At 39.5% G+C, this 121,896-nt stretch overlaps 4 protein-coding genes and 1 long non-coding RNA gene across 7 annotated transcripts; 3 read left to right on the top strand and 2 right to left on the bottom strand.

The window, feature by feature from the left end:
- Positions 1 to 207: 207 nt before the first annotated feature.
- On the top strand, positions 208 to 13,856 carry LOC131237928 (phosphatidylinositol/phosphatidylcholine transfer protein SFH12-like). 2 transcript variants are annotated; one of them, XM_058236002.1, is made up of 15 exons: positions 208 to 380; positions 2,099 to 2,155; positions 4,309 to 4,588; positions 4,852 to 4,951; positions 5,820 to 6,086; positions 6,253 to 6,330; positions 6,446 to 6,547; positions 6,637 to 6,686; positions 7,315 to 7,414; positions 7,524 to 7,613; positions 7,777 to 7,893; positions 8,342 to 8,456; positions 9,265 to 9,650; positions 11,650 to 11,730; positions 13,394 to 13,856. In XM_058236002.1, the coding sequence occupies exons 2-15, from the start codon at positions 2,122 to 2,124 to the stop codon at positions 13,409 to 13,411; spliced, it is 1,818 nt and encodes a 605-aa protein (XP_058091985.1). In that variant the 5' UTR covers positions 208 to 380; positions 2,099 to 2,121; the 3' UTR covers positions 13,412 to 13,856. The 2 variants fall into 2 exon arrangements, with proteins under 2 accessions (XP_058091985.1, XP_058091986.1); XM_058236003.1 differs by lacking the exons at positions 208 to 380; positions 2,099 to 2,155 and having other exon boundaries at positions 4,459 to 4,588; positions 4,843 to 4,951.
- A 10,860-nt stretch (positions 13,857 to 24,716) lies between these two features.
- On the top strand, positions 24,717 to 26,921 carry LOC131237927 (clathrin coat assembly protein AP180). The gene has a single exon (XM_058236000.1). The coding sequence runs from the start codon at positions 25,040 to 25,042 to the stop codon at positions 26,864 to 26,866; it is 1,827 nt and encodes a 608-aa protein (XP_058091983.1). The 5' UTR covers positions 24,717 to 25,039; the 3' UTR covers positions 26,867 to 26,921.
- A 19,552-nt stretch (positions 26,922 to 46,473) lies between these two features.
- Positions 46,474 to 71,020, bottom strand: LOC131237925 (phosphatidylinositol/phosphatidylcholine transfer protein SFH8-like). The gene is made up of 15 exons (XM_058235999.1): positions 70,821 to 71,020; positions 70,617 to 70,735; positions 66,785 to 67,085; positions 53,413 to 53,512; positions 52,994 to 53,260; positions 52,717 to 52,794; positions 52,485 to 52,586; positions 52,315 to 52,364; positions 52,093 to 52,192; positions 51,857 to 51,952; positions 51,642 to 51,758; positions 50,835 to 50,955; positions 48,598 to 49,001; positions 46,848 to 46,922; positions 46,474 to 46,757 (listed from the first exon to the last, which is right to left on the bottom strand). The coding sequence occupies exons 2-15, from the start codon at positions 70,648 to 70,650 to the stop codon at positions 46,734 to 46,736; spliced, it is 1,869 nt and encodes a 622-aa protein (XP_058091982.1). The 5' UTR covers positions 70,651 to 70,735; positions 70,821 to 71,020; the 3' UTR covers positions 46,474 to 46,733.
- On the bottom strand, positions 58,629 to 59,779 carry LOC131237926 (uncharacterized). The gene is made up of 2 exons (XR_009167462.1): positions 59,054 to 59,779; positions 58,629 to 58,959 (listed from the first exon to the last, which is right to left on the bottom strand). It is a non-coding gene; the product is annotated as an uncharacterized LOC131237926 (long non-coding RNA).
- A 35,558-nt stretch (positions 71,021 to 106,578) lies between the features above and the next one.
- LOC131237922 (FACT complex subunit SPT16-like) lies at positions 106,579 to 117,191 on the top strand. 2 transcript variants are annotated; one of them, XM_058235998.1, is made up of 3 exons: positions 106,579 to 106,815; positions 109,949 to 110,009; positions 113,585 to 117,191. In XM_058235998.1, the coding sequence occupies exon 3, from the start codon at positions 113,718 to 113,720 to the stop codon at positions 116,913 to 116,915; it is 3,198 nt and encodes a 1,065-aa protein (XP_058091981.1). In that variant the 5' UTR covers positions 106,579 to 106,815; positions 109,949 to 110,009; positions 113,585 to 113,717; the 3' UTR covers positions 116,916 to 117,191. The 2 variants fall into 2 exon arrangements, with proteins under 2 accessions (XP_058091981.1, XP_058091980.1); XM_058235997.1 differs by lacking the exon at positions 109,949 to 110,009.
- The last annotated feature ends 4,705 nt before the right edge of the window (positions 117,192 to 121,896 follow it).

Here is a 121,896-nt window from a genome sequence, read left to right as displayed (position 1 = left end):
TCATTGAAATTTTTTGAAATTTAACCTAGCCACAGTTGGATTCGACAATTTAATCGGTTTAACTTGATTTAATTTCTGTAAAGTCTACAATTTCTAAATGCAAGCGTATCAAGCGTCATACGCATACGGAGTATCAAATAACTCCCCGTTATAGATGGATGGAGTGGCTTGCATTTCTCTCCGTCCCCTTTGAAAACAGGAAAAAAAGGCGGGAGAGAGAGGAGAGGAATGGGGACTCCGTCAACACGCCCTCTAACATGGTCGTGGAGTCCTCAACGTCGGGTGCTGTTTAGGCCGTATTTTCAGGAGAAAAGAGGAATATTCGGCCATTTTTATACTCCTCCTTCCCTTCTCTTTCCCTCCATTTTCTTCTCCCACAGGTACGTCTCTCTCTCCTCTCTCCTTTGTACTTCATATTCTCTTTCTTCCAATTCATTGATTTTTTCTTCTTCCTTCTATTCCATGCCAATCTCCAGCTGCTCGATATATAGGATTCTCTCTCTCTCTCTCTCTCTCTCTCTCTCTCTCTCTCCACTTTTGTCTATTGTCGATAGATTGACATCCTTTTATTCACATTTCTTGCATTTGGTTGCAACGAATATCATGAAATTTTGATGGTTAATCAGTGGACTCAGCTTTTTCCTCTAACCCAACCCCATCCACAGGGATTCTCTGTAGGCTGAAGCGCTGTGGGGCCCACTACTGACATCAACTCCGTCCAAAATTCAAGTGGGCCAGGCTACATGCAACGTAGGGATTGAACTCTCACCATTGAAAACTTTGTGGGGTCCGCCGTGATGTTTATATGCCATCCAAGCCGTTCATGATATTATTTCCACGAGGAGGAACAGAAAGCACAATACCATCCTAATCCAAAACTTATGTGGTCCCCCCATGAAGGCTTCAATAGTGGGCGTTCAATCCCTACTGTTTCCTGTGGTGTGGTCCACTTGATTTTTGGGTCTGCCTAATTTTGGCACATGAGCCAGCAAAACTGATGAACGGAGCAGATGTCACACAAACAATGTGGTGGGACCCACAAAGCTTCTTACAGGAAACTCGATTCCTTAATCGGTCGAATTTGGTTCAAAACATCATGAAACTTCATGATATTTGCTGCAACCAACCACACCCTTAACCTGTTTGTAAATAGGTTTAGCTATATATCACAGGCTCACATTTCTATAATCACAATCCCAATGCATGCCCTTCTTTGATTGAATTCTTGTGCTTTCAGTTATCTCGATAGCAGATGAAAATGGTCTTTATATATAAAAAAAAGGATCTGAAATGTTCACGGATTCAACAGCTTTTTGTCATTATCTTCAGCTGCTGGGAATGCTGCTACAAACTTACCTCCCTCTATAGCTACAATTTTGTACAGGTGGGACACAACTTTCAGGACTTAGGACCATTCATTTGTGGGGCACTGCTATGGATGAGTAATGTACCTGAAATTCCCCTCCATCAAACAAACCCAGGTGTCGATTAGTGGAACTTTTGCTATCATAAATTGATTTTTGGTTGCATCCATTCACAAGCCAACATCAGATGGCTGGGGTTGTCTGACAACGGATTTTCTGCTCCATGGCCCTGTTAGACATATATGATGGCCCAGCCATGTGTGGCGCATGTGACATGTGCAATCATATATGCCTAACAGGCCCATCCACAACAGAGTCTGCTACGTGAACGGTCTAGATCACTGAAAGGTTGCCCGGCCTAGTTGGAATGCCTGCCCGAATTAAAATTAGATTGGACCAAGCATCGGATATTTCCTTCTCTTAGAGTTCCAGAGTTTTTGTTTAGGTCTTGGATCAAAAAATGCATGAATTTTTTTAGGGTATCCCAGTGTTTCTGGTTTTTAATCTTTTTCGTTTTTTCGTTTCGTTTTTTTTTTTTTTGTTTTTTTGGCAATTCTATGTTTTTTGGCTCTAAGTTTAGCTGTTAGGAGTGCAGAGACATGTGCATTTTGTGGATCTGTTGTGCTTTCAGCTTTTGATGTTGCATGAGTTAGAATGAAGCTGTTTTGCAAGGGCTTCCATACTGGTATTGTCCCCATGAGTGCTTGAATCTCCTGCTCTTTGCTGTCTCTCAGGGTCACGGATCCTGACTCACATCATGTCTGGACGTCTTGATCGATTCTCAAGACCTGGTAATTATATGAACACCCTCAATTCCTTCTGTTTTCTTTGCTAAGCATTTCTTTTTGAGTTTGGTGGGCTGTGGTTCATCAATTCCTATTATAGTGCAAAATGGTATTCTATAAACTAATGCATACGATTCATGTGGAATTAAAAGATTGATTGTGAAAAGTTGTGCATATTCCTTATGATTAACATTAGAAGTTGTGCATATTGCCACTCTTCGGGCTATATTGTTAATAAGGTGTTTTCTATGATCAGGGAATGGGATTCCTAACCTGGGGGTTGGGGTGATGTACTTTAGGGCCTGTTTGGTTTTCCAATTACAATGATAATTGGCTGGAAATGGGTAATGATTACTTACCCCTGTAATTGTGGTGACATCACTTACATTTGTCTGCAATGATTGCATTATACCATTGTTGTTTTATAGGGGCATCACTGTAAAAATGGGCCTTTTGGTATGTAAAAATGTAATGATTACAATTTCCTCTACCTGTTTACTTGACATGTGTATACAACTCTCATTTTCTATGGTGTAACTCTCTTCGAACCAAACACCCTAAAAAGATAATGATTACTCATTTACTTTGAATTACACCGAAAATTGGAAAACCAAACACGCCTTTTGTTTCATGCCTTTTCTGTTTCTGTGTTTTGCCCTTATGAGCCTTTTTTAATATAGTTCATCCTTCAACCAAAAAAAGCAAAAAAAAAAAAAAAAGAAAGAAAAGAAAGAAAGAAGGAAAAGGAAAAGGAAAAAAGAAAAAGAAAGCAAAAGAAGAGAGAGAGAGAGAGAGAGAGAGAGAGAGAGAGAGAGAGAGAGAGAGAGAGAGAGAGAGAGAGAGAGAGAGAGAGAGAGAGAGAGAGAGAGAGAGAGAGTCTAAGCATACATTTATTAGGAAAAGGCTGTGGGTTCTGGCATTCTCAGGTTGTTGCGGGCGCACTAATGAGTGAAGTGGGATATTCACATTCCTAACTGGGCTAAAGACATTTCTTTCGGCCTCGAATAATAGGAGGAGATTGGAAGGGTACAATTTCATAGGCTTCTGGGAACATGAACTAATATGGTAACTAGCATTTCTTGGTATAACAAGATAATGATTTTAGCTTCCTCCACAGTGGCATCCTTCAATCTCATCTCAAGATAGTCAAATGAATTATCCACTCATCTAGCTACAAATGGGGCCCATCCCTTGCCAATGTATAGTTCACTCTTATCCACTGCCTTGAAGGACTAACTAATGTTTTGTTATCTCTCGATTTCTATCAATAAACACTACGGTTCTAATAAAAAGGGGTGACTGGTTTTCGGGATGACCTGGTCTCTTTATTAGTAAGTTTTTGTCAATAAACACTACGTTTCTAATGATGGACGAATTACAACCAACTTTATCAAATCTCATGATCTCAAAAATTCCAAGGCGAGAGTTTTTGGGACTGCCTCATGGGACCTCCTTCAATAAAGTCAATTCTGGCAGTGGGAGTACACCTTTCGTAGCGAGGGACATGGCTCTCTCTTTCAGGTGAGAACTAAGATGGCTCTTTTGTCTATTTTCTTCACCGGTCCAGTGCCTTTGGGATGCATGGTTAGTCTTCTCCAAGTGTTATTTTCCCTTTGTCCAGAATATCTTTTTTAAGGTCAAAATAATTCCTTCGAAAGGACAAGGGGGGCTTCCCTTTTAATCTTTTTGCCATTCTCCAATGCTTCACATATTATTGGAGTGCTCAAAGAATCCTCAAGGAGCTGCCAGCCTTTGATTTGTGAGGGAAGAATGATGGGGTTGAAGGGAACTCCAGAGCAACTTCTCATATACTGCGTTGAGTTCACATGGAGCAGGGTGCGACAGTCAGTAATTCTCATAGAATGGAATGGGCTGTTACAGGCACAGTACTGTGGCGAGATCTTGAAATGCCTATCTGTCATTGAAATGAAAAGAAAAAGAAGACAAAGATTTATATAGTATATCTAATTCGTGGAAAATGTTTCATTTATTCTGATGATTTATCAACTTTGCTGGCTGTCTTGATGTAGTAGCCATTTCCATTCATTTTGTTTGTAAACTGATGCTATAAAATAGTAAATATGCTAAGGTTTCTTCAGTCCTCTTATTTTGATGGTTAGTGTTTGAAGATTCCTTCCTTGTATATTACTTGTTTTCAGGTCTAGATGGATCCTCTCACCATGGAAGATCTGATGTTGAGAACTCTGAGGATGAAAGGAGGACTAGGATGGGATCTCTGAAGAAGAAAGCGATCAATGCCTCCTCGAAGTTCAGGCATTCTTTGACAAAGAAGGGTAGGAGAAGCAGTAGGGTTATGTCTGTTTCTATTGAGGATGTACACGATGCCGAGGAATTACAGGCTGTTGATGCATTCCGTCAAGCACTTATTTTGGAAGAATTACTACCCTCGAGGCATGATGAATATCATATGATGCTGAGGTTGGTTTCTCACCTTTTGTCCCATCATTTGCTTGGTGTCCATAGATATAGATGCAGAACTGTAGATGCGTAAATGTCGATATCATTTGGCAGTTAATTGGCATGGTTTCAATGAAGGATGAAAACAACAATTCTAACCATCCATTAGAAATAGCCGTAAGATGCAACTGCTCCACAGTTTTTCAATTGAAAAGATCTGAAAATGTGATTCCTGTTGCAACATACCTGTTATCAGCCTATTAATTAGTCCTCAGATGATGCAGATTTTTGAAGGCCAGGAAATTCGATATCGAGAAATCAAAGCAAATGTGGTCCGAAATGCTTCAGTGGAGGAAGGAATTTGGCGCTGACACAATTATGGAGGTAATAATGATTTCCACTGTTGGAGATATGCATACACCAGTTTCTTGTATCTGGATTGCTTTTGTTGTATCATCCTATTCTTCCTTCAATATTTTGAAAACTGGCATGCATTTGAAACTTGTTTACAATTATAAATCCTTAAAGGAGCATCTCATGTCACTGCAATGAATGCCCTGAAGGAATTCCAAGCGCAACAAAGAGTAAGTGAGAGTTTAATACAATACTTTCATTTAGATAGAGGGATAGGTACATGCCTTTCATGGTATTCACCATCGTATACAGTGGTGTGAGTTCACAATCGACTTTATAGTCATGCAAACTAAGCCTCCTGGTGCATGACTTGATTTTATTCTCTCAATTGGACCAGCTTTCAAAAATTTTAGTCAGACATACCAAACTAAATTCTTGCCAATGCTGAAGTAATAAGTGTCTAAATTAAGTTCATAGCTTCAATAATTTGAACATTATAACCGGAAAGATGACTGCTGGTCATTGCTTAAAAGCCGTAATCAGTTTTCAAGTGCTGTGAAATTGGTCCTTCCATTGTGATGGTTCTGATTCTCACTTTGGGATAAAAAAAGGCAGGGGCATTTTGCTCCTCTTGCAGGCAGATGGACAAGAGCTCTGAGTGGACTTTATAATTTCTTGCTATAATAAATAGCACCATTTTGTCCATTTTTATCAGTACCTCCTTATTAATAGAGGGAGGGAATATAAGGTAAATATGTGAGAAATTCAGTGATGGAAAGCCAAGTTATCAATCACCGCTAGTTGTATCCTGCTATTTGATTGATGTGTTTGACCCCTCTCTTCTTCAAAGATTGTTCCATTGGTAGATTGCTCATTCTTTCTTCTATTATTCTGTAAGGATTTTGAATTCCAAGAAATCGATGAAGTCCGACAACACTACCCCCAAGGTAATCATGGGGTTGATAAGGACGGAAGGCCTGTTTACATCGAGTCATTGGGCAAAGTTGATGCTGTTAAGTTGATGCAAGCTACAACCATGGATCGCTATGTTCAATACCACGTGCAGGAGTTTGAGAAGACCTTTGCCCTCAAGTTTCCAGCATGTTCAATTGCCGCAAAACGACACATTGATCAAAGCACAACGATTCTGGATGTGCAGGGAGTGGTATGTGTAGATTTTGCTTCTTCTTCTTCTTCTTTTCTTTTTTCTTTTTTTGCATTTATTCAAGGGAAATTGTCATGAAAACCTCATTTTTTAAAAAAGAAAAAGCATCAATCTGCCATGTAGTTAATGAATCAAGAAATGTATGTGATGTGAATTGGTGATACAGGGACTTAAAAATTTTACTAAAGCTGCAAGGGAACTTGTTCTTCGTCTACAGAAGGTTGATGGCAGTAATTATCCTGAGGTATTTCTTTTATCTTTATTAATCATAACTAATACATAATAAATTCTTGTTTGGCCATGGATTACAGGTAACACATTCTTCATGACATAATATGGGTTTGCTCTTTGTACTGCAGACCTTGTGCCGCATGTTCATCATCAATGCGGGTCCTGGCTTTAGAATGCTATGGAACACCATTAAGGGCTTCCTTGACCCACAAACTGCAGCAAAGATCCATGTATGCCTTTTATTTTAATCATTTCGTGTATAAAAATTGCTGGTTTTAACACAAAATCTACATGACTGATGACATGTTTTGTTCTTCAGGTTCTTGGGAACAAGTACCAAAGCAAGTTGCTTGAAATAATTGATGCCAAGTGAGTCTTCTTGCTGAGAGGAATGTGCCATTTTTTGGGTTATGTTATCTCATCTATGGCATGAATCATTGTTATCTTTTTATTGACTTGAATACTTTAAAACTTGGACTCTACCCATCATCTGCTTTGAAATTCTCTAAGTTCATCTTGACTGAGTCAGTGAAAAATAATTGTTCATATAAGAAAACTGGCTGACTTGATGACCAATTTGGCAATTTCCTGACGGTTTCAGTCTGATACTGACCTAATTTCGTATTGGTGGAGAATAAAAAAAATTACCAGGCAAGTTGCACTCTGAAACCAAACTGAGTCGGACTGGTTCTGACTGAGTCAGAACAAGTTGGGCGAGTCGTACTGGTTTCAGTCTCTGCAACGTTGGGCCAAAAGGAGTCAACACAGCTATGTTTCGGGGGATTGGCGAGTTTCAGAATAGTGGCCCAAATATAACGAAGAATCTGAGAAGCCTGTAATACTGTCATCATCATCATCATCTAATCCTCATCCCAACTAATTGGGTCAGCAAAAGTCTGTTATGCTATATATTATGAAATTCAAAAGGAAAACCTATGGTCCGTTTGAACTTTATTTGAGTCTCATAGCAGATCTTATTTGCATTGGGTTGTGCTAGTGAATTGCCAGAGTTCTTGGGCGGTACTTGTACATGTGCAGATCATGGTGGTTGCATGAAGTCGGATAAAGGTCCATGGAAGAATCCTGAAATTTTGAAGGTTCCAAGTTGTTGTTTATTTTTTCGCTGCAATCATTTTTGTTTACTATATTTGTTGTGCTTACTGTTATAATGCAATACTAATTGATAAATGATGTTTTGATGCGTAGAGAGTTCACAACGGCGAGGCAAAATGTGGGAGGAAAACCACGACCGTTGATGAGAAGATGATTTCTGAGGATGATATTGTGCATCCAAAGGTATAACTTGATTTTTTACTCATTAAATCTGCTCTTTTTCTTTCATTTCTTGGCCAGCATTCTTAAGGATGCCAAATTTCGAATTTCTTCGAAATTGATGAGCTTTTGGAGTTTTCTTGTTCTGATGAGTACCGCATTTTCTGTTATTATTTTTTACATGAAGGGTCGTGGATCTTTCAAAGGAGAAACGGTTCTGGAGGCAGATGAGAAGAGATCGCACTCTCCCAGGATTCATCGGGAATTTATAGCTCATCCTCAACTGTCTCCTGTTCGTGAAGAAGTAGGTTTTGGGGTTTTCCTTTTTCAGAAGTTATTGGAAGGCATTTCTTAATAATAGTATTTTGGTTTATGTAGTTTCCAATGTCATGGAACCCATGGTAGGGCTGTCAAAAGGAGTGCCTAGGGTTGGTTTAGGCCTGGATTTTGAACTAGCAGTACTGGGCCTATTCAAAATATCGATTTTGTGTGGCACGGATCCAGACCACTGCCAGCCCCAATCTATGGAAGCAGTGATTTTTTTATTTTTTATTTTTTATTTTATTTATTTTTTTTGCTTCATGAAATGTCCAGGAAATATTATTTTGCATTTTTTCTGTTTGGGTTATTAGAAAATGCATGCGCATCTAATTCTACTTGTTGATTTTCTTCTGTCAAGTATAGCCTATAGGGATGCAAGCATTGTTTCTAATCTCCCTCATTCTCCCTTTTTCTTTGTAATATACTGGCAGGTTCCAATTGCCCCTAGTGCCTATGACTATGAAGATTATATCCCAATGGTCGATAAGGCTGTGGATGCCACTTGGAATAAAACAATTCAAGATGAGAAACTCGACTCCCTTAAAGGTCTGCAGTTATTTCGATCTTTTGTTTTCTGACTGATAAAAATTCAAATCTTAAAGGGAGACTTCTAACATACATTCAGATTTTTAAGGAAAGAAACAATGAAAGCTAAACAAGTGTATTTTCAGAAAGAGAAAGATGTCTCCCTCAGTTTCCATTTCTCGAAAGATTGATAGATTGCTTGGTTCATGAAAATGAATAACACAATGTTGTCAATGACAATACAAAGTCTGTTGAAAAGACGTAGGGTCTTGAACTTTCGTTTTTTGATTGTTAACCTGGACTCAAACCTGAGATCTGAGTATTGAACTGCAGGCTGTTTACCACTGAGCTATGTGTTAGAACTCTTTTAGCTATGAGAAATGCTAAAGAGGCTCACACGAGCTTCTAACCCTTTCCACTCGCCACACGATTAGTGAAATGATTCACCTAGAAGGTCTGACCATAATGGGCCACATGTTCAAAATCTTACACATCAGAGATCACAGTCTGTATGAACTCAGAAACAACAGTGCAGGAAGCAGTATGTAACTTGTGGATGGTGAGGTGAGATTTTGTGGGTCATACTCATACAAGATCGCACCATCTAGGTGAATAGTGTGGATCATTGCTTGGTGGAGAAAGAATAATACAATTGTGCCAGACCAAGCACTTGTCCTGTGTAGTGATAATTCGTCATTAATGTGACCCTTGTTCATGGGATTTTTTGTGTTAAAAAGATCAAGTGTGTATGTGTGTGTTCATTTTCAATGTGATTTTTCCGTCATTTTGAGTTGCTTGTAAATCGCTTTACATTCTGTTGGTGCTGCAGGTGAATTATGTCCACCAGAAACCTACAAATCTCCTGACGGGGTAAGCACCCAGATCTTTTCTGGGGTCATGACCTTCGTCATGGGCATTGCCACTGTTCTACGAGTCACACGTGGCATTCCAAAGAAGCTTACTAATGATTATGGAAATCCTCTTTATGGTGCTGAGTCAATGCTGAAGGGCAAGGTGAATCAGCATCAGTTACCTGCCCCAGCTGTTTCTGCTGCTGAATTTTCTGCTGTTGTGAAGCGCCTGAGACAGATGGAAGAGCAGGCGAGTATTCTCAGCATGCAACCTGCACGGATGCCTATTGACAAGGAGGAAATGCTGAATGCTGCTGTAACCCGTGTTAATGCACTGGAAGCAGAGCTGGCAGCGACCAAGAAGGTAAGAGAAATGATTATCAATGTCTCATGAATGCAGTAGTGTCAAGGCTTCTGTTTACACTGAATACCATTTGTTTAGCAGATGCAAATTGGCTTTCAAATTAGGGCAGCATCTTGGGACCTGAACCCAACTAACCCAACCGAATTCAAGTTGGGTCAGGTTGTCAGGGTCCTCAGGTCATGTTAGGGTTGGAAAATTCGAACCCAATTTGAAATCAAGTTGGGCTCCGGTTTAGCGAATTCGTGTCAGGTTAGGTTGGGTTGGGAATAATCACAAGTATTTGGGTGGGGTTGGGTCCGTTTAGGTTGCATATAGAGGAATTCGGGTTGGGAACCCTGGGCTGGAATTCAGGTTGGGTTGGGTGCTCTTGAGGTCATGTTGGGCTCGGGTTGATCCTCAACCCAACCCGCCGGAGTTGCACCCGTCTTTCAAATAGTGAGGATTTATAGTCCTGATGTAGCAGGCTGTGAATAGTTTCCTGATGCATCCAATCTAGGGCTTTCAATGGGCCGGTCCTTGGCCTAGCAAACGCGAAATTTAAAAAACGTGTGGCCTGGGCAGTTCAAAATCCGGGCCTAAGACAACCCTAGGCCTTTTCTGTTGACAGCCCTATTCCAGTGCGTACAATTGCAGAACAATTTTCATGTACAGGCCTCACTGTGGATGGGGGATGGAAATATCTTCACATATTGGAAGAGACTGCCCATCTGATATTGGGGACCACTGCTTTATTTTTCTCTTAACCATCTATTTGTGTGCCATTGCCACCTATCAAAGGGGTCAGGAACTTTTGTTGGGAAACCACACACCTTTCCCTTCTACGTGCAAATCAATGGGATTAACAATGTAGAATATTTAATGGATGATAATCACTTCCAATACAAGCAAATAAATCATTAAACATGTAGGATGCAAGAGATAGTGAGATTTTTTACATGGAAGACCCTCCGATGTGAAGGGAAAAACCATGGGACCTAGTCCAGCACAAATCCACTATAATAGAAATAATGGAAGTACAATCATCAAGAGACTAACCTTTCTTGTATATTCAAATACATCAACTAAAGGTGGATTACAAGCAGTAATGTAAGAAAAGAGTTCTCTCACCAACTAGGGACGCCTAACACAACCCTTGGAGAAGACAATCGAAAAAACTGGCATCGTGGATGGACCCTCACAAACCTGGAGATGAAAACCCCTATTGTAATCAACAAGAAGCTTGAAGAAAGAAGACACCTTGCCCCTCTTCCTCCATAAACCCTTCTCTCTCTCTCTCTCTCTCTCTCTCTCTCTCTCTCTCTCTCTCTCTAAGAAAGAAAACCCTGTTTGTGTTGCAAGAAGTCTCTCTAGGCAAAAGCCCCTTTTCTCTCCTTTTAGTTTGCATGGCCAAAAGACCAAAGTGATCCCACACACATGTGGTCTAACAAGACTACTTAAGCCCACACATGTGGGTCCCACCTCCACATGAGGGACCCCCACCCTAACAACTTCCAATGTATAAGATTTTTGTTGCAGCAAGCATCCACTGTGTGGCGGTTTAGATCTCTGAATTGTGGGCTACATTTATAAGAATGGTGTAGTGGGACCCTATTCATGTCCTAATCATCAGGAGCCTCCAATTCCTTGCACACTCAAGTGTTTACATGGTCTTTGATGTTTGTGTAGGCGCATGCTTCATGCATGTGTGGGTTGCGTGTGCGTCCACAATTGCTTGCGTATGTGTCAAAATGGTGGGTTTTTCTGAAGTCACCATGTTCACCTCATCATGGGTTTTCTGAATTTGCTATTTGCACCTTGTATCTGGGTGGCATTGATGCATGTCCATGTCCAAGTTTCACACATGCTATGCATTCCCTTTATATTGGAGAGAATGTTAATAGTTTCAAAGATTATATGACATCAGTTTTTCATTTCATGTATGTGTTCTTTAAATCTTTCTGGCAATTATTTGGGAATTTAGATTCATTATATATTGTTTAAATTGCTCTTGTTTGTGCAGGCTATGGAGGATGCACTTGTACGACAGGAGGAGATTCTTGCCTACCTTGATAAGAAGAAGAAGAAGAAGAAGAATAAGATGGTATTTTTTTTGGAGGAAATAACATTCCTTTGGAACAAACCTTCTAGACTCAAAAAATCAACTTGAACTTGATCGGGGTTCCAATTAATACTCAGTCAGCTATTTGTTTAAGTTTTTGAATCTAAAAGACCCATGATATAATTTGTTCTTTTCCTTTATTGACTTTTCAAGTATTTGTCCTAGCTTTTTGAGTCCTTGATCGGGTCTTACGAGCATAGTTCTAAAACTTGCAGACTGAACTCGGAACACGGCCAAGTCAACTTGACTTGGCCAATATTTCGAGCCAACTCCTTGGGAAACTCTGACCTGCCTACCGCTAAATACACAGTGATTTGTTGCTAGATTTCTTATTTTATAATACTTATAATTAATTAAACTATTTTAAATATGGATTTTGGTAATGACCCCACCTTAATGGGGACATGGGCAATGCCCCCAAAGCTTTTAATGGACACATGGGAGCACCAATCATCAATTTGAACAGACCATTCTTTCATACAACCAACCATGTGAAAAAATCATGCCATAGGAATGATCCCAAGCATCTGATCAATAACTTGGAAAATGGTCAGTCAAGATTGAGCAGATAAACAAAATACCAATTGTCATCTTGAACCATCTATTTGATAGATCCTACTTTTTATAAGTTATGATTCCAAAGTAGCACTTGGTTGGATGATTCTAAAAAACACTCAGTTGTAATAAATTGGCTTCATTGATGGAGTCGGGATCATCTAATTAGTATGATTTTTGTACCATGGCTTGCTCCTAATGGTGCTATCGAATGAACTGTTCCGATTGATCGGTGGGCGTTCATTTCTCATTCGAAAACTTTGGGTACATTGCTAATGTCCCATGAGGGTGGGGATGTTAGCAAAACCCTATAAATATTCTTTATAATAATAAATATAACGATTTGTAATTATTAAATTTTTAGTCGGGCCGGTCGAGTCTTTAAGTTGACCCACCCAAATGAACATCGAGTTGTGTTGAGTTTTCAGGTTTTTAAACTTTGTTTTGAGTGCCTGAGTGATATAGATTGCCGAGTACTTGTTCAAATCTTCTTGTGCATCTCAGCTCAGCTGTTTCCATCTCTAATCTACATGAATATTGAGAAAAAAAGAAAGAAAAATGTTAAATTCAATTTTCAGTTTCTCAGTTGAGTTGAAGAGGAACAGAAGGTTTTTGTAAATATGGAGTTTGGGTGTGGTACTTGCTGGCCTGCCCTGAATTGCATTTCAGTCCTTTGCCATCTCCCAAATAAATCCTTATTGAGAGGGTTCCGTTGGTTCCGATCTTCTCTCTCCTTATTTTGTGCAAGATGCTAGCTACTCATCACATGGGCCCACCATGGAGGTGTCCGTATAAAAAAATCAGGTCAATTTGAAAATCCTTGCCATTGAATAAGAGGTTCAAGGTGGATGGTTAAATAAAATTAACCAGTGCTCATATCATAGTTAATGATCAAATTCGGCATTAGGAAATGCCTGATTTTTTGGATATGTTCACAGTCATGGTGGGCTGATGTCCCACCTCATGAGCAGCTTAGATCTTGCATTCATGCGCCAAATAAATATTAGCATCCCTTCATTAAATATACCTCTCCCTCTCACTTAATATTTCTTCCTACTTACAACGTCCATGTCTGATTGCATGATTGCAGAATCCTTTCTGCTGGTGAACAGATACAAGGCCCCTGACTGATGGAAGTTGCATTGACAGAAGTGAATTTGGCGGACCTAATCACAATTTTTAGTTCTCCGAACTCATCTAAATGTACTTTTTGCTGTGTTTGTATTGCCAAAATGATCCTAGGTTTGGGTTTATAATATACAACTTGCCCTTCATTCATCCTCCTACAATAAATAAATAAATAAATATCTCAAATTTACTTATGGTCCTAAAAGAATTTTGTAAACCATTCTAATACAAAATCTAAATTGTAATGCATCGTGATTTCTTTTCAGGGCATGTTTGGATTCTCTATTGAATTTCATTGCAGTTGCAGGTCTAACAAAGTGGAAATAATCAAATTGTAGTTTCTTTCCAGACACTCTTATTGGTGTCTTGGACTCGACTTTGTAATTACTTTCTACTTTAGTTGGATTGGAAGAAACATGAATGAATTGAGGGCTCTTTCTCAATATGAATATCAGTTGACTTTATTAGTTTTGTGATCAGTCTTTTAAATAGCAAATACTGTGTAGCATAAGCTGCATAGCATGTGGTGCAAGTTACATGAAAAACCTCCTTATTCTAACCAAATGACTTTTATTTATTTGATGCAGCAATGGTGCATGTAGGACCCACCTTATCTGGAGGCCCCATCAAGGGGTGGCATGCTTCCGTGAAAAGGTGGGACCACATTAGCCACTCTTCCTTTTCACAGCCCTAGTACTGTCTGCCAGATGATCCTAGCCGTCTGATCGGTGGCTAGCAAATGATAATTCTAGCCAATGGTCAGTATTTAGGATAGTTGTATTTCTTTGGTAGGGCTGGGAGCATGGTGAAAAGACTCAGTAACTCGGACTGCCTCAGATGGTCCTGGGTTGAGTCGGGACTCACCGAGGTTGGACTGAATTGGCCGATCCATTTGGGTCAGGGTGACTCAGTGGTATCAAACTGGATCTGGTCCTACTGAGTCCGAGTCCACTGCGAGGCTTCACTCTCCTAACCAGTGATAATCCTTAGGAGAGATTAATGGGAATCTCCCATCCATGATGGGCCACAACACCAATGGTTTTGATCACTGTAGAAAGTGATGATAGTTATCCAACTCCCAAAGTGCAGCTAGATGCAACTAAGGCCTTGTTTGTTTAACCACATGCCTATTCGGTATGGGGATTATGTGGGATGGAATTACATTTGGTCCCATGCGGGGTTTTTGGTTAATTTTGAAATCTACTACAGCTGTGTGCCCCACATTGATGCATGTGTTTTATTAACGCTGTCCATCCGTATGTGCCATTTATATTTGACATTCGAGTTATATATATGTGAATCTGGTCCATTAATTACAATTATATGGTCCACCGAACATGGGTTTTGCTTAGTGCAGTGTTTTTTTGGAGTAAGAATTTAATCCCAAAACGTGGGGATTGGATGGGCAAAATACTATAATAATATCATTACTTACATATTATTGTTTTGCCTGGAGGAGAAAAGAAATGGCCAATTTCCCACCAAAGGCCGCCTGTTTCCAAAGAAATTTCTTTGGATCTGTTTTTAATTGCAACATGAAAGTTTGGATGTATGGTACTCCACATGCATAGTTACTTATTTACACATGCATGCATCCATCATCTATATATTGACAGTGTGGATGTAACATGCATCATGGTGGATCCATAGAACTTTGCCTCATCAACACACCATGTCATCTCTGTTTGCCTCCAAGGGCATACACGTTATGTTCTTTTGATAGACTATATCTACCTTTTATAAATAAAACAAATAGAAGAATTGTCACATCAAAGGTTTTTTTTTTTTTTTTTTTATATATTAAAAAAACCAGTAATTACACCATTAAACAAATATGTGAAAGTTTGAATGGAATTAATTTCACTTTGGGCAACTGCTTATCGTGTAAATAATGCTTGCGAAATTGCTTTTCGATACTGCAGAAAGTTATAAGAAGATGCTTGAAAGAAAAAGAACAATGAAAACCCACACTCAATTGTAAAAAGAACACGCTTGAAAGGTAAAAAAGAATGATTTTATCCAATCTCAACAAAAAGCTTAGAGGCAATATCTCACTCTCACTATATCTTTTACTTATATAAAGATTCTTAGGATCTGTTGAAGATTTTTCCAAGAATCCGGATCCTCTTGCCACAAATAAAAGGTTCTTGTTGGTTGCAGTTTGATTAGGCACACCATCATACATGGTATTTAATGCAACAACGCTCGTTATATCAGTGATTACGTGGATTTCTGTCTGTGGATAACAGATGATCTGATTTGATTTTATAGAAGTCTTTATAATTATATAAATTCTTAGGCTTTTTTTTTATTCCTCACAAGTTCTAATATTAGAAAATTGATATTATTATTCATTTTTTAGAAGTTTTTTTTATATCAAATTACAAAATTACCCTTATAACAAAAGAATAGATTGTTTGTTCATACATTGATATCGCTATGGAGCAGTTATGGTGCAAAAATTGTGGCAATCGGATGATCCTAACCACCGGCCGATCAATAAACAGTCACGATTGGGTGGAGAAACAAAACAGATGTGACCATCCATCCCTGGTTTGTGAAAACACAGCGGTAATTTCTCGTGAGAGTCACCAATTTTTGACATTTTTCTTCCGGTATCATGGGGAAAATATTAAAAGTATTAATTATAAGTTAATAAATATTTTTCAAAATATAAAGATATAGGTATGAAATGAAATAATTTTAATTTAAATGACATTTCCATTAAAATCGTAATAATTTCGTAATAAAATACCAGAAAATTTAAAACTGATGAGATTTTGCAAAATCTCAGCATATTACCATGAGAATATCATTCAATCAATTTCCGCAATTTAAGAAAATCTAGGCTATATTTATCAGTGGATGAGAGTGATTTATGCACCATGACCCTCTTCTAGTACGTATTAATGGACGCTGGGGAAGTTAGCATTCCCAACAGTTATGGTGGCAATACACTTTCAGGGGGCATGCGTTGTGCGTGTAAGACATCCAACCCGTACATCAGGTGGACTGCCAGGAGATGTGGGGGATCCTCAAAAACCTAGGTCAATCTAATCATCACGTGACTGACCATAGATTACAATGACATAAAGTCCAAAACCTACAGATTCAAGTGGTGGGCCCCACCTGATTGTTAAATTGGCCTAATTTCTGGGAGGTCCAATCATCACGGAAGAATGCACGTGATGCATGTGTTGGATTGCATACACACACTAAAGTGGGTCCTACACGCGATCTGGAATTTTTTTAATGGTTCCCATTTTCTCCCATGTTATGGCCCACCTAATGACTGGATCGGCCTGAGTTTTGGGCTTAGGGTCAGCATGAGGGGGACACACCTGATGGACGGATTGGATGGCACTTTCAAACTGGGTATCATGTGCCCCCTTCCTAGTTTGGCCCCAAGCCCAAAAATGATGTTGATCCAACACTTTAGTGTGACTCACCACAGAAAAACAATGTAAAATCATGCCTAAACCTTCGAATTGGCAGTGTTATCCACTTAATAATGTGAATTGGCCTGATCTCTGGCGGGGCCATCTGAATGGTGGGGACCACAATGGATTGCAGATGTCCCACCTTAAGATCAACCTGATTGGATGGTCTCTACTATTGGAATAAGTCCTCCAAATGGACAATAAGGCTACTTTTAACTATTGCCGTCCATTTTGAAGCCGTGATCATCCAATCAGAATAACTTTTGGGCCATATGCGGTCCATATTGCAATCCTCCCATCCAACGGTCACTATGGTCATAGCCTCATAGGTAGATCCACCTTGGCCATACACAAGATTTGCACCTTATTTTGGGACAGTTGTCATTGCCCCAAACCAAATCATAAAAATTATGGGCCCACCTAAGATGTGATATGGCATGAGAAACATACTGAATGGATGATCCTAAAGGGTCCATTAGTGCCTATTTAATTAATGGTTAAAATTAAATATAATCAATGGTCAAAATTCAACAAATAAAGTCCATAAATCAGAAGCAAATCTCTCATCAATTTATTTTTACGCTTGCGCGCACTATACATGATTTGAATTTAGTTAGATACATAGCCACGTCTACCATGACTGAACACCTTTTTTTTTTTTTTTTTTTAACATGCACACACACCCCACACACTCATGCTAGTGGACTTTCACCACCCATGGATACTCGAACCCTTGACCGGGTGTTGAAACTCCTGAGAATCTACCACCCGAGAAAGAGTAAGGATCCATGATGTGGGGTGTGTGTGCCCATAATTGAACACCTTAATAATTAGCGGTGCTGGCATATAAACTCAAGTTTTTATGGCAGAATTTCTCAAGAATTATAATTTTACCCAAATATACTTTCAATTTTATGAACCGTGGGAATATAATTTTTGTTGACTGAAATGACTTAGATGTGCCTTTGTCTATTTATTTATTTTTAAATGGATATTAAGTACTATGAGCCAATGTGGTGTGTTTATGACATCCATCTGGCCCATCAAGTGCATCCCAATTCAAAAATCCACCACTGTATTCCTTTTCCCCCTCCTATTTGAGCCTCTTCTTTTCTTGTATTTGACCTATAGTGGCGGATTTTATTATCCGCCACGCTGTATGTTATAAACATATAGCACCGAATTAAAAAAAATCAGCAGATGTATATATATATATATATATATTTATTTTTTTTCTGCCCCTGCATGCCTCATTTTTTGGCTGTATTCAACCTACAGTGGCGGATAATTCATTATCCGCCGCTATATGTTTTAGCTAATAGACGCATCACTTTTCCATCACTCCATTTCCTCCATTCCTCCTCCTCTCTCTCTCTCTCTCTCTCCCAATCAACCTACCTCCATTCATCTTCTCTCATCTTTCAACCAATCCAAGTCCCCTCATCTTCTCTCATCTTCCAACCCACACCCCATTTCTCATTCTCTCTCCTCTAACATTGCCTCCGGCTAAATTGTCAGATTTTCATCGGAATTCGCCTTAGAACAACAACATGACATTGTGGTTGTTGCTACAACAACCCTTACATAGGTCTCTCTCTCTCTCTCTCTCTCTCTCCCCTTGATCAATATGGGGCCCACAGCAGGCGGGCCATGCTGTCCACATGGTGTGTGCACCACATTGTGGGGCTCCCATGTCATGTTGTTGCTAGATCTACGCACTTAGAGAAATAAATAAATATTAGCTTCATCCACAAAATACAATAGTTGCATGCCTACAGCGGGCAACTGCTGTATTTTTTTCTTTATACCAGTTTATGTAGTGGTGGATTACATTTTCCACTGCTATAAGTTACTTTCATGATGGACTGTAAGGATGCCCGATGTATTTTAATCGTACATATTGCAGATTCCCCCCTGCAATAATTATACAAACAATGGCAGATTAGCCATCCACTACTAATATAGCAACATCAGCAACAAACAGTGAATACTTATTCCATCACTATAGGCTACAACGACGGATTTTCACACATATAGCGGTGGAAAAACCCGCTGCTATAGGTCGTTGTTGTAGTGGATCCAACCGAATTTATGTGCACATTAAAGTAATAGCACCTCATTGCGACCTTGTTATCTAGCATAGAGTAATCAGGACACAAGAGTCATCTACTGAACTAGCACACTCACACATCATGAATGATTTGGTGTTCATCGTTTGTATCAGCATCATGTGGGATCCATTTGATCAACCATTGTTCATCTCGACTGATCATTCTCATTTTTGTGAAATCTCATCTTGAACATTTTATAAATTAAAACAGAAGTATATCTCATATGAACATGCATCTCGGTATGCATTATTCCTCTTGTGCATGTAGATACCATGCTTATGATATGCAAGGGGTGGATCAAGCCTTTTAAACAACAAAAGTTGATCCTGATGGCCAATCTGAATATCCACGTGCATGTATCATCACAAAACATCATATCTACATATATAAACTCAAACATCAGAAATTTTAATATAATTTAAGTAATAAATATGCATGTGTTAATAATAGCTCAACTGGCAGACGGAGTGGAGATACCTCGTTTCAACACTTGAGGTCTTGGTATTTATTCCTAGTGGGGGTGGCTAACATGGAGTGTGTGTACTGACATGGATGTGTACTAACAAGCTAACCCAAAAAAAAATAAAAATGTATGTGTTAATAACGATTTGATGATCTTATCATCATGAGGTGGGCCACAAGAAAATTTGGAGAGTTTTGGGTGGTGGACACAATATTTATAGTGTCACTCACTTAATGGTTAGATATCTTCCTTTTAGTTTCTACAATCAAAATAGTGGGATGTGCCAATTGGATAAGTGAATGATTTACACTCATCACGTGGACCCACATGCCTCGCCCCTAACACTGCTTAAAAAATAGTAGATGAAAACTTATTCATTTAGTCGCCCAAAACAATACAATATTTTTTTAAAATCAAGGCATTGTTTGGTAAAATCATAATTTCATAAGATTTTTTTAGTCAAAATCCATTAAAGGAATTTTACTAGCAAAGATATTATCCAAAGTAGAGTTGATTAGGGGTGTACATCAAGTCAAACCGAGAGTCAAGTTGGCCTCAGCTTGACTCGGCTTGGCCACTAGCTGACCCAGCTTGAACTCGGCTTGGTTCGATCCTCGAGCCTAACTAGCCAACTTAGCTCGGTTCAATCAGTAGCTCGGGCCAGTTCGAGCCGAGTTCACCTGTGCAACATTTTCACAAACACATGGACTGCATCCTTAAAATCTCACTGTATGTAAAACACAAATAGTTGTTTTAAAGGTATTTTATCAAACACCTTCTAAGCAACATAAAAATCAAGGAAAAAAAAGAGTATTTGTTTCATATGCATACCTTTGTTGCCACCAGCCATACTTTGTTGAGTCATTTCATCAAACACTTGGTGAGCAACATCAATATCAAAGTAATCGAGTCACCGAACTGGTTCAATCCAAGTTTGATTCGAGTTGGGTTCGATCCCAGTCGAGTTGAGCTGGGGTCAACTCAAACTCATTGTCGAGCTCAAAAAATCAGCTCGGCTCAGCTCAAACTCAGCTTCGAACCAAGTCGAATCGAGCTTTTTCAAGTCGAGTCAAGCGAGCTAACCGAGCTAGCTCGGTTAGTGTACATCCCTAGAGTTGATGTAGCTTAAGTGGGTGGCCTGAACGATCACATTGTCCCTCCCCATTTAATGTTTTTTTAATCCTCCCACCCACTCTCATTTATTCTCCCTTTTTCTATAAATATTATTTTGTAAGTGGAAAAGAATCAACATGTATTTTTTATTTTTATTTTTGAGATCTTTTGATCATCTTTAAAAGTGAATGAATCCACACCCAGATCCATAGCTCAACTGGCAGACTGAGTGGAGAGACCTCGTTTCAACACTTGAGGTCTTGGTATCAATCCCTAGTGGGGGTGGCCAACATGGAGTGTGTGTCGTGACATGGGTGTGTACTAACAAGCTAACCTTTAAAAAATAAAGAAAAGAAAAGTGAATGAATCCCCAAGTTACAGATCGTATGTTGTTTATCATCATTTTCACTAAAAGAAATCTTCCCTTTTTAATTCTCTACTTCTTCCTTGCATCCTTTTTTAATTCTTTTGTGTGTGTTGGATTAGTATTAAGAGTGTGCTTTCCAAAACCTAGTTTGATTAATATTACATGAGGATATTATTAGATTTCTAAATTCTCAACAATATTTGTCACCTTTCACACTTGTATAGTGCTGGTATGCATAGTTGCACATACGAAGAGAGCTACATGGAAGAGAGGAGAAGCAAAGTTGTAAGAATGAAGTTTATTTGGATGAGATATCCTATTATAGTTCCCCATCATTTTAAAACAATGCGACTGCATGACATAGTTTACAATCCAAACCATCCAAATCACAAGCAAACAAAGCACAACCTAAAAGTTACATTGAAAATTAATACAAATCATTTGAACTTGCCCTTAGAATTTTTATTACACTTTACTTTTAACCATTCATTTAATACCCATAAATTAGACGGCTAGAACCCTTCCACTATTATGATTATAGAAATATATGCACCACCCACAATGCGATCCATAGTGTAGGCAGTGTAAATAGATGTACCCAAGTTCCTAAATATATTTGAATACAAGGTATTTAAGAAAAAAAAAATCTTTAAATTTGGTTTATTTTGTCCTTTAAATTAGAAAGAAAGTAATAAATTTTGTAAAGTAGTTATTAGTTTTATTATTCATATTTAGAAATTTTCAACATAATAAGATATAAGGTGGTTATTGCACGGTGAATATAAATTCTTTCTACCCAAGAATACAAATGGTGCAATGAAGGAGCATACGTTATACTTTCTAAAATTTCTAAATACCCTTTAATTAAAAATTGCCAAGAAAATTCGCCCACCGTCCAAATATCTATCTTGAAGGGCGAAACATAAGACATGTGTGGCCCACCTGATAAATGCACAAAGAAGACGTATGGGTCAATGACCATTCACTGAAAACAGCGGCAAGCACACAACTACAAACACGTGCAATATTGGCACGTTTGGTACATTGGCATTTGGCGCATGAAGCTGATGTGTCTCGAGCTAGCATTCTTCACGCGGAAGCGCAAACATTGACATTTTAAGGCTTAGTTTGGAATTCTGGAAAACGTGACAGCCACAACACGAATGCATGCCTCCTACCCTGGATACCTTGATACTGAGGTTGACTCATAAATTGTACACGTGGCAGATATTATCTCGAATCAAACCAACTATGGAACCAGCTGTTGCGAGGTTACAGTCACAGTATCAGATTGGTTAAGGAATACTAATCTCTGTACACGTGTTTATTGAAACATGAGCATTGGATTTTTATTTTTTTCTTTTTAACCGTCCAATAAGTGTCCACCAATCCGATGGTCAGGTAATCAAAGAAGCGTAATTTTTAGTCCGTTGATACAATAAAACTGGAATTCATAATTTCGATGGTTTGATTTCAAATGATTGTAGGCCGCGTATGAAATCTTTAAGTGCATGGCTATTATCCATCACTCTCTGTCAGAGTACCAAAAGTTTCTCATCCGCGAGTGATCGCAACTCGCAAGTGGTAAAACTGGGGATCGCCGTTCGCAAGCAATCCGCGTCCAGAAATGACGGACGCGGATTGCGTCCTACCCCCGCCGCTAGGAACGGGCAGGAGCTTTGAGTGGCCACCGTGTTGTATGAGTCTTATCCACACCGTTCATCCATTTTTTTTTATATCATTTTATATTATGATATGAAAATGAGGCAGATTAAAGGCTCTAGTGGACCACACCACAGGAAGCAGCAGTGATAATGATTCTCACCGTTGAAACTTTTTTAGGGCCCACTGTGATATTTATTTGCCATCCAACCTGTTCATAAAGTTACAAAGACTTGTATGAAGAGAAAACACAAATATCAGCTCCATCCAAAACTTTTGTAGCCCCAAGAAGTTTTCAACGGTAAGAGTTTAATCCCCATTGTGTAGCCCGCTTGAGCCTTGTATCTGCCTCATTTTTTAGCTTAAAACCTTAAGATGATATTAAAAAAAATAAAATGAATGGACGGTGTGGATAAGAACCATACATCACGGTGGCCACTTAAAGCCCGCCAGCTGGAGACGGGCGGGGATACGACGCAATCAGCGTCCGTTAATGACCGAAGCGGATTGCGACCTGCACCCGCCTCAACCACTCGGTCCAGTCAGGGGTTATGTGGGATCCACCGTGATGTATGGGTTTTATCCATGTGGTCTATACATTTTTTCATATCATTTTATATTATGAATCCAAAAATAAAAGAACGAAGATCCAGGATTCAAGCGGACCACACGGTCCACACTAAAGGATCTAGCGGTGATAATGATACCCATCGTTGAAACATTCTTAGGCCCACTGCAACGTTTATTTTCCATCCAACCTGTTTATAAGATTACATAGACAGGGATTAAGGTAAAAAAAATAAAATGAATATAAGCTTAAATATAATCATGATACAAAACTTTCGTGCACCCTAGGAAGTTTTTAATGGTAAGAATTCAATTCCCAATGTGTAGTCCACATAAGATTTATTTCTGGCTCATTTTTGGGATCATTTACTAAAATGATAATTAAAAATGGATAAAACCCATACATCACGGTGGGCCCCACAGAACCCCTGCCTTGACCGACTCCATGGAGGCGTGGATAAAACCACTGTGTATGGGTTTGTACAAACCACTTCCGTGAAGTGGACCTACGCGGATTGGGTGGTCCACCCCCGCGTCCTTAAAAGGGACCAGATTCGCACGGTGAGGAAAACTGGGCCCCACACGATCAAAACCCAATTGGGCAGAAAGCCACCTCAATTTCCTGAAACATGGCACAATGATCTGTGTTCTGGACCGTTGACTGTTTGAATCACACTGTCCATTGCTCGGCTAACAACCATAGATGAAAAACAGGAACGTATCAACACAAGAGCGAGGAAAGAATATTGGCAATCTGAACCGTCTAATCACTGATACAAGAACTGACGGCAGGAAAGAATATTGGAAACGTCCTGGATCATCCGATCGGATGGATAGATCCACCGATCCTGATATTGAAAACTCCAGCTTATCAGTGTGGGTCACACCCTATGACCGGTCCAGATGAGAATATTAAGGAGGACATTTTAGGAAGAGTAGCAGCACCCAAACGCAGAATGCGGTCAACCCCTCAGTCGTCCGAACGATTCGGTCAAAAACAATCCGTGGGAAGACTACCTACCTGAGTTCTTTTTGCCTCTGCCGCGATAAACCATAAAGTGTGTGTCGCTGCCATTGGACCCCAGATTCTGTGTTTTCCAATGATCGAAACCGTTCATGTTATAGAATATATTCTAAAAGTTCAAAAAATTAAAATTACACAGGAAGGTTGGTTCTGACCATCGCTATTAGTAGACGAATTGAAAACGATGAAAAGAGCTTTTAATGGCTCTCTTCAAATCTAAAAATCATATAATCAGATCATTAATAATACGTGTTTATAATAATTTAATTATTTACTTTATTAAAGACAAAATGGACGTTTAAAATCATTGGAAATATCTGGCCCGACCAAGTGACGACAAACAAAAAATCATACATCGCGACAGAAGCAAAACGAACTCTAAAAAAGACAACACTCTCCGACCCAAGTTCCGTAAAAAAAGCAATTCAAAAGAAATTTCAACGGCTATCTCTTTCGATCCAAAACCCTCTCCCTCTCGTTCAATCCAAAACCATCCCCCCTTACTCAGCACGATATTCTTTTCCAAAAAAAAAAAAAAAAAACCTTCCTTTCTACCCCTTCCTCCATAGCTCAAAGGGGTAGAGAAATTTCTTAATTTCCATTAAAAGCTCCTTCCTTCTCAATTCATATACGTACAGATCTAAAGACATTTATATTTCCTGTTCTACCCTCCCTTCCTTCCTACTACTTTTCCTTTTAAAGCAAAGCTAATAATATAGCTAGTAATTTCTTTTCTCATTCTACCCTCCCTACATTCTTCTTCCTCTTTCTGCATAAGAATAGGTAAGAAATTCAATTTCCCTTCTACCCTCCATCTTGTATACCTATTTCTTGTTTCTTCTTCATTCTTGAATTTCCACCATGCCAAGCAAGCTACGGAAAGCGCTGGGAGCGGTAAAAGACCAGACGAGCATATCGCTGGCGAAGGTATCAGGCACTAACCGTTCGAATCTTGACGTAGCAGTCTTGAAGGCAACAACCCATGACGACTTTCCTGTAGAAGATCGGTTCGTGAATGAGGTTGTCCTTCTAACGAACTCTTCCCGCAGCTACGCTTCTGCCTGCGTACAGGCACTGACTCGCCGCATCGCTCGCACCCGCAACTGGATCGTAGCTCTCAAATCTCTCAACCTCATCTTCCACATCCTCCAAGAAGGCGACCCTCACTTCGCTCAGGAAGCTCTCCACGCCATGAAGCGTGGTTCCCGTCTCCTCAACCTCTCAAACTTCCGCGACGACTCCAATTCCAGCCCTTGGGATTACACCGCCTTCGTTCGCACCTTCGCTCTCTATCTCGACGAGCGACTCGATTGCTCTCTCATGGGAAAGTTACACCGACGCCGTAGTCGATCCATCAACAATATCTCCGACGTGAAGCCCGCCATTCTCTTAGACAACATCTCCTACTGGCAACGTCTCCTCGATCGCGCACTCGCCACACGCCCCACTGGCCCTGCTAAGACCAACCGTCTCGTGCAGATCTCTCTCTACTCCGTCGTTCGTGAGAGCTTCGATCTCTATCGAGACATCTCCCATGGCCTCTCTCTTCTCCTGGATAATTTCTTCCACCTCCCTCATCCGTCTTGTGTGGAGGCGTTCCACGTATGCACCAAAGCCTCAAAGCAGTTCGACGAGCTCGACGCGTTTTATAGCCTCTGTAAGAGTCTGGGCGTTGGACGGACGGCCGAGTACCCGAGCGTGCGGAAAATGTCTGAGCAGCTGCTCGAGACGCTCCAGGAATTTCTTAAGGATAACCAATCTACCTTCCGTGCTTGCAAGCACAAGGATGGTGAGAAGCTACTTGCTCTTCCTGGCCCACCTATCAAGGATTCGATAGGCTCTGAGCCGTCCGATGACCCATCTGATCAGGACATTAAAGCTGAATTCAGTTCAGAAGAAGAGATAGAGAAGTCATCTGAAACGTCTGATCGGAACACCTTGGAAGATGATTTGGTGGATGTGAAGGAAACAATTGTCAGTGTCTCATCGACTATTGGTGGTGATGATCACGACGCCGGTGAATTGATTAATGTGAATGATGCAAACATAAGCTCGCCGTCTTCGGTCGATCAAGATCACAGAGCAAGCCTTGATGATCTAGGGCTGTTCGATGTAGTAAGCGGTGATTACAATCCGAATTTTGAAGAAAAACTACAGCAGCAACACCAAGAAGAAGAAGTTCCACCATCTTGTTCGGCGGACGGAGGAGCGAAGAAAGGGTGGGAATTAGTGTTGGTGGAGACGGCAAACATCATATCAGATCAGCCCAATTACACTACGTTGAGAGTGCCAGACTCGCAGGTTCTAGAAAACGTCTATCGCAGCCCGCGTCCATTGGCCTATCATCACCATCAAAACCTCGGGAACCCGTTTCTACAAGAAGGGAATGAGAACAACATCTTCCTCACCACAGCACTGGCATATTCCTCATCGGATCTGCCACCACCAACCTTCAGTGCGACAAACCCCGAACTGGCCTTACCGCCGGAAGCTGATCCTTTTTCATCAGTGTACTGCTTTCCTCCGTCGCCGGCCCATGTCCTGCCGGATAGTCCTTTGTTGACGGCTGGATACATTCCTCCTCCTTTGGCTACTCAGGTTCAAACATCTGACGACTCCATGGATCAGAATTTCATGTTAGAGCAGCAGCAGCAGCTGTTGCGGATGCAACACCAGACTCACGACTGAAATTGCTAGTTTAAGTGATATTTACATCCTCTCTCTTTGGATGCATACACCGACAGAGGCCCTTCTTTCTTTCCATGATAATTTCATTTGGGTTCTCAAAAAGTGCCCGTCTCTCAATGGAAAGAGAGCTCTTCTTCTTCTTCTTCTTCTTCTTTGTAATTATGTGGTTTCATTATGAGATTTTGGTTATGGAATACTAAAGATAATTCCCATTTGGGTTCATCATCAAGTGCTTGTCTTTCCATGTTAAAAGAAATTTCAATATATATATATATAACTTGAATGGCTGCAAACATTATATATTAGAATATGCTATATGAGAACGGGTAAGTGACACTCATGTGCATCCAAATAATAAGGTGTCATTAACAATTAGTTCAATCTCTTCATTGGAGACTCAATTCATGGCTCAATAGTAATATATTCATCACTTTTTTATCCAAAAGAGCATTGGTTCTTTACATAAGGGGATAAGAAATGATAATAATTACTAGTAATCAAGATTTTTCATAATCCTAATGTGGTCCTATGAAAAAGTATTATGTGTGCTTATTAAGGATGGAATCGAAATAAAAAGAAACAAAATTTCTCTAATTAGAATAATATTTTTATCTTTTTCACTGTAATCCATACCTTTAACACCTCTAGTTACAGGTGATAATTCATGCCTATTGATAAATTATGGACATGTATGGATATCCATGACTAGTCAGGATACTTTTTTGTCCTATCCAAGCAGCCCCTAACTTTATATGGAGATGCTTGAATCTTTAGATGAACTCATGCTAAAGGTTCTCACGCCAGTGCATGAATTGCGTGGGAGAAATTTCCAACTGTATGACCAGTATATGGCCCACAACTTTTTAAAGCCCACTTGCTTTTTACCTTCCAAGAAGAATCCCCAGCTGTACGGCCCCATTTCTCATGTCGAAAATGCCCCTGCTTTCCTTCCTGAGGCGGATCGCCTGGTGCTCGAAGACGAGCACTTCCGCTCCTCGAACTTCGGAGCATTATCAGACAAAAATAAAATCATACCCAAAGATCAACTGGACCACACCACAACAAGGAGCGGAAAAATTGATTTTCACCGTTAAAAATTTTGTAGGGCCCACTATAACATATCATCCAATCTATCCATAAGGTCACAAAGACATGGATGAAGAGGAAAAACAAATTTCATAATGATCCAAAACTTCTGTGACCCATGAAAGGATTTCAATGGTAGACGTTTAATCCTCCACTGCCTTTTACGGTGTGGTCCACTTGATAACTAGATCTGACTTATTTTTCGTCTCAAGCCTTAATACGAGTTCGCCAAATAGATGGACGGTTTGGATACAACACATATATCATAATGGGACCCATAAACAGCGATAGAATTACAACAGGGAAAAGAAAAACAACATGACCCGGTCGACAACCCGGTTGAACCCGACTCGCTGTCCCACTGACCTAGTCGACCGGGTCCAAACCCGGTCGACCCCAACTCGCTGTTCTGCCTTTGTAAATTATTATTATTTTTAACAAGGAGAACTTTTTCTCTAATATATATTTATATAAATATGTATATATAAGCATATAAATTTTTTTCTCTTTTTATTCATTTCGTTCTTTATTCATTTAATAAACATATCTCTTAAACCAGAATGAGTTACTTGACGTACCATATAGGATTTGGGGGTAGGAGATACTACTTTAGCTAACCAACCTACTTATTTTCCAAGATTCCATCAAGTCGATGGTCGAAAATTCATTTCATTCACTTCGTGGCCAATATCAATCACTTCGTGGTCAATTTCATTCATTTCATTTCACGTTCAATTCCATGCATTTCACGTTCAATTCCCTTTACTTTCACGGTCAATTCACTTCACTTCACGATTAATTCCAATCATTTCATGGTCAATTCGCTTCACTTCATGGTCAATTCCATGCATTTCACGGTCAATTCCCTTCACTACACGGTCAATTTGCTTCACTTCACGGTCATTTCCATGCATTTCACAGTCATTCCCGTCGATTCCATGTTGATTCACTGTCATTTCCATGCATTTCACGGTCAATTCCCTTCACTTCATGGTCATTTTCACGCATTTCACAGTCAATTTACTTTACTTCACGGTCATTTCCATGCATTTCACGGTCAATTTACTTCACTTCACGGTCATTTCCATGCATTTCACGGTTAATTCCCTTCACTTCACGGTCAATTCGCTTCACTTCACGGTCATTTCCATGCATTTCATGGTCATTCTCGGCAATTCCGTGTTGATTCACGGTCATTTCCACACATTTCACGGTCAATTCCCTTCACTTCACGGTCATTTCCACGCATTTCACGGTCAATTCACATCACTTCACGGTCATTTCCATGCATTTCACGGTCATTCTCGGCAATTCCCTTCACTTCACGGTCATTTTCGCGCATTTCACGGTCAATTCGCTTCACTTCACGGTCATTTCCATATATTTCACGGTCATTCTCGACGATTCCGTGATGATTCACGGTCATTTCCATACATTTCACGGTCAATTCCCTTCACTTCACGGTCAATTTGCTTTACTTCACGGTCATTTCCATGCATTTCATGGTCATTCCCGGCGATTCCGTGTTGATTCATGATCATTTTCATGCATTTCACAGTCAATTCCCTTCACTTCATGGTCATTTCCATGCATTTCACGGTCATTCCTGGCGATTTTGTGTTGATTCATGGTCATTTCCACGCATTTAACGGTCAATTCGCTTCACTTCATGGTCATTTCCACGCATTTCACGGTCAATTCACTTCACTTCACGGTCATTTCCATGCATTTCACAGTCATTCCCGGCGATTCCGTGTTGATTCATGGTCATTTCCATGCATTTCACAGTCAATTCCCTTCACTTCACGGTCATTTCCACGCATTTCACGGTCATTCCCGGCGATTCCGTGTTGATTCACGGTCATTTCCATGCATTTCACGGTCAATTCAATTCAATTCACTTCACGGTCAATTTGCTTCATTTCACGGTCATTTCCATGCATTTCACGGTCATTCCCGGCGATTCCATGTTGATTCACGGTCATTCCCGGCGATTCCGTGTTGATTCACGGTCATTTCCATGCATTTCACGGTCAATTCAATTCACTTCACGGTCATTTCCACGCATTTCACGGTCAATTCGCTTCACTTCACGGTTATTTCCATGCATTTCATGGTCATTCCCGGCGATTCTGTGTTGATTCACGGTCATTTCCACACATTTCACGGTATATGTAAATGCATGGAAATGATAAGTTACGCGAATTTCACCGTGAAATCGTCCGAATACACGGTAATTCCAATGACATTATGCACGGTAATGACCGCGAATGATGTGAATTCGACGTATTTCAGAATTTCACGGTCAATTCCCTGACTTCACGGTCATCTAAATGGAATCGCCGGAATGACCGTGAAATGCATGGAAATGACCGTGAAGTAAGGAATTGGCCGTGAAATGCGTGAAATGACCGTGAATCAAACAGAATCATCGACGTGAAATGCATGGAAATGACGTGAATCACATGGAATGACCGTGAAATGACTGTGAAATGTGAAATAAAATGGAATCGCCGAATGACCGTGAAATGCATGGAAATGACCGTGAATCAACAGGAATTGTTTTGATTGCAAGAAATGACTGTGAAATGCATGAAAATGACCTTGAAGTGAAGCGAATTGACCGTGAAATGCGTGGAAATGACCGTGAATCAACGTGGAATCGTCGGGAATGACCGTGAAATGCATGGAAATGACCGTGAAGTGAAGGGAATTGACTGTGAATTACATGGAAATGACCGTGAATCAACACGGAATCGCCGGGAATGACCATGAAATGCCTGGAAATGACCCTGAGGTGAAGCGAATTGACCGTGAAATGCATGGAAATGACCCTGAGGTGAAGCGAATTGACCGTGAAATGCATGGAAATGACCGTGAAGTGAAGGGAATTGACCTTGAAATGCATGGAAATGACCGTTAATCAACGCGAAATCGCTGGGAATGATCGTGAAATGCATGGAAATGACTATGAAGTGAAGCGAATTGACCGTGAAATGATTGGAATTGATCGTGAAGTGAAGCGAATTGACCGTGAAAGTGAAGGGAATTGACCATGAAATGCATGGAATTGACCATGAAATGAAATGAATGAAATTGACCACGAACTGATTGAAATTGGCTATGGAGTGAATGAAATGAATTTTCGACCATCAACCTGATGGAATCTTGGAAAATAAGTAGGTTGGTTAGCTAAAGTAGCATCTCCTACCTCCAAATCCTATATGGTACGTCAAGTAACTCATTCTGGTTTAAGAGATATGTTTATTAAATGAATAAAGAACGAAATGAATAAAAAGAGAAAAAAAATTTTATATGCTCATATATACATATTTATATAAATATGTATTAGAGAAAAATATAGGAGAGAAAAAGTTCTCCTTATAAAAAATAAATATATATATATATATATATATATACACAAAGCTGGAACAATGAGTTGGGGTCGACCGGGTCAGTGGGATAGTGACTCGGGTCTGTCCACCCTTTTGCAATTGGCAGGTTATGGGACGGTTATAGCTACGGTTATAATCCGTAGCCAAAGGTAGCCCCAGCTCTAAAAATGTAAAGACATTTTCGACCTGATAAATGGGGCCGTACAGTTGGGGCTTATTCTTGGGAGGTAAAAAGCGGGTGGGCTTCAAAAGGTTGATCGCCCATATATGGGTCGTACAGTTGGAATTACACATTGCGTGGCTATACATGCGGAAGAAATCAAATGGTGGATTCGGTTGCACCAAATATCATTGAAATTTCTCAAATAGTTTACCAGATTTGTAAAAAGGAAACAAGGAACAGATCCATGTACTGCCACAGTAGATATTTATCTGCCCACCAATCAAATTAACAGTATCACCACCATAGTGTCAAAATCTGCTTCTCGGAAATTTCTCGGCCTGCAAATTTCCAGGGAGATCTCCAGATATTGAGGCTTTCTTAGGATATTATTTGGAAAATCTCACTGTAATAAAACTATTTATTCTAAACTAATAAATGATTTTAATATATATATATATATATATATATATATATATATATATATATATATATATATATATATATATATAGGCTATTGTAGCCTTTTTACTTAGTAAAAATAACTTAGAAGGGAGTAGGAGAAAACTAATTTTTGTTATAATACTTCTTTATATATGAAAAACGAAATCCATACACATATTTATAATATAAAAAAAAAAAAAAAAAAAACTAAGGGACATAACCCTTCAACAAAGAGATTTGAACCTTTTCAACTAAGGGACATGTGACTCTTCAACAAAAACACATGAACCTTTTCAACTAAGGGACGTGACTCTTGCAAAGAGACATGAACCTTTTCACAAAAGTGCATTAATTCAACACTCCCCCCTTAATGCACTTTCTGAATTACTCCCAACATCTCTCGAAGATGACAAAAACTTTCTTTAGGGAGTGCCTTGGTGAATATGTCAGCCATTTGTTCTTTCGTCTTGCAATACGTCAACTTGATCTCGCCACTCTCAATAACTTCGCAGATGAAGTGATGCTTGATAGCAATATGCTTCGTCTTGTTATGATATATTGGATTTTTTGCGATTGAAATGGTTGACATGTTGTCGCAATATATAGTAGTTCCTTCATTTTGCTTTTCGCCAATCTCTTCAAGAATTCTTTGTAACCATATTGCTTGAGAAACTGCAAGAGATGCCGCCACATACTCTGCTTCTGCTGTAGATTGAGCAACGGTACTTTGTTTCTTTGATGCCCAAAAAATTATCCCGGATCCAAGAGAGAAAGTGTATGCCAATGTGCTTTTCTTATCATCTATGGATCCTGTCTAATCACTATCTGTATATCCTACCAATTTTGAGTTTGGAATAGGAGTATACATGATTCCATAATCCAACAATCCTTGGATGTATTGTAACACCCTTTTTGCAACTCCTAAGTGAGTTTACTTTGGACAATTCATGAATCTCGACAGTAAACTTGCAGCAAATATAATATCAGGCCTAGTAGTAGTGAGATATGGCTTCCAACGATACTTCCATACAATGATTCATCCACCTTTTTTGAACCATCGTCTTTTATCAGTTTCTCATTTACTACAAGAGGAGTAGTAACTGGGTTGCATTCTTCCATGTTGAATTTTGCAAGAATAGATTCAGCATAACTTTTTTGAGAAATGAAGATTCCATTTTCGTCTTGACAAACGCCTATTCCCAAAAAATAATGCATCATGCCAAGATCATTCATCTTATATCTCTTCATCATATCGAGTTTGAACTGATGGAGCAGACTATGATCATTTCCCATGAGTATCAAATCGTCAACATACAATGATATGATGAGAATAAATGTACCTTCAGTCTTGATGAATAAGGTAGGCTCACACTTGCTCTGATGAAACTGATTCCTGGCAAAATAACCATCGATTTGGCTATACCAAGCACGCAGCGCTTGCTTTAGTCCATACAACGCTTTCTTCAACCGATAGACTTTATCTTCTTTGCCCTCCACCACAAATCCTTGTGGTTGATCAACATAAATTTCTTCATTGAGGATACCATTCAAGAAGGCTGATTTGACATCAAGCTGAAAAATGGACCACTTCTTTTGAGCTGCAAGTGCAATGAGGGTCCGTATAGTCTCCAATCAAGCAACCAGTGCAAAGGTTTCATTATAATCAATGCCTGGTTGTTGTGTAAAACCTTTTGTAACGAGCCTTGCCTTATATTTTTGGATTGAGCCATCTAAATTGAGTTTAGACTTGTAAACCCATTTTACTCCAACAACATCTTTGCTGCTTGGACGATTAACTATCTCCCAAGTAGAGTTCTTCTCTATCATTCAAATTTCCTCTTCTATAGCTTTCACCCAATTGTCTTCTCGAGCTGCAACTTCAAAGCTTTCCAGTTCTACAACCAAAAAATTGCAACGCTCGTAGATGTCTCTTAGACTCTTCATTTTTCTCGGGGGCGATTCAGATGAAATACTTGAACTTGTTGATGGAGAACTTGATGATGCAGATGGAGTAACTTCTGGTGAAGAGAATGGAGTTGTGGGTCCATAATCTTCTTCATCATTTTCTACTTCTGTTTCTTCTTCCACATCTTGAGTGCTTTTCGGCTCATATTCTTATATAAGAACAGTTTGTTCTTGTATATTTTTCCTTTTCTAATCCCATCATGTACTTTCATTAAACAAAACATCTAGACTAATCATTAGCTTCCCTGTCTCAAGGTTATATACTTGATAACCTTTTGATAAAGTACTATAACCAATGAAAATACAAATTTCAGATTTTAAATCAAGTTTTTGATGCTTTTGAGATGAAATATGAACATAACAAATGCAACCGAAAATTTTGAGATATTTTACAGAAGGCTTGTAACCTAACCATGCTTCAATCGGTGTTTTGCCATACACAGCTTTTGTAGGACTCTGATTAAGCAAGTAAACAGCTGTAGACACCGCTTCAGCCCAAAAAGTATTTGGGATGCCTTGCTCCTTTAACATAGAATGAGTCATTTCAACAATTGTTCTATTCTTCCGTTCTGCAACGCCGTTTTGCTGAGGTGTATAAGCAACAATCAGTTGCCTCTCGATTCCTTCTTCTTCACAATATGTCTCAAATTCCTTAGAGACATACGATTTTGAGACCACTTTGTCTCTCAACTTGTGATTTGACTCCCTTGAAGATTGAAAGAGCTTCTGACTTTTGCTTTATGAAGTACACCCACATCATTCTTGTATAATCATCAACAGAGATGATAAAATACAAGCTTTCACTAAGTGATGGAGTTTGCATTTTTCCACAAATATCAGTGTGGATCAAATCTAAAGGCGCCTTTGCTCTCCACGTGCTTCTTGAGAAAGGTGCACGATGATGTTTTCCCAATGCACAACCCGAGCAAATGTCATTTTTAATTTTCATAGACGGTAAACCATCTATTAGATTCTTCTAATCCATCAACTTCAATCCAAGAAAGCTCAAACGCCCCAGTCTTTTATGCCAAAGCCAAGATTCATCAAGTGTCTCGACTTTCCGTGCACAATCGATCGAATATCACAACTTAATAGGAAAATTACGATTTTTCTCGATATTCACCATAGCAATCACTTGATTTGTGCCATTCTTGTCATAGATAATGCAAGAATCATTTTTGAAGAATATAGAGTGCCCATTTTGAACAAGTTGCCCAACACTTAGCAAGTTTTGATCCAAGTCAGGAACAAGTAAAACATCTTTTATATACTTGACCCCTTTCTTGGTTTCAATGGCAATTGTCCCCTTTCTATTTGCTTCCATAATAGCACCATTTCCCATACGGACTTGAGATCTGACGGATGAGTCGATATTTGTGAATATCCGATCATCACCTGTCATATGATTGCTGCATCCATTGTCCAAGAGTACCATATGTCTTCAGTTTGAGTGAGTGAGTATTGACATGCAAAAAACATGTTTTCTTCAACTTTTTCTTCAGAGAAGTTTGTAGCATGTTGATTGTCCTTGAAATGAAAATCCTTCTTTACGTGTCCAAACTTTTTACAGTTAAAACACTGAGGTTTGCCTCAATTCCAACACCCACTTTCAATATGGCCAGACTTTTTGCAAAAATCGTAGGTAAGATTTGAATTTTTACCTTTGTTTTAATTTTGCCATTTCCCTTGCATCGATTTTCTACCTTTCATGTAGCTGCCTTGATTCTTTTCGACAGCTTTTGTCTTCTCGGAAGAACTTTGTGAACCAATTGAAAGTTTTGTTTGAAACGCACTATCAACTGATTTTTCTTCACGCCTCAACAATCTTTGTTCATGTGATTCTAAAGAGCGCATCAACTCAACCAATGATAAGGTTGAAAGGTCCCTAGATTCCTCTATTGCGGCAACAACAACATCATATTTTGCAGTGAGGCTTATTAAAAGCTTCTGAACCATCTTTTCATCAGAAATAGAATCTCCATAGATCATAATCTGATTCACTACTTCAATCACTCGTGAAAGATAATCTTTCATCTTTTCCGAGTCTTTCATTTTCAGATTTTCATACTCCCTCCGTAGAGTTTGTAACTTGATGGCAATCACTTTTGACGTACCTTTGAACTCCTGTTGTAAAGTGTCCTAAGCTTGCTTTGAAGTTTGAGATGGAATAATCCTAGAGAAGATAGAATCAGAGACACTTTGTTGGATGAAGAAGAGGGCCTTCGCATCTAGTTGTTCATGTTGTATGGCTGAGAGAGGTGTGAGATCGGTTGTAGTTGGATAACCGGTTTCAACAATCTCCCATAGCCCTTAAGATTGGAACAAGGTCTTCATTTTGATGCTCCAATGATCAAAGTTCTCCCCTCCAAAAATGGGAATTGCGGGATGAATCGTTGCATCATTTGTTGCCATTAATTCTACTTTTGTAGAAGTTTCTAATACCCAGTCAAGACCCGAAACTAAGCTTTGATACCACTTTGTAGGCTATTGTAGCCTTTTTACTTAGTAAAAATAACTTAGAACGGAATAGGAGAGAACTAATTTTTCTTGTAGTACTTCATATATGAAAAATGAAATCCCTACACACACACACACACACACACACACACATAAACTAAGGGACATGACTCTTCAACAAAGAGACATGAACAAAAAAAAAAACAAAAAGAAGAAGTATATATAGGTGTATATATATATAATATTATATATATATATATATATATATATATATATATATATGTATATATATATATGTATATATATATAAGGTTTTTGCTATATCTTTTCAATTTAAAAACATGATAATATTGTTTGGTGTATTTTTTTGCAAAATTATCCTGCGATTTTCTAGCGATACTCGTCACACGGGCCACCACTAGTGACATGATTCCAAATCCTGTCAATCTTATAGAAACATCTTCCAAAACAGGCACTGGTGGCATTCAAGTAGGAAATGGTCAATCTGTGCCCTTCACTCATCGCAGTGAAGCACATCTTTTCTCGACAACGAGAGCAGATATTAATTTGATGGAGATGAATTTGTTGAGAATCTCAACATCTAATGAGATCCAATACATGATTAATCAAATGCTGAAGAGAACAAGTGCTAGAGGAAGTTGTATTCTGTATTGAATCCACCAGTTTTGGACCCACGATTGAATTTTCGGAGATTGGATCAACTAATACAATTAACAACAACAATCATGCATACTATTCAAAGCAAACTCACAATCGATCAGATTATGAACATTATAGTAGGTTGATATTTGCATGCAACATTTTGCTTGAGTTCATCTTTCATTGTTACTACCTGACCAAGTACGTGATAGAAATAAAGTTGAATAGATCACCTTTCTTTCTATGTGCAAATCAATATATTAATAAAAAATAATAATTTAATGAATGATAATCACTTCTAACACAAATAAGCAAATCATCAATGTAGACACCCTACCATAAGCAAGAGTGAATCCTGCGGAGTTTGATTGGTTCAATACTCATATGGATGAATTTCTCTCTACATGTGGAGTTTGAATATTGTAGCTTCATCTTGTTCAATACTCACATGGATGAGTTTCTCTCAACCTTTGGAGTTTGATTGTAGCTTCATTATCTTCTTCTATACTCATATGGATGAGTTTCTCCCAACCTAGGGAGTTTGATATACAGGCAAGTTGGCATATACGTGTAACATACAGATTCTTACATGAAGTTGGAGCTTGATTAACTTGTTCTCTTGTGCTTGGGTTAGTCTTTTTTTTTAAGGACTCTTGATGGGATTGAGAGGGTGGGTCTTTTGTTTTAATAAGGACTCTTGATAGGGTTGAGACACAACCCTCTCAAAGATATGAAGTATGCAATTGCTGGATTTTGAAGTTTGTTAATGGGTTGATTATTGTTTTGTTCTAATGCGAGTATCATCTTTGTGATGTAGCAAATACGCTAAAGGAAACCTACTAGTCGCAGTTCAGATTCTTTAACCATTTGATATTTCCCTTGTGGACCACTCAATATTTTAATTTTAACCATTATTTTGATGGTTAGGATTGCCTGAATAGTGCGATTTAGATAATCAGCTGCATCCACAATGGGACCCACAATTCGGCCTGGATGGTTGTAAATCGGTGCCATATGTGAGAAGGATGAGTCACCATCGATTTTTAAATGTTGAAAAGCTAATATAGGAGGCTAACCCTATATTTTTGTGTGGAGCCCACCCGAAAATCTAGCTTGTACATCGTTTATTCCTTCTTAACAAAGGTACAGGGGTATGGCCCTTCTTTTGAAAAAGACAAAAGAAAAAAGAAAAGGATGCTAACCCTAAAAGAAGTTTTCTCTTCTTCTTCTTCTTCTTCTTTTTTTTTTTTTCTTTTAATTTAAAAAAGTATTTTTCATTTTAATATCATGTGCAAAATTATGAGTTTTGGTGTATATCCATTTCCCGTAACATGTAGATAAAAATGAGTAGTGTTGGACACGGTGGTGGATTTGTGCAAATCCAAAACTGCGTAAGGATCTTATGAGCTAGCTGTGCATAATGTGTAAGAACCGTGCATGCTAGCTGTGCTGTTAGATTTTTTCTAAGTTTAGAGTATTAGTTGAGTTAAGATAACGGTAGATATTTTTTAGATTTTTTTTTTCTTTAGCTGCCCCTAGGAAGCATCTAGATGGGGATTTTTTTTGTTAATTCACATAAGGAGAAAAGCCTATAAATGGTACCAGTGTAATCATTTCTATGCATTTAAGATTTCAGCAGTTCAAGGCACTTTCTCTTTCAGTTTTTATTTTTCTGTTTTATGGTGACTGCGGCCACTCGTTAGCAAGAAGTGGGGTTTTAGAATCCAACAAACTGGTATCAGAGCCATCAAGTGTGGTAGCCCCATAACCCACAGGTCCCAAGTTTTTTTCAGAAAAAGTTTCCAGCAATTTTTCAGTCAAAACAGAATTTTTTTTTTCCAAAAAAAATCTATCCAAAAAAAAAAATCGATTGCAAAAAAAAAAAAAAGTATCTGTTTTCAAAAAAATCAGATTGCAACAAAAAAATCTATTTAAAAAAAAAAAATCAAATTGCAAAAAAAAAAAAAAAAACTATTTTCAAAAAAATCATATTGCAGAAAAAAAAAATCTGTTTTTTTTTTTTTAAAAAAAAATCAAATTGCAAAAGCCAAGAATCTGTGCAAGACTCCACCGTTTCAACCAAGAATTTGTCCAAGACTCCACTGTTTCAGCCAAAAAACAAAAAAATAAATCAGCCATCCTTTTTTTTTAAAACAAAAGAAAAAGATGGCCAGCACTATCCAACCGCAGGTTCCTAAGTTGTCAAAAGACAACTATGAAAAATGGTGCATCCAAATGAAGGCGTTGTTTGGGTCACAAGAACTATTTGAGATCGTCACCGATGGGTATGTAGAAGTCACTATGGAGGAAGAAGCCGCCTTCACCAATGAAGAAAAGACCGCTCTAAAAAATCAAAGGAAGAGAGACAACAAGACTTTGTTTCTTCTCTATCAAGGGTTGGATGAATCAACCTTTGAAAAGATTGCTGAAGCAATATCAAGCAAGCAAGCATGGGATACCCTTAACACCATCTTCAAGGGTGTAAATCGAGTAAAACGGGTTCGCCTTCAAACATTAAGAGCTGAGTTCGAAGCGACTCACATGAAGAAATGTGAGAATATTACTGATTATTTTTCGCGATTGCTTGTAACTGTCAATAATTTAAAAAGAAATGGTGAGAAGATTGAAGATGTTCGAGTTATTGAAAAGATACTTCAATCCCTCACAAGCAAGTTTGAGCATGTGGTTGTGGCGAACGAAGAATCAAAAGATATTGAAAAACTCTCCATTAAGGAGTTGATGGGGTCGTTGCAAGTTCATGAGCAATGAATGTAGAAGAATACAAGTTCCATGTTGATGGAACAAGCTTTGGAGTTAATATTGACTCTGAATGATAATAATGGTGGACGTGGAAGTTCATAATGTGGTGGACGTATTGCTAGCAATCGCGCAAGAGGCAGAGGGCGAGGATACCAACAAAGCCATGGCCAAAATCAGCTGAAAAATACTAATTTTCGTGGAAGAGGAAATGGTAGAGGCAGATCTATGCGTGGACGGGGAAGTACAAAGAACATCCAATGTTATAATTGCAACAAGCTTGGCCACTATGCATCTGATCGTTGGAGCAAGCCGGTGAATCAAGACGAGCTATTCAACTATGCCGAAGCATCAGGCTATGAACAAGAAAGCTCCACACTTCTCCTTACACAAGAGAAAGGCAGTGATCAGCAAGATGTATGGTATGATCTTGATACGGGTGCTAGCAATCACATGTGTGGCGACAAGAAACTCTTTGTGGAACTCATAGAAGGAGTTCATGGTGATGTAACGTTTGGAGACTCATCAAAAACACCAGTGAAAGGTAAAGGCAAAATCAAAATCTTTCAGAAGAATGGTATTCCAAACTATATCTCCAATGTGTACTATGTGACCAACATGAAAAGTAATATACTGAGTCTTGGACAACTCCTCGAAAAAGGGTATGTCTACAATGCTTGAGAAGTGTTTTTATGGAAAAGCAAAGAATGATTCTTGGATGTGATATCTTCGCTTTGGCCATCTAAATTTCAGTGGCCTGAAACTTCTATCCTCATCAAGCATGGTACATGGCTTGCCTGCTATTGAAGCTCCAGAACATGTGTGCGAGGCGTGCATACTTGAGAAACAACAAAGGAACTCCTTTTCGAGTGGAGTATCCCAAAGAACAAGAGAACCGTTGCAATTGGTTCACACTGACATTTGTGGACCATTAGAGCCAATCTCTATTGGAGGTAATAAATACTTTATTACCTTCATTGACGATTTTAGTAGAAATTTGTGGGTGTATGTAATCAAAGAGAAGTCTGCTATTTTTATTATTTTAAAAAATTTTAAGGCCCTTGTTGAAAAAGAAAGTGGTCTTAAAATAAAAACCTTTAGATTTGATAGAGGTGGGGAGTACACCCCAAATGTTTTTCGGGAATATTGCAGGGAACATGTCATTAAGCAACAACACACTGCAGCGTACACGCTACAACAAAATGAAATTGCGGAACGAAAGAACCACACCATCCTTAACATGACGAGGACCATGCTAAAGGAGAAAAGTCTGCCAAAAAATTTCTGGGTAGAGGCAGTTGCATGTACTGCCTATCTACTCAATAGGTGTCCGACCAAAAGTGTCAGATTCAAGACACTGTAAGAAGCATGGAGTGGATAAAAGCCCAGCATAGCGCACCTTAAAATCTTTGGGTGTGTTGCCTACGCTCAAGTTCCAGAAGCGAGAAGAAAAAAACTTGATGATTGTGGCGAGAAGTGCATCTTTATCGGCTACGGCGAGGAGTCAAAGGCATTCAAGCTCTACAACTCACTAACCAATAAGGTGGTGGTGAGTAGAGATGTGGTGTTTTATGAGAAAAAAGTATGAAATTGGAACGAGGAAAACTCAGCCAAAGAAAAGCAAGTCGAAGTTGAAGAATATGAAGAAGAGATATATGAGAATTAAGAGTTGACACCCACATCACTTCTTTCGGATCGCAGAAGTCCAGGAGTATGTTACATCTCTCTTGGAAGTACTTCAACAAATCAGAATTCAGCCAGCACATCTTCATCCAATTCTCATTTACCCTTAGCTCCTATTAAAATGAGAAGCCTCAACGACATCTATATAGAAACTGAGGAAGTAAATTTGTTCTGCTTGTATACGGACCACGAGCCTCTCACATTCGAAGAGGTTGTGAATGAAGAATGTTGGAGAAAGGCTTTGGAAGAAGAGATTTAACTCATCGAGAAGAATCGAACATGGGAGCTGACCTCACTCCCTAAAGGCCAGAAGACCATTGGTCTCAAATGGGTATACAAAATTAAGTGGAATGCCGATGGTAAGATCGAACGATATAAGGCAAGGCTCGTAGCAAAAGGTTACAAACAGAAATATAGGGTAGACTATGAAGAAGTTTTCGCCCCAGTTGCTCGCCTTGACACTATAAGAATGATTATCTCCCTTGCAGCTCATCACAGTTGGATGATCTATCAACTGGATATGAAATCCGCATTCTTAAATGGAGTACTCGAAGAAGAAGTCTACGTTGACCAGCTTGAAGGCTTTGTCATGCAAGAGGAGGAACACAAGGTGTATCGGCTGAAGCAAGCCCTGTATGGGTTGAAGCAAGCTCCCTGTGCTTGGAATGCACGGATCGACGACTATCTTCAAAAGAATGGTTTCGTCAAATGTCTGTATGAGCATGTCGTCTACACAAAGAAGAATGCCTATGGTGATATGCTTATAGCTTGTTTATATGTTGATGATCTGCTATTCACTGAGAATAACCAGAGATATTTGAAGAATTCAAGCGGGCTATATTCAAAGAGTTCGAGATGAGTGATGGTGGATTGATGTCTTTCTTCTTGGGCATTGAAGTGAAGCAACAAGTCAGTAGCATTTACATATCCTAGAAGAAGTATAGAAAAGAACTTCTTGAGAAGTTTCAGATGATCGACTGTAAAGCTATCAATACACCTGTTAAAACAGGCCTGAAGCTCACAAAAGATGGAGAAGGAATAAATGTCAACTCAACCCTATTCAAGAGTCTAATCAGAAGCTTAGGGTACCTCACAATTACTATGCCAGATATAGTTTACAGTGTTGGGCTTCTAAGCCGGTATATAGAAGCCCCAAAAGAGTCACACTGGCTAGCTGCAAAATGAGTGCTGAGGTATATCAAAGGGACTATTGAATTCGGTCTCTTTTATCCATACGATGATGGGGCAATGCTGTATGGATACTCTGATAGTGATTAGGGTGGTGACCAAGATGAAAGAAAATGCACTACAGGCTATGCTTTCTATTTTGGGTCGACAACATTCACATGAAATTCAAAGAAACAAAGTGTGGTCACTCTATCCACATGTGAAGTTGAGTACGTAGCAGCTTCATCCACTGTATGTGAGGCGATCTGGCTAAGGAATCTACTAAAGGAGTTGAAGCATCCACAGGAGAAATCCACTCTTATATACGTGGACAACAAGTCAGCAATCGAACTTGCCAAACATCCAGTTCAACATGGAAGGAGCAAGCACATCGACATAATATATTACTTTCTTAGAGATCAAGTAAAACAGAAATTGTTTAAGCTGGAATACTATCATACCACTGAACAAGACACAGACATTTTCACTAAAGCATTGTCGACTGACACATTCAGAGACTTAGATCAATGCTCGGAATGAAGCCGGTTTTGGTTTGAAGGGGAGTGTTGGACACGGTGGTGGATTTATGCAAATCCAAAACCGTGTAAGGATCTTATGAGTCAGCTGTGCATAACGTGTAAGAACCGTGTATGCTAGTCGTGCTGTTAGATTTTTTTCTAAGTTTAGAGTATTAGCTGGGTTAAGATAACAGTAGATATTTTCTGAATTTTTTCTTTCTTTAGCTGCCCCTAGGAAGCATCTAGATGGAGATTTTTTTGTCATTTCACATAAGGAGAAAAGCCTATAAATGGCACCAGTGTAATCGTTTCTATGCATTCAAGATTTCAACAGTTCGAGGCTCTTTCTCTTTCGGTTTTTATTTTTCTGTTTTATGGTGGCTGCAGCCACTCGTCCGCAAGAAGTAGGGTTTTAGAACCCAACAAGTAGTCAGTCCATGCAGATTGTCTCACACATTCAGGGATGTAGACCATTCATCTGATGGGCTTCATTGTGGATAGAAAGACATTCAGGGTCTCCTAGGCTGCAATTTCCTAACCTTTAGATCAGTGGCCACAAGTTATACAACCATAGATTGGATGTCTATGATCTTAAAGTTAGAAAATGCTCATCAATGTTGGGTTGCATCGATTTCACAATATGTATAATGCATACTCATCATTATGTTTTTACTCTCTTTGTTGCTTTGGTTTTATGCATTGGAAAACTCTTTTCAGCCCACTGCCTGTCGAGCAGCTCTTAGGCAAGATCAGTATTACTGCAGCAGTTTTAGCATGTTAGCGGCTTTAGTATGCATTCCATTCAAAGGTTAGATTCTTCTTATCTCGTGCTGGAATTGCTGGAGTTAGAATGGTTGGATGCCTGGGTGTGGGCGTCAGCAGCTTGGTTCTGTCTTGGACGCTTCCTCTGATCACTAACTCAGGTTCTGTCTGCATATTTTCCAAGGATTTATGCAGAGACATACCCCTCGGGTATGTTATCTGATCATGGCTATGTAATGTGGGGATGCAAGGTTATATGATGGTGTTCGGATGCTGGGTTGGATGGAGTTGTGCGGCTGATGAGTGGTGCTTGCTGTGTATGTTGTGTATATGTGGATGAAAATAATGGTGAGGAGTGTATGATGATGATGTATACGTTTTGGATGGTGGTGTGTAGGCTGAGGTAGGCAGAATGGTGGGTGTCCTTTCCTTTTTAAGTGGACTGATGATTGTATTGTCTGTATGCGCTAGCTGCTAGGTTGAAGTGAATGTTAGTTGAGAAGGAAATCCTGCTGCCCTGTTTCTACATTTGTTGCCCTGTTTCTACATTTGTTGAAGGTACGATCGCCGCTGCCTCTCAAGTTTTTGTAGCCTTTCAGAATCTTTTTTATTTGTTTATTTCCTCTATTTTGTGAGTTAAAGCTAGTTTAGATGAGAGGCGGGGCTCCGATTTTTGTTGTTGCACCCACCTGAATTCTTGTACAGTCATCATTCACATCAACAGAATAAAGGTGGGACCCATGGCATTGCCCATTTTGGATAGTATGCCCCGTATGAACCATTAGAGATCAGATGGCCATAAACATTTGATGCGTTCATCGATAATAGTCCATACATCTCACTGACTGGTAAGTCCCATGTGTAATGCGGCTTTACGCATGAGCTTGACGATGAGCCCGGGGACCACCGTAAAATCAGAACATTCGTTCCTCTCAAGTAAAATACACGATACAAAAGGAATTTGTGTGACAAGCGATCTATGCCATGTAGGCCCATAGTACCAAATCAAACCTATCCAACCAAGTCAGGAACCATCTGAATAAGAACACAGGTGGGAAGTCGACAAACTAACCAGGGCTACAGCCAAGCATTCAACGTCCAAAAACCGCCATTGGATGGCCAGGGTTACAATTTTATGCGAGTGGATCAGGTGTGGCCCTTACCGTGGGGCCACCTTTATGTATGAATTGTATATCCACGCCGTCAATCGGTTTTGACAAATCTATTTAAGGCATGAGCCCAAAATGAAGCAGATCCAAACTCAGTTGAACCATCCCGTATTTAACAGTGGCGATTGACCACATAAATATTGGATCAAGCTGATATATATATATATATATATATATATATATATATATATATATATATATATATATATATATGCATGCTCAGCTACCCATCAGTTGGCACAGAACTCAGTGCAAACTTTTTGAGAACTCATCATACGTGATGTGATTTGCATAAACTGAACGGTCCATGTGATGCGGCACCTCATGAAACCCCCGGGGCCCAACTTTTACTTTGATCCAAAACTTTAGTGGACCATGTAAAAAGAAAACAGTTTTCTCCCTTGATTTGCATCTCTTTGCTATGGCCCACCAGAGTTTTAGATCAGGATGAAAGTTAGTACCTTAGGATTTCATGGGATAACGCATCACATGGACCGCCCGGATTAGACACTCATGACACGTGTGTAAATATGCACACGTGCGTAGGTGAGCATGCCCCTCTCTCTCTCTCTCTCTCTGTATATATATACACGGAAGAACAACGCTCACCTCACCTGCGCACCAGTTCTCACGATAACTCGTTAGAACTTTTTCACAACTCATTACACGTGATGTGGGCCCAAAATCTGAACCGTCCATGCGATGCAGCACCCCTTGAGACCACAGGGCCCGACTTTCACTCTGATCCAAAACTTTGGTGGGCCATGGAGAAAGGAAACTGTTTCCTACCTTGATTTGTCTCTCTTTTGTCATGGCCCACCAAAGTTTTGGATAAGGGTAAAAGACGGCCCCGGGGTTTCATGGGGTGCCGCATCACATGTACAGTTCAGATTTTGGGCCATATCATCTGTGACTCTCTCTCTCTCTCTCTCTCTCTCTCTCTCTCTCTCTCTCTCTCTATATATATATATATATATATATAGCTCATGCATAAGTGACCCACACATGAACGTTGTATTTGGATTGTTGAACTCTCTTTTTTTTCCCTCTCCAAACAGCCCATATTTCTCATACAAGTTTTGAACCATGTTCGGTCCATGGCATGTTCAGCGTACCCTACCTGATGAATGGTCCAGAAGGCTTTCCGCATACGTGGACAAGCCCTGTCCACCTGGACCTCAGATACATGTTCCGCCTACCCCCTCACATGAAAGGTCCCTCATTGAATCACGGCCCATTTACCAAGTCATCCACTAATTAGTTTATAAATATTTCTGGCATGAATTCATCTGAATTTCAAAACAAATTCTCAGTACCAGTTTACATCTTGAATTTTGATCGAACAATGTGCAAAACGGGAGATCAACTGGAAACTTCAAATCAATACCACAAAATACATATATTTATAGCATTATAAAGTGAAGCGAGTCATGTATCATAGCATCACAGCATGGTTTTATTTTTCATCAGACACTATGTTTCTCCATTAAAAAACAAAAAAGGAAAAAAAGAAAAAAGGAGCCAAATCAAACATGCACACCTTTTGTAGTATAAATTAGTTTTTTTTTTTCTCTCAAAAATCCTGAAACAATATGGCAGAGAGAAAAGAAGAAACACAAACAAGTCTTGGCAATCTCTCCTCGTTCACCACAAGCAGAACTTCTTCTTCTGCATAATGTAGAAAGATATCTCTCAGCAATCACATGGCTAAAAGAAGAAAACACCCTATCGAGAGCAAAACATAACACATGAACTTACCCGGAATTTTGCCTCTTGTTGACGGTCAATAAACTCGAGCAGTTCTTCTTGCCTCATTAGAGCCTCGTGCAGAGCCTGTTCGGGAGGAAATGAATTGATGTGTATTTATTATGTACTTAGAAAGGTGGATGGGCGTATGATCATGCTTATCAAAAGACAATACAGAAACAAATGTATGTATGTAAAGAGATGCAAGCATGACAAGATGGGTCGATTCACATGCAAAGAAGCATGATCTTCCTCAGACTTGCATCAATACAATGCAATACATGCACACATACCGATACAGCACTATACACGTATATGCACGCATAAGGAGGAACACTAAGAACCTCAAGCTGATGATATGGACAGTATCCACTAGCTTTGACTTGGGGAACTAGTGGAGCCCATGGCTGTGGATGATCCATGATCGCTGCTCTGATGGGCCTCAATGGGAGCACAGTTCTGTAAATATCATCCAATTGGAAGACACATTGGCATCCAAGTTTTGGCCTTTTCCATTGAATGTGGACCATTTCTACATTTTATATTGATCATATGTTTGTTCCATCAGGTGAGCATTTATGAATGAAAGGAAGGGCATGTCAGATCAACAGTTCAGATTAGCCAGCCATGGGCTCCACTTTCACATGGTCAGGGGTTGATGATACTGCATATATTTCAAACAGAGAATGAAGCATGACAGAGGCTAACATCATCTTCCAGCAAAAGAAATCGCAGGCCGTGATTGATTGATGGAGTTGGGGGTGGCAGTTTAGGGCATTAGAACCCATGCAAATGATCAAGATATTGTTAAGAGAAGTCTCCATAGACATGAGTCCTGGGAAACCACAAAATGCATTTGGGTTCCGCTCCAATAATGCCGAATTTAATCAAACTAAGGCACTAAAACAGGACTCATTTGGATGCTCGGGACATTAAAAACCTGTCAAAATAAGAATCTTTTTTGTGAAATAATGGTAAATGATTTATAGCATCGGGTCATTAGTGAAATGGTAGCTGTAATAGTAGTCACACTACTCCCGCTGTGGGTGTATTTGGATTCTCTTCAACAAAACTGAATCTAATTAAGGGGAAAAACAAAACAAATAATTTTTAAGCAAGGAATAATGCAAAATTACTAAGAAAAAGAAAAACATAACAAGGAAGGGGGAACGAGCTCCATAAACAAAGAGAATCAAGACAAACCACTTTTAGCCAATCCATCAGCCCACACATTTGCCTCATAACCAACATTGTTTAGGCTTTTTAGTACAAGAACGTGCACCAGAATAGAAAATAATATGATAGAATCAGCAACTTCACTACCAAACAAAGAATCATGACGTATATCCAAAACTCGATCACAAGATTCATGACCACACAGAAAAGACTAGATGAAACAAGAGCGAGATAATAGAAAGTAGGAATCACAACATTCGGGCATCTAGGGAGAAGATTTGCACTGTCCAAAACCATAATGTGAAACAGGGAGGAGACTTTAGATGGATTTGGCCATTATCAAAGATCTAAAAAAGTTCTAGAAGATCTCATCCGTTAGATTCATGACCACACAGAAAAGACCAGCACACATACAGTGTGGAGGATATGCCTGAAGTATTATGATTGATCATTTGAGTGGAATATGGATGTGATGCTCAAAGGAAATGTGGAATTTGTTTATTTCCTCAATCAAATGAACAAAGCACATAATTATTTACCATTAAAAAATAAATAAATTAATTAATTAAATTAAATATCATCGTACCTTTTTAGTAGCAATCAGCTCAGCCTCTAAAGCATCCACACGGCAAACAGCAGCATGCAGCAGCTCCTCTTTCTCAGAAGGCATCTCAGATGGCTTCGACTGAAGTGTGTCCACCTTTTCCTCCAACTCAGCCAGCTTTTTCAGTACAGATGAAAGGAGATCTGCCTCTGTGAACCCAGGAGATGGTGATGGGGGACGGAACTCCTCTTTGGGCATTGGGTCAAGCGTGACAGAAGGATAGTTTTGATCTTGTTCAGATGATCTGCCGGGAAGTTTCTTTGTCACACGGCATGTGACTGAACGAAAAATAGCGAAGAGGGTCATCAAGAAGGTCATGAGCACTGTGAGAACTTGAGCACGAATTCCCTCTGGAGGCTTATGGGAATCCAATGAAGGAAATGTCCCTGGATTGGATATTTCAGTGAATATTTCTCAGTATACCCCTAAAAAGAATAATATAAAATGTCCTCCATGTAATAGTCATTAAAAAAAAATGTCCTCTATATAATAGTTATTAAAAAAAAAAAAAAAAACTACAAATCCAAGAAAACTTTGACAAGCAGAATCAGTGCATTGATAGTTTCAAAGTAGAAAAGAAACAGAACTTGCTTATTTTATTATTCACCTTTCCTAAGGTGAAGTGCTGTTGAAATTTTTTATGTTTCGGATCAGGTGAAAGCGATAGAAATGAGTAACCAACTGATAGACACAGTAGCCAATATTGAAAGAGAAGACTAAGAAATTTCAGGAAAGATTTTAATCAACTGTATGAGATACAGAGGGAGTAGAAAAATGGACAACAACGACAGGTTTTGTGTGTGTGTTTGAAGAATATGGAAATAGCAAGAGGGTTTAGGAAAGATTTTGCGAAAAACCAAGAGTTTTAGAGAGTTTTGAAAAAGAAGACAACTACAGATCTTACAAAAGTGAGAGATTGCGATCCTACTAAGAGGATGAGAAGTTTCTGGAAAGAATTTGAACAGTGAAAAATTAATTGAGTTTATGGAATAGAAAAAAGGATGATAAACTTATATAGAATTAAGAAAATATAAGAGTATAAAATTTGTAGAGATGAGGAACTGTAGAAACGAAAGATTCACATAGAATGAGAGCTTTGAATAATAAAATCAAGTAAGATTTATGATTTTCTTCTTTCTTTTTCCTTTTTCTTTTTTTTATTTTTTCTTTTCGCAGAGGAATCAGTAACTCCAAAGTTTATTTCAAAGAAACAAAATAGGAATATTGCAAGTTTGCAACAAAGGAAAACTAGTCCCAAATTGCAAGGAGGACCTAAAAGTTCCTCTAGCACATAGATAGCAGAAGCCAAACAGCCAAAAAAAAAAATCTTCGTGTTTTGTTCAGTTTGGACTCAAAGATTTGGATTTGATCTTTTTTTTAAGGATATTCAGGCTTGATCATTAAAAATATGGTAAAATTTTCAGTCAAAGAAATGGAAACTCAAAAAATTGAAGAAAGAAGAGGGTCTAATACGGTTTCGACAAAAAAAAAAAAAAACAGAGTGAAAAAAAGAAGAAGCTATATGCACATGTGTCTTCATATATGTTGTATATAAGGAAGATTAAAATATAAAACATCAATTAAACTGGATAGAGTAATATCGTACATAGGTAACAAATAAAGGATTAATATCATTCTTTGCCTCTCTCGAATCCCTCAAGTTATCCTGAAATACATGGGATGTCTCCACTAAAGTTTTCACTCAATTCTATCAATGGATGGCGAACACCAATCTCTGCTTTTAAATTGCCCTAAAAAAAAATCTTTTTGAACACAAAAGAAAGCATGTTATATTCAGTTTGCCCAAATAAAATGAATTTTTAGTCCTGTCTTCTGAAATGTGCAGAGTTATAAGCATTGATGCAATCATACAAATTTATTTATTTTTCAAAAAATATGGAGTTTAAGTGGATGTGTTTTCATCTCAAAAAATGCATATGAGAGAGTCTCCGATTAGGAAACAAATAGGTGAGGTAGGAGATTCTTTTTTTTAAGGGTAGCTTTTAGGAGATTCTAAAGAGTTCTAAAAAAATCCAAGATTTTATAAATCTGGGTCACTTTCTTAACTAAAAATATGAGCAACTTTCTTATCTTCCCTGCATGTTTAAATGACAGTGTCCTTTCTAATGCAGCTTAGTAAGTTGAGTGAGGTTTTAGATTAACCAGTGACTTGCAAAAGCCTGCAACTCTCTAATGAAATCTAATATATTCTTGCATACCTCTAGGAGACGGGAGCTTTTGATGGGACACTTCTTTCTTCCAGCTTGAATCCACAGCTTTGTCTACCATGGGAACATATTCATCAAACTCTGAGAACCCTGCCCTTCCAGCTATTTTAGCCTGTATATTGATGAAAACAAATCGTAACAGGAATGAGTATCTCAAATCCTTGATATCTTTCTTCTGATGTTTCCTACTTTATACTTCAAAAACTGACAGTGTAGATAAAGAATTCTATAGATACTTTAATTTTATAATTTTCATGTGATAATAATGATTTTCACTAAATAATGAATCTGTATGTCTGTGTATTCATCTTTTCTACACTGATGCATTGGAGACCTTGTATCTGGGCTTAGCTATGCTAACAATAGCATCATGTGTGCCAGTGATTATCTACTTTTGAGAGTTAATATGTAGTATAATTCAGAGAAGGTAATCAGCCCAATAACAGGATCCCTCAACCACAATAAAAGAAACATTTATGGAAGATCATGATCTGGTTCAGCGGGTCAGGTGCAGTGTCAAGAAGCCAATAAAACTCAAATGTTATTGATGGAATGCAATCCTTTAAAACTCAGTTCCCAAAAAGATGGTAATTGTGTGTTAGGAATTCACTGTAATATACAGATTATGGTTCAAGGAGTGAACTCTTATCAAGAATGATTTTTTTTTAAATATATACCAGCAACACTTTCAGAGGAAGAAATGTCAGTTAAATGAGCAGAGAATTTCCTCTCATAACATGATTTTGGCCAAGCTCTCTTACATGAGAAATCTCCACTATAAAAATAATGAACACCTACTTCTTCACGAACAGGAGTCAACCGAGGATGTGAAATATAACTCCGCAGTGCCTTGGGGGAAGACATGTCTTCAGCTTCTGACCCAGACTCAGCAGTAGACGTATCACCACCTTTTATCTGGCCCAAACCAAGGAAATCAAATGGGACAATCCTAACTGAATCCAATATTTGGTCATTTCTTGATGCAAATAGCTCAGGATGATTAAGAGTCTTACTGCTGGATACTGTGGCCTAACATAAGTGATCTTCCCATCACTATTTGAAATGGTCACAATTTGTCGGGCACATCGTGCTTCGCCATTAAGAACCATCTACATGACAATGGACATGCACACCATCAGGTTTTCTCTAAAACATTAATGAGGGAATGAATCACATTCAATGAATAGAAAGCCCAGCAGACCAATCTCATAAGATTTAAGCAATAAACTTCCATAAGACAGTATGAAACCTTCAATATGTTCGGGTCCTTCCATGGACCTTTATCAGACCTAAGGCAACCTCCCTGATCTGCACAGGTACAAGTACCTCCAAGAAATTCTGGCAACTCACTGGATAACAACAAAGAGATGATGTAATGTAAGTATTAAAAAAAGTTGTTATGAATGTATAGAGAATAAATGTCAATTCCATGATCAATATCTCAACTCCAACGAAACGTGTATAAAATTACCTAGCATCAATTATTTCAAGCAACTTACTCTGGTATTTGTTTCCAAGAACCTGGACACAGATTAGAGAAGCATGTCAAAAACTACTGCTAGACACATTGTCACAGTATTTCTAGAAGACGGAACAATAATTAATTAAATACAAATAGATGAAAAGCCTCATTGAGAGTACATGAATCTTTGAAGTGGTTTTTGGATCGATAAAAGACTTCACTGTGCTCCACAGCAGCCTAAAACCAGGGCCAGCATTGATGATAAACATTCGGCACAATGTCTGTACAAGAGCAAGTCGAATGTTATAGGCAAGCAATATCCAGATGCACATTTCCATTAACAACTCGAATTCCCCTTTAATTTCTGGTCTGGACCAAATTATAATTACAAGTGACATCAGGACTCCATACCTCAGGGTAGTTGTCACCGTCAATCTTCTGCAGACGAATAATGAGTTCACGTGCAGTCTTGCTGAAGTTTTTTAGACTCTGTTTAACAAATACATAGTCGTAAAACCAACAGAAAGAGCAGAGAAACAATCCATAAATATTCTGATGAAATTTAAAAATAATAATAATAATAATAATAATAATAAACAATAAAAATTTAAAAAAATAATAATAAATAAATAAATAAAATTGCGGTAAGTTCTCTTTTATGCTTAAGAAGAACAAAAAGACAACATACCACACCCTGAACATCTAGAATTGTTGTACTTGAATCGATGTGTCTTTTTGCAGCAATTGAGCAAGCTGGAAACTTGACAGCAAAGCTCTTCTCAAACTCCTGCACATGGTATTTTACATACCGCTCCATAGTTGTCACTTGCATGAGTTTGTTGGGATCAACCTTTCCCAGTCTTTCAATGTAAACAGGTCTTCCCTCCTTATCCACACCATGATGACCATGAGGGTAGTACTGTAAGACTTCATTTATTTCTCTGAACTCAAAATCCTGATGAAAGTATTGACATAGCTCAACATTTAAGTCACTCCATGAGTAGGCCATACAGGGGAAGAGAAAGGAAAGAATTCCCAAACTACATGAGAATTTAGATGAAGGGAACCCTCCCTCCAAGGTGCATGAACATCAGCATATGAAATTACCTCCAAAATAGTGTCAGTACCAAAATCCTTCCTCCATTGCAGCATTTCTGCCCACATGTGCTTTGCTTTCTCAATATCAAATTTCCTAGCTTTCAAGAACCTGCACTTAAGTAAAACAATATGAAGCTATCATTAGACAACATCAAAGCAGAATGGTTTCAGTTGTGGATGCCTTGTTGTGGATGAACCATCAGATGCACAATCCAGTATGATATAGATTGATTAAAAGCCCGAGATTTCAATTCCAGGACAACTCCTTCCAGTTGCAGTAACAATGGATCACCCAAGATCTCCTGTTCCCACGATATGTCAACAATAGTTTAAACATAGAAAGGATGACACTAGTCCAGATTTCAGTAGACAGTAACATTCAACCTGCCCGGATTAAGCTATAAGACTTGCAAATCATAGAGGTCTTGGGAATTAGATGATATGCATAAGACAACTAATAAATAGCATTAGTGCCAGTCCGTGTGCAAATAATCAGATTGGAGTTGGCAACTCGAGGTCTACATGTGTTCAAGGATCAACATGATCACAGACCCTAAGAAAGTATGCAATAAAGATCGGACACTCTAGAGGATGGATTCTGATGCATCTTCAAAATGAGCTATCAATCTGATGGTGACTTGTCCTCCTAGGACGTGGCATTCACATACGTTTGTCCAGACCATCCAAACTAAGAGATCTTGTGGATGGATTGTATATCTAAAATCACATTCATCAAGGAATCTTAGCCATAATTGAAGGTTGTCGAATAGATGGTAAAAAGTAAAAAATGGCGAGTGATCTGAATTCCAAGGATAAAACAGATGGTTTGTTGGGAAGTGTGGAAGGTGAGCCCTCAAGATCTGACGGTCTACACGAGTTTTGAAACCCTCACAAAGCAAAAGATTGACGCTCCAAAGGCCCGTCTATCTACTACTGGAGCAGATGGATCTATTCACACCTCTGATCCTACGGTATAAGTGGTCCCAGATCGCGATCTATGGATTATATCGTCCCAAGGACAAGCCAAAATGGACGGACTACTGTGCGCACTATATTTCTTTCCGTATAATCTCGGTATTTCTTATGATTGATTACGAGAGAGTCTCATCCTTTATATAGGAAGGAATGAGAGTTTGGATGAGATCATATCATCCGATCACATCCCTATCTCCCATCAAAAATCAAATTCATATTTGAATTTGAAATTTAACTGAAAGGAAGAGGCCGGAAAAAGCATGGGACGTACCCACTAGTGATTGCTCACCAGTGGGTCCCACTGGCCTAGGTCCAACATCTCTCACTCAATCACATTGTGGGATAGGCACAAAAATTTATCCATTTAACTCGCCTAATAACAATCAAATACCAAACATCGCGATCAAAAGAATCAGAGGCGTGGGACCAGCTGGATCACCGTAATCTTCTCACAGGTGCTTAAGTACTAAGTGACCACCTAACTAGTACTCAATAACCCAAGCTTTGCAATACCTATCTTAGTCCGCATGACCACACCGGATGGAGTTAACTCTCGATCTAGAGTACTCAGCCAACATACGCACTTATCCAACTTATCGAGTTATTTTGAAAACTTGATTTTTCACAACCTTTGACTAAAACCAATTTAAAGCAATATATATATATATATGTGTGTGTGTGTGTGTGTGTGTTCTTTTTAAGAAAAATATTGTTTGCAAAAGTCTAATAAAAACAACTCGATACTGCCGGCGGATAAGTCTTTAAGTGCGTATTTATAGTTCTAGAAACTTGGTGTAGCTGTCACGGGATCTTCCCTACGCAGATGTGTAATTTGGAATTAATTAAGCTGCTTTCCTAGCGTAACTGAGTCTGGCCAATTAAGGACTTTTCGTCATAGTACACTAAAGTAACGACACTCAATCTCATCCTCATATACACAAGAGGAGGGTAGCTAAGGACACAAAGAGTCACCTACGGGACTGGCTACTCACACGTTGCAATGATTAGATCGAATCAAAGTAATCTGTAGGTAAAAGGTCCCAGCACGTGGCTACAATCCACGTCGTAGAGTAGACAATACTAGGTGAATGTCGGGTCTACAATATGCAGGTCATTCTACATGAGGTACGACTCATCTCATAACCTCATAACCTAGCTTTAAATTCAGGCCATAACATTGATCACATAATAAAAGAATGATACGATTATGTTATTCGACTTTATCAGTCTCATCTTCAATCTTGAACGATTATAGGCGGATACGACTCACTCATATCTTCATCCTTTATTATTCAAAATAAAGAAAAGTTCATACCTCAGTGTATAAACATGACCCCAAATGTACCTCTCTTGTACATTCAAGGTTGGTCAACCCGTGTGAGTGGGTGACCGGCCTGTTGACAAAAATAGAAATCCTACATGATCACTAGGTAAATGCTGATGATCTACTTACCTAGTTTATATTAGTGTTCAATACTGAATAAATGGACTGTGTTATTCATTAATGAAAGATCAAAGGTACTACAAAATAAGTACATCAGTCAAGCTTTCCTCAATCCCATCTGCCTGACGTGAACCTGAAATAGATCTCTAGCTATAGGTTTCGTCCTGAGATCAGCCATCATCTCCTTAGTAGGAATGTAGCTGAGGGCGACCTTCTCTCTCACTTGATCACGGATATAATGATACTTGATCTCAATGTGATTAGATTTCTGGAGGTGTTTAGGGTCCTTTGCCAAGTCAATGGCAGAAGTATTGTCTATCTTCAGCGATATAGGCTGGCGAACACTCGGTACAACACCCAGACTCAATAGAAATCTGCGAACTCATACACACTCCTGAATTACAGCACCACATGCAATGTACTCAGCCTTCATAGATGAAAGAGCTATGGATGTCTGTTTCTTACTCGACCATGAGATAGCTCCTCCTCCGAGTAAGAATACATATCCTAAAGTAAACTTTCCCTCTTTGGTGTCATTACCCCAAGTAGCATCAGAATATCCTTTGAGCTCGAGGCTTGTGCCTTCATAACACAACATTAGGTCTTTTATTCCTCTGAGATAGCGGAATATACGTTTGACGGCTTGCCAATGAGACTGTCCCTGGTTACTCTGATAACGACTGACTATGCCAACTGCATAGCTAATATCCGGTCTGGTGCAAAGCATAGCATACATTAAGCTCCCTACTGCGTTTGCATAAGGTACTGAGGACATAGCCAATTTCTCAGCTTCAGTCTGGGGACACGATTTCCTTTCTAGCTTGGTAACTTTATCCATAGGGGTTTCAACAGCTTTTAAATTTTCTATCCTGAACCGCTCTAAGATCTTTTGTATTTAGGTTGCTTGAGACAAGCCTAAAAATTTCTTAGGGCGATCCCTGATGATTTTTACCCCAAGAATAAAGTAGGCTTCACTGAGGTCTTTCATTTCAAAATTCGAGAATAGCCAATCTTTAGTCAATATCAACAATTGCATGTCATTACCAGCTAACAGGATATCGTCTACATATAAAGATAGTATCAGAAAAGATCTTCCAAACCATTTCAGGTATACACAATGATCTTTTTCACTCATCGTGAATCCAAAAGTGGTGATGGCCAAGTGGAACCTCATGTACCACTATCTTGAAGATTGCTTCAACCCATAGATAGATTTCAACAACTTGCAGACTTTCTTTGGATGCTTTTTGTCCACATAACCCATGAGTTGTTGCATTTATATTTCTTCATCCAAGTCACCATTTAAGAATGCGGTCTTTACATCCATCTGATATAACTCTAAGTTTAAATTTGCGACAATGGACATGATCATGCGGATTGAGGAGAACTTTGCAACAGGTGAAAAGGTCTCCTCGTAATTAATGCCTTCTTTTTGTGTAAAACCTTTGGCAATTAATCGTGCTTTATACTTGTCCACTGTACCATCTGCCTTTCTTTTGATCTCTAGTACCCATTTATTACCTATAGGTTTGCGATTGGAAGGCAAATCAACAAGTTCCCAGACTTTATTTTTCTTCATGGAAGTGATCTCTTCATCCATAGCATTCACCCAATCAGCCTAGTTAGAAGATAATAATGCATCCTGATACGAATCAGGTTCATCATCATCAACTGCAACGCAAGAGAATGTTTGCCCCTCAATATCGAAGTATCTTCGGGGAATCAATCCTCTTTCGCTTCGACGTAACTCAGGAGCCTGCTGAGATGTCCTCCTACTGTCCTGACGAACTATAGGAGCATCATCATCTTGAGGAGCAGAACTCCCACTCTCCTGAGATACATCGGGTATTTCAAAAAAATTCTATTGGAGCCTTTTGCTTCATTCGGCTAGGGTATCTATCTTCAACGAAGGTCACGTCTCGGGATTCTATCTCAATCCATCGTCCATGGTCCTCATAAACTAGAACGTATCCCTTTGAATGCATAGGGTACCTTATGAACACGCATTCAATAGTTTTATTATCAAGTTTACCTTTATGCGTAGCAAAACATATCCTAAAGATCCCCAAGGGCATAGGTTGGCAAGAGAAGGATCCTCCTAGACCACATCTCATATGGGGTCTTATGAATGGATTTGGATAGGACTCTATTAAGGACGTAAACGGCTGTTAACAGTGCGTCTCCCCAGAATGTGGTAGAGAGATTGGCTTGTGCCATCATCGATCTAACCATGTCCAATAGTGTCTTATTCCTTCTTTCTGCAACACCATTTTATTATGAAGTGTAAGCCATTGTGTACTGCCGAACAATTCCAACGTTTTCACAATATGATTTAAACATTTCAGATGTATACTTGCCACCTCTATCAGATTGAAGGATTTTAATCTTTTTCTCAAGCTGATTTTCCAACTCAGCTTTATATTTAAGAAAACAATCAAAAGCCTCAGATTTGTGTGAGATAAGATACACATATCCATAGCGCAATTAATCGTCAATTAAAGTGACAGAATATTGACATTCATTTCTGGCATGTACATTAAAAGGTCCACAGATATCTAAATGGATTATCTCTAGTGTGCCCTTAGACGTAGCCGTTTTAAGAAATGGCTTCTTCGAAGTCTTCCTGGATACACAATGTTCACAAAATGGCAAATCAACTTTGGATAAGGAGTCTAACAAACCAGAACATACTAGTCTTATCATACGATCCTTTCCGATGTGACCTAACCTCGCATGCCATTTTTGAGATTCAGATACTACAGTTTCATTCGACATAGCAGATAAAGCAAGAAGGGCATTATCACAATCTACGTCTAGAATAAATAAATCTGAAATTAAATTTCCCCATACAAAAATGAGGTTATTCAGTCTCAAAGAAACTCTTGTCCTGAAAAATCGAATATCAAAACCATCAAATAATAACCTAGAAACAGAAATTAAATTCCGACGCATCCCTGGTGCATAAAGAGTATCACGGAGGATTATTGTTCGCCCTATGCGCGTACGGAGATGGGAAAGGTCAATCCCTAGTACGTCTTCGACAGCATTATTTCCCATATACACCTTGTAACTTCCATTGGCTATAGGCCAGAATTCCTCAAGTCCTCGACGACTCCATGTCACGTGCTTTGTTGCGCCTGAATCCAAAATTCACTCGTTAGATATAGTATCAAAAGAAAGGATTTCAGAACAAACGCCTACATACAAAGTATCTAGTGACCTAGGAATTACCGTCTTTTTATGGGCACACTGTCGAGCATAATGGCCGGAATTTCCACAGACAAAGCAAACTATATTTGTCTTTTTCTGCTTCTTCTTTCCATTCCCCTTCTCGAGATTTGGAGGAGGTGCAGTGGTCTTCTGTTCTTAGTTATTCTTTTTCTCCTTCTTGCGAGCTTTGAACCGTTTCTTGTTAGCTTTCCGCTTATGGGTCTTTGCTACAAAGGCCTTGGCCGAACCTGGCTGAATTGCATTCATTTCAACCTCACGTACCAAGTGGCCACAAAAGTCTCTGAACGTAGTGATAGAATCAGTATGGTTCAGAATTCTTTTAATTGGGGCCCAAGATTCAGGCAAGGAACGGTGCATGGCTATAATCTTTTGATTTTCAGTCAATTTACACCCAACATTCCCAAGGGCACCTACCATTTGCTCCATCTTACAGATATGATCTTTGATGGGGCAGCCGACTGGTATCCTATACTCCTGGAATTCTAATTCCATAACCCGAACTTTCGCATCTGACTTCTGCGCATAGGCATTTGTCAGTGCTTCCCAGATTCCCTTAGCGGTATCATGCACTTCATACGTAGGTATGAGTTCTTTGTGCATAGTGCTAAGAAGGACATTGCGAGCTGAACAATTTTGTTTTCGCCACTTATTGTAGCGAGTCATCGCAACCCTATGTTCTTGTAAATTCCCGTATTCAGCCAATATGGGTTCCTCTTGAACTTCATCGAATGTGTGCAATATGTCATCCTCGTCCAGAAGACATCGCACCAGCGAGACCAGTCTTCGTAGTTGTTACCGTCGAAATGTTATCCTTTCAGCTATTCAGCGATTAACGCTTTGGTGGCCATCTCTACATTGCATAAGTATCACTACTTAGCTATGATCTAAGGTATTAACTCTAATCATCAGCATTTCTACGTGTTATACAAATTTTCAGAGTATAAAAGTAGTCAACACATCTTAATGAGATCTGAAAGTCCACATACCCAAATGGACAATGTAGAACAATCAAGTTCTCTATTTAGGATGAAATTGATGCTTTTATAAAATTATAATTGTATAATGTGCAACCTTCCATTACTTGATTGCATGCATCATTTGGTGGAAGAGAATAAACTCCCACTCAGGTCATGCACAACCTTTATATATATAGGGAGCATCTAAGCACTAAGTTTTATATTTTCCAATGAAAAATTAGGGGGGCTTAGATCCAAACACATCAAGCCTAATTATATCACACATATAAACATTATCATCAGAGAAAAAAGAAAATATAGAAAGTGCTTAAATATAAAGAGAGTTCAATTTTCACTAGTGATCATGTCCATTAGAGATAGATCCGATAATCACCGTTAATGATCATTGTTGATGATGGATCCTTTCATCAACATTGATCATCATGGTTGATTATCGTTTCAATTACTAATGATCTTTGAATCACTAAATCTCAAAGCAGATTTTATCTACACCATTCATCCATTTGCTACCAGATAAGGGATTGGAAATGTCCATTCTGGGAGACGTCTGGTGCATCCGTCATCCAAGAAGCAGCCCACCAGCTCAATGGTTTAGATCATCGCACAATAGTGCCTTCTGTTTCTTTTGTTTCCAAAATCTTATATACTTTTGTGTTCAAGCAAAAAAAAATAAAAATTAAGTGACCAAAATACCCTTTACAGGTTCCTTTTTAAGGACATTGCTAATCACAGCCATACATTTAAAGCATACAGAATGGATGGCAAGTGTAAAAGTCATCTCACTGTCCATTTAGACCCTCAAATAATTGGGATAAACCCATCAGGGTAATATTGGGGCCATGGGAATTCCACAACGAACCCCTCCTATCCAATGGTCCACTGTGCTAATAGGTAGGTCCGGTTGGGCCCCACACAGGAATTTGCACCGTTATAAGTTACGAGGAATCCTTGTTGGATCATAGTTCTTTATATTATTACAAAACTAAATTCCTGTGTGGTGTGGTCCACTTTTTACTGTGGTGTGGTCCATCAGATTAGTGTATCTGCCTCATTTTTAACCCCATATCGTAACATGATACAAAGAAAATAATGAATGGAGCGGATCCTGAGAAGTAATCAAAAGTGGACCCACCTATCCAACCTAGATTGTATGGAATCCATCACAGACAACCAGAATAGGTTGTGGCGTGTTGGCGGAAAAAATGGAATGGTACCTTGAATCCAAACTTTCCATAACACCTACCGTGGCGTGTTTGCGGAAAAGATGGTTTTGATACCATGGTACTTCTATCCAAACTATTCATGTAGTGGACCACATTATGCATGGACATACTTAAAACCAATTTCCCTATCTGGCAATTCAGACCATCTGATTGCACCCACTCTTAAATGTGGACCATTAGCTTTAATTCTTTATTTTCAACTTATGCTAATACCATTATGGTGAATGGTCTCATTTGATGTTGGTAATGATTAAGTCTAAAACTGAGCTAGCCAACAAGATGGACGGTTTGGATACAACTTATACCATGTGATCAGACCCACATGAGTGGCTGACGTCAATTTAGCTTGTATGATGAACGTCATCCAATCCGCTTCTCAAATACATCAGCTAGTGATGTATTTCAATACAGCAACATCAGCCACTAATAGCTATGTTGTATTTCAATACAACAACATCAGCCAAACCGATCTCCACGTGTGCATCAAATATGGCATAATGTACACTAGCCATTATGATCTCCACGTTTACAACAGCTATTGCATGATGTACACCAGTCAAAATGACCCCCCCACATGTACGAAAGCTATGGAATGATGCATATCTGTGATGCACATGCATGTGGTATATTGTTGTTGTGATGTATACTCATGGGGTACATCACGTGGACCAATCCATAAACCAATAAAATGGTATGCATAACGTGTATGGAAATATAATCGGGCTTACATGCACATGGCATACGTGTATACAAAATCTAATCCACCGTACACATGACTTTACATGTATGGAATCAAGATCATATTAATTGACAGGCCATGGATTCCAATCCAAAAAGAAAGGATGGGCCACTTACCTTTTTAGATGAAAATAATCGAAGATCCGCCGTTAAATGCTCTTATACCACTGTTGGGAAGCGCGGAAGGTGAGCCCTCAAGATCTGACGGTCTACACGAGTTTTGGAACTCTCACAAAGCAGAAGATTGATGCTCCAACAGCCCGTCTATCTACTACTGGAGCAGATGGATCTATTCACACCTCTGATCCTACGGTATAAGTGGTCCCGGATCGCGATCTATGGATTAGATCGTCCCAAGGACAAGCCAAAATGGACAGACTACTATGCACACTATATCTCTCTCCGTATACTCTCGGTATTTCTTATGATTGATTACGAGAGAGAGTCCCATCCTTTATATAGGAAGGAATGAGAGTTTGGATGAGATTGGATGAGATCATATCATCCGATCACATCCCTATCTCCCATCAAAAATCAAATTCATATTTGAATTTGAAATTTAACTGAAAGGAAGAGGTCGAAAAAAGCATGGGACGTACCCACTAGTGACTGCTCACCAGTGGGCCCCACTGGCCTAGGTCCAACATGGTTTCCATCACCTTGTCAAATGTTTTTTTTTTGTTATGCTATTTTCATGATTCAGAGATTTGGACAGACAGGATTTCCTTGACAATACATCATGTGTGTGGTTGAAGAGTGACCACCATATTTAGAAAAGTGGTGAGATATCATAGTCTAGCTTTCTTTCTGTTCTTTTCTTTTCTTTTTATTTATTAATTTTTTTAAAGATGACAATTTTATTAAAAGTGGCCAAAGGCAAAAGAATTACACCGCAACCAAGAAGTACAAGAAAGATTACAACCGCCAAGATTGACTAAGACCGAAGCCCATTCCATAACATCCACCTTAACTTTCCTAAAAACTCCCCAAGCATTCCCGCAAAGATTGCGGAAGCACTGGTTGTTTCTTTCCCCCCATAAGGCCCTCAAGCCGGCAAAAAGAGCCATCCTCCACAACCACTTTCCTTGCCTCCGCCCCCATGCCACAATTGGAGGAGATCCTCAATAGACCTCCGCATCACCCACGCCACCCCAAAGAGACCCATCACTCTTTCCCACACCTCCCTAGAAAACACACAATAAATGAAGAGATGGTAGAGTGATTCCTCGTCTTGCCAACATAGCAAGCATATTATCACCATTCCCGTCTTTCGAAGGATATTGATCGTTAACACATTTTTCCATGCCACCAGCCACACTAGGCTCGTAACCTTGAGAGGGGCCCCATAGGACCAAAGGGCAGAGGTGTACAAGCCTTCCCCACACAACAAAGACTCGAGATAGAAGGAAAGGACAGCGAAATTTCCAGATTTTTCTTTGAACCACACCAAGGAGTCCTAATCCGAAGAGAGTGAAATGCCCGAAAGCCTCCTAGATAAGATAATGAGCTCTTCTCCTCTTCCTCCAACAAATTCCTATGGCATGTGTGTGTGGGTGGGTGTCCTGAGCCAGAATAGCAAAGATCAACAGGGGCATCCACATCCGAAGACAAATTCCCCAACCTCAGGAAATCTAATTCGGTGAATTTGTTCATCCCACCTCATGTGGTGAATTTGGGTGGGTCTAACACTCGCACCCCCATCCTTTATTGGTATGCACAGCTCATCCCACCTCATGCGGTGAATTTGCTCTTCTTCTTCTTTGCCCTGCACCATAAGTAATCATGTGTAAGGTTCTCTAACTTCTTTAAAGCCCTTATTGGGCATTTGAATAGGGATAAGAATTAGAGGGGAGATTTGAGAGCGCCGCTTTACTTAAGGCAAGTCTTCCCCTGAAGGAAAGGTGCCCATGCTTCCAAGCCGAGAGTTTCTTCTCAACTTTCTCAATGATCCTGTGCCATAGATGCTTTGTGAGCTTCGCAGTGCAAAGTGGGAGGCCCAAGTACAAAGAAGGAAATGAACCAGCCTTACAACCGAACACGTCCACTAGCTTTTTAACCTCCTCCTTGGTAATGCCAGTACCCAACATTTCACTCTTTTTTAAATTCACCTTTCTTCAAAGGACCATATGATCTTCCTATATGCCCTCATAATGACCTCTTAAATGTGAATCTGATTGCATTAATATCCCCTCCCATGCACCACGACAACCCCCACTTACTGACACTAGCATCCAGGTCTTCCCAAAGACAGACATGCTGGTTCGAGGAGTTCGGCCCATAGACTAAGGAGAAAACCCGATGGAATCCAAAGAATAAATCTCAGAACATAACCAAAATGGAAAACTCATTGCACCACCAATCCTCATTCGCCCACATGCTAGAGTCCCAAATAACTACCATGCCATCTACTGATCCCACCGCATCCTTGGCGACCCAATCCTTCATGTTCCCCTTCTAGATCTTATTCACAATCTGATGATTCAGCGCAACCAAATGGGTTTCCTAGAGGACCACCAACTGCACATAATACCTCTTACCCATATCCCTAATCTGGGCACATTTAAGGGGGCAGCCCATCCCCCTTATGTTCCAACTCAAAATCTTCACTGTCCACCATCTTTGCTCCTCTCCTTCTCCCTACTCCTCGATAAGGTTCCTGCGTCATAATTTATAGAGCACTCGAGACTTTAGGGTTCTCTTATCCCTTTCGGAGACCTGAATTTTCCCTTCTAATAAATCCTCTGACCTTTCTGAATTCCCCTTTCCTCTACAAGGTGGAACAAAGCTACCCAATATTCTTCCCAACCAAACAGCAAAAGCCAGTTGTCAATTCCTAGGGTTCTCTCTCATCAGCTTTCAAAGCGCCTGCACATGTGTCACTATCCCTCGACTCTTGTTGCATGCTATCAGAGGGCAAGCCACAGATCCTGCGGGACATTACTTCTCCGCAACCCAACTCTGCCACGATCCTTCCCACAATGCCATGGTGATGTGTCACTTGCAGCTGGCCTCGACTGACTCTTACTGATGTTGATGGAAACACGCATCCCCAGCTCCATTAATGACCCGTCACCTCCCAGCTCCCTTGGGCATGTGTCCACCTCCCCTCAATAGAGAAGATTAAATAGCTTTGTTCCACCTTGTACACCTCCCCTCAGTCGAGAAGATTACATAGCTTTGTTCCACCATGTATACCTACCAGCTCCCTTTGGACACGTGTTCACCTCCCTTGGACCAGTTGGAATGGGAGATGAACCATGCAGAGGTCTTCGTTAATAAATGAGTAAACCTGTTTCATGCTTCTTTTTAGGGGCCATAAACCATGGAAGGTGATCCCACAAATGCAATCACATGGGCTGAGAGCACATATACTGCAGCTCCGATGCCTCTACTTTTTCCCAATGGAATTAAGATCAAGTCCTCTACTATTGTTTGCAGTGATCAAAGTATCAAACTCGCACCATGTATTACGCCCTTAGGATACAAAAATAATGGGAAACATTAAGAAATATCACATTTAAGCATAATGCATCGCAGTCTGAGAGAAACATTGGCAAAACTAAAAGAAAATGGTGGAAATTTTCAAAGAAACTTCAGTTGATGTTAAAAGACACATACTTACACACTTCGAACTCAAAAATTAAAAATTAAAAAAAAAAAAAAATCCATTGTTTTCCATTGAATAAAAAACAAGAAGGGAAAAACCTATGCAGAATAGTTTTTCTATTGTTTATAAACCTATATGCATTGTCGGACAAAACAGTACTCTGAATCCCTCTTTGATCATGATTTCTCCACCAAATTTGTGTTTTGATGCAAAACAAGACACAACTGCAAAGAGAATCCCAAAAAAGGGCAAAATTAGTTTTTGTTTTCTGATTTTTACTGATTTACACTGGTTCAGTCGAAAGATAAAAGATTTCACCAAATATCCATGATATATCAGTAAAATATTGCAGTGTTTGTGAAAAATCATGATATATCCACAGGTACCCATGATATTATCACCAATAGGAATTTTTGTATTCCTGGATGGTATGTTGACCTACAATACCGATAATATTGACCATCAATAGATGGAACACGGATTGCTTGTACCTTTAGACATGGGGAGGAAGTTAATTCCTTGGAGGACACACTGGCAAAGGAAGTATAAGAGACAGAAAAGCTTGTATAAGGACATTATATCCAGTACATTAATGGATTGTGTGTAATCCTCTTTTGCTTGATAATATCCTTTTATTGTTGGGGATCACAAAAATAAAAAAATAAAAAATGAAAGAAATACCATTCGCAATATATATATATATATATATATATATATATATATATATATATATATATATATATATATATATATATATATAGCTTGTTAGTACACCCCACTGTCAGTTCACACATCACTGTTAGCCACCCCCACTAGGGAATCGATGCCAAGACCTCAGCGTTGAAACGAGGTATCTTTCACTCAGTCTACCACTTGAGCTATATATAGGAGAGAACTTTGTACATATCATTTGAAGAGAGAACCCAAAATCAAGCTTGAAAAGTAATCTTTTATCTCAGAAACTTGAATAAAATGCTGACAAAAAGTTTCCACGAAGGATGAAATCTGCAAAGTCTAAGTGTCTAAAACCAGCAAAAAGACAGTGCAAACAACAACAACAATAACAACAGTAATAATAATAATTAACAGTGACAAACACATCCTTAAAATAAATAAATAAACAGTGAAAAGACACATAGTTCAAGCAAGGCTATGGAAAGAGAAAAGCAAGACAAAGATACACTACCTTAACATCATATGATAATCGTCATGCCTCTTAGGTAACAGTTCATCCAAGAGCAATGCCTGGCGAAATGCATCAACAGCCTGTAGCTCCTCAACATCCCGTACATCTTCAATTGAAACCGAAATGACACGGTTGTCACTCTTCTTCCTGTGCTTTTTCTTAAGAGAATGCCTGAACTTAGTGGATGCATTGATAGCCTTCTTCTTCAGTGAACCGATTCTCGTCCTCCTTTCATCTTCTGAATTTTCGAAATCAGATTTCCTTTCTCTTCTCTCATCATGGCTAGAGAACCCCTCAAAGCCTGTGATGTGTTACAAAGTCAGCATCAACTAAAGTCCAAAATCACAAATGGTTCTTTAATTCCTAAAAGGAGAATCCTAAGATGTTAAAGAGACAGAGTATGCAGTGATATGATTTGTGATAACTCCTAGAGACGGAGTACAGAACTTCAGATCCTTTTCTAAAGTATTCTGGAGACATGTGAGGAGACAATGAGAGACACTCAGCTGCGCCTCTCATTGCCCCTACTGACAAGCCTGAATAGATAAATGAATTTTCAGGCGGCAGCAGTAACCAAGATGTAAACTGAACCAACCAGTGACTACAGAAGACCATGGAACCTAGGAAAACCAATCGGGGATCGACTCCAAGTTAGAAAAGGACCAAGTCATCAGTGTAAACACTGAAATTCAAATGAGATTTAGAAAAGCAAAGGTAAAACATACAGCTGGATCAGCTGACAGTTTAAATTTTAAATTGGAACTGCTCATCCAAATGTATCACAGAAAAATAAATCCATGAATTCAGAATGTACAATAATCCCAAATTTCCGACACCTACAAGTAACAATTATTCAGCAGCCATCATTGTTTCTAACTTTCCTTAAGTAGACAATATAAAGTTTATGGGCCGGTGGTAAATTCAGCTTCTATGGATGATCAGATAGCAACAAAGTGTAAATGGTGGGAAGTGAGCATGTAAGATGAGCATGCTAGGCTACGTTAATCCAGATGGCATCGAAGGCCCTACTTATCAGTATGACAAATATCGCCAAGATTTTGAAAATCTCACAATAGACTTGAAAAAAATGTTATCACACTATTTTCAAAATATTGTTAGTTTTGAATTTTTTGTGATTCTATCACAAAAATGTCCCATTCCTGATGTAAAAATTTTAAAAAAATAATAATAATAATAATAATAAATAAAATTGAGCTATCTATTTTATAATCATATAATCATCATCTAAGCCTTATCCCAATTAATTGGGGTCAGCTACATGAATCATGTTCCACCATTCTACTCTATCAAGGGCTAGATATTTAGTTAGACCATAGGCCCTCAAGTCTTTTCTTACCACTTCCATCCACATCCTTTTGGGACTTCACCTTGTCCTTTTAGAGCCCTCGACTTGTACCAACTCTTGGTCTCCATTTAGACATGACCAAACCATCTAAAGTCTACTTTCCATCATATTATTACCTATTGGTACTACACGAAGTTCCCTTAAATTGATTCATTTATAATCCTATCCTTCCTTGTCTTGCCACTGATCCTTCTCAACATCCTTATTTTAGCTCCACTAATCATATGCAGTGTTTGAAGTATCGGTATTGCTACAAGTTTCATTGGCCAGGGATATGAAAACAATATCGATATCACCGACAATATCGTCGATAACCGGAAATGTGGGGAAACAATGGGGAAACGGTGGAATCTTTCATTGAAACCTCAGGAGATGCTAAAATCAAGGTGTTCCATAACCTTAAATTGATTCATTTATAACCCTATCCTTCCTTGTCTTGCCACTCATCCTTCTCAACATCCTTATTTTAGCTCCACTAATCCTAGGCAGTGTTCGATGTATCAGTATCGCTACAAGTTTCACTGGCCAGGGATACGGAAACAATATCAATATCGCCGATAACATCGTCAATAACCGGAAATGTGGGGAAACAATGGGGAAACAGTGGAATCTTTCATTGAAACCTCAGGAGAAGTTAAAATCAAGGTGTTCCATAACCTTAAATTGATTCATTTATAATCCTATCCTTCCTTGTCTTGCCACTCATCCTTCTCAACATCTTTATTTTAGCTCCACTAATCCTATGCAGTGTTCTAAGTATCAGTATCACTACAAGTTTCATTGGCCAAGGATATGGATAATATCTTCGATAACCGGAAATGTGGGGAAACAATGGGGAAACGGTGGAATCTTTCATTGAAACCTCGGGAGATGCTAAAATCAAGGTGTTCCATAACGTTAATGGTGGTCGTAACGGCCGTTACAACATTTTTATTTTTTTGAAAAAACCTGTTTCCAGACCGTTATGGGGCCGTTACAGGCAAGTTTTCCTGTAGCAGCCCTTATGACCCCGTAATACGTAACGGTTATGGCCGTTACTGTTAAGTAACAGTTTTTGTATACTTTGGCTAAAATACACATGTTTGTATATCTAGGGATTAAAAAAAAAAATTGCAAAAAGAATACGGACATAATAAATTTCCAAGAATGAGATTTGTCACTATGCTACCCATGACAGGTTCCTCAATCACCGTTGCACGGAACAAAAAGGAATCATCTAAACCAATAAGGTTACCGGAGAACTGTTCACCATAGCTCCACACTACGTGCACAAAAAATGATAATTTCCTAAAAAATCTTAAGACAATTGCAAAACAGCCCAATACCACGTCTGTGGACTTTGGATACAATAGTATTACAATGACTAAAAGCAACATTAGATCATGCAATTTCTCCCCATTTCATGTGAACACCCTATCACCTAATGTAACTTAGAAACAACTAACGATTACGGTGAGTTGAAATTGCCATTAAAGACATCACAAATACAGAAATTTTCTAATTGATATGATATAAATTAAGCCTAAATCCAACACTGAACCCCCCCCCCCCCCAAAAAAAGAAAAAAGAAAGAAAAAAAAAGAGACTAGAATCTGAAGTTTGCCCAAAAAGAAATACTTTGAAACCCTGACAAAGTGTGATGAATGATACTCAGGCACTTAGAAATCCCTTAAAGATTTGTGTAGGTGGCATATCATAATTCAAATTAAACCATTCAAATTTTGTGTACCAGTTTAGATGTATTATGAACCAAAAAATATGCTTTTTTGATTGTCTGACTTTCAGATTGGTGGGAACTTATTAGAGGGAAAAATGAAAAATATGCAATGGTCTTATTTCAAGAAACAAGTGTCCATGAATCAGAGGTTAGAATTGTTCAGCCAATATGATTTTTCAATGTAACTTAGCGACTGTAGGTTCCACAATTTAGCCAGCTTAACTTGAATTAATATATGCCACGTCTACCATTTCCAAGTACCTGCATATCAAGCATCATATGCAGCCAGAGTATCGGATAACTCCCCTTGACCAAACAGAATAAAATTCAAAAAACACCTGAAATCTTGATCACAAAATCATGACTCGTTGAATGTAGGAGAACCTAGTTTTAGGAAAACAATGTGAATTCCCCAAAATCCCCGATATTATTTCTCGCTGAAAAATGTCCTTGCATCGCTATTGACTGGTAAAGCAAATCATAACAGATTTTATTTTTTTTAATGAAAAACACAATCTGAGACTATAAAACCCGAAGCTTGAAGAAAACCGCTGAATATCTAAAAATCCCCAATCTAAAAAATTAATAAAAATTCTATCCGCATTACCAAATTTATTATTAATAGCTAGAACGTTATAATAATCTATTTTTTTTTAAAAGGGAAAAAAAATCAAATCCTAGAATCGACCGAAGCAATAAGAAATTCTCCATATCAGCAATCAAAACATATTCAGGTGTGAAATACTAACAAGGCCTAGCGAATCGATCGAGTGGTCCCGACATCTCTCAACGGTCCGGATCAGAAAACGAAATTAAGGTCGATACGATCAACGAATCATCACCGAAGCGGCTCGAACAGCAGAAACGCCTGCATTTCCAGCAGAAACCCTTTAAAACCCTTAGAAATGACGATAATGAGCGAAAGAATGCATCAGACGGATCGAGAAAAGTACCTCGAATCGTTCGAAGCGAGGACAGGAATCGAGATCGGCGGTGCTTTCGAGGACACCTTCGCTTGCTGCGTTTATATACGGAGAGGAGAGATGAGGAGGAGAATCGCCGATTCGAAAGAGAAATCGCCGGCGACTAATGAGGGATTTGGGACAGGAGAATAAAAAGAGCGTAATGATGCCATTTCCCTCTTCTTCTTCTTCTTCTTTTTTTTTTTTTTTTTTTTTTGAGCTTCGGGAAGGTGGGTCCACAAACCAGAGACCGCCACGTGGCGAGAGAGCGGTAGACCGTAGCTCGCAGTACTTCGCCGGCAGGTGGCGTTGGTTGTCCAGAAGCGGATTAGGTGCGCCCCCGGCCTCAACCTAGACAGCCCTTACCATGGGCCCACATTGCTGTACTTATTCCATATCCACACCATCCATCCGTTTTTCCAAATCATTTTATGGATTAAACTAAAAAATAAATAAGAATTTCAGGTGGACCGTACTACAGGAAGCAGTGGTGACTGCACACCCTACCGTTAAAAACCTCTGAGGGCCCACCGTAATGTTTGGGTAATGTTTATTTCCATCCAACCCGTTGATAAGGTCAAATAAATATGTATGAAGGTAAAAAGAAAATGTCAACTTGATACAAAACTAACGTGACTAGTTAATGGTCAATCATAACTGTTTCCTATGGTGTGGTTCACCTTAGAATTCTAATTTTCGGGCTCATGCATTAAAATGACATTTAAAAAAGGATGGACGGCGTGGATATACATACATCAAGGCGAGCCGCACCATCTTGGGTGAGTCACCCTGGTTGTTTTCGTGTTGCCTCTGTCGCGACTCATGATGTAGCGTGTGGCGCCACCCACTTGGGCCGCATTCTGAGATGACCGGGTGATTTGAACCGTCCACAATACGTTTAGTGCCATACATCAACAATGATCTTTCGTGATAAACTTCATCTCCGATTTTTAACGTTGAATAGGAACCATTGAAGATTTCTTTCCATTGTTGCAAAATTCGGAGGATTGACGGGTGACCTGTACCACCCAACTAGCTGATGGAAAAGCTCCTGTGGGGCTATCATGATGTGTATGTATTATCCACCATATCCATCCAATTTTTTAAGTTCATTTCAGACTATGAACCTAAAAATGAGTTAGATCTAAAGCTCAGGAGGACCACACAATGGAAACAGTGGGAATAGAATGCCTACCATTGAAAATATCAGGAGCCCACCATCCAAACATGTTTATAACTTAGGTTCAAAAATCATGTGTCCCTAAGAAGTTTTTTTCAGCTCATGCCCTAAAATGAGCTGAGAAAATGAATGGACGGTGTAAATGAAACACAGATTTTCTACTATCTAGCTGAGTCACAGCCAGTCCCTGTTCCCAAAATTCATCTAAAGATAGTGATAGTAATATAATCAATCGTTCAAGTAAAAGTTTCGTAAGGTTAGAAATGCAGCATAGAGCGGTGACATGAGCGGCTCTGATCTTTGAAAAACTCGGCACGTGGCCCAGTGGGCAGCGACTGACGGCCGAGAATTCGGTACTACTCCGCCCCGTCACTAGGTAGAAACGGAGAAAGGCTATGAGGTGCCAAATGTAATGGTTTTATCCACACCGTCCATCCATTTTTCCATATCATTTTGATTATAAGGCGAACAATGAGCTAGCTCCAAGGCTAAAGTAGACCACACATTGGGAATAAATACTTACCGTCCAAAACTTTTTGGTTGGCACGGAAGTTTTGGATCAAGCTGATATTTATGTTTTCCATTCATCCAGGCATATGTGACCTTATGAACAGGTTAGATGGAAATTAACCATCACGATCGGCCCTAGGAAGGTTTCTATGGTGGGTGTCATAATCACCATTTCTTCCTGTGGTGTGGTCCACTTGAGCTTTTAACTAACTCATCTTTGGGTTTGTAATCTAAAATGATATGAAAAAATGGATGGACGGTGTGGATAAAACCCATACATCAAGGTGGCCCCTCCGAACCCATGTCCGTTCCTAGCTTGGGACAGGCGAGGGTACCGTCCAATTACTACATCACAACCCTATACTTGGGGAGTGAACAGCAAAACGAACTGGTAGGAGGATGAGGTGTATTATACCGTTTGCAGCCGCATGAGCCAAGGAGAAGGGCCCCACACGGGTCGACGCTGGACACGTGTGGAATAGAGCTTGAGTCTGGCGCGTGCAGATGCGCTGCTGCAAGCAGCATTCGCTGACAGTTCATTTATCGGTGGGGCGTTGTCCCATTTTTGTACGCTTGACTTTGGTTTATGATATTAAAATTCTCCAGAGAGGCCTAACGCGGTTCGCGCGACTAGATATCAGAAAAAGGATCCGTTGCCCAGGTGCTAACGACGGGTACAGCCAGGTGGGTGCGGCCCTGACAGTGGGGCCCACTTAGCTGTAGGTGTTGTATATCCACGCCATCCATCAGTTCTTTCGGCTCATTTTAGGGCAAGGTCCCAAAATTGAAGTGATAGAAATCTGAGGTCGACCACACAATAGCGATTGAATTCCCACCATTAAAGATTTCCTGGGAGCCACAAAAGCTGCTAATTGTGTTTTCCTTCGTCGAGAACTGTGTAGCCTTACCAACAGGTTGGATGGAAAATAAACACTAGGTTGTATAAGGAAGATTTTAACGGTGAACGCTCAATGATCAATCTTTCCTGTGGTGTGGTCCACTTGAGATTTGTATCCCTTTATTTTCGCGACCATGCATCACTATGAGCCGTAAAAATAGATGGACCGTGTAGATATATAACAAATGCATCGAAATATACCCCACGATCAGGATCGCACCAACCTTGCTTGATCCCGGGTCGCACCCGATTCGTGTTCGGTGCCAACGGGGTCACAGCTAACATTCTCTCGCCAAAAGGTTAGGCTTTACCAACAAACACGAATAAGTAAAAGATGGACGGTCAGAAAAGGAAGAAAAACCGATCCCTACTCAACCGGCAGCTGTGGCCCACCAGATGAATGGACCTTTCTAATTTTAACCCAGCGTATTTTACGCTCCTACCATTCGATAACTGCCCTGGATGTGTGCCACGTAAAATGACCTCTTCAATTATTCCTTATGCGAGTGACCTGGATATCTCCGCGACCGACGACCGTGGGCGCGGATTAGATACTGACAAGGTCAGTGTCCAAATCGCTACTGAAGTGACGTCACCAAGATCTGTGGGCCTCACCATGATGCATGTGTTACATTCATACCGTCCATCCATTTAGAGAGATTATTTTATAGCATGATTAAAATAATGAGATAGAAGTTAACTTCAAGTGGACCCACCATAAAAACAGTGGGGACAGTGACGTCCACCGTTCAAAACTTCTTAGGGGCCACAGAAGTTTTCAGTCAAGCTTATATTTTTGTTTTCACTTCATCCATCTCTAAGTTAATTTATGTATAGGTTGATCTAAAAAATACATCATGTTAGGCCCTGTAAATGTTTCAATGGTGGGTGTGACTGATCCCACGGTTTTCTGCCGTGGGTCCACTTGAACTTAAGATCTATATCATTCTTTTTCTGCTGCCATAAAACGATCTCTACAAATGGTGGGACGGTATGGATACAGTACATGCATCATGGTAGGTCCACGGAGCTTCGATTTGGCTACTGGCCTTGTCAGTATCTAATCCGCGCCCGACGACCGTATATAATGGCCGGAATCGTCTACATCACCTGCTTTAGGGAGCGCGTAAAACACCCAACTCCGTAGAGCCAAACTTGTTATTTATATTTAATCCACTCCGTCCATCATTTGGTATCCCAGACGCTTGATTATGTGGCCGAAATCCAGACAGATTTAAAACTCTAGTGGTCCACACCAGAGGAAACAAAATGGTATGAGATGCCAACCGTAGGTTTTTGTGTGGGGCCTCCACCATGTGTTCTTTTCATAAAACCTTTAATCAGGTGTAACTAACTGGTACAAAGAGAAGATAAATAAATCAGCCTTATACAAAAACTTAGGTGGGCCATGCCACGTGAATTTGAGGTTTAGTACCAATTTTACTTTATTATTTTTTATGTGGCCCATCTGAGTTTTCCATCAGTCTGATCTTTCTTATATATAGATATCATAATAATTCTCACATGATGGACGGAGTGGATCTTACATATACTATATGATGGATCCACAGAGCTCGGGTGTTTCACGCGCTTTCGTTTGCCCGAAACTACAGTAACACGATCGAACTGTACGTTAAAAGATATTTAAAAAAAAAAAAAAAAAAACATTGCTTGAGCAGCTGGATGCGCGTTCCTACGTACAATTCTTGAGCTGGAGTTGAAGTCACGTGCAATACACGTGTTAGGCTGTGGACAGAAGGGGCAGTAGATACGTCACCCAGTTATAGGACTTAGAAGCTGGTTTTCTAGAAGGATGTTTGGATGCAAAATGAAATTGACTCGTGAGATCTAATTTAAAGGTAAAATAATAATACTAATAATATATCTATTAAAAAAAATCCATCTTTCAAAGTAAAGCAAGAACTGAATTTAGTAACACCCACGTGGTGAGATTTGATTGGTCCACCACAACTATGATGTAAGTTAAGGACATACTCCACATTACAACTTTCAAACATATGAAATATGAATCTATATTTACAGCAGCCTATGCTTAATCAAATCTCGCCTTCTCAAGGCCCTAGTAGTGCTTCTCCAACTTCGTTCAATTCAGCTCTAGCAAAGAACAGCTCAAGATCATAATTATAAATTGAAATGCAAACCATCACTGTATTACACTTGTACTAATTTTTACAAGTTGTTTTGAAATGGCATCCAAATGCACAACCTTTAGCAAATATTTGGTAGCCACTATTTGATAAATATGAAATATATATATATATATATATATATATATATATATTTGAAATTGTAATGATTATTTTATTGGGTTCCATTGGCATTATTGGGAAGCAGATCCCAAGAGTATGTTTACCTGTCTTATTGTAATATTTGAGGTACTTGACAAACAATGATCATGACCACATAATAGCCTATCCAAACATGTTTTAGTTAGACAATTGTAGCCATATGAAAAGTGTGTGTGTGTGTGTATGTTAGGATTGTGAGGTTTCAATTAGGTGGACCCCACGTCATTGATTAGTTTGAATGTGACTATTGAAATATTTAGACTAAGCATACTAGTGATTGGTACTCATAAGGGGTGGTGCGCTTGAATTATACTATGTAAGCATGGTATTTTAAAGAGATGTGGATTCTTATAGTGTTAAAATTTATGGAGGAAGAGTTATGATGGATTAAACTACTCTACTTTTCATTCTTATAAATAAAGTCTTGATTTCCTCATATACACATATATAGAAAATTTATTCCCCCACTTCAAGTTTTGAGAAAGGTATAAGGAATAAGTGTCATCGTTATCATCAATATTACACGTCTTCTCATTTAATTTGGTGATTTAGATTAATTGTGAAATATAAAATTATCGCAACTAAGATCACAAAACCTACTATATATAATATGGGGTGGTGTGGCTATTTATAACCATTCCTCCGCGATACAAGTTCCACTACAAGTAGTTACAACAATTTCCTAAGAGGGAACACCCTGATCCATAGCTCATGCAAAAGTGGCTAACAGTAGTAGATTGAGTGAAAGATACCTTGTTTCAATATTGAGGTCCTGGTATCAATTTCCTAGTGGGGGTGGCTAACTGTGAAGTGTGAACTGATAGTGGGGATGTACTAACAAGCATACCAAAAAAAAAAAAAAAAAAAAAAAACGAAGGAACATGTAAAAGTGATCCACTATAAGTAGTTACAACAATTTCCCAAGGGGGAGTATGCAAAAGTGATGGCTTTCACTTCAATGAGTCTTTTAAACTTATGGATAGGCGTAAAAAAGACAGGAAGTGATCAGTAATAATTTGAAACCATCACTTTGACACACCAACATCATAATTGCCCGCAACATCAATGTTATCTGCAACACATGCATTCTGATACAGCACGCCGAATCATTCTCCTGCATTACTCTGCATTGTAATTGCATCTTAGAGAATCCAAGTTACAAGCCCACCATTGATTCAGCAATAAACTCGTGTTAGATTTACTTGTATTGTAGAAACCCAAAAAAAAAACCACTTTAAAAATGTTGCAATATGGTTGTAACCTTCTTTGTTTTAAGTTATAAATCACAAATCATTCAGGTTTTATACAATGAAATATATGCTTACACAACACAAAGATAACCGCATCCAAATAAAGGAAATTTGAATTGCATATTGTATTAAGAGTAGTTGACTTTCCACAAGTCATTTTGGATGTATTCTAATGCTGGATGTTGAATCCATTGCTTCATTTCCTTTCTCTAAATAATGCAAATGTTGTTCTCTTTTTCTCTATCCATGGCCAATGATTTGACATTTGAACAGCAATGAAATTATATTATTTGCCCATTGCGTATTCAGATGTGATTCTTACAAACTTCCTTTTCCATCTGCAGTATCCCAACCAACTCCCATTTTCAATAGAACAACTCCATGGCTGGTGTGGGCCTTATATACATGTGGCTGCCCAAGTACATGAATATATTTTCATAGTAGAAAGGTTTGCCCAAATACATCACAACATATGGCAACATGATAGGTTGGAGCTTAGGGATGCCCCGGCCTCACCCAGGACAATGTAGCCCTTGTTGTGGGGCCCACCTTGATGCATGTATTTTATATTCAAGATATCCATATGTTTTTCCATATCATTTGAGGGGATGAGCCTAAAAATGAAGATCCTAATCCCAAGTACACCATATCATAGGAAACAATAGTGATCGGCTGTTAAAAGTTTATTAGGAGCCATACAAGTTTTGGATCAAGTTGATATTTATTTTTTTCCTCTTCATCTAGGTTTATGAAACCTCATCAACAGGTTGGATGGCAAATAAACATTACAGGTAGAAGTTTTTAATGGTGGGGTGTCCAATCACTTCTTTTTTCTATAGTACAGTTCACGGGAGATTTGGATCTGCTTCATTTTTTGGCTCAAGCTTTAAAATGATTTGGCAAAACAAATGGATAACATGGACATGAGATACATATATCAACGTGGGCCCTACATGCTAAGGGCCACATCATCTTAGGTGACACCAGGTTGCACCTAATTTGCTCCTGTAGAATTTAGCATTGAATTTGAGTGGTCTTTTAATGATCCAAACCATTTATATGATTAGCCTCACCTTTTATTGTAGACAGACGACAAATAAAATCTTCAAGTTGTATGTTCTCAATACTATGAAGTGTGGCTTGTTTGCTTTGAAAATGGATGTTCACGATAACCATTGTATAATCAAAAGCTTAAAACCTTTCTATCTAAGAAAATTTTCAGGCATCTCTCATCGAAGAGAATCCTTATCTCATAAATGGTCTGGGTCATCGAAAAGAACCCAAAACTAATGGCTAAAATCCTGCTTTTTTTTACTGCTCAGCTGCCTCTTAACATCTTCAGTTTTTGTGAAAATGCTCTTTCTAAGTATTTTCTAGCCATCTCCCAAGCCTAGGTCTCTATGTGCCTTTTTAAAAGGAAACAGGATCTACTACTTGCTATAAATAAAAAATTCTGTTTTCTTATACTGTGATTGGTCCATTAAATATAGTGTGTTGATGTGGGCTAATCAGATTGCAACAAATAGGAATTTTCTGTTTATGTCAAGTAGAAAATCCCAACCCTTTTAGAAAAAGCCATTGGATGTAAAATAATATGAATGGCACTTTTACTAAAGTGGGGCCCACCTGATGAATAAATTGGCCAAAGTTTTGTGACTGATCCTTAAGGTGGGGTGTGATTTTTTAATGGTCAGATGCCTGACGCACATGATATGATGTGTGTATGCCTGTCTGTTGACATGGTTGTCCATGGACTAGATTTCTTCGTCTGTCCAGCGACATTTAAAATTGGTGGTGACTCTTCAAGAGTACATATGGCACACATGGCTTAGCTGTTGGACAAGACCTTCCAAGTGCTTCTAGAAGATGCTATAAATTAGGATGCATATTTTGTAGTGTGTGCGTGTGAGTAAATTCCGTAGACCCGTTGTGACTTATGTGTCTTTATCTACACCATCCACCTATCTTTTCAGTTCATTTTAGGGCATGACTCTAAATTTGAAGTATATTTAAAACTCAAGTGGACCACACTAGAGAAATCATAGGGTATAACAACATACACTATTGAAACCTTCTTAGGGCTCACAATAATATTTATTTGTCATCCAACTTGTTCACAAAGTCACGTGGAAACGGACAAAAGGAAAACATAAACATTAGTTTCATACAAAAAAATTTTGGCCTCAAAAAGTATTCAATGTTAGGCATTCAATTCCTGCTATTTTCTATGGTGTGGTCTACTTGAGATTTGTATATCCTCCAAATTCTAAATTTTATGCTTAATGTGTAAAATAAGCTTTGAAAAAAAATGAATGAACAGCTTAAATAAAACACATACATCACAGTGGACAACAAAGTTTACTCACCACACTCTAGGGTCGTTAGTCACTACATAATCCGGGTTGGATAATTTGTGGATGTGGCATGCACTTGTTCAAACTAATACAACTGAACTGTGGAACCCACTATCTCCATGTTAGAGTTCCAAGATTGGTTGAAACAACCATAGCCCTTGATTTGTGGACACTGTTTTTAGAATTTCATTTTTAACCGTGGAATACATGTCCAATCCGATTTTCATATAATCAAATAAAAACAATACTTGTTTAATGATACATCTATACTGGAATCCATTATTTGGACAGTTTAATTGAATAAATTTCTACACCACATATGGGATTTACAAAGTTTTCCCCGCCAGAGTATCAAAGTTTTTCTCCGCTAGAGTATTATTCCCCGTGATGATAGCAAAGTCGTGCGCAGCGACAGTACACCCACCGGCGGGAGGAATGCTCTTTGCACTTTGTAGACTTGCATTGCACGCGTGTCCTCGTGGCATACCTGGATCATGAAGATCTATCAGGTGGGCCCGTCGGTGACGTCTCCTGGACTAAAAATAAATTCCGTCCAAATTCATCATGCTGGCTGGGCACCCATGTCAATCAGCAGATTATCGATCAAACCCACCGATTTTTGGACACTTGAGGTCCATGTGAGGTCTGTACCAGCACGTATTTTATCCGAGGAATATTCACCGTCCGTCTAATCTGATGAACTTTCTGGATTTGGCGCACGTGTGGGGCACTTGGGTTTTCGCTATTGCATGCGAGGCTGCTAAATGCTAATAGCATTTCATTGCTCATGCAAGTAGCGAAGCATGCATTAAAAGGAATTAAAAAATTCAGTACGGATAAGAATTGTGTTGAGATATCTTAATCATTGCCGAACAATTGTACAATGACCATTAATACCGAGGGAGTACACGAACGGAGCTAGCTCGGTTAGTTCACCAATTCGACTCGAAAAGCACGATTCAACTTGGTTTGATGCTAAGTTTGAGTTGAGTTGAGCTGATTTTTTGAGCTCGAAAATAAGTTTGAGTTGAGTTCGAGGTGGCCTTAGATTCAACTTTGATCGAACCCAGCTCGTATCGAACTTGGATTGAACTAGTTCGGTGACTTGGTTACTTTGATAATAATGTTGCTCACCAACTATTTGAAGAAATGACTCAAAATAGTGTGGTTGGTGGTAAGAAAAGTATATATATGAAACCAACACCATTTTTTTTCTAGATTTTTATATTGCTTAGAATGTGTTTGATAAAATACCTATAAAACTATTGCTGTTATCTCAAATATAACGACATATTGAAGCTGCAGTCTAAGTGTTTATGAAAATGTTACAATAGTGAACTCAGCTCAATCTTGGCTCGAATTGGCTCGAGTTGCTGATCAAATCGAGCCAAGCTAGCCAGTTAGGCTCAAGGACTGAACCAAGCTGAGTTCGAGCTGAGGTTAGCTAGTGGCCGAGCCGAGTTGAGCTGAGGCCAGCTTGACTCGGTTCGACTCGATGTACACCCCTAATTAACACATAAGGTTTGGGTGGGCCATGATATCTCACATGCGGATTGAGTACTACTCGGACAGATTGGATTGAAGGGGTGGTTATTGTTGGAGATACTGAACCACACCCAACAATTTTCAAACATGACAGTGATATGTCGTCCAATCAAATCTCATGTTAATAACCTTACCTAATCGACATCCATAACACCCCTGCCAGGCTAACCAAGGTATGAGACTTGATGGATCAGGCTCCTTTTTGGGTAGAGTCTCGTTCTGAAAGCTTGATCACATTGGGTCCAACTCCTTGTTGAGTACCCATCTAGCCTTTGGATATAGTATTTTGGTTAAACATGAATTAAATAAGAACATGTATATGATCGGCTAAACCTAATGAATGAATTATATCGCATACACTTGTGCTATTTAGACATACGGTGTAATATGCAAATGAGTTTCTTACATTTGAATACCTTAGAAAACCTTACAAAATTTTAAAATAATTAACAAAGGGAGAGGTCTCAAGTTAAATCAGTTAGGCAACATGTTGCGGACTTTCGAGCATATGACCCCTAACTCATGTACATGTACATGGAACATGCAACTTATACAAAAATCAATGCTATCACTCATCAAGTGGACCATATTTATATTTTGCTATTTGTTTATGATTATACATTGTTTTATAAAGCATGCCTCACTTGATGAATGGATGGGATTGAATTTTGCACTAGATAATCTTCATGATGGGTGATGCAGGGGAGGACATGAGGTCAAACACTGTCTTCCTCAAGAGGATAACTATTCTGAATTCACAGAACTTCTCTGGACCTCTCAGGGAGACTCTTCGAATCCACGAAGAAAAGAACAAGAAAATAGAAAATAATTTCTATAAAATTCGAAATTGATTGATGAATGAAATAAATGAGTTCACAACCCTTTAAATAGGGATAACAAGCAACGAGACAGAAATCAAAATTAAACTATAACTAAAACTCTTAGAATTTGCAACTTTTATGATGTTTACTAGTGCACAAGGTATTCTTACTCGAGTGGTAGACTCTCAGTAGTTTCAACACCCGGTCAAGGGTTCGAGCATCCATAGGTGGTGAAATTCCACTAGCGTGAGTGTGTGGGGGTGTGTGCGCGTGTGTTTTTTTTTTTTTTTTTAAAGTTTTCAACCAAAAATAGTAAGTGTCCTATTTGGCTTCACCAAGTTCTTCTCTTAATTATTCTAAGCTCTTTTCACGTTGTGCGCAACTCCTAAAGCCTAATGGTTGAAGAGTTATAATCAAACTAAAACTTACTATTTATGATAAAAACGAAATTAAATCAGGGATACAACTGTCAATCTGGTAGTATTTCACAACTCTATCTTGCGCAACCTAACGTAGTAGGTTGGGTGGCTAAGGTAGATCATTCTACCCTAAAATTATATATTTTACGTTCGATAAATTATTATGAATTGCGAGATAAGATTGATTTAAAGTTTGACAATCTGAATCACTTTTGTCGTTGACCGGGCCTTTTCTAATCCATCTTGGCCATGAAACGATCTATGACCCTCTCTACATCAATGGGCCATACCCATTTGGAGGATTTGATGTCACAATTCCTTCATGGGTTGGAAGTTATCCACTAGATGAACCATAAACTATGGTTGAGTTGTAAACTTGAGACCCTAATACATGAGCCTTTCATGTGCTCAATACATCCAATCCGTCCCATAAGTCAGCCCTACTATGAATATTGTGGTAAACGAAAAAATCACTCACATCTACTCATTGAGGGAATGAAACTTGTATTCTTCTATTTATCAATGCCTAGACATTATTTCCTAAGGTGTTGTCCACATGATGGGTGGATAGGATTGTTTTTTGTGTTATATGATATTTAATTTGGAGCCAAGCTATTGAAAGGGTTGGATGTGGTATTGGCTTATTGGTTGATTCCCTCGGTATATACCTACCATTAACATTAATCAAGCTATTCCCTAGGTATATAACTACCATTAACATTAACAAGATCCAACCCAACCCAGTTATAGCTGATGTTAATAGACCGTACCCCTGCCTGACTAGTTCCAGATTTAACTAGGTCAAAAAGCAAGATCCGAACGGAACCTAATTTATTGACCGGTTAAAAAAAGTGACCCTGTTAAAATCGGAATGGGTCCATCTGGTCCCACCATTCTCAAGTAGCTTTTGACAGCCCTACTTTAAGTTCCATAGCTGGACTTTAAGATGCCATGAACGGTCCAGATTCATCTAAGTGGAACCAGCAAACCATTAACATCAATCTATAATCCCGAGAATGAAAAATGCACCCACGCCGGTGCACTTTGACTAGTTGCATCAATCTGTAATCCCAAGAAATGACAGGGCGGGAACCTCTCGTCAGGGACACGGATTCACAAGCGACACTGCTAATACCTATCTCAAAAATGGTAAGGGAAAAGTCCACTGGGCTCCACCATCATTTATATGGCAATCCTTTCTTTTTTTTTTCGAATTATATCATGTCATAGGCTAAAAAAAATTATGTAGATCCAAAAATTAGATAAACTGACCACTGAAATATCAGCCTGTTGATTAGGTCACTCGGACCTAATGAACGAAAAACACAAATGGACAACGTGGATAAAAGACATACATAGAGGTGAGCACCAGGTGACTAGATCTGGCTAACTTGACTTGTCCGACTTATTATGATCCAACTCGACCCAAATCGAATGGGTGAGTTGGTCCGAACCGAGTAGGCTTCGCCCAATCTGAACTCAAACCGAGTTGAGTTCGAGTTACTCGATCCGACTCGACCCGAAACTCAATCCAGTTAGACCCGACTCTCTAACCTTACCCGCCGCACCATATCCCGACCCGATCCCAAAATCTTTATCTCCCTTCCTCATCTTCCTCATCTTCCAAGCCCGACCTCTCTCTCTCCCTCCCTCATCCTCTTCATCTTCCAAGCCCAGCAACCACCCACCAACATCACTCTCTTTCTCCTCCTCTTCTCTCTTGGTCTCTCCCTCCCTTATCTCTTAATTAGACTCGGTGCCAACTTAACCCGACTCAGTACTTTTGACTGGATCGAACTTGATCCGAATCAGTTCAGGCTAGACTGAACTCAGATAAAGTCAAGCATGCTGGACTCGGTATCGAGTCATATCGAGTTTGGCTCAGGCATATTTCAAAACCGAATTGACTCGAATCAACCCTAACTCAGTCGAACTCAACTCGATGCCCAGCTCTAGACAGACATCATAGTTGTGCCATAACTTTTTTTTGGCACCATTGTGGGGTTGACCACTAAATCAGCGAATCCCCGCTGCATATAGCCCTATTGTGTAAATGGCTTAGATCCCCGCTGCATAGTGGGTAAGACTCTGGGTTCACCCACGACCGTGCAGCCCTTCCTGTGGGGCCCACCTGGATGTATTTATTATGCATCTATGCTGTCCATCTATTTTTCCATATCATTTTAGAGAGTTATTCCAACAATAAAGCAGACCTAATAATCAGGTGGACCATACTATAGCATAATCAGGTGAACCATATCATAGGAAAAGTGAGTGACTAACTATTAATGGGCTACAAGAGTTTTGTACTAAGCCGATATTTGTTTTTACCTTGATCAGGCTTATGTGACCTTATCAACATACTGGATGAAAAATAAATACTACATAAGCATTAAAGTGTGCTCTAAGAAGTTTTTAATGGTAGGGAGTTCAATCACCGCTGTTTCCTATGGAATGGCCCACCTGATAATTGTATCTGCTTCATTTTTTGTGTTAAAGCTTTTAAATGATATGAAAAAACAGATGAACGGCGCGGATACAGAATACATATATAAAGGTGGCCACGCGGTAAGTGCCGCACCGTCTTGGGTGAGGCCCGGTCTCACCCAATCCGCTACCAGATCTCGCACATGTGTTACTAGATTGCACTTTAACTACAGTTTGCATTCTTACGTAATATCAGTCTAGAGGAAGCCCGATGCCTAGCGCGCCGATTGCACTGTGGGGCCCACCATAGATGTATATATCTTATCCATCACGTCCATCTATTTTTTCCTTTTCATTTTAGGGCATGAGCCCAAAATTAAAGTATATTAAAAGGCCAAAGTGTACCATACCACAGGAAATAGTGGAGATAATAATGTCCACCAAACCTAAATATCAGCTTGATACAAAACTTCTGCCTTAAGAACTTTTGAACAGTAGGTGTTCAAAATTCACATGGTTTCTTGTGGTGTGGTGCATTTGAGCTATGGATATACTTTAAGTTTGGGATAATGTGTTAGAGTGAGCAAATAAAGCAGATGGATGGTGTGGATAAGACACACACATCACAGTAAGCCCCACAAAATTTACTAAACAGGCAAGCTGCTTTCCACCCTCGATTGTCACATGGACAGATGCTCTGCAAATCAAAATTTCAGCATGGAAAAAGAAAGCTGACATGAATATCCTGCAACACTGCGGACATGAATGTCCTGCAACACTTGTTGTATGGTGCCCGGGCAACAAAAAGCTCTGTAGGTCCCACGGTGATGTCTGTATAGCATTCATTTCATTAATCAGTTGCAACAATCCATGTTAGGATGTCAAAAAAACATCTAGATCCAAAACTTGAGTGGATCATGGCCACAGAAAACAGTGGGATGGGAAGCCCACCGTTGCAAATTTCCTCAGGCCCACTAAAATATTTATATGTCATTCAACCCGGTAATGGGGTGAGACTCATTAGAATGGAGGGTTAAAAAGGAAATATCAGCCTAATCCGAAACATCGTTGGTTTAATTGAATTTTGGATTTGTAAGGTTGTAATATCAGCCATCACAACTGATGGACGGAATGCATTCCACGTGGACATCGGCTAGGATCGCAGCTTAGATGAGGTATGTGTGACGGCCGAGTGGGTGAGGCCCTGTCAGTGGGGCCCACTTCGATGTATGTGTTGTACATTTTTAATCTCAGGTAGGCCACGTCATAGGAAAATAATGGTATTAAATGCCCACCGTTAAAAATATCCCAGGCCCCACTATAATGTTTATTTGCCATCCAACCTCTTCGTAAGGTCACGCTAGACCTGAACAAAAGGAAAACACAAATATCAGCTTGATATAAAACTCATCCCCTTGAAGAAGTTTTTAATGGTTGCAATTCAATCTCTATGATGTGGTCTATTTGAGATTTGGATTTGCCTTATTTTCAAAACATAATCTAAAATGACCTGGAAAAATGGATGGACGGCGTGGATATACAATGCATACTTCGAGGTGGCCCCACAATCAGTACCTCACCCACTAAGCTTTGTTTTGTTTTTTTATTAGCTTGTTAGTACACCCCCACTGTCAGTTCACACTTCACTGTTAGCCACCCCCACTGAGCTTTGCTAATGATGTAGCAGCCGGGTCGATACAGGTGAGGCTACCTTTTCCTTACACGAACACACATTAAATCAAAACCGCCCAATTAATGGACCTATTGTAGATAGATTAAATATAAGTGGTCTGCAGAAACAAAAAGAATTAAACGGTCCTGATTCCATGAAGAATTTTCGTCATCCACAGTCAGGGTTATTTGGGGGATTCGGATTTGAGGCCACGTGTAACGTACGGTGTTGGGCTTACATGTGTCCAAACTACAGTGCAGATATGTACGGTGTATCATATTCTCCCAGCTGTCTGGATATAATCTGACAGCTGTAGATCCGGACTGGATGCGGATTTCCAGCAAAAGCATGCGCTGTAAAGTTGGTGGGGCCCACTGTGATGTTTATGAGAAATCTAACCGTCCATCCGTTTTGTGAGCTCATTTTAGAGGTTCATACCAAAAGTGAGCTGGATACAAGACTCACGTGGGCCTCTCTAAAGGAAAAGGTGGGTAGGGAAATTCCTACCGTTGAAACCTCTCTTGGGTCTACAGTGATGCGTAAATGCCATCCATACCGTTCATAACATCATTCCTACCGGGATGAACTGTCAAAATAAATATTGACTTGAATCAAAGCTTCCGTGGCCCCACGAATATTTCAACTGTGGACGTTCAATCCTCACTTTTTCGGCCCACTTGAGTATTGGATCCATATCATTTTTCATCACATGAACTAAAATGATCTCAAAAAACGGATGGACGGAGTGGATTTCTCACGACGATCACGGTGGGCCCCGCCTAGGTTTCCAGCGTAGTAACTTTTTGAGAACGGCTCTCGCAGGAAATCCGCGTTCCAGCCGGACTCCGCTCTCCCCTACCAAGTGGCGAGTGGTCACTACAAAAGACAGCCGAATGATCGAAAATGAGACGGTGGATTATTCCTCTTTTGGCTTCACATGCTGCGCTGAGAAATGCTACGGCACACACGTGCGCATCACAAACCCACGCCCTTGCATGTACGTAGGCTCACTTTGTGAAAGACCCAGTGCATGCATCCATCAGGTTAACTGAAAATGGGCCTAGCCCAATAAAAGGTGGGTCCATTCTCGGGATAGGCCAGATATCCGTCTGTTGTAACATCCTGTCTTCTAACATTTCTCACACGTGTGCCGTTTTTAACAGCGTGCGGCCTCAAGTGCGCAAATGTGCCGCAACTTGCGGTACGCCGCACCATCGTTCCCGGGAACATGATACTTGTATAAGAAATCACTAGCATGGAAATGATAGGAATAACTGCTGTGCGCACCATTTCGAAAATCAGGCTCGTCCGATCACGAGGTGGGCCACACCTGTATGTTGAGTCAGACCATTGGTCTGGCCCAACTGATGGACGGACCACCTCGATTCGGTAGTGACCTCTCCATGAGTTCCGTAGGCCCCACCGTGTCTTATCCACGTTGAACATCCATTTTTAGCTTATTACATGGCATCATCCAAAAAATGAAACAGATTCAAATATCAAGCCGACCACACCGTAGGAAACAGCCGAGATTCAATGTCTAAAGTTGGAAACTTATTATGAGCCATGGAAGTTTTGGATGAAGCTAATTGTTGTATTTTCCTTTGTATGGGGTTACGTGACTTTTGATGGCAAATAAACACCACCTTAGGCCCGAGGAAGATTTCAACGTAGATGTCACTATGCCCCCTATTTCTTCCAGTGGTGTAGTCCACTTCAGCTTTGGATCTGCCTTGTTTTTTTTAGATCATATTTAAAAATGAGCTAGCAAAATGAATAAACTAGGTAAATAAAATATATACATCACGATGGGCCCAAAAATCTTTTCCAGGTCATAACCGAATCGAGACCACCTTCATGGCCTTGCCATTTTAAAAGTAGAAAAGATTCACATGTAACAGTACCAAAAGGTGTAGTACAGTAGGTTGTGATTAGCCCACTCGCGCCATGGCATTTTTCAGGTATCCCGTGCTCACTGTACGGTGGGCCACAAAAAACCTAAGGGTAGCATCCCCACCGCAACTATTAAAAAAACAACAGCTTTAGAGGATAGGCATGCGGCCCACCTTAGTTTTTGACAAACACCTCGTGATGTGTACTTGAGATCTACTCTAACCATTAATACCTAATCCCATGTTTAAGCCCAAGGTAAATAAAAAATAAAAAATATATATCACGGTTCACCTGTCATTCAAGTGGGCCACGACAAAGGAAGACATTAAGAAAGATACATCCACCCTTGAATTTCATATATGGCCTGTGACGATGATTATATGAATTTCACACTAATTATTAGATGTTACTCAAAATTTAGGTTTGGGTTCAAACATCAAATTCATACATGGTTCAGGTGGCTTACATCATGAGAGACAGTTCGGAAGGAAGGGCTGGCTGCCATGTATATTATTTCCAATAATGTGATTCACCTAAATCTAGAATGGGGTTATTTTTGGGTGTTGGGCCAAACATAGGTGCTGCCCCTAGTTCTCGGCATGGATTTCACGTAATAATCATGTAGGGCCTACCAGAGCTACCAACCTTGCCGACCCAACTTTAGTCAAAAAAATCAAAGGTACTCGAAAAAGTAGTAGAACATAAATTCTATATTAAGTATGTAATTTTTTGAAAAATCCTTCAATAAAATCTACTCTAATCAGCATCTGGACCCTAACATTAGAAAACACCTGGATGGGTTAGAAAACTTTGGCCGTGTTTTTCATAGTCGTGCATTTTATTTTTATTATTTTGAAACTGCAGCCCTCCTGACTAGTGGATCAATCTGACTATTTTACTAAGGCATGAATATAGTGGTGCCATTCAGATGGATGGATTGGATCTTCTCGGGCCTCTCGTGCTATTCTGGCATATGTGTGGCATATATACGAGCTTTATTACACACGCAAATGGACTTAGCAGAGCTCTGTTAACAACTATCTCTGATATTTTGAAAATATTTGGTAAGAAATTGATAATGATAAGAACATATACATATTTTAAAAATGAGTAATGCTCACACACAACAAGTTGGACAGTGCAGCCACGCACTTAATGAAAGCAATCCCTCTTAATTAATGTAAGTAAATGCTTCCACCGCATACTAATTTCATTTTGGCATGGAAAAGGGATATGGCTTGGGTGGGCCCCATCGTTGGCTGTGCCCCCTAGGAAAATAGTGGCTCAATCGGTTCAGCCCGCCATGGTGCTAATTTGAAATCTACCCCGAACATCAGGTGGGTGACCTCACCTTATACCTAAGGTTCAAAAATCAGGTGCATCCTTGTTTCAGGTGGACCACGCAGCTGGAAATAGTTGATAAAGAAAAGCTCACCCTCCAAACTATTTACATTTGTGTGGCCTACTTAAAAGATAGATGGACTTGAATTTTGGGCCCAAGACTAACTTTTAGTGTGGCATCTAATGATCGGAGTGGATTTGATATAATCTCTATGGTGGCCTTGTAAAAATAAAAGGTGGATGTTTCTATTTCAAATATTTTCCTCGGTGTGGTCTGGGCCCATAGAAAATCAGATGTTCGGGTTAGCCCCACCATCGTGTTAATTTGAAATCTACCCCGAACATCAGGTGGGTGACCTCACGTTACACCTAAGGTTAAAAAATCAGGTGCATCCCTATTTCAGGTGGACAACACAGCTGGAAATAATTGATAAAGAAAAGCTCACCCTCCAAACTATTTACATTTGTGTGGTCTGCTTAAAAGATAGATGGAATTGAATTTTGGACCCTAGGACTACGTTTTAGTGTGGCATCTAATGATTGGAGTGGATTTGATATAATCTCTATTCTGGGCCCTATAAAAATAAAAGGTGGATGTCTCTATTTCAAATATTTTCCTCAGTGTGGTCCACTTGAATCACAGGTGGGCTTGATTTTTAGGTTCTGTACCCGACATGAGATTACACATCTAATGGTTGGAGTGGATAACACGTACACATCAAAGTAAGCCCAATAAAAAATCAAGATTGAGCATCCACTGAATTTCTTTTTCTAATAGAAGTCCAAGTTGGAGTACCGTTTGATGTCCAACCAGCACGTATCATCCAACCTTTTATGTAAATATGACATCCAAACTGTCTAATAGGTTGGTCCATCACAAGCATTATTTTTTGTAATATATATATATATATATATATATATATATATATATATATATATATATATAGACTAAACACAATTTGGTTAATTTTAATGGTGGGAATTTCTAACTATTTACCATGGTGTTTCCCAATCAAGTGTTGAATCTACCTTAGTTTTAATCCCTTGTCTAAAAATGAGGTGGCCCACATAATGGACGGGATGGATCTACTCCACATTAATTCTTTCCTTCTAAGTCTGTGAAAGCAATGTACCGTTACCCTGAGGAAGGTCATGCAAACTTTATACTAATCTTTGGGAAGAGGAGACGCGTGAAGGGAGAGTAAACGTAAGGTGGACTGTATGCTATTATAGATTTGGACCATCCAACTCAAAATCAGATCCATGCATTAGATAGATTACACGTCAACATGCCAGAGGCCAAAAAATAATTTGATGATCTTATGATCAATCATGTAGAATACTTATGAAAATTGTTGGTTGTTAATAAAACAGTCCAACGATCCAGATTTAACATGCATACGTGCTTTCACTTGTACTTTCCTTACAAGTGTAGTGTATTAGTTTTTGGTATATAATTTCTCTTTAATGAGTCTTAACTAATGAACGGCCTAGATCTTTGACATGTGTGTCGCTTTACATCACCATGACAGGTATTCTAAAATCCTTCAATATAAGCATATGTATTATATAAAAGAGAAAATTTTCTTATTAAATGTATGGCTTGTCGGTCAAAAATGCTATGTCCAACTACTTGTGTGAAAGCGTTACTCTTTAAAAATGTATGTGGAATCCAACGTTTCAGTATTTTCACTTATGGTTATACAGTAGTTATTCTGTACTGTTGTATTAAATTTTTTTGAAAGAATGGATGTATTTATCCAGGCCGGATCTTCTACAAAGGTCTATAGAAAATGCTTATTCTACAACCCTGTTTGTGGGGCCCACTGTGATTTGGACATGGAGTCTAACCTGCCCATAAGGTTGCCCCACCGTAGAACTGGGGCCAAACTTAAGGTTGATCCAACCATCATACAGGTGCCACGTGAATTTGAAAGTTTTGGGTGGATGTCTATTATATGGTGGGGCTCATATAATGATCGTATGAATCTGATTTTTGGAACATCTCATAATCATGGTGTGGCTCACTTGATTTGTAGTCTAGATGGCATACACACAACATAGCACCCCACCCTTGATGTTTGAGCACTTAAATTTGTGAGGCCATGACAATGTATGTGATATATCTACGCTGTCCATTCATTTTAGGACATGAGGCAGATCCAAAGCTCAAATAGCCCACATTACATGAAATAATGATTATAAAATGTCAACAAATCTCCCTGGGATCATAAATTTTTTACTTGTCATCTAACTTGATCTTAAGGTCACACAAACATAGATAAGGGGAAAACACATATAAACTCGATCCAAAACTTTTAGGCCTCCAAACACTTTTCAACATTGGCATTCAATTCCCACCGTTTGTGGTCCACTTGAGTTTTAGATCTGCCTCAATTTTGGGCCTATGCTCTAAAATCAACTGCTATAAAATCGGCTGGCAGATCGGGTGGACACCATGGATACCCAACATCCATGATAATGGGCCCCACATAAAATTCACATCCTGCCTTCAGTCTTATTGTTAGAGAAACAAGCTATCACATTTTGGCACATTGGTAATTAATCATTATCTATAACATGGGATTTATAGACGTGAATTAGGAAGTAAGTGAATAGGAGCCGTGGCAAAATCTTTTCCTACACCAAGGGTTTCAGTGCTATCAAACCACTTTTAAATTATAGGGGTGTCAACAAGCTGGGCCTGGGGTTGTATTAGGCCCTGATTTAGAATTGTTGGGATGGGCCTAGCTGGTTAGTCCTATTTAAAATATTGATTTTTCTTGACCCAAGCCCCAACGATTGACAGCCCTAAAGTTATAGCACTGGAGTGACCAATCCAAACTGTCTATTAGGTTCTGTATACATTTCATGTACGACAACATGAAAGTTACACTGATGAGATGATCCAATCCATACACAACTTGGATTTCTTCTATATACACATCTATGTTCGATGCAATGGATTGGTCAGGCCTTTTTTAAATGACCCACTGATCAATTTTATAAGCTATTGATCAGATGGTAAGAAAACGTTGTGATGGTGCGATGTTAACATGGTAGCCCATAAAATGCTTTCTAGATCCAATGTACGGTTAAGATCAATTGAACGGATTATAATCCAAATGTCTGGATGCAACTGAGGGCAATAAGGGTGCCAAAGGGTCATGTTGACCCACTGGTCAATTGGGCCAACTTACTTCTTAATTGAGTTCAGGCCATGTTAGATCAGGTAGCAGGCCGGGCTCAAGCTAGAAAATGAGCCCATTTAGATAAATGGATTGGGCTCGGTTTAGATCAACTTGGCCTTACCCACCCATATAAAAATCAATGGACTAGGCCAGATGAATTGACCCAGCCCGTAATATCAAGCTTAGCTAAGCCAGCGAGTGCCTACAAGTGAGCTAATGCGCACACAGCCACACATGCCAATGTGATACACAAAAAATCTGAGCCGTCCATTAGGTGGTCCTCATCGCGTCGGTATTACTGCCTGAAGATAAAGGTGGTCCATTTAGTAGGTGTGCCATGATTGCTAGTTTAGTTCTAAAACTGATGATTTAGTGTTTCGTGTATTATTTATGGTTAACTATACATTTATAGGCACTTTACATGTATAAGCTCACGTAATTCTTAGCTCGCGATTTTGAGAGCAAGGTAGGGGGTATTCTACTGTTTTTTTTTGTTTTTTTGTTTTTTTTTAAAAATAATTTGTTCCTAGGATTTTAAGGGCATAGCTTGGCTTGTGAGTAAGAATCGAGGCTTGTTTAAATCGATAATTTTTATCTCTTGTAATTTCTGCTTTCATATTGCATCATTGTTGTTTTTATGTCGTGATTGTTTTCCGCATGGGTTTTTTCATGTTAAATTTGATTTGTTTGTATTTGAACTTGGTTGTGTGATTAGAGTATTTTGCTTGATTCATCTCTGTATGCTAATGCGGATCCCCAGTAAAAAAAATTAAGAAAAATGTGATTCAAGATAGGATGGTCAAGCAAACAATGAAACATAAAAATGTGCATAATATTCCATTAAATCAATAATATGTTATCTTTCGATTACTCAAAATTGCAATTAGGAAAATTTTGCATGCCATATAGGCCTTTATTTAAGTTTTATGAATTTTTGTTTTAAGTTGTTTGGTAAACAAATGCCCCAACTACAATGTACAAGCCTTTGTTTGCAATTTTAGGGGCTATTTGGCATTTCTACTAATAAGAGCTTATTAGCTTATTCTATATAAAAAATAAGCTCTTATTTTAAAAATAAACCATTTGGTAAAGATTTAATTTTATCGCTTACTTTTTAAAAAACTAACTAAAATGCGCTTAAAATATAAGCAAGAGAAATGTCATTTATTTTCAGTGAGCTCGGCCACTCACTGACCTTAGCTCGAACTCGGCTCGGCTTGGTCCTCGAGCTTGACTGGCCAGCTTGGCTCGGTTCGATCAACAGCTTGGGCCAGTTCGAGCCAAGATCGAGCCGAGTTTGTCTATGCAGCTTTTTAACAAACACCTGGACTGCGCGTTCAAAATCCCACTATTTCAGTAAAACAACAGAAATGGTTTTACATGCATGTTATCAAACACCTTCTAAGCAACATAAAAATCAAGAAAAGAAGGGTATTTGTTTCATTGATGTGCTAAAATGGCAGGGTAAATATCCTACCTTTCTTCTACATATCCTTGCCTTCCCTGCCATCGTCCAGGCACCGCATGCTAGTTAGGGTACATATCTTGCCTTCCCTGTCATTGACCATATCCTACATTTCTTCTACAAGCACCTCTTCCCTGCCATTGTCCATATCACACCTTTCTTCTACAAGCATCTCTTCCCTGCCATTTTTCATATCCTGCACATCATAACACAAGCATCTCTTCCCTGCCATTTTCCATATCCTGCACATCATAACACAAGCATCTCTTCCCTGCCACACTCGTTGAGTCATTTCATCAAACACTTGTTGAGCAACATCAATATTAAAGTAACCAAGTCACCAAACTGGTTCGATTCGAGCTAGGTTCGATCCGAGTCAAGTTGAGCTGGGGCCAGCTCGAACTCATTTTCGAGCTAAAAAAACAGCTCGACTCGGCTCGAACTCAGCTTCGAACTGAGTCGAATCGAGCTTTTCCGAGTCAAGTCGAGTCGAGCGAGCTAACCAAGCTAGCTTGGTTCATGTACACCCCTATTTATTTTTTAAGAACTTATTTAGCTCAAGTGGATATATATTTTTAACTTTGTAAGTAATTCTTATCTTGCCCTCTTTTCTTTCTTTATAATTGTTTCGAGATAGGCCCACATGATGAAGGACTAATATTGAAGGTGGGGCCCCACATGATGAATGGTCCACATTAAGGTGGGCCCACATAATGCACGGTCACATCAACGGTGGCTCCCACATGATGGATGACCCATGTCAAAGTGTGGCCCCACATGATGGACAATCTACGTCAAGCGGGCACTATCTGATGGACAGTCCACATCAAAGTGTGGCCCCACATGTTGCACCATCTGATGGACAGTCCACATGATGAAGGACTAATATTGAAGGTGGGGCCCCACATGATGAATGGTCCACATTAAGGTGGGCCCACATAATGCACGGTCACATCAAAGGTGGCTCCCACATGATGGATGACCCATGTCAAAGTGTGGCCCCACATGATGGACAATCTATGTCAAGCGGGCACCATCTTATGGACAGTCCACATCAAAGGTGGGACTCACATGATGGATGGTGGACATTGTATGTGGGGACCACATGATGGAAGGTTGACATTAAAGGTGGGCCTACATGCAACCCATATCGAAGGTTGGGCCCCACATGATGGACAATTGACAACAAAGATGCAACTTACATGATGGATGTTGGACATCAAACGTGGGTCCCACATGATGGATGGCTTGCATAAAAATGTGGCCTCGCATGGACTATCCATAGGAAGTGAGCCCTACATAATGGACAGTCCACAATAAAGGTGGGATCCACATGATGGATGGTGGAAATCAAAGGTGGATCCCATCTGATGGATGGCTCTGATCAAAATGTGGCTCCACATGATGGACTATTCACATCAAATGGGCCTCACGTGATAGGGTCCACAAGAAAGGTAAGACCCACATGATGGATGGTGGACATCACAAGTGGGCCTCACATGATGAATAGTCCACATCAAGATGGGCCCACATAATGTGCACTTCACATTAAAGGTGGGCTGCACATGATCAATGACCCGACATCAAAGTGTGGCCCAATATGATAGATCATCCACAACAAGTGAGCCCCACTTAATGGGCGTTCCACATCAAAGGTCAGACTCACATGATGGATGATGGACATTGAAGGTGGGCCTACATGATAAGCGACTCATATTGAAGGTGGGGTCCCACATAATGAATGGTCCACATCAAGGTGGGTCCACAAAATGGATGGAGTGGGCTTCACATGATGGATGATCACATTAAAGTGTGACCCCTTATGATGGATGGTCCATAACAAATGCGCCCCACCTAATGGACGGTCCACATCCAAGGTCTCTCATGATGGATAACCCATATCCAAAGTAGCTCAAGTGATGGATGATCCACATAGAAGGTGCACCCCACACGATGGATGATGATATAAAAAATGGGCCCCACACAATGAATGATCCACATCAATGTGGGCCCACATAATGGATGGAGTGGGCTTCACATGATGGATGTTCCACATTAAAGTGTGACCCTCAAAATAGGCTGTCCACATGAAGTGGGCCCCACCTAATGGGCAGTCCTCATCCAAGGTCTCTCATGATGGATAGTTCATATCCAAAGTGGCTCAGGTGATGGATGATCCACATAAAAGGTGCACCCCATATGATGGATGGTGGTATCAAAAGTGGGCCCCACATGATGGACAATCCACTTTGAAGGTAGGGCCCACACAATGGACACATCAAATGTGGACTCAACGTGATGAGTGATGGGTAGTGGATATTGAGGGGCCCCACATGAAGGACAATTAGCATTGATGGTGGGCCCCACATGAAGGACAATTAGCATTGATGGTGGGCCCCACTTGATGGATGACCTACATCAAGGTGGGCCCGTAATGATGAATTGTCCACATCCAAGACATGCCTTGCATAATAGACAACCCACTTTGAAGGTTTGATTCACACGATGAAAGGTCCACATCAAAAGTGAGCTCCATATGATGGACAATCTACATTCAATATTTGACACAATGGAAGGCCCAAATGTCTTAAAACATCAAGATTGTAGCCATCAAATCTTTTGCTATTTCGGGCACGGTCCATAAATGGTGAGATTCACCGAACAACCATTTGTATTTCTCTTACACTAGAGTTTTTGTAATGTTTAAAAATAACATCAACTACCTTTAAAATAAAAAAAGCTCTTATTTAAATATTTTGTTAAATGTACAGTTTTTTTTTTAAAAAATAATTTTACCAAACAAGTTTATTTAAAACAAGAGCTGGAACAAAAATAGCCCACTAACATAGCTCTTATTTAAAAAGCTCTTAGTAACTTAGACTAGATGTGCCAAACAAGCCCTTAAACTTTTGCCTAAAGATTCATAAACTTTAATGCATTCGAAATGACACATGTAACATCCTAATTCGCTGATTAGAGTTTGGGAATGTGGATCAGACTAATTTTCACATTAAGTGATCATTATGGTGTGGCCCAATTTTGTACAAATGTCATTTTCTATCTATGTGACCCATTCAATTTGAGTTTTGATCCTCCTGTGGCAGACCCATGGATTGGATGGTTTGATTTCAAATTGTGGGGCTTAAAGTGGATTACTCATAACCAACGGTGGATGATCCTAACTGTCCAATTTTTGGCCCCAAGTTGGACATTCAATGCACACACATCTACACACACAGAGTTAGATGTGTGGGGCCGGGGGGGCATACTTAAATAAAGTAACTTTTTGGAGGCATGAATGATCAAAGTTCAGCCTGAAATGAGGGACATCTCATACCAATGATCCAACCCTTTTCAAGATAATAAAGATGGATTCTATTTTTCATACACTGACTAAGCAGTTAATATCATCATATTAGAGTTATTTTTTAAGAGGGGTTAGGATGATGCAACATGATTTACAATTATCAAGCCCTTTCTTATATAAAAAGTGGACAATTCATTTCTTACTTATGGATGGGATGGTTGGGATGATGGAATAAAACAAAACTTTTGGGAGGGATGGGCAACTAAACATGGTCCAATCCAATGAACGATGAAGATCATATCCAAACTTTATTATAATCTAGGACTATTTATTTTCATAGAAAAATAGATGAATGGCTAGAAAAGAACTTGGAAAGGTTTCTCAATGCCGTCAATCTATTTCTAACATGGTGGCCCTTCTTAAGAATGCATCACTGCTGAGATAAAAGATATTGATCCCACTTTAGCACGGCACACATGCAAATACATTATGTGTATAAAAGAGGCTTTATACCCAGCTAATGTATTTTATTTTTTTACAAATGCAATCACACCACACGTATATGATTTCATCACAATGGTTACTCGAACACATGACCTCATGTTTAAACTCTCGTGAGTTACTTTCTAAAATCGAGAGGTGCATGTGTGAAACTTTAATGATATCCATCTTCTCCATCACATATGTAATGCCCTGAACTTTTCAATACCGATTATTGAAAGTTCTCGAGCGTTACCGTGAGATTCAACGTAACATATATGTGTGTACATTACCAATTCAACTATCTCAGCCTTACATCCCTGCCCTAACACAAACCTAACCATAGGGAATTACCTCTATTTAATAAATTCAACCGTCTAACAGTTGATTTCAAGATAAGACCATCCATCATGTGATTTTTTTTTTTATTTTTTTTTAATTTTTTAACGCACGCACACACACCCCACACACACTCACACCGTAGTGGTACTCGAACCCTTGGCCCGGTGTTGAAACTCCTGAGAGTCAACCATCGGAGGACGTAAGTGTTTTCCCATGAATGACACGACGAATAACTCTCTATCCGTAATAATTTAAATATATATCATTTTATAAGAATTTCTTAGAAACGTGCTTACTACCATGAAAACCCATTAGATTTCACAAAACTCACAGATCAACAATAATTACGAAAACACCATTACAATAAACCCCTATATTCAAGATCACACGATCACCATGATCTTTTTTGTATGAAACCTTGTATAAAGCTCAAACATCACAAATTAACCGCACACAACGAAGTTCAGCCCTTAGATCATGGCAGAAGTGACTCAATGGACAGATTAGCCATTGACCATTGATTTTAGGAGCCACATGACCCTTAGATATGTCCAAACTTGGGCTTAAGCCCTTAGATTAGATATAAAACTGAATTTACGGTATGGATTTTTCATAATCAACACCATGGGCCCTACTTTCCACTCCAAGTGCACACAGGATAAGTGCACCGGCGGTGCACTGGATGAGGAATTGACCCGATAAAATCTTATTAATAGGTATCAAATAGCATAAGGTGAGCGTTTTATCCTTTAAGCTTACAATAATTTAAGTTGATTTATTTATTCTGCCTTCTATCTGCATTCCTCTTGTTTCATATGACATTTTTCATGCTATCTTGCCTTTCATATTTACATGTTTTCTGAGAATTATCCTTTCAATTGATTTAGTAATATCATCACAACTATTGGCCCTTTTGGGATTATGGCATGATATCAATTATAAGTGATTTAACTGAATTTATGTGAGGCCATGAATACAAGCCTTACCCCTGCCTTATCAATTTGTTGAATTGGCCCTGCCACTCATCTCTTTATTTGAGTTGGCCATTGCCACTCTTCTTATTATTGAGTTGACCATTGTCACTCTTCTCTTATTATGTTGGTCATTGCCACTTTTGTTGAGTTGATATTGTCATTCTTCTCTTTATTATGTTAGCTTTGTGCCATTTATCTTTATGGCTTGGGTATGCGTCTTGCTATTCTAGAACCTCCATAATTCAATTGATATTCTTTATGATTCAGATTCAGTTATATTCGTTATGATTCAGTTTATATTCTCTATAAGTGCAAGTGATGTGTAAGATGTATTACAACTAGTGATTCAAAAATTTTATCACGTACGTAACGCGCTCTAGGTAAAGACTCTCTTGAGGCACGTAAGTCCTTGAGCCTTCGGGTAGTGGTGCACAAATCGATGTGGGTAATTCTTAAATGTAGTTCCACATCACTCCGGGATTAGATGTCGTAAATAGTCGTTCCATTAGCAAATTGTATCATGTAAATCACCCAGCCCATGTGTTGTGCGCTTTGAGGAGTTCTCGTAAATCCACGGTAACATCAGCCATGCTGGCAAATATCCGTATAGTGAGAGTGCGGGTTGAGCTGGTTATCTATAAATCGTAATCCACATTGTGATGATCAGTACGTATGATGAGCTTCACATACTTTGCTAGGCATGCATCTCACGTATGTTATTTGTGCATGCTGATACCCTTGTGTTAGTGGAGCATAGGACATATCAGACCTTTACTTTACTTTTATGAGTACTCTTGAATTATTATTAATCTTAAAGGATAATCTTCACTATGAGTAAGGCATTGACCCTCTCCCAATCGTACAGTTGATGCAGGTGGCGTTCAGATTGATGACCTAAATGACTACTTCCCTATAGAAGATTATTTTGAAAGATTAAGAAGTACTTCCGTTGTAAACTTCGATGTTGTAATAAACCTCCTATTATAAGGCCTTGATTATTCATTTTACTATGATGATATATAATCAATACAATTGGTTTTATTCTTATAAATGTTACCTTCATGAATGTATCTGGATGTAATCAAACGAAAAAAAAAGGGTGTGATTCTAGAACATCCAGTTTATGCAGTATTAACACCTAGATTTCTCGGGCACGAGTAAAAACTCTAGCCGTGAAATTTCGAGCTGTTACAACGTATGTTGTCTTATTTCAATCATCAGACCAAAAATCGATCATTATAATAAAAAGCCTTATCTTAATTAATTGAGGTTGGCTACATGGATATTTTTACCATTCCACTCTACCAATGCCGATAACGATAGTTAAGCATCTTTATGGCTACATGTATATATGTTTGATTTATTTCATTGCTTTATTATATCCCATAATTTTGGTGTTTTGGGAGGCGAGATCCTAAGGTTTTTATGCAATGCTCCCAACAAAGTGGTATCAAAGCGTTTAGGTTGGTTGAACGGAGTGAGATTAGTTCTGAATTATGGAAAGTGGCTCATCAAGGATGATTAGTCTCAATGGTTCTAACTGAACCATATGGAAAGCTAAGATGGAGGACTTGCTTTATTGCAAGGACTTGTATGCTTTAATTCTAGGCATATCATCAAAGACAAAGGATATGTCAGATGATGATTGGAAGAAGTTGGACTAGAAGGTAGTGGAGTTTATTAGACAATGGCTGGACGATTCCATATTCCACCATGCGTCTAGGGAGACCTCAGCCGCTAGCATATGATTGAAATTGCAAGGGTTGTGTGAGAGGAAGACAGCTGTCAATAAGATTTTTCTGATAAGATGACTTATAATCTCAAGTTCAAAGATGGTGGTTTTGTGGCTGAGCACATGAATAAGGTTAGTAACATATTGAACCAGCTCTCCGTTATGAAGATGGTCCTGAACGATAAACTACAGGCTTTGTTATTTCTTAGCTCATTACCTGACAGTTGGGAGACATTGGTGGTGTCTCTGAGTAACTTCGCGCCAGACGAAAAGGTGTCCATGGAAAATGTAACTAGTTGTCTCTTCAATGAGGAAACAAGGAGGAAGTCTTAGGGGTCTACTCAACAAGAGGCTCTCGTGACACAATATCGGGGGAGAGGAAAGAACAGAAAGGGCGGAAATGCCTGAGATAAATCAAAAGGCAAGTCGAGTGTCAGGAAGGATGTTGAATGCTAGAATTGTGCTAAGAAGGGCCACTATAAGCATGAATGTCATAAGAAGAATAATGACAAGGAAGGAAAAGGAAAGGAGAAAGAAGATGAATCAGACCGATGTAAGCTACAAGTAAAGTGACTTTGGGACCGTGAAGATGGAAAATTCTGGCATATCAAAGATCGTAGGGGTCGGTAATATTTGTGTAAAGACCGATGTAAGCTGCACATTGGTTCTCAAGGATGTGAGATACATATCAGACTTTCGCCTCAACTTGATATCGATGGAAAGATTGGATGATGATGGCTATGAAAACTGATTTGTTGGTGGGTGCTAGAAGCTCATCAATGGTTCGTTTATCACAGTCAGAGGAAAGAAGTATTGCACCATTTACAAAGTAAGTGTTAGTGTGTGTAAGGGTGGGTTGAACACAGCAGAAAATTCAGCCACTGACATGTGGCACAGACGTCTAGGCCACATGAGTGAAAAAAGGATTTAGCTACTAGCGATGAAGCGGCTTCTTCCAAACGTAACAGGTATACCTCTCAAAACTTGTATTGACTGTTTATCAGGGAAACAGTATATAGTTTCACTTGTTAAATCTGTTTCTCATGTTAATAAATTATATGCATTAGATTTGGTTTATTCTGATGTTTGTAGTCCTATGAGGACAAAAACCTTGGGTGAGACATTGTATTTTATCACTTTTATAGATGATGCATATAGAAGGGTTTGAGTTTATGCTTTAAAATTCAAGGACGAGGTCTTTGGTGTGTTTAAAATGTTTCATACTATGGTCGAGAGAGAGATAGGTAGATCATTAAAGTGCATCCGCACTGACAATGTTGGTGAATATATTGGTGACTTCCATGAGTATTGTAAGTCTCTGGGTATACGGCATGAAAAGACGGTTCCCAAGACCCCCCAGCATAATGGTGTGACTGAGCAAATGAATTGCACCACTGTAGAGAGAATTAGATGTATTTTATCCTATGCAAAGTTGCCTAAGATGTTGTGGGGAGAAGCAATGCACACGGTGGTATATTTGATAAACAGGTCTCCATCAACCCTGTTGAATGGAGAAGTACCTGAGAAGGTGTGGACTAGACAAGATCCATCGTACAGTCATCTTAGGGTGTTTGGATGCAGGGCATCCGTTCACGTACCAAAGGACGCGAGGTTCGAGCTCGATATGAAGATCATACAATGTGTGTTCTTGGGGTACGGTGATGAAAAATTTGGCTACAAATTGTGGGATCCGACCGAGAAGAAGCTCGTCAGGAGCAGAGATGTGGTCTTCTTTGAAGATCAATGTATAGAAGACATTTGTAAGCCAGAGAAGACCCAGCCTAGTTCAGGTGAGTTAGAGGACATGGATCCGATTACTCCTCCTGTGTTGCCTGATGATGGGGGAGTACATCAAGGTGTAAAAGACGAGGGAGTTCCTACGGAAGATGGACCGGGTGAGCAGCCCCCACTTGATCCACTTGTTGAACCACAGGTGAAGAGGGTATCCAGGGACAGACACCTGTCCAAGAGGTACTCGCCGCTTGAATACATTATGCTCACTGATGAGGGAGAGCCAAAAGATTATTTTGAGGCCCTAACCGACGAGCATAAGAAGGAGTGGTTGAAAGCTATGCAAGAAGAGATGAAATCCTTACATAAGAACCACACCTATGATATGATAAAATTGCCTAAGGGCAAGAAAACTCTGAATAACAAGTGGGTGTTCAGAAAGAAAATTGACCAGAAGAATTCACAAATGAGGTTCAAGGCTAGACTTATGGTGAAAGGGTTTGGTCAGAGGAAATGTATAGACTTCGATGAGATATTCTCACTAGTGGTGAAGATGACATACATACAGGTGTTGCTTGGGTTGGTGGCTAGCATGAATCTGGAGATAAAGTAGTTAGATGTTAAAATTACCTTTATCCATGGTGACCTGGAAGAAGAGATCTACATGCACCAACTAGAGGGGTTCAAAGTCAAGAGCAAATAACATAAGGTATGTAGGCTTAGGAAGAGCTTGTATAGGCTGAAACGAACTCCAAGGCAATGGTATAAGAAGTTCGACTCGTTCATGTTAAAGCATGGATATGACAGAACGGAGTTGGACTACTGTGTGTTCATGCGCAAGTTCTCGGATGGTGATTTCTTAGTTCTGCTGTTATACGTTGATGACATACTCATCATGGGTCAAGACATTAAGAAGATTGACAGGGTAAAACAGGAGTTGGGCAAGTCGTTTGCGATGAAAGACTTGAGCCCGGCTAAATAGATCCTAAGAATGAAAATAACCCGTGACAGAAGCAGCAGAAATTTTTAGTTGTCACAAGAGCGGTATATTAAGAAACTCCTAGAGTGGTTCAATATGAATGCAATGAAGCCGGTCGATACTCCACTGGATAGTCACTTCAAATTGAGCGACAAGTAGTGTCCAAAGATGAAAACAAAAGTGGATGAGATGAGGAAGATACTATACGCGTCAGCGGTAGGAAGTTTGATATATGTTATGGTGTGTACGCACCTAAACATAGCATATGCGGTTGGTGTTGTCAACTGGTATCTTGCCAATCCTAGTAAAGAACATTGGGCAGCTGTGAAATGGATACTGCGGTATCTAAGATGCTCATCCAGGTTGAGCCTATGCTATGGTGATAGAAAACATGTGTTACAAGGCTATACAGGTGCAGATATGGCAGGTGACATAGACTACATGAAGTCTACATCAGGGTTCATGTTCACGTTTGTAGGGAGAGCGGTCTCTTGGCAGAGTAAGTTACAAAAGATCGTAGCATTGTCGACAACAGAGGCCGAGTACATTGCGGTCAAAGAGGCATGTAAAGAGATACTTTGGATGAAGAGGTTCCTATATGAACTTAGCCTGAAGCAGGAGCAACACGTGGTCTATTGCGATGTGAAAGTGCTATACACTTGAGCAAGAATCCAAGTCAGTACTTCAAGTCGAAGCACATAGAGATTTGGTATCATTGGATCATGAATAAGGTGTTACAGCTTGAGAAGGTCCACATGGACGATAATGAGTCAGACATGATAACCAAGGCATTGCTCAAGGGCAAGTTTGAGGTTTGTAGAAACCTGACTATCTCGAAGAAGGAGAATTCCTAATGAGTCGGAAAGGGGGAGATTTGATGAGTTTTCCTCCTCAGTTCAGAGGAGAGATAGAGCAGCAACAGATGTTTCACTGTGCTGCTCGATCAGTCGAGTGGTCTGCTCGACCGGTCGAAGGGTGCTGCTCGACTCAAAGTCCAGCAATCGAGTTTTTTTATTGCTCGACCAATCGAGGGCTTGGCTTGACTAGTCGAGGGTCCGCTTGACCAATCGAGAACTCGGCTCGACTAGTCGAGGGTTACGCAGATTCAGTCCGAATTCAATGCGGACTGCGTAAATTTGAGGCGGTTTTCACAGAGGTGCGGAAAGAAGTTTCCTAAACTATAAATAGGAGTCCCTAGGGATTGAGATGGCTTTCTAAAGCTATTGTGCTAAGGTGTTTTCATGGCCAATGTGAGAGAAAGGGAGAAAAGAGAGAGAGGAAGCTTATGGAAGGGAAGATTCTGCTCATAGAGGTGATCTAATGCTCAGTCGACATCTTAGCGCTTTTACATCCTTGTGATCGGTGAGATCTCTCAGTTTTCTTTATTCTCTTATTGTTCATCCACTCATGCATGAGTGAAGAAGGTTTGATTCAAGCAGGGTGTGCTTATAATCGGTTGTAATGTTTTACTTCAGAGTGAATTGTTGCTCTGGACTAGGTCCCGTGGCTTTTACCTCTTCTAGGGTTTTTCCATGTAAAATCTCTTGTGTCGTGTGGTTTGTGCTTTGATTTATTTCATTGCTTTATTATATCTCATGATTCTGGTGTTTTAGAAGGCGAGATCCTAAGGTTTTTGTGCAACGCTCCCAACACCCCAAACATTTCAAAATTCGGAACAAGATCTACCCCAGGCCTGGCTTGTTGACAGCCCTAAATGCTGTGGATTAGTGGATGTTAGCCTTACTGTGTGGGGCCCACCTAATGAATATATTGTATATACATGCTACCCAACCGTTTTTTTTAAAACTCATTTTATAATGTTATTTTAAAACTTTAAACACATCTAAATCTTTAGTAGACCACACCATGGATAAGGTAGTAAATAATTATTAAAAGTTTTTTACACAATTATTTTATTTTATTTTATTTTATTTTTATGAGGCTGATCTTTGTATTTTATCTTCATACAATGTCTACTTGACCTTTTCAATGGGTTGGATTGAATATAAACATTGCAAGTGGGCCTTGGGAATTATACAATGGTTGGAGTTCAATCACCACTTTTTCACTACTATTTAGTGAGGTGTGTTTACCTGAGATCTGGATCTACTTAAGGACCACCTAATAAAATTGGCTGAAAAGACGGACGGCTTGGATATACAACGCATCATCAAGGTGGTGGGATAACCCTTAATCCGCTCCCCCACAAACCAATATTTTCAATTATGATTATCTGGCCATGGGATTGGTGGATATACGTTGGACAGTTAAAACGGATAAGTATTCAATGGTCCGTAAATCAGAGGTTAGATTTGTCCTATCAATCTCGAATTTGTACTTTCCTTTAGAGACAGTGGATTGAACAATTTAGTTGTTTTAATTTGAGTTAATTTATGCCACGTGTATAATATACGAGTGCCTGCGTATCAAGCGTCATACGCAGCCCGAGTATCATATGACTCCGCTTTTCGACTCTGCTTTTCCCATTAGAGAAAAACATTGATACTCTGGCAGAGCATGATGGACAATATGCAAGCACTTAGAAATCACTAAGAAATTGCCCATGTGGAATATGGTTGGTCAAATTAAACTGTCCTTACAAATGATCGAACTAATTAAATATGTATCATGAGAAAAAAATCTCATTTTATTATTGAGTATCGGATTGATGGACATTTATTGGACGGTTAAAATGAAAAATATCCAACAGTCCTATTTCCTTAAGAAAGTGTATACGAATCAGAGTATAGGATTGTTCAATCAATGTAATACTTGTTATATAACTTTAATATAGTGAGATGCACAATATAATCGGTTTTATTTGGGGTAAAATATGCCACGTGCTCATTTCATGAGTGCATGCGTATCAAGGTCAAACTAAGCCAGAGTATTATATAACTCCTCTTTTTCAATAACCATACGTAGCGAAAGAGGGCCTCTCTCTCTCACTCAAAATTTCTCTCAAACCCTATATCTATCCCAAGGAGAATACCAAAAGTCCATACGGTATCCCGTCCGATGCTATCTCAAACCCTAATATCCATCCAAACAGAAATTCCTCCCCAAAATCCCCAATCGGATCATCTCTCGCCCCAAGTGTTTTATGGTTTCAGCTCGCATTCCTCGTTCTCCACCGAGACCAACATCTTCGCATCTGACGTGCAAGGTAAATCCATGGCGACTGTAGAAAAATCCATTTTCCTTTTCCCTTTTTTCTGATCTGCGGAAATGATGAAATATGATGAAATCTCACTGTCTGATTCGGTGGGGGTGGGGGCCCTTTCTCGTTTTCCTGGCGAGTGACCTTCAAGGGCCTTCATCAGAATGAAAATGAAATCGGGTCTTTTGTTGGTAATATTGTTATTTTCGGGGGCTTTTGATAGTTTCCCTGTTCTCTCTCTATATTTATGTCTCCCCCATCTGAAAATTTTAGGGTTTGATGTAATTCTCGTATTTTCAATCGATTTGTTCTCTTAAGCCCTTGGGCCACAATTTCGTGCATTTCCTATGTTTCTGTCTCTTGATTTAGTGGTCGGTGGAAGAATCTATGGTTCTGGTTTATCTCTTCCGCCGTTCTTTTGATTTGTTCTTCGCGTGGGATTTTATGCCCTGTTTGGCGGGTGTTGTGATTTTCGGTGCCTGGACATAGTTTTTATTGTTAGCTTTTGGTATTGGTTTTGTCTGTGATGGTAATTATGTTGGTGAAGTGATATTTATAAGCAGGAAGCAACGTAGATAAGGAACCTATCTATCTATGAATAAAACAAAAAAGAGTTGTTGGTCCAATCCTGTTTACTTTTTCTTTATTTGTTTTTAGGCTTTAAATAAATTCATAGGTTGATTTTCCCATATTTTCTTTGGGGGAATCTTTCTGTGAGCAGAAGCATTCAAGAGGCGTGCCATGATCTGGATGGACCAGGAGACAGGAATTGCACTGTCAGGAGATCCAAAATGAACCGTCGCACATCGTGGTAATCATGTTTGGATTTGATTTTTTCCTGATGCCGCATCTCTCTCTCTCTCTCTTCTTGTTATTAAGTTTATTATTATTATTATTATTTTTTGACCAAGTGTGGTCTATGAATTTTGATTAGGGAGGGGACCTGATTGTAGGTTTCAAACAATATTTGTGTTGAGTTAGTTATACAAAACCTGTGGTTGGATTTATTTTGATAATTATACTGGAACCAACAAAAAGAAACCTTTTTTTTTTTTCTTGTTTTTTTTTTTTTTCAGCTTCATGGCATTGTGTGAAAACTGGGAATTCCGACCCAGCTTGGTCGATCAACGAGAGCCAGTCTAATTTATATATATCTTGACGAGGTCTGGTCTATATTTAGCAGAATTTAAAAATGGGGGTGTCCTTCAAAGTTGATGGGATTGTAAAGTTCTTGAAATGACCCAACTTGTCGCTGGCTATAAGCACATGGCTTTTGGTTCATGGACTAATTGTAATGGGTCCTAGCACGAGGGAGAGGCTCTCTTGTATGGAACAATTTTTGTAATAAAAAGAGAGGTAGTGAACAATCTTCACCATATTCTGTTTTCCTTTTATGTTATTGCTGGGCCAACCCAACTTCGGGATGGGTTGGGTCGGTTTGCCAGGGTCCTCTGGTCGACTTAGGGTTGGAAAACTCCAACCTGATTTGAAATCGGGTTGGATTTGGGTTGAGCAAATTCAAGTTGTGTTGGGAATAATCATGTATATTTAGGTTGGGTTAGGTTTGAGAATAAAGGAAATTGAGTTGGGTTGGGCATCTCAAGTTGGAATTTGGGTTAGGTCTGGCTGTGGTTTTCGTCCTCTTGAGGTTGGGTTGGGCTCAGGTTGACCCTAAAGTTGACCTGATTTGCCCAAGTTGCAGCCCTAGTTATTGCCACTGAAATATTCGTGCTTGGCTTCACATTCTGTCTGCACTTTTGTTATCTTTCTTTGGACCTAATTACATTCTTCCTTTTCAACTGCCTAATGATGTGGTTCTATCAATCTTTTAAAGATGTTTGATCAATTGCAATCTCCAGCAGATGTGTGTAGGCTTATGTTGGCTTGAACACAAAATTGAGTGATAAAATCCAATTTCCAGCTGTTAGGGTCAGTTCCCAGCAGCTGGGAATGGCTAGGAATCAATTTCCTAAGTAGAGAATTTTCAGTGAATAGGAAGGGATTTCAACTCTCACAAATGAAATGTCACCAATAGCTGTATTATTTCTGCCATAGTAATGTGTAACATATTACATATCGCAGATGCGCTTGCAAGGAAAGTAAGAGCAGAGAACACCAACTTTATAGATAGGGCCTCAAAGTACTCCAAATTCCAAATGCGTCTCACTTTTTCCCCCCTTCTAGAAGGAAAAATGCTGCAGCCAATCCAAATTTGGGACTAACATATTGACAGTGGGTTGCACAATTTAGTTGGTTTAGTGTGAGTTCATGATTGTCATGTGTACAATTTCTAAGTGTCTGCCTAACAAGCGTCATGCTCTCGTAGAGTATCAAATCCCTTCTCCTCATGCACATGTATTCTTATGCATATGGCTTGACATCATGCTAATGTGAGCATGGCATCAGCCCTTTTATTGGCTTCCAAATCCAAACAGAACATATGCAGGTCCCCTCGTTGCTGCTGTTGGGTCTCATATCAAGCTTTGCGTTGGCCTGATTTTGAGGCAGCTGTTTCCCCCCTTAGGATTGTGGTTTCTTGCTTGGTGTATGCCAATGTATTCTTCTCATTCTTCATTTCCAGATCACTTAATTATTATTCTGAATGCCCTTTCTTCTCCTTATCTTATTTTTTCCATTATGAGAAGCAACTTCCTGGGCAATGCCCTTGTTTATGGTCATTGGGAAGTTGGAGGTTTTGTTCAATCATATCATGTTGACTTTAGCATAACTCTTCAGTATACAAATGGAGTTGCAATGCATGTTTCTGCTGTATACTTCATTTGGCATCCACTAATTCAATAACAGTGTAGTTAATTTAATGAAGGATTTGTACTTTCTTTGGATTTTATTTACACAAGGAAAATATTTTCTTGTTATAAAATTGAGCTATTCCATCAAGTGATTATATTAGTTCAAATTTCTTCTTAGTTAAGGATGACCATCAGAATGACCTTTGTTAGAATGTCCTTGAAGAGTTGAAAGAGTCATTTCATGCCTTACAGTTGAGTAGAACTGTAATTTCTTTTTCTGGGGTATCTGGTTTGGGTCCAGAACCATGAACACTCTTTTGTTGCAAGTTACATTAGGATGTTAGTGGTGGGCTCTGACATTATTACTCAATCATGTATCTACTACCTAGGGAGGCTAATCGGTTGGTCAGCACCCCTGCCAAGAAAGCTGCTCTTGACCTTCCTCTTTGAGTACGTTCTTACTTATCAATTGCCTTCATTGACTTTGTGCATAGTCCTGTTAACAAAGTTGATTGCTTTTGTCAGTAATGCCTTTCATCCCTTGAAGCTGTTTATGGCCCATTGTCTGCATGAAAATTGTTAAAAAATTTCATAGCAAAAACAGCTGCATGCACACTTCCTTATTTATTAATTGAATGCTGTGCTTGTACATTTCAGGATAATCTTACATCAAATGAATGAAGTTATTTAGTTGATTTTCTTTTCCACGAAGATCATTGGGTTTTCATTGTTCAACATGGCCTATTGCTGTTTTAAAAAAAGGCCTATGTTATTTGGGTGATTGTGTGTATGAGTATGTGTAAAATGTTCGATCCCATACAGTCAACCCTATGGGACCTTCCAACCTGTCCATCAGAGGTGCTGTTCCATACAGTCAACCTACCCAACCCTATGGGAACTTCCAACCTGTCCATCAGATGTGCCGTTCCATTTTCTGACCTGTCCATCACGTGTTGTCCAATACAGTCAACCCTATGGGAACATCCAACCGTCCGTCAGATATGCCATCTCATTGTATGCCCAATGCCCAAAAATTAGGTCAATTCAACACTCAGGTTGGGCCACACAACAGTGAAAAGTTGAGAGGGATGTCCACCAGTCATTCTGTGGGGCCCACCATGTTGTGTATATGCCATCCAATCCACTTATATGATTCACCCCATCAGTATGAAGGGACACCAAAAATTGGCCATTTGGAAACTCATGTGGGCTGCAACACAGATTTGGAGGTTTTAAGCATAATTTTACATAGTTCCCTATGGTGGGCCCACCAGAGATATGGATTGGCCTGATTTCTGGTATGTATGATGAACATGAGGGGGTGTAATCATGCAACTAATGAACATTGGATTTCATAAACAGATCGACGGTAGTTCAAATGTACTGCAACTTTTACAGTTGATCTACCTATGGGAATATTGCATGCACATGTGTCTGATCACACAGTGAACTATAGACCATGTCGCACATTCAACTTTCTAATGTAAAATCATTCCTAAAACCTCTAAAATCATGTGGCTTGTCCCACCTGAGTTTTGGAATGATCTGTTTTTTTGGGCTTTCCCTTTATCCAGCTGGGATGCACATGATGAATGGGTTGGATAGTATATACACATCATGGTGGGGCACATGCTTGAACCTATGGTGGGAGTTCCTTCTCCATTGTTCCATGTGGTGTGCCCCATGTGAGTCATGATTTTTGGGCTCTGGGCCTAACATGGGAGATGCAATTGATGGACGGGTTGGATATCTGACACATCACTGTGGTCCTTACACAGCGCGACTCGCTGGAAATTGTGAAACAGTTGATTGCATGTGATAAATTCCCAATGAACACTCTTGTATACACACGGAATCCTTCAAAAAAAGTATATACATATGGACAATTTTACCCCCATAATTAGTCGCAGAAGAGTCGGAAAACTTTGGGTTTTTAAAGGGGATATTGTTGCCTCTGCATCTTCAACCGGGGGTAATTCTGTCATTTATATTTTTGATGCAAGTGGCTACCTCACTTTTCTCTTGGCGTGTAGCTCACCCACCCTTTAATGGACAGTATTCCTTGGAATACCGTAACAAAAGCTCTGTGGGGCCCACATTGATATCTATATGACATCCACTTCACTCTAATTAGGTTCTCTAGCTTATGTTAGGACCTCAGCCAAAAAGAGAGACATAATACTCAAGTGGGTCACATCACAAGAAACTTGGGAATGGGGATGAGCACTATCAAATCCTCCTTGGGGCCTATTGTGATGTTTGTATATCATCTAACTTGTTCATAAGGTGGGTCCCAACAGGATGAAGTGAAAGAAAAATATAAGCCTCATCCAAACACTTGGTGGGTCCTAAGAAGGCTTAAATGTTGGGCATCCCCATTGCATTGTTTCCTGTTTTGCAGCCCAGTTGAGATTTTGGTTTACCTGATTTTTGTTATCACATCCTAATATGAGTGGACCCAATTGATAGACAGATTGGATGTCAGTCACACAGACATTTTTGCAGGCGCCATAGAGCTTTGCCTCCCTCATGTGTAGCCCTCCCTCCCTTTCTTTGCATGTAGTGTGCACCCTTCCTCGTTGAACTCTCTCTCCATATGCAACCTTTGAACACTCTTCCCATGTGCATTGCATGTGATACCACTAGTCTCTCTCTCTCTCTCTCTCTCTCTCTCTCTCTCTCCCCACACACACACACACACAAATGCTCACACCCAACCGATTGGATGATAAGTTACCGTCTGTATGTGTTTGTGTGTACATATGTACATACGTATGTATGCATGGTTGGACGATAGGCTACTATCTGCCAGCGTATATAACTTTCAAAATGCATTTGTGTGCAACATCCAACCTGTCTAATTGGTTGGCCCCACCTTGAGGATCACCTTGTGTAAAATTCAGCCCCATCCACTCATCAGGTAGACAACACTAAGTATTTTGTTATTTATCAGCGGATATACTTGAAGTTATCTGCTGGGTGGAAAATAACGTATCGTCAAAGAGCAATTCTAGTGTAAATCTATATATGTATGCATGGAGCTTTGCTAAGCCCACATGTGTCTACAAGTCAGCTAATGCACACCCCACTGCATATGCTGGTATGGTAGGCCAGTGAAACATCCAAGCTATCCACTAGGTGGAGTTCACCGTGTAGAGCCCAAAGATAAAGGTGGTCCATTCAGTTGGTGTGCCATGATATTAGAAATAAGCCAAGCGGATTAGAAAACTTCGGCTATTTTTTTTCCACAACCGTACATTGGTTCAATTGATTGTGGTCCACCTGATTCTTGGGATAGGGAATCTCATCATTGTACCCTTATGATGGATGGCTTGGACATTCCACTTATTCACCTTGCTAGAATATGTGGCGGCATGTGCATTAGCTGACCTGAACACGCATGTGGGCTTAGTGAAGCTCTGTATGCATCAGCCAGGGGCAATTTTTCCCATGCAATTATTTTCAGAGGATCATGAACTTTGGATTTTCAAGGAACATGGGGAGGAATTTGAAACAAAGGTAACATGTATTTAGGTAATTTGGGAGGTGTTCGTGTGTAGCAACCAACGGTTCAGATTGTACCTGTTGGCCTCATCAACGGTGTAGAGTTTACCTCCTCCACTGGGAATAGGGGCATTTTTGTCATTTTAAAATGTCGATGCAATATGCAAGTAGCTTGTTAGCAGTCTTAATTTTGTAGTGTGGAATCATGTTTGGGATGTGAGTCGGTATCAATGTGATCCTTTGCCATTTCCGGTTCTAAGACCTTGGTAAAGAGGAAGGTGAATGTCTGGTTGGCAGCCAATCATAATTTCTTTTTGCCAATCTACCATTTAAAGCCAACCCCAAATTGCTGGAAGAAAGGCTCAGATGATGATTATATAACAGGAATTTGGAATCCAGGAATTGAAGTTTGGTTCATGGGTTTTTATATATATAATGAAAATGTTATTTTTTCTTCTTTTCAACCAGTAGTTTTTTATTTTTTTTCAAGTGCTAAATCCTTAAAAAACTGTAATTTGCAGATGAACTACATTCTGTTCGTGAAATAGAAGAGAAAGGAAAGAAGAGACATACCTCTGAAATTTGTGTTTATCTCTGCATTTTTCTGTTTGGTTTGTTGCGGATTTCAGTTGTTCTAGATCCGACATAGCTTCAATGGCGGAACACCGAAATGGCAATGCAAAACCTTCCGACAAAAATGCTGCTGGGGCACCCAGTGCTTACATGATCAATCTTGATAATTTCCAGAAACGGCTGAAAGTATTCTATTCTCACTGGAAGGAACACAAATCTGAGTTCTGGGGTGCTTCTGATGTGCTGGCAATTGCAAGTCCCCCAGCTTCTGATGATCTACGTTATCTAAAATCTTCAGCATTGAATATCTGGTTGCTCGGATACGAGTTCCCAGAAACAATCATGGTCTTCATGGAGAAACAGATTCATTTCTTGTGTACTCAGAAGAAGGCTTCTTTGTTAGGAACCCTGAAGAAATCTGCCAAGGAGGCTGTCAACCTTGAGATTGTGATACACGTCAAGGCAAAGAGTGATGATGGGAGTGCTTTAATGGGTGAGATATTCCAGGATATCCAGTCTCAGTCCGATAGTCCAATTGTTGGATACATTGCAAGAGAGGCCCCTGAGGGGAGGCTTTTAGAGACCTGGGCTGAGAAGTTGAAGTCCTCCACATTCCAGCTAAGTGATATAACAAATGGATTTTCGGAACTATTCTCTGTCAAGGATGGCACTGAGCTTACAAACGTGAAGAAGGCTGCGTACTTAACTTCGTCTGTGATGAAACACTTGGTTGTCCCAAAGCTCGAGAAGATCATTGATGAGGAGAAGAAGGTTTCTCATTCATCACTGATGGATGACACAGAGAAGGCCATACTTGATCCGGCAAAAGTCAAAGTCAAACTAAAAGCGGAGAATGTTGACATCTGTTACCCTCCAATTTTTCAGAGTGGGGGTGAGTTTGATCTCAAGCCGAGTGCATCAAGCAATGATGAGGATCTCTACTATGACTCGACAAGTGTGATCATATGCGCAATTGGATCACGCTACAACAGCTACTGCTCTAACATTGCCAGAACATTTCTCATTGATGCAAATGCAACACAGAGCAAGGCTTATGAGGTTCTCCTCAAGGCCCATGAGGCAGCGATAGGTGCATTGAAGGCTGGCAATAAGGTCAGTGCTGTTTACCAAGCAGCAGTCTTGGTGGTAGAGAGGGATGCTCCTGAATTTGCCTCTCATCTTACAAAGTCAGCAGGAACGGGAATCGGTCTCGAGTTCCGTGAGTCGGGATTGAATTTAAATGCCAGGAATGATCGGGTGTTGAAGCCTGGAATGGTTTTTAATGTATCTCTTGGGTTCCAGAACTTGCAATCAGAAACCAACAATCCAAAGACCAAGATGTTCTCGCTGTTGCTTGCAGACACTGTTATTGTCAATGAAAAAGCTGCAGAAGTTGTGACTTCAATCAGCTCCAAGTTAGTTAAGGATGTTGCATACTCATTCAATGAGGAAGAGGAGGAAGAAGAGCGTCCAAAGGTCAAAGCTGAATCCAATGGCACTGAGGCATTATTGTCAAAAGCGACTCTAAGGTCAGATAATCAGGAGATGTCAAAGGAGGAGCTGCGGAGGCAACATCAGGCTGAGCTGGCCCGGCAGAAGAATGAAGAAACTGCGAGGAGGTTGGCTGGGGGCGGTTCTGCAGCTGGAGATGGCCGTGGTTCTGCAAAAGCTTCAAGTGATCTCATTGCCTACAAGAATGTCAATGATATCCCACAGTCGAGGGAATTAATGATACAGATTGACCAAAAGAATGAGGCTGTCCTTTTGCCTATCCACGGCAGCATGGTGCCGTTTCACATTGCTACCATCAAGAGTGTTTCGAGCCAGCAGGATGGAAAAACTTGCTATATCCGTATATTCTTCAATGTACCTGGAACCCCATTCAATCCCCCCGATGCCAATTCTCTGAAATTCCAAGGATCCATTTATCTGAAGGAGGTGTCGTTCCGATCCAAGGATTCGAGGCACATCAGCGAAGTGGTGCAGCTGATCAAGACCCTCCGTCGGCAGGTTGCTTCAAGAGAGTCGGAGAGAGCTGAGCGGGCCACCTTGGTCACTCAGGAGAAACTGCAGCTTGCAGGCTCTAAGTTCAAGCCGATAAGACTGACTGACTTGTGGATCCGTCCAGTATTCGGCGGCCGGGGAAGGAAGCTGCCGGGTACCTTAGAAGGCCACGCCAATGGTTTCCGTTATTCTACCTCAAGGCCCAATGAGCGTGTAGACATCATGTATGGGAACATCAAGCATGCCTTCTTTCAGCCCGCAGAAAAGGAGATGATTACTCTCCTGCATTTCCACTTGCATAATCATATCATGGTAGGCAACAAGAAGACCAAAGATGTCCAGTTCTATGTTGAGGTGATGGATGTTGTGCAGACATTGGGAGGCGGGAAGAGATCAGCGAACGACCCAGATGAGATTGAGGAAGAGCAGAGAGAGAGGGATAGGAAGAACAAGATAAACTTGGGTTTCAACAATTTCGTCAATCGGGTCAATGACCTTTGGGGCCAGCCTCAGTTTAAAGGACTTGATCTTGAGTTCGACCAGCCACTGAGGGAGCTTGGTTTCCACGGAGTTCCTCACAAGGCTTCTGCCTTCATCGTTCCAACATCGAGCTGCTTGGTTGAACTGATTGAAACGCCGTTCTTGGTGATCACTTTGAGCGAGATTGAGATTGTTAATCTAGAGAGGGTGGGGCTTGGGCAGAAGAACTTCGACATGACGATCGTGTTCAAAGACTTCAAGCGGGATGTCCTCCGCATCGACTCAATCCCATCTTCATCCCTTGATGGCATCAAGGAGTGGCTTGACACCACAGACCTCAAGTACTATGAAAGCAGGCTGAACCTGAATTGGCGGCCCATCCTGAAGACAATAACTGATGATCCTGAGAAGTTCATCGAGGACGGTGGGTGGGAGTTCTTGAACATGGAAGCGAGCGACTCAGATTCCGAGAACTCAGAAGAATCTGATCAAGGGTATGAGCCCTCCGATGTGCAGTCTGAATCTGTCTCAGAGGAGGAAGACGATGAAAGCGAGTCGTTGGTGGAGTCTGATGAGGACGAAGATGAGGACAGCGAGGACGATTCAGAGGAAGAGAAGGGGAAGACTTGGGAGGAGCTGGAGAGGGAGGCGAGCAATGCCGACAGGGAGAAAGGTGACGAATCAGAAAGTGAAGAAGACAGGAAGAGGAGGAAGATCAAAGCTTTTGGCAAGTCCCGTGTACCTGATAGGAGGGATGTAAGAAGTGTCCCGTCCAAAAGGCCCAAGCTTAGGTAAATAGGTGCTTTCTGGGTTTACTTGTATTGCTGCGGTGCCACGCATCCTCCTTAGTTTTGGAGCTCTTTACCGGAAAAGCTCTCCTTATAATAGAACAATATTCTAGTTTAAAAATTTTTTTTTTTTTTTTTTTTTTTTTTTTTTTTTTTTTTGTTTTCTGGGTTTTTTAGGGGCATCAAAGTAAGGCATGTGGGTGTTGTTGTTTTAGTTTCTGCACTCTAGCTTGTGAATTGACACTGGTTCTGTTAGAATGAGAGAATGGTCTCTCTCTCTCTCTCTCTCTCTCTCTCTCTCTCTCTCCCTCTCTCTTGTTTGTGTGTTTTAAGATGGGCCTGTGTTTGGATGAGCAATTGAATTGAATTTTAAATATTCAGTTTAATCAGGAGGATATCAGGATGCTCCTGGTGTTCCGAAATGAGGAATTTCAAGCTAGCCATGTCCGCAGTTTGGTTGATTCCACTTATTATACTAGTATCTACAAATCAATTTTGTTGGTGCATCCAAACACTAGATTTTGGTTTCTTTCTTCTTTTTTTTTTTTTTTGGGTGGGGGAAGGAGGAGGATTTGCTCTCTTTATTCATTTCTTATTTTTTCATTTTTCTTTGGGTGCATGCGTGCTGGAAAATCTTTTAGGACTTTCTATAAAAATGCATTCTTGGGAATGTTTTCCACTAAAAAGTGAACTCGTAACGAGGGCAATATGTCATTTCTTGGAAAGTATTTCCGCATTCAATCTACTTTTGGTGCTCCCAAACTGGCCCTAAGGTAAAGAGAAATTCGATGGTGATCTCCCATCAGGAGAAAATATACGGCCATCTCCCATCACAGGTGGCCAGTTGGGTTAAGAGGAAAATGACCCATCAGTGTACATGTTGTATCTGAAGGTATAGAGCTTGCGTAGTATTGCAGTTAAGCTTAATCCCGATTTGGTGGGGTCCCGTACCCAACTTAGTTTTAACAGCCCATCACAGGTGTCGGTTGGGTGGTAAGAGGAAATGATCATTGCCCTGTATTCAGTACATGTTTGCACAACATGGGTGAACTGGAGGGAAATCCATATAAAGTATGGATTATCAAGTTTACTTTCTAATTCTGTTTTTTTAATTTTAATTTTAATTTTAATTAATTTTATTTATTTATTTTATTTATTTTTAAATTTTTTTAAATTTTTTTTAAAATACGAAAATTCATGGGAGTGAATGATATGCTAAGAACATTTTTGACCTTTTATATTTACTTCAAACATTCCTTGAACTGAAAACTCAGTTTCCCGTCTCCCTTGCAGAAGCCAATTACTCCTAAAGCTGTGTATGTAAAATCTGCTAGGTGTATATGATATCCACGCCAACCACCAGATGTGTAATCCCAGGCTCAGGCTCAAGGCCAAAAAATCAGGTTGACCTGTTATTCAAATATCTCCACCAAAGGAAATAATTGGTAAAGAGATGTTGACCTTTGATTTTTACAGGATATAAGTTTAGATGCCAAAAAACATTTAGGCCTAGGGCCTAAAAATAGGACAATCTGTTATTCAAGTGGGGAACACTGAGGGAAAAAGTTTGGAGGGTGCACATTGCCCTATACATGGTCCACCTGAATTACAGATGGGCTGATCTTTGAGCCCTACCCTAAATGGGCCATGCACTTGATGGTCGGAGTGGTTTTGGAAACACAGCATAGTGGGTCCCACCCCATGGGACCAACCCCTTCGCTGATGCTGAAGCTCTTTACAGCTCTAGCTGGTAGGAGACCATTGGGATGGGAGTTGATTCAGTCATGTCAGGGTAACGTCGAGTTCAATCAAGCCGTGGCTGTAGGGCCACCTTGATGCATGTGTTGCATGTTCAGTCCATCCATTTTGCCAGCTCTTCTAAGGACATGAGCCCAAAAATTAGGCAAATCCAAAACTCAAGTGGGAAAATCTAAAACTCACGTTAGCCACAGGGCAAGAAACAGTGAGGATAGAATGTTTCCCACTTCTTGGGCCACAAAAGTTATGGATCAGACTAATATTTTTGGTAGGAATTACTTTACGAACAGTTTAAATGGCATATAAACATCACTGTTAAATGGCATATAAACATCACTGCAGATCTTAAAGAGTCTTCAACTGAAGGCATTGAATTTAAAATAAAACGAGAGATACTTAGGAATTTGAAATGTGGTGGTGTCCAACATACGATTACGATTTTTTTTTTCCCTTTCTTTTTCTTTTCAAAGAAAGCCATTCAATGGCTTACATTTCACCCGCAAAAAGCAAACACATGCAGCCGGTATGGGTATCTCTTGAAGTATAGCCTATGTGACCTCTGTCTAGCCCACCTCTCTTCTTCGCTCTCCCTCTCTCTATGTTTGTCTCTTGCAACACACACATTCTCTCTCTACATGTAGGCTGTAACTTTCCTTTATTCTGTCTTGCCTTGCGTCCTTTTCCTTTGGAAAAAAAATACCTACTTGATAGCTCTCTTCCTTTATCTTATCTCCACGAGTATTGCATGTACTATAACCTTTGTTATGTAATAACATGTAGATAATGATGATACTAAAATTGTGCATGCCGTGAAAGTATTAAGTTTTGGCTTGGCCTTGCAAGACTTTTTAACTCCATGGAAAAGCTAATTAAATCCTTTACCTGTCTTTGTTTCTCTTCAAGATCATTATCTAGTAGTCTTCCCTCCTGCAACATAGCAATGTGGTTTATCAATAAAGACGAAGATTATATGTATCTATCATATTGTTGGTGCTTTCCAAAATAGTATTTCTGTTACCTCTTAATTCACCCGCTATATTTCTGATGCAATATATATAGAGAATCATTGCTAAGTTCTAATTTAATTAGATTACTTAGTTATTAATTATTAATTTAGTTGAATCAAATTAATAAAATGATTAATTAAAAAAATTATTTTTTAGAGTTGTGGTGTTAATAAGATTAGAAAATAGGCATTCCTTTTTTATATAAAGGCATAAGCTAGCATGGAAGGAACGTGTGAAAGCACTCTCTCTCTCTCTCTCTCTCTCCCCTCTACTTTTTGAATAAAGTGGTTTTTTGCCTCTCTTTGTACTTCTTTCTTTTACCTCTTAACATATATATATTTTTAATACAAATACAAATACCCTCTTCTCCATAGCCTTGCTGATCAAAATTTCTACAATATGAATATGACTATATTATGCCTCTTTATATTCCGTATTTGTAACCCATTTCTAATTTCTTCATTTGCAAATGGGGTGGTCATTTTGCCAATATCGGCTCTACTCAGGTGTCATTTGATAAACTGAAGAATAAGCTCTAAAAATTAAGGCAAATGCTATGATGAATTGTAATCTTGAAATAATTTTAGAGATATTTTAATCAAAAGCGAAAATAAATTTTAATGTCTCACCACTTTTAGCATTCAGCCTACAACATTAAATAGAGGGAGGAGAGTTTAAAGATAAACTCATATTTTCAGTGAAAATTAATTTAAGCTCTTGATAATCTGAATTTGCCAAACAACTTGAATTATGTAAGTGCTAAAAATAGGTTTGATCAAACGACACTTCAATAATTTGCTTAATTTCTTCATTGCACATGTGAAAGTTCTGGACCAATCCTGAGATGCGTCATAATGCCTATTTCTGGTGTGGCTCAAACATCATGTTGTCAGCTCATCAGGTAGGCTACACTCGTATGGTAAAAGTGGACGACTAAAATACTGCTTTCTTTTCCTTGTAATTGGATAGAATCTTTCAATAGCCTTTGGATCGGGTTCCATTTTAGTGTCTCAAACTGTTTATATGATGGGCCTCACCGGATATGGAGGATCCTTGGATTAGCAATTTCCAACCATTGATCATTCAAAGGTTACATGGACCGTCTATATACAAAGGACAAGAATCAAATGATCAAAGAGTTGAAATATTCCAATCTAACAGTTTATTTTCCTTAGTATATCCTCCATCCAAGGTGAGGTCCATCGTATAAATGATTTGAATCATTACAAGATGATTCCAAATTCAAAGAATAAAGTCCTAATGTATGTACAACAATGCATAAGTAAACTTCTCGTATCAAGCTTAGACAAGATATGTTTGAATGACCTATGGTCCAATAATGGTGCTGAAAAAAAAGAAGAAGATCTTGACCATTGATTTATCGAGTTTAATTTAAGAATCATGGTTCTCAAACTCACCTGAGTCAACTCTATGCAATTAGGTTTTGGGCCGAGTTTTCTCGTAGATTCATAATCTTTTGTCAACCTAGTTGACTCAATCAAACTCGAACAAAGTTACTCGGTTGGAAGGGAATTTTTGTCTAAGAGGAGCATGCAAATTTCATTAACACAACTTTGTGAGATAAGAGTAGGGCTGTACACAAACCGAGTTAGCTCAATTAGCTCACTTGACTTGACTCGAAAAAGCTCAATTCGACTCGGTTTGAAGCTGAGTTTGAGCTGAGTCAAGCTGATTTTTTGAGCTTGAAAAAATTTCGAATCGAGTTCGAGCTTGCCCGAGCTCGACTCGACTCAGATCGAACCTCAGCTTGAATCGAACTCGGATCGAACCAGTTCGGTGACTCAGTTATTTTGATATTGATGTTGCTTACCTAGTGTTCGATAAAATGACTCAATGAAGTGTCGACTGGTGGTAAGGAATGTATGTATATGAAACAAATACCTTTTTTCTCGATTTTAATGTTGCCTATAAGGTGTTTGAAGAAATACCTATAAAATTGCTACTGTTGTTTTACATACAGTAAGCATTTGAAGGTGCTGTTCATGTGTTTGTCAAAATGTTACACAAGCGAACTCGGCTCGAATTGGCCCGAGCTGCTGATTAAACTGAGCTGAGCTGTCTAGTCAGGCTCAAGGACCAAGCCAAGCTGAGTTCGAGTTGGGGTCAACTAGTGGCCGAACCAAGTCGAGTTGTGCCAAGCTCAACTCGGTTCAACTCGTGTACACCTCTAGATAGGAGGATATCTTGATGACCTAAAATTAT

Source organism: Magnolia sinica, chromosome 2 (assembly GCF_029962835.1).
Source record: "Magnolia sinica isolate HGM2019 chromosome 2, MsV1, whole genome shotgun sequence".
NCBI lineage: Eukaryota > Viridiplantae > Streptophyta > Magnoliopsida > Magnoliales > Magnoliaceae > Magnolia > Magnolia sinica.
The sequence above is the reverse complement of the archived record's forward strand: the minus strand, read 5'-3'. Positions and strand labels throughout refer to the sequence as shown.

What these genes read in the sequence shown, in the direction of transcription:
- LOC131237922 (XM_058235997.1), top strand. Translation starts at nt 113,718, where the DNA reads ATGGCGGAACACCGAAATGGCAATGCAAAACCTTCCGACAAAAATGCT.
- LOC131237928 (XM_058236002.1), top strand. Translation starts at nt 2,122, where the DNA reads ATGTCTGGACGTCTTGATCGATTCTCAAGACCTG. An exon ending in CTTGAAATAATTGATGCCAA is followed by an intron (nt 6,687 to 7,314) that starts GTGAGTCTTCTT and finishes GGGTTGTGCTAG; the next exon opens with TGAATTGCCAGAGTTCTTGG. An exon ending in AGAATCCTGAAATTTTGAAG is followed by an intron (nt 7,415 to 7,523) that starts GTTCCAAGTTGT and finishes TTTGATGCGTAG; the next exon opens with AGAGTTCACAACGGCGAGGC.
- LOC131237927 (XM_058236000.1), top strand. Translation starts at nt 25,040, where the DNA reads ATGCCAAGCAAGCTACGGAAAGCGCTGGGAGCGGTAAAAGACCAGACG.
- LOC131237925 (XM_058235999.1), bottom strand. Translation starts at nt 70,650, where the DNA reads ATGTCGGGACCACTCGATCGATTCGCTAGGCCTT. An exon ending in CGATCGATTCGCTAGGCCTT is followed by an intron (nt 67,086 to 70,616) that starts GTTAGTATTTCA and finishes AACACATCACAG; the next exon opens with GCTTTGAGGGGTTCTCTAGC. An exon ending in AAACCACTTCAAAGATTCAT is followed by an intron (nt 52,365 to 52,484) that starts GTACTCTCAATG and finishes ATCTGTGTCCAG; the next exon opens with GTTCTTGGAAACAAATACCA.